General features: G+C 46.3%; 11 protein-coding genes, 1 long non-coding RNA gene and 3 other non-coding genes across 28 annotated transcripts; 7 read left to right on the forward strand and 8 right to left on the reverse strand.

Annotated features, from left to right (window-relative positions):
- Positions 1-106: 106 nt before the first annotated feature.
- On the forward strand, positions 107-1,547 carry ovca2 (OVCA2 serine hydrolase domain containing). Its single transcript, XM_058087268.2, has 3 exons — positions 107-422; positions 539-749; positions 983-1,547. The coding sequence occupies exons 2-3, from the start codon at positions 608-610 to the stop codon at positions 1,495-1,497; spliced, it is 657 nt and encodes a 218-aa protein (XP_057943251.2). The 5' UTR covers positions 107-422; positions 539-607; the 3' UTR covers positions 1,498-1,547.
- Positions 1,548-13,113: 11,566 nt separating this feature from the next.
- smg6 (SMG6 nonsense mediated mRNA decay factor) lies at positions 13,114-22,978 on the forward strand. The gene is made up of 18 exons (XM_058088302.2): positions 13,114-13,263; positions 13,775-16,043; positions 16,121-16,313; positions 16,396-16,506; positions 16,584-16,690; positions 16,839-16,917; positions 16,996-17,325; positions 18,690-18,751; positions 18,821-18,966; positions 19,036-19,149; positions 19,222-19,396; positions 19,478-19,697; positions 19,768-19,944; positions 20,054-20,221; positions 20,297-20,441; positions 20,532-20,785; positions 21,625-21,706; positions 21,790-22,978. The coding sequence occupies exons 1-18, from the start codon at positions 13,170-13,172 to the stop codon at positions 21,918-21,920; spliced, it is 4,857 nt and encodes a 1,618-aa protein (XP_057944285.2). The 5' UTR covers positions 13,114-13,169; the 3' UTR covers positions 21,921-22,978.
- A 1,115-nt stretch (positions 22,979-24,093) lies between these two features.
- Positions 24,094-39,439, forward strand: taok1b (TAO kinase 1b). Of its 4 annotated transcripts, XM_078787923.1 has the most exons (22): positions 24,094-24,711; positions 28,783-29,041; positions 29,142-29,213; positions 29,290-29,391; positions 30,183-30,228; positions 30,305-30,401; positions 30,482-30,595; positions 30,664-30,755; positions 30,827-30,920; positions 31,189-31,270; positions 31,367-31,534; positions 31,733-31,939; positions 32,120-32,254; positions 34,595-34,831; positions 34,929-35,057; positions 36,238-36,321; positions 36,557-36,676; positions 36,881-37,120; positions 37,197-37,409; positions 37,489-37,671; positions 37,750-39,184; positions 39,221-39,439. In XM_078787923.1, exons 2-21 carry the CDS (start codon positions 28,910-28,912, stop codon positions 38,242-38,244), a joined length of 3,042 nt encoding a protein of 1,013 aa, XP_078644049.1. In that variant the 5' UTR covers positions 24,094-24,711; positions 28,783-28,909; the 3' UTR covers positions 38,245-39,184; positions 39,221-39,439. The 4 variants fall into 4 exon arrangements, with proteins under 4 accessions (XP_078644049.1, XP_078644047.1, XP_057944288.2 ...); XM_078787921.1 differs by having other exon boundaries at positions 31,367-31,939; XM_078787922.1 differs by lacking the exon at positions 24,094-24,711 and adding an exon at positions 24,992-25,140 and having other exon boundaries at positions 31,367-31,939.
- A 3,624-nt stretch (positions 39,440-43,063) lies between these two features.
- Positions 43,064-47,853, forward strand: LOC131138923 (von Willebrand factor A domain-containing protein 7-like). Its single transcript, XM_078787888.1, has 16 exons — positions 43,064-43,332; positions 43,400-43,594; positions 43,696-43,968; positions 44,060-44,153; positions 44,251-44,382; positions 44,516-44,702; positions 44,787-44,962; positions 45,028-45,140; positions 45,217-45,333; positions 45,393-45,593; positions 45,668-45,794; positions 45,910-46,047; positions 46,114-46,203; positions 46,536-46,807; positions 46,882-47,178; positions 47,239-47,853. The coding sequence occupies exons 2-16, from the start codon at positions 43,415-43,417 to the stop codon at positions 47,617-47,619; spliced, it is 2,778 nt and encodes a 925-aa protein (XP_078644014.1). The 5' UTR covers positions 43,064-43,332; positions 43,400-43,414; the 3' UTR covers positions 47,620-47,853.
- Positions 47,801-53,879, reverse strand: coro6 (coronin 6). Its single transcript, XM_058088311.2, has 11 exons — positions 53,509-53,879; positions 52,099-52,345; positions 51,443-51,565; positions 50,055-50,184; positions 49,808-49,986; positions 49,606-49,725; positions 49,426-49,530; positions 49,202-49,347; positions 48,838-48,895; positions 48,531-48,758; positions 47,801-48,360 (listed from the first exon to the last, which is right to left on the reverse strand). The coding sequence occupies exons 2-11, from the start codon at positions 52,294-52,296 to the stop codon at positions 48,238-48,240; spliced, it is 1,410 nt and encodes a 469-aa protein (XP_057944294.2). The 5' UTR covers positions 52,297-52,345; positions 53,509-53,879; the 3' UTR covers positions 47,801-48,237.
- A 404-nt stretch (positions 53,880-54,283) lies between these two features.
- Positions 54,284-66,738, reverse strand: ssh2b (slingshot protein phosphatase 2b). Its single transcript, XM_058088303.2, has 16 exons — positions 66,395-66,738; positions 65,351-65,675; positions 63,188-63,231; positions 60,027-60,142; positions 59,743-59,807; positions 59,530-59,651; positions 59,389-59,454; positions 59,255-59,320; positions 58,976-59,170; positions 58,789-58,882; positions 58,576-58,704; positions 58,222-58,268; positions 57,993-58,139; positions 57,718-57,918; positions 56,784-57,642; positions 54,284-56,554 (listed from the first exon to the last, which is right to left on the reverse strand). The coding sequence occupies exons 2-16, from the start codon at positions 65,411-65,413 to the stop codon at positions 55,400-55,402; spliced, it is 3,369 nt and encodes a 1,122-aa protein (XP_057944286.2). The 5' UTR covers positions 65,414-65,675; positions 66,395-66,738; the 3' UTR covers positions 54,284-55,399.
- nsrp1 (nuclear speckle splicing regulatory protein 1) lies at positions 66,136-69,078 on the forward strand. 3 transcript variants are annotated; one of them, XM_058088313.2, is made up of 7 exons: positions 66,154-66,335; positions 66,796-66,886; positions 66,973-67,029; positions 67,126-67,254; positions 67,327-67,534; positions 67,654-67,756; positions 67,825-69,076. In XM_058088313.2, exons 1-7 carry the CDS (start codon positions 66,316-66,318, stop codon positions 68,549-68,551), a joined length of 1,335 nt encoding a protein of 444 aa, XP_057944296.2. In that variant the 5' UTR covers positions 66,154-66,315; the 3' UTR covers positions 68,552-69,076. The 3 variants fall into 3 exon arrangements, with proteins under 3 accessions (XP_078644015.1, XP_057944296.2, XP_078644016.1); XM_078787889.1 differs by having other exon boundaries at positions 66,136-66,335; positions 67,126-67,534; positions 67,825-69,078; XM_078787890.1 differs by lacking the exon at positions 66,154-66,335 and adding an exon at positions 66,410-66,695 and having other exon boundaries at positions 67,126-67,534; positions 67,825-69,077.
- A 734-nt stretch (positions 69,079-69,812) lies between these two features.
- On the reverse strand, positions 69,813-72,644 carry LOC131138926 (uncharacterized). 2 transcript variants are annotated; one of them, XR_013625191.1, is made up of 5 exons: positions 72,424-72,644; positions 72,233-72,274; positions 71,987-72,051; positions 70,093-70,203; positions 69,813-69,916 (listed from the first exon to the last, which is right to left on the reverse strand). It is a non-coding gene; the product is annotated as an uncharacterized LOC131138926 (long non-coding RNA). The 2 variants fall into 2 exon arrangements; XR_009132168.2 differs by lacking the exon at positions 69,813-69,916 and having other exon boundaries at positions 69,925-70,203.
- On the reverse strand, positions 69,986-70,059 carry LOC131138949 (small nucleolar RNA SNORD65). Its single transcript, XR_009132180.1, has one exon. It is a non-coding gene; the product is annotated as a small nucleolar RNA SNORD65 (small nucleolar RNA).
- Positions 71,877-71,950, reverse strand: LOC131138950 (small nucleolar RNA SNORD65). Its single transcript, XR_009132181.2, has one exon. It is a non-coding gene; the product is annotated as a small nucleolar RNA SNORD65 (small nucleolar RNA).
- LOC131138947 (small nucleolar RNA SNORD49) lies at positions 72,125-72,199 on the reverse strand. The gene has a single exon (XR_009132178.1). It is a non-coding gene; the product is annotated as a small nucleolar RNA SNORD49 (small nucleolar RNA).
- Positions 72,645-73,094: 450 nt separating the features above from the next.
- rab34b (RAB34, member RAS oncogene family b) lies at positions 73,095-77,206 on the forward strand. Of its 2 annotated transcripts, XM_078788001.1 has the most exons (11): positions 73,095-73,288; positions 73,479-73,586; positions 73,653-73,744; positions 74,397-74,462; positions 74,818-74,919; positions 75,058-75,122; positions 75,201-75,252; positions 76,035-76,116; positions 76,567-76,657; positions 76,733-76,840; positions 77,080-77,206. In XM_078788001.1, the coding sequence occupies exons 2-11, from the start codon at positions 73,539-73,541 to the stop codon at positions 77,139-77,141; spliced, it is 768 nt and encodes a 255-aa protein (XP_078644127.1). In that variant the 5' UTR covers positions 73,095-73,288; positions 73,479-73,538; the 3' UTR covers positions 77,142-77,206. The 2 variants fall into 2 exon arrangements, with proteins under 2 accessions (XP_078644127.1, XP_078644126.1); XM_078788000.1 differs by having other exon boundaries at positions 75,058-75,252.
- Positions 77,207-77,496: 290 nt separating this feature from the next.
- Positions 77,497-88,805, reverse strand: supt6h (SPT6 homolog, histone chaperone and transcription elongation factor). 5 transcript variants are annotated; one of them, XM_078787999.1, is made up of 37 exons: positions 88,787-88,805; positions 87,599-87,709; positions 87,349-87,519; positions 87,206-87,279; positions 86,949-87,129; positions 86,789-86,870; positions 86,463-86,718; positions 85,717-85,818; positions 85,533-85,646; positions 85,359-85,448; positions 85,043-85,185; positions 84,813-84,958; positions 84,632-84,739; positions 84,273-84,553; positions 84,035-84,189; positions 83,751-83,946; positions 83,292-83,431; positions 82,988-83,105; positions 82,840-82,916; positions 82,523-82,658; positions 82,298-82,435; positions 81,877-82,044; positions 81,675-81,802; positions 81,379-81,586; positions 81,161-81,308; positions 80,940-81,082; positions 80,724-80,864; positions 80,463-80,658; positions 80,242-80,387; positions 80,070-80,162; positions 79,871-79,984; positions 79,664-79,788; positions 79,248-79,360; positions 78,969-79,052; positions 78,717-78,895; positions 78,378-78,628; positions 77,497-78,288 (listed from the first exon to the last, which is right to left on the reverse strand). In XM_078787999.1, the coding sequence occupies exons 2-37, from the start codon at positions 87,696-87,698 to the stop codon at positions 78,093-78,095; spliced, it is 5,241 nt and encodes a 1,746-aa protein (XP_078644125.1). In that variant the 5' UTR covers positions 87,699-87,709; positions 88,787-88,805; the 3' UTR covers positions 77,497-78,092. The 5 variants fall into 5 exon arrangements, with proteins under 5 accessions (XP_078644125.1, XP_057942914.1, XP_057942912.1 ...); XM_058086931.2 differs by lacking the exon at positions 88,787-88,805 and adding an exon at positions 88,550-88,666; XM_058086929.2 differs by lacking the exon at positions 88,787-88,805 and adding an exon at positions 88,469-88,623.
- On the forward strand, positions 88,780-90,343 carry sdf2 (stromal cell-derived factor 2). The gene is made up of 3 exons (XM_058086936.2): positions 88,780-89,074; positions 89,525-89,721; positions 89,801-90,343. The coding sequence occupies exons 1-3, from the start codon at positions 88,891-88,893 to the stop codon at positions 90,095-90,097; spliced, it is 678 nt and encodes a 225-aa protein (XP_057942919.2). The 5' UTR covers positions 88,780-88,890; the 3' UTR covers positions 90,098-90,343.
- A 1,184-nt stretch (positions 90,344-91,527) lies between these two features.
- On the reverse strand, positions 91,528-112,302 carry LOC131138209 (calcium-binding protein 8-like). Of its 3 annotated transcripts, XM_078788003.1 has the most exons (8): positions 112,136-112,291; positions 111,858-112,051; positions 105,725-105,849; positions 101,005-101,148; positions 98,701-98,813; positions 94,516-94,669; positions 92,698-92,907; positions 91,528-92,652 (listed from the first exon to the last, which is right to left on the reverse strand). In XM_078788003.1, the coding sequence occupies exons 3-7, from the start codon at positions 105,840-105,842 to the stop codon at positions 92,780-92,782; spliced, it is 657 nt and encodes a 218-aa protein (XP_078644129.1). In that variant the 5' UTR covers positions 105,843-105,849; positions 111,858-112,051; positions 112,136-112,291; the 3' UTR covers positions 91,528-92,652; positions 92,698-92,779. The 3 variants fall into 3 exon arrangements, with proteins under 3 accessions (XP_078644129.1, XP_078644128.1, XP_057942921.1); XM_078788002.1 differs by having other exon boundaries at positions 92,716-92,907; positions 111,858-112,298; XM_058086938.2 differs by lacking the exons at positions 91,528-92,652; positions 92,698-92,907 and adding an exon at positions 93,334-94,014 and having other exon boundaries at positions 111,858-112,302.
- Positions 112,303-123,818: the final 11,516 nt, after the last annotated feature.

The raw sequence follows: 123,818 nt of genomic DNA on the forward strand, positions 1-123,818 counted from the left end.
TATTTAATCACGGTTTTGTCTTCACACATCCGCTCGAATAGAAAACTGCAATGGTTTTATTTTGAAACAATAAACGGATGTAGTTGTAGTGGCAGGTTGCTTTAGATGTCGACTGTCTGTGGAGGCGGACGCTGTCAGTCATATAATCTGGTTTGTGACTGGAAGAAACTGGAAGAGATAATATTAGGATGGCGTGAGGATATTCTACAGTTACATTCAAAGCATGCAGGGTTTAGGGAAATAAATACGTTCTTAAAGTTTTAGGTCCATTCTTTCTCTATGAGGGATTTTTAGCATCTCGATCCACACTCCTCACCTGAAGGGGGCGGTAGTACCCACCATAAGTTGTTTGCCAACCACAGAAGAGTAGGTCGCCTTCCAAAAGTTTACATTGCCTCTTAGACTTTTGGCTCAACGTTCGGGTATGTAAATGTTTCTTGTTTCTTAAACGTCCTACTTTGTCCTTCAGATTTTGACGTTTTCTCAGTTTATGACTGAACAATACATGTGTTTCACTCGAATTTCTTTGGCCACTTAGCTAGGTAGCCTGCTAGCCACCCTGCTAGCCACCCTGCTGCTTCCTGTAAGGCCGGGGTGAGCTTGGTCAATGGCGCCTCTTCGCGTGTTGTGTGTGCACGGCTACCGCCAGAGTGGCGCTTCTTTTCGGGACAAGACTGGAGCTCTGAGGAAGCTGCTGAAGAAACAAGTGGAGCTGGTATACGTGGACGCGCCTCATTGTGTTGTACAAGGTGAGCTAGCACCGTGAAGGTGGCAGCAGTGTCACGTGGTAATGTTAGCCTGGTCACGCTGTACCACGTCATTTGATGCAATGTACTGATAAGTAATAATGTATTTGTATTGGAAGGAGCCAGGTATGCCAACAGTGTCCACAAGATGGCGTCATAGCTCCTTCACAGTGTCAATGGATTGTATACCTAGTGAAGAGGAGTTTGTTTACTGACTTGTGTATTTTTGCCTCCAGCCCAGGAGAATAATGTTGGTTCAGATGCGGGTGGAGATCAGGACTCCAGAGGCTGGTGGTTCTCGGACCCCCAGGCTCGGACCTTCAATGCACAGCAGCAGTGCGAGGAGAGTTCTGGTCTGGAGGAGAGCGTGGCGGCTGTAAGGGAGGCTGTGAAGCTCCAAGGTCCATTCGACGGCATCTTGGGCTTCAGCCAAGGCGCTGCCTTCGTCGCCATGCTGTGCGCTCTGCAGGAACAACACGCTGAGCCTGACTTTCACTTTCGCTTTGCCGTTCTGGTCGCCGCTTTCCGCAGCACCTGCACTCAGCACCATAAGTTCTACTCCTCTCCAGTCATGATGCCATCGCTTCACGTGTTTGGATTGGAGGACCGCGTCATCCCTGACCGCATGAGCAGGGAGCTCCTCCCCTGCTTCCAAGACCCACACATCCTCACACATCCTGGCGGACATTTTGTCCCGGCTGGTTCTGCTCACCGACAAACCTACCAAAACTTTTTGGAAGCATTCCAGTGAGGGAAACATTGGAAGGTAAACTGAACTCTAGTAAATAAATTATTTAATATCACTTCCTGTCTCCTGCTGATGTCATTCAAAATCAGTAGAGTTCACGATAAGTTGACAAGTTAAACCATTCACACTCGCATTCATACCTATGGACAATTTGGAGTGGCCAATTAACCTAGCATGTTTTGGAATGTGGGAGGAAACCGGAGTACCCGGAGAAAACCCACGCATGTACGGGGAGAACATGCAAACTCCACATAGAGAGCGGGGAATCAAACCCGGTTCAGGTTGTCAGAAGATGTTTTGGGACTTGTGGCTAGCATGGAGGCGACCAGAACGAAGTAACAAATTAACCTTGTTCCACCTTGTGTTGGACATTCAAAATCAATCAGGTTCTTGCATGAATACGAGTTAGTTGCAATGGCGACAGAAATGAAGGAAATAGTCCAAGTTGACATTTGACACAACCGCACGTAGCTGTTCTGTATCTAATTCAATCTAATCCACAGTGTTCTTGCTCAGGAATGATGGACAAATCCCTGGATGCTTGAAGATGTGGCTGGCGTTGAGTTTATTGGTTAAATGTGTCAAAACTTTATCCTCCTCAACCGTCTTCTGTGGGCTGGACTCCAAGATCAATAGGATGAGTTCTTGCTGGGTAAGGGACAGCTCATCATAGGAAGGATGGGATGATGATTGTGACTGATGGAGAGACAAAAATGTGTCAATCCTCTCATCCAGTTTCAATTCCAAGTGATGGCTTTGTTTTGAGCAGCCATTACGTTCTCTGATGTTGACATCCAGACAGATGGAAGGAATCACTGACAGAAAGTTCTTGGCTACATGTTAAATTTGGCCTTTTCTTTTAAAAAGGAAATTGTGTGTACTTTCTGGAAGTTTCTCACCTGGGCCGTGGAAGGTTGAAAGTCATGACAAGTATGTGATATGAAAGCCAACATGCTGGAATGTTGTCATGCTGGCTGTTGCCTTTGTTGTCTTCCTGCTTCCATCCAGCGGTCAGTGAGTCAGTTTCACCGTGCAGGCCTGTTTCCCCGTGCGCTGCTTCATGTGTGCAAGCCATGGCAACCAGCTGGAGGACACGTTGTTCCAGCATAGCTGAAGCATGTGCGTGTGAGAGCGCATGTTTGATCGCTTCCAGATGTGTGCTCCCTTCCGTCCATCCTCTTTCCCTGCGTCACGCCTCGCTTTCATTCCGATGACTCCAAGTACGTATGTCTCAGCAACACGCCTTCCCTGACTTGTCACACTCTTAACATGCTACATGGCGTGCTATATTGTACGCTACATGTTAGACTTTATATGCTATGTGTCACACTATGTTCCACTCACAGTTGATGCTTCCTGCTTGGGGCCCAATTCCATTTTGGGGATGCATATCGCACCTTCCACTGCTTGCTGCAATTATTGTACTGTATGTCCAATGTATATTTGTCCCATAGAAACCCCCTCCATTGAGGAAAATGGACACAAAGCTTTAACTGAGATGATGGAAGAAGACCGAGTTGGTGAATGCATCAAAAAGGAAAGAATATGGGACCGAGAAGTAAGCCCTGTGGAATCCCACGTTACATTGGCTCCAGTTGAACTGAGGCAAAAAAAAGTGACTAAACACTGAAATTTGTTTTGATTTCTCGTACCAGGCATGAACTTCCTGTCTGACATCACATGACCCTTCACCTAACGAGCCGTCACCACGGAAGAAGCGTCGCTGCTTCTCATCCTCCTCTCCTGTGCTTCCCTGCGGCCCTCACAGGCCTTGCTGCAGACGCAAGCGTGCACATGGTTTGGATCAGGCTGAATGCTCGCAGGAGGAGGAGTAGCAGAAGGGAGGTCCTACGAGGAGGAAGAGCGAGGGCCACTCCTGCCAGTAAGTTTTACAACAGAAGCGTGACTCTCTCCTCAGGAATCTCTTCCTCTTGTTACACAACAACTTGGAGATCATGGAATGAGACACAGAAAGGGGGCGGAGTCAAAGCCCCCACCCTCTCAACCCCTCCCAGGGGCTGAAGGATCACTTTTTCCTGGAGGGGAGAGGGGGCGTGTCTCCACACAGATGTCTTTTATTTTGATTACGGAGCATGTGTTGTTATGGGAGATGGTGAGGGAGGTGGGGCCACGCCATCCTGACTCTCTTATAAAAGAAGTCCGCTTCATCACACACACACACACACACACACACTGTGTCTTCACCTGCGACTGGTCCCTGTGGAATTATAAAGATTTTAACACCTCCACTTTTGGAATAACTCTTTTTCAGCACTTTGATGGACATGTAATGGAGAAGTTTGTATTGTGTGTGTGTGTGTGTGTGTGTGTGTGCATGCCCACTCATATGATGCTGCCTTGCTGTCCTGTGGTGTCAAATGGAGAGGGGGTAGGTCCAAGCTGGAGGTCTAAGTCATGTCAGTGCTCCTTTAGGCAGATTGTGTCATCTTCTGTACAAGTTCTAAAAGTTCTGCAGACATCTCAGGTCTGGCAGCCTGGGTGAAAATGAGTCATCAGAACCAGCAGGGAGGAGAACTGTGTGGTCCAGTCTGGACGATGGACAGCGAGGAGGGATGGCAGGGTGGGGGTGTCCTGGCTCCTAAATCCAAACACTCACAAACTGGACAGTGTTGCACAATTGTGTGACGTTCACAACATTTTTTTTTTTTTGGACAGATCAAACATAACTCGGGAGTGCGTGAATGTTTGTGGTCATAAAGTGGAACTGAGTTCTTTGGGGACTTGGCCCTGAGGAGGACTATGAAGATTTGAACACCTAACCAACAAAGCCACTTTTCCCTGTTGGAACATATTTTGGTAACTTTCAAGTGGCTTTCAGATGAAAATGGACTTCAAACGTCTCACCAGCATTAAGCCACCCGGCAGTCGGTCAAGGAAATGACTTTTTAAAAATGTGTCTTTGTGCACTCTTTAAATGTGATCCTGTCTGGTCAGCCCTGAACAGTAAGAGTTTTATGTGCTGTTAGTTCACAGCACATGAGCTTTTATTGTGCAGGGAGGCTGAGAATAAACAACATTACTTTTAAAATATACACTTTAAATTTGAATAATATTCTTACCATGCACCATTACATTTTATTCGATTTTTAAACAAATGTGTGTAAGTCCTGATGTTGTTGATGCCGAACAAAGTTTGTCTTAACCCAACTTCCACCTCAGGTAAATCAAGTATTTCAAAAGAAATTTCCAGAAGACATTTGCACATTTTCAAATAGCTTTTATTCAATCACTTGCACAGGATTTCATCTTCAATTTGTTGTTTTCTCTTGTTGTACAGTTTGTGGCCAGAAGAGGGCGGCAGAATTGTAACTGCTAATGAGATTGGATCAGAACCACCGCTGGAAGAGAATGACTCATCCGCTTCCCTCTGCATTCCTTGACTGTCCTCTGGTCAAGAAGCGGTCAATCGGATGAATCGGAAAAGCAGGTGGTCGTCGATGACCTCTGACCTCTTCTCTGCTCCCTTCATTCCCGGACGAGGCCTGCCCCTAACGACCATGGCTGTAGACTGTTACCATGGTGCTTGTTGCTAGAGTAACAATCTAAAGCCACGGTCGCCGTGGAGACAGCAGGCTGGAGGGCCAGCATGGTAACTGGAAGACGGTGAGGTCTCATTGGCCGACACCAGGACATCACGCACGTACGTGGAGCAGGACTCCCAGCCCTCCCCCACAGCATTCCCCCAGTGTGAGCCCACGCAGGTTCCCCCTTCAGAGCGGCCGACAGATGTGCTTTCACCTCCGCGTCATCACTAATACTCACAGTAATACTCTCAAATACTGGCACCTGCATGGATGGCAACAGTGTGGTGTTGCCAGGCCTCAGTAGCCATGACTGTAGACTGTTACTGTACTGTGATGCTGCATACAAGCAGTAAGCAGTCTAAAGCCAAGGTGCTGATGCTCTGGCTGCCTCTGGAGGAAGAAGACGGTGAGCTCCTTTTCAGGGAAAGCTACATAGACACAAGAGGGGAGGGTTTTAAGTGAAGCACATGTTAACGAGACACAAAATCACACACATGACTTTAACTCTGATGGCCTACTACATGCTAGCCTAACATGTTTATGTATTTAGTCTTTCAGTGCATGTGACACACCTTTGTCTTATTACAGATGACACCGTTCTTCACACTGACCACTTGACGCTTCGTGATAGCAACTTGATCTAGTTGATGGCATCGCTCTTCTGCAGGTAATTCATGCATCATGGAAGAGCTATGAAAGTTGATTTTTTTGCCTTGCTCTTTTTACTTACGGTAAACAGGACAGTTGCTCAGTATGTAGTCGTAAAAGCTCAATAATAAACATATTAAATACCACAACAGACTAACTTGTTGCATACTGCACATAATGCTTTTTAAATGTCAGTAATTAGGAAAACGTTGGCATAACAAACTTGTTTGTTTTTTTTTAGTCTCTAACCTGTTAGGAAAAAAAAGCTGAATTCAAACTTTATTGGTTTAAATTAGTCTTATTCGTTTAACAAGTTTGTGGTTCAGCACCACACCTCCCTGACAGCGCCCCTGTTGGGCGCGTTCCATGGGAGCTGTCCGTGGTCCTGGATGTATTCTCAAACGGAACCGCGAAGCCACGCGATGACGTCATGCCGTGCCGTTTGCGTGAAAAGGCGCACGTGATGTCACTCGCGGCGCGAACCAATCATCTCCCGCCTTTTTCGGGCCCCTGACGTATCAGCGCGCGTGTGCTGCTCAGTTTCCAAGGCGCCGGGGAGAAGCTTCTCCGTACACTTGACCGGCGTGCACGTCCTCCGTGAGATATTGCGGGGGCTTTTCAATCAGCTGTTAATTAGGACGTGCGAGGGCTCGTTTCCCAGGTGTATGAGCGTTTGAAGAGTTATGAATGAACAAGAGCTTCAATCAAACCCCACGCTTGCACGCCCACGCACGCCGGAGGAAAACACAGCAGCAGCAGCGTGCGTGCGCGCGTCATGTCAGCTTTCATAAGGCTTGTAGTAGGTGAGTGCGTGCGTAGGCTGTTCCACCAAGTGCGCAAGAGTGACGCAGACTGACGTCACTGGCCGATCACGTCACAAGACCGAGATAGGGAGGGGGAGTAGGAACAACAGCCGGAAGTCCATATAAGGAGATAGCAGCGCGCCTACCAAACCGGAAGAGGAAAAGTGACGAAAGTGAGCGCCAAAAGAACATGAGTTGTATCTCACGCGCAACATGACGTGCCACGTTGGCTCTATCAATGGCGGGAAAGCTTTTGAGTGGACGGGATCCTGATACTGTGAGTCACGCTGCAACAAACGCGCCGCACTCACCTCTGCCCGCATCATCATCATCATCATCACCGAGATGAACTCACCTCCGTCACTTTCTCGCTTGGCCATGAAGAACAAACATCTTCATGCTGCCTGGCAAGTGTCCGTGCACGCGCACGCTCCCTCATCGCTCATCTTTCTCTTCTCCATCTTCTTCTTCTAGTCTTCTCTCCGTGGCCGCAGCTTCCCTCACAGAGCGGGCTCTCCCATCCTCCGTGGGCTTTTTATAGAGATGCCCTAGTAACTAGTAGCGGCTGGGAAGGGAGGGGGAGTGGGAGGAGGAAGGTGAGGCGTGGAGGGGGGCATCTCATTCAAAGATTCACCTACACATGTTCGTGCGTGTCCACGTCACTGAGAGCAGTGTGCAGTTATTTATAAAGGGGGGAGGGGCCTCGGTGGGGGCTCAGTTACTTTAAACAAGCGCGTGGAAAATGACACGCTTGTGAGCGTTATACGCAGATCGCGTGCAGGAGAGATCGCGATGATTGGTATTTATTTGACTGCCTATTATGCTATGTTTCGGCTACACTCTGTTTAATCCTCAACCATTATTGTGTCGGTCCAGCTCCGCACGTGCTCGGGGGTCTGGGTGGATCATGACTGGTTACTGCAGTGAGAACGACCCCTCCCCCGGCCCCCCCTTTCGCTGAGATCAGTAACAGACATCCATCCCGGCAGCAGAGCAGCACCTCGGGGAGATTTAGAGGGAGATCCTCGTGCGTAAAGAAGTGTGTCAGATGTGTGTGCGTGCGCGCGCGAGGGGCTTGTGCTCGTTGCAGTGCGCGCGCTTCAACTCGCCACAAAGCTTCCTTCGCATTGACTAATGCTGTGTTTAAAAAAAAAAACTATATGAACTTAATCCTCATCGTCACGACACACTTGATCGCTTTTCACTTTCATTCGTCTGAAGGTCAAACACTGAAATGTTCATCAAAGATTATAATGCTCACTTTTTTAACACCATATGACATTTTTGGGGTGGCCAAGGTGAGACCATTACTCACATACCTGAAATGTCTAGATGGTCAGTTGGGTGGTCGGAGAGCGACCAGGGATGGCCACGGCCCCCCACTGGCTGCCCGGTAACTCCGCCACTGCTCTCATGATGCTAAACAAGGTAAACAAGGGGTGGCAATAAGTTGATACCTGAAATGTCTTTATCAAACTACGGCCCGGGTCCACAAGTATTTCAACTTTTAACATAAACTAGCAACATGACTTGCAAGTCGGATGTCTTATTTATAACAACAACAAAACTGTAAAATGAAAGGACATAGTTTGATGTGGTAGGCTGCACGAGTGGTTAATGCGCAGACCTCACAGCTAGGAGACCCAAGTTCAATCCCACCCTCGGCCATCTTTGTGTGAAGTTTGCATGTTTTCTCCGGGTACTCCGGTTTCCTCCCACATTCCAAAAGTTAATTGGCGACTCCAAGTTGTCCATAGGTATGAATGTGAGTGTGAATGGTTGTTTGTCTATATGTGCCCTGTGATTGGCTGCATGGCGACCAGTCCAGGGTGTACCCCGCATCTCGCCCGAAGTCAGCTGGGATAGACTCCAGCACCCCCGCGACCCTTGTGAGGATAAGCGGTAGAAAATGAATGAATGAATGAATGAATGAATGAATGAATGAATGAATGAGTTTAATGTGGTCTGATGTTTAAACCCTGACATGAGAACATACAGCTGATAAAATGAGACAAATGAAATTATAAGCTTAAAATCGTGTGTGTGTGTGTTAAATATATGTTCTGGCCCCTCTGACAATTTTGTTAACTCAATAGTTTTTGTTAACTCAATCCCTCAAGATGGTCAATGTGAGTGACCAGGAGTAGCTCCATCACTGCTCTCATGTGGCTAAACAAGGTAAACACAATTAATAAGTGCACAATATTATGTTTATTAAGTCACGATGGTTGTATTGGACTACGTGAGATGGTGTACGTCAAGAAGTGCACTTTGGGTTGTGTGCGCACATAAACGTGTCCGTCTGTTTTGGTTCTATGATGAGCTGTGACGCATGAGGAAGATGTTCTGACCTGCTTCTGTCTTCCTTCCCCTTAGCCTCCAATGGGATGTACATCTTCTCTCTTTACTAAATAAGACTCTATGTGCCGCCCACACACCCCCTCACACCTTTTAGTGTGGGTGCATGCACGTGATGTCATATGAATCAAGACTGTAATAGGAGGGTTTCACTTTCACTGCTGCCCCAAAAGTACACAAACGCGCGCGTGTCTCTTTTAGTCGTCAACAATTTGTGATTGTTGACCTTTGACTTCCTGCTTTGACAGGAAGTGACCTTATTGTGTTCAAAACCTCTCGTGTGCTCCTCATCTGTATTCCCAACATTGAAGAGAGAAGAAAGAAATGATTCCACTTGTGATTTCCCTCCTATACTCCCTTCTTCTTCTTGTGACGCCCACCTCCCCTTTTTCCTGTTCTGACTCATACTAAAATCCCTGTGAGACACCCCCCATACACACACACTTACACACACACTCTCATTTGTGTTTTCTCTGCCTTTGATTGCCAGGCTTGGTCCAATGCAGCCACACACAACTAACAATGGAAGACAGGCGAGAGGGATGGAGGAGGAGGAGGTGGAGGACCCGGATAAAATGGAGGAATGAAGATGAGGAGACGGACAGCTGTATAAAGACAGGAAAAGAAGGAAAGACTGTAGGGTTAAAGATGGTGAGTTGTATCACAGGATGGAGGGAGAAGGGGATCACATGAGGGAAGGAGGAGATGGAGGAGGAAAAGGTTGGAACTGAGAGGTATAGAGAAAGGAAAGGGAGGATGGACAAGGAGGCATGCAGAATAAAGATGGGAAGATGAGGTGGAAGAAAAGGAGATGGAGGGATGTGAAAGAAGTGAAGAAGGAAGGATGAACATGGAGGCACAGAGGAGAGAATGAGAGGATAGAGGAGGAAGAGAAGGAGAAAATGGGAAGGGTCATAAGGAAGAGAAGTGGAGGAGGAAGAATTCATTTATGAAGGAGAAAGAGAGTTGAACAAGGAGGAGTAGAGGAGTAGAGGAGAAGCCACGGAGGAAACCAGTCTAAACGTTCCTTAAAGAGTTGTGTGTCAAAGACGAGGAGTGTGTGTCAGGAGGAGGAGGAGGAGGAGGCAGGCGGGTGTTTGCCGGTGAATCCCTCTCCGCCCCCGCGTCGTTCTCTCCTTGCTGTGTCCCTTGCTCGTCTCGCCCCCACACAGTGAGGGAGGAGGCATCAAACCCACGCACTCACGCAGCCAGGCCTACACACACACACACACACACACACACGACTTGCACAAGTAGGAGGCGTGCACGTCATAAAGTGACCACATTTCCCATGATGCTAATTCTCTCTCTCTCTCTCACACACACACAATTTTTTGCAAAGTCATCCAACTGTGACTCATACACACACACACACACATGTTCACTCCAATCATATGCTGCACCATGTGTACATGTTGGCCAGGTCGTGTGAAGTCACATGATCTCACACACACTCGTCCACTTTGAGCGGGATCAGCAAACATGTCAGCTCATTCCACGTCTCTTCATGAAGATGTCTTTTAACTTGTTGCTACGTTTTCCAACACCAATCATTCCACCAAGTCTGAACCTTCTATTCTCACATTTTGTCTTTGGACTGCATTCAGTGAAAAGTGAAAAAAATGTATGATTCGGACACACTGTGATTTAAATTTCAACTGTCACTCTTATAGTAAATGTTGATCCAAAAGCGGAGGAGAACATCATCATCACACTAGCAGGAGGGCTTGGAGGAGGAGAGGGAGGAAGCCATGTAACCTCCAAGTAGAATATTGCTGACTTTGAATGCAGCATCACAACGAGCGTGTCAGAGTGAGACCTCTTCACCCGTTGGACACACTTGTATATGTGTCATTCTCTGACAGGAAGTAATAAGGTGTTCTCACACTGAGAAGGAAACGGATAAATAAGCCAGTCGTCATTTCAGGTAAGTGTACAAAGACAGTAATCAACCTGAGACAGCACACTCGAGTGCAAAATTTGCACACTCGAGAACTAAGTGTACAGTATACATAGTATAGTCTACTTACTGAAGTGTTAAGTACAGGAGTGCATGAATGGCAGCAACCATAGTAGTAATCTAGATCAGTGGCTCCCACTGTGGGGTACGTGAACTAGAAAACTGCTGTCAGTGCTGCTCAAGCATTTTCTAAAATGGTACATTCAGGTACATCATGTAACTCCTGGGACACAAGTTGCCACTGCATTCAAGGACACAAACACACACACACACACACACACATGCAGCCCAAAGTAGGTGATATTTACAAAAACAAGCACCTGTTGCTCATACAACAATAACAATGTTACAAAAGGTGCTAATGTTAAACAACGCTAAGACTCTAATACTTCTGGTTTGATCTACCCTCAATCCCTCTTCTCGATTTTTATATCTTAACCCAACCGGTCAAGACCAAGGGCTGCCCCCACAGCATAGGTTCTGTTCAAGGAGTTTTTCCTTGCCTCTGTCACCAAGTGCTTGCTCATTGCTTCTCGGTTTTTATCTATGAATGTGACCTTCATGTGCAAAGTGCCATGGCATAACTGGCGCTATATAAATGAATTGAATAAACAGCTGGAAGGTGCCCGGTTCGATACATTTTGGTCATCTACCAACAGACATCTCAGTAGATTGTGTACCTAATGACATGGTTAAATGCCCCACGAGTGTTGTTTCTTTTTAATTTACTGTCGTGATAAACTGTGGTCTCAACTTGTTCAAAGTTTGTGTAGAAACTTGACTCACAGCTCGTTCCTCCCATTATGCTCTGCTTTGCTGAATTATACATTAAAACACAAACACCCTCAACAACGTAGTGCCAGCACATGTGCGTCACACCAGCCACTGTCTCTCATACACACGACTTGTGTTCTATCCCTTCATGTCTTCTACCGGGTACCTCACAAATGTCATAAAGCTGCATTGACATCACATCATCCCACTGCCACATTGGCTGACTGCCTGCTAGCTCGCTGCTCCAGTCACGTCACGTTCTCCCCCCTCGTCACGTCCCAGTGTGAGGGAGTGAGGTGAGGCTGTGTTGGGAGATAGCCAGAAACGGAGAGGCGTGATAGGGCTGGTGAAACCCCTCCTGCTGGTGTTAGAGATTCACCTGCAAAAAGTCCCAACTTCCCCCCGCTTCTCTCATCTGTATTCACAACCTCTCCTGCTGCCTCCTCACCTCCCTCCTTCCCTCCCCGACTCTGTCCTTGTGTGTCTCTTCTCATCCTGCATTGCTCCACCTGCAATGTGCTGCAGCACTGATACACACACACACAGAAGGGGGGAGACACACACCCACCACTTCCGGCGTCCCCCCCCCCACACACACACACACGCACACACCTCCCATACACTGCAGACACAAAACATCTACATCGCAGTGTGCCAGGAGACAAACACTAATGTTCAAACTACTGCAGCAGCACCATAGAGGGGCCATCATAAATTAAATTCGCTGTCATCATCAACACTTGACCTCTTAGATGTGCCTCACACAGGCAATCAAATATTAGAATGGTAAAAGTACATTAACGTGACTAAAGAAACTATTTTGTAGGCCAACATGAAGTGGAAATGACTAACTGTAGGAAGTCATCACACTGGGAATCGTCCTGATTATTATGCCAAAGAAGGAAGCCAAACACTGCAGATGAATAATTCAGCGACGTGATAAAGGAGCAAGTATAGAAGAAGAAGCTTTGGAGGGAAAAGTCATGTGTGGGAGATATGTGGAAAGAGCGGCTGGCCCTTTAATTTGCTGTTGCTAGGCAAATGAAGATGTTTTCTGGAATGTGTATGAACTCTCCCATGTCTTCCACTTCATGGACATGTGCCTGTGAGCATTCCCCTTCATCCAGGCCATTGTATTCGTAGGGCTTTCATGGGCATAAATACACTGACTTGCAGGAGAGAGAACGCACATACCCCCTGCATACATCATCTGCACTTCACAGTGAAGACATGGAAAGTGTTGTAAAAATGAGTTGCACGGTAGAACGCATTGGAGTACATTTCCATATCCGGGCCAATCCTAACAGTTCCCTTGCAAGGACATTTGAGCTAATATAGGAGATCAATTCTGACATCTAGTGGCTCGTAAATTGAACTGAACTACGCTACATGATGACGTCCGTCTGTATACTTAATAATAAAATTAATTCAACCCCATCGCGTTCACAAAACGAGCCTGTTAAAGTTGTGCATACTTGTGCTTGACAATGAAGGCAGAATGGTACGTCCTAGCTGGGCTGACGTCACCAGCTGACATGTTTGACCCAGCGCGGCCACCGTCCTTGTTATGTTTGTTGTAGTCCAAAGATGGCCGACCAACTGGACAGGGTGAGAATCTCAGCCGCGGAACTTCGAGCTGCAGCGTCTAACAATCCACTAGACTCTGGTGACTCTCGCAAAGGTGAGAGGATGTGGTTAAGATAGGAAACCGATCGAGATAAACTTTACAACTTATATTTATTTGTAGCTATTTAGCTTCACGGTGATGCTAATTTATGTTAGCTAGCTAGCTCTCTGGTCCCTCGCGGTCCCTTTTAAACGTCGGTCACGATCACCACGCCAACATTTTGCTACGACAACGAACATAAATTAGCTAACTTTATTATCGCAGCCGGTATTCTATCAGTCCTTAATGTTTAAAGTTTACATAAAACCACCAAAGTAAATGTGTAGGTCAACTGCTTCAGAGGGAGACAAAAGGGAAGTTTGGAGACTCCATTAAAGCAACCTTCTATGGACAAATACGGAACAAAGCTAAACTTAATGCTGACCTCGTACAAGGAGAGTTTGATTTGAATACTTGGATGACGTCATACAGTCACATCAATAGACGTCAATAATGATTCTCGTGACTTTTAAGACTACACATTTCAGTCGTCTTTCTTTAACTACGCATGTATTTATTCGAGCAGAGGACTGTCACATGAGCAAGAAGCCTTGGCGGCGCCCTGACTTGCAGCGATATCAGCGAGTACCTGGACAGGGGTGCCATCGCCATGACAGTGAGGAAGCAGAAATTGGTCCAAGTGAGGAGTGTCGACCCCAGACGTCTGATTCACAAGACCCACCAGTGAAGCCAAAGAACACTAAAAAGAGCCTCCCTACTTCATGGAGACGGGAGTGTACCGATGCAGGAATGAGTGCATGTGAAAGCACAATGAGAAGTGACAGCAGTAATGGTGAGAACTGCAAAGGAGCCACCCACTTCCAGGTTAAAACAGAGGCCCCCCAGGACAGCGACTTGACTGAAAATGACAGAGAAGGTCAGGAACCTGCAGGAGCGGCTAAGCCAAAGAAAGCTCGCAAGCCTGACCGGGAATTTTACCAACCTGGAAGTCGCAGAAATGTGCATGGAAAAGACTGTGGAGTAGCACGAGAGCAGGATAAGCCTCCCCCTGGGAAACAGGATCCCAAAGACAAACCAGGACCCCAGCGTAGTACAGAGGAACGGGAGGAGAAGCGTAAAACATCTTTCCCCAAACAGGTAGGGAATGAAAAAGAAGTCAAAGGTTCAGGGGACAATGTCAGGTTGCCTAAACCCAATGAGAGAAGCAAAGATGTGGAAAAAGCTCCCTCTGATGCTCTAGTGGAGAGACTTGCTAGCAAAGTGGACAAACTCAGCGTTAAAGGAAAAGCTAAACTGTCCCGAGAAGGCCAAGGTGACTGTGAAGCAGGTGGCAGGAGAGGGAATACAGCTGAGAAGGAAAGAAGAGAGCAGGGGGGCATAACCAAAGAAGAAGAGGAGGGAGAGAAGAAGCGGGAGAAGGGAAACCGCAGGAGGAGAGGAGGTGACAAGGAGAAGAATAAAGAGTCGGGAAGAGGAGATGATGGCGGTGCTCGCACGGAGAGGGGAAAAGAGCACGAGAGAACCGAATCCGACAGGGCTAATAAGTCAGGAAAGGATGCAGACGTGTTCCAAAACAAAGGAAGAGAGAACCACAGAAGAAGAGGTGACAACAACAACAGCAGCAGCAGGTTCAGAGAGCAGCCTGACAAGGACACTGGAGCACAAAAAGATGTGGAGAAGAAAGAAAATAAATCAAACGTCACCACTTTGACCTCTAAGCGTTATTCCAAATCAGATATCAGACGCCCTCGCAATCGCACTTACAGCAGCAGCTCAGCCAGCAGCGTCACCAGCCTGGATGCTTCTGCCCTGGCATTGAGCGTGGACAGAACCAAGCGCCCTTACTCACAATCCAAGCCCAACAACAGAGGGACAACTAGTGAGGAGGGACGCAGATCCCATTTAAAGAGTTGGACAACCAACGGGGACTCGTCCACGGACTCGAGGGAAGGAAGTGAGACGAGCGACACAGTGGACGACAAGAGCAGGACATACAGGAAAGACGGCCAGAGTGCTGAAGGCAGGAGAGAAGAGCGAAACAGGCCTAAGGGGAACAAAGGCAGAGGGCGAGGAGCCATGAGAGTGTCCTTGGAAAAACAAGCTGGTTCCTCATTGCATGGTGGGGAACGTCCTAAACAAGTCTCTGCTCCTCGGGGTCGAGGTGGTGGCATACTGGTTCTGCCGTCCCGCACGGACATCTCCAATACACCTGAGGTTGGTCAAAGGCTACTTTTTGGTGGGAGTAGGGGAGGACCTGCATCAAGGGGTCGCGGGGGCCGTGGAGGAGGAGCAAGGCGACTCTGGGACCCAAACAATCCTGATCAGAAACCTGCACTCACTCCCAGTCAGTCCTCCCAGCATCAGTCCCTCCAGCACCCAGTCTACCTCCAGACTGGGACTGGATATGGACAACTTCACTTTCTGGACACAGATGACGAAGTCTCGGGAAGTCCTCCGGTCCACCAGCGGGACAACTTACGCTCCCAGCAGCAAGCCGCCATGGCTTACTACAAGTTTCAGAACTCAGACAACCCCTATTGCTATCCTGTGCCTGCCAGCAACCCTGCTAATCCGATCGCGGGGCAGCGCTACCCCTACCCCTACATGGCCCCCTACCAGATGGCCAATGGGGTTTACCCAGGTCAGTTCTGTGCCACTTACAGAAGTTACTCCCAGCCAGGAAGTGCTTTGACATTGGAAGAGGCAGAGCAACAAGCTAGAGGCGAGCTTGGCCGGCTGCTGAGGGCTGCAGATTCCCAGGAGCTCCAGCTCAGTAACCTTCTGTCCCGGGACAGACTCAGTGCTGACGGACTGGAGCGCATGGCCCAGCTCAGGTGAGGAATGAAAAATGTAAATGAAGGTACGTGTGCCTGCCTTGTTTTATTCCTCCTGTAATGTTCTTCACTTCCAGAGTGGATCTGCTGGGACTGTACGAGCGTGTGGTTCTGACAGACATCGAACTTGCAGAATCTCAGAATGTGGACCAGGCTCTGTGGAAGAATGTTTTCTACCAAGTCATTGAACACTTTCGTCAGCTCCTCAAAGATCCCGCCTCTGACAACACGCTACACATCAGGAACATGCTGCTCACGCTGCTTGATGAGGTGGAGCAAAATAAACATCAGCATGTCACTCAAGTATCTTCAAGGAATGTTGCCACATTTGTCATGCCACTCTGTTTTCCAGGGAGCACAGTTCTTTGACACTCTATTGCAGAAGCTTCAGACGGTCTACCAGTTCAAACTGGATGACTACATGGACGGCATTGCCATCAGGGCACGGCCCCTACGCAAATCTGTGGGTTTGGGAACACAATTTTATTTCAGGTGCTTGTTCTACAAACAAAATCCTAACGTCTCTGTGTTGTCTTGCAGGTAAAGTATGCACTCATCAGTGCTCAGAGATGTATGATCTGCCAAGGAGACATCGCTCGTTACAGAGAACAAGCCAGTGACTCTGCCAACTATGGAAAAGCACGCAGGTACCTGCAGAGGAGTAATCACATTAGTTTGTGTGCCCACACCTCAAGCTGGAAACTTTGGGAAAACACTGTATTAGCATTCATTCATTCATTTTCTACCACTTATCCTCATGAGGGTCGCCTAACAGTTTATATGATTTTTTCTTAGTTGGTACCTGAAAGCCCAGCAGATCGCCCCCAAAAACGGCCGGCCATACAACCAGCTGGCCCTGCTGGCAGTCTACACTGTGAGTGGTGAAATGTGGAGTTGGTATAGAAACATCTCGTGAACCTGAGAGTGATGATCGGCTAACTGTATTTGACAGAAGCGGAAGTTAGACGCAGTGTATTACTACATGCGCAGCCTGGCGGCATCCAACCCCATCCTGACGGCCAAGGAAAGCCTCATGAGCCTCTTTGAGGAAGCAAAGCGCAAGACAGAGCAGCTGGAGCGTCGGAGGAGGCAGGAGGAGCAAGGAGGAGGCTCTAGAGGTCCTGCAGTGAGAGGGAGAGCGAGAGGAGAGGACGGAGCACGTTCTGAGATTTGGGTTCGCCCAAGCGGACACGGACCGAAGGCGTCTTCCCAGAGAGGAGGAAGTGAGTCCAGTAGGGATTCAGAGCAGGACGGAGAGCTCAGCAGCCTCAGCGCCAGTGATGTAAGAACCATCTCTTATGTTTTCCTGTCTTTGTAGCAATTCACTGTGATGCGCCTAAATAGGAACCTCTCCTCCATGGCATGTTTGAACTACTTGAAAGACCTTCATCCTTTCAAAACATCAGCATTTAAACGTGACAACACCTTGAAATCCTCTGTGTTGCTTAATGCATGGTGAAGGCAGCCTGATACAATAATGAGAAACTCTAATAAAATAAATTAAGTAGGATTCCATGCGTACCTCAGTTTAAGGTCCCGGTTTGGTTGATTTGGGGTACAGTACTGGCTTTCTTAGATTTTGTTCCACCCTATTGCAAAAAAATATATAATATACTATTTGAATTAAACTTAATCTTTGTTTGCCTGCTTCATTCACACCAGTTGGACTCCCTCAAGAATTGTTTCTTGGCCTCTGATTTGGAGGTGCTTAGTCTTAGTCTCATCCCAGAAGCTTCACGCTCAAACCGTCCCAAGAAATGCTGAATGTCACATCCCGAAGATGCCATCAGAACCACACCTTCCGCAAGTAGCAGAAACGAGATCCCAAGGCCCCGAACCTGACTCCCTCGCCGCCTTGGCTGGGCCTAGAAATTCTGGCCCTGAAAATTATGAATAGAATTGGTGACAAAGGGCAGCCTTGGCGAAGGCCAACGATAGGAAACCTTTTTCAGCTTGACAGCAGCCCTCAGCACAACATCTCTGGTGTCCACCATCGGGTTCGGAGCCTGCCGCCATGACTGGCAAAAACTACTTCATGGTCGCAGGTCTAATCGGCTGCCTCAGCAATGGAGGTACGGAATATGGACCATTCGGACTCAATATCACCGTCCATCCCTCTAATGGACTCCAAGAAGACTGAGTACTCTGACCTGCCGATTAGCGCATACACACAAATGACGGTCAGGACCCTTTCCCCAAGGCGAAAGTGTAGGAAAATGACCCTTTTGTTCCCCCTGGGGTGACTCCAACTCACAGGCACCAAGCTACCTCCCTCTCCCCTGCAGCAATTCCAGAGTGGAACAAGGCCCAGCCCCTCTCGAGGGGTTTGGTCCCAGAACTCAAACTGTGGGTCGAGGTGAGTCCGACTACATCTAGTCGGAACCAGATTTGGTTGCCAAAGACCAGGTCTTATCAACAGAAGACAGTTTTCAAGCTCTGGCTTCTCCCTGGCATTATCGCTATCCACTGTCCCCAATAGCCATTTTTTTACCAAATAGACGTGTGATGCGAGGCACAGTTCCTGTCCTCCATGAAATGTGTACCTTGTGGGTAATGGGTATGCCTTTTGTACTGAACCCAGAGTTCCTGATTATGATCTGATTATGAATACACGTACCATTACACTCCGACCTTCTTTTTCTTCAGCTCAACAAGAGATTCATTCTCAGCTTCCTGCACGCACACGGAAAGCTCTTCACCAAAGTGGGGTGAGTTAAAAAGAACATTTAAACACTTGATGTAATCTGATGAACATACCACATGTCCTCCTTGCACAGCATGGAGTCCTTCCCCAGGGTGGCCAGGAGGGTGCTGCAGGAGTTCACGGCACTGCTCCAACACGGCCCCTCCCTGCTGGGCAGCACACACATGCTGCAGATCATCACTATCAACATGTTCACCATACACAACGCACTCAGTAGAGGTTAGCACACATGCACACATGGCGCTCAACATGTTCTGTTCAAATGAACATGATGTATCCATCCTTCAGGGGAAGAAGGAGAAACCCGCTCGCTCCTTCAGGAGCAGAGCACTGCACTGGGCCTTGCCATGTTTGCACTGATGGTACAACGCTGCACGGAGCTGCTGCGAGAGATTCCCTCAGGTACTCTATTATTATTACACCTGTTGCTTTCTTACTACAGACCTTCTACAAGGTTTGGTGGGTGTCTTTTAGCCACCACGGTCATTTTGCAAGAAGAGCAAGAGGAAAAAGGGGACGAGCTGGAGGGTCTGGTGAGGGTCTCTGATTTCTCACCGGACCTTCGAGAACTCCTGCCCAGCATCAAGGTGTGGTCTGACTGGATGCTGGGCCACCCGGACCAGTGGAACCCACCACCCTGTGGTGTAGAGTAAGTTCGACTCACCGTTCCTCCTGATGCCTTCCCTCCATCCCGACCTTCATTTCTGACCCCTCTTTCGTCCACGTTCAGCTCCAGTCCTGACGTGTGGCAGTGCTTGGCCAGCCTGTGTAATGTGTTGGCCCGTGTGGACCACGGCGAGGTGCCACTCTACAAGGTGGACACAGATGAAGTTGAGGGAGACGAGGAGCTGACTGTGCTGCAGTTGAAGGAGGACAGGCTGCTGGCTGGCTTTGTCCCCCTGTTGGCGGCGCCTCAGGAGCCGTGCTACATCGACCAGCACACTGACACGGTACAACTCAGGAATACGATTGTAACCATACGTTCACGTCCTGTAAATTTCACATTCTGTTTCCCCTCAGGCCATAGCATCAGACTGTAAGAGAGTGACAGTGCTTAAATACTTCCTGGAGGCTTTGTGTGGACAGGAAGAGCCTCTGCTGGCCTTCAAAGGAGGCAAATACATCTCCATAGCTCCTCCTCCATCCAACGCCTCTGTGGACATGAAGACCAGACAGGACTCTCTGTCAGAGAAAGAGGTGACCGTCTTCTGCTGTCTGGTGTTTTCATGCTACTATAGTCCACATTAAAACTAGTTAGACACACAAAGAATCAACAAAATAATAATGAGCTCCTTTTGAGCGACAGGCCGACGACGTCATCGTGGAGGCAGAGTCGTCTTTGTCTGCGTCAGAAGGTGAGGAAGATGAAGAGGAGGCAGGAGACAGTGAGAGTGACATCAAGCAGCTGAAGGCTCGACGCCATGCCCTTGCCAACAAACTGGCGCAGGAGCAAAAGCGCCGGGATAAAATACAGGTGACATAAGTAAAACCAACCTGCTTAACTGCATTTCTTCATTTGATGTGGTTGCATCTCCTGTGTGTGTTGTAGGCGGTGCTGCAGACGAGTGGACAGCTGCAGTTGGAGGTCAGACCTCTCTTTTTGGTGCCAGATACCAACGGCTTCATCGATCATTTGGCTGCACTCAAGAAACTCCTCCAGTGTGGAACGTACATCATAGTGGTGCCACTCATTGGTAAGAGTACTGTATTCAGTCAAATCGGTGCTTCACAAACGCCCCCACTGGACACACTGTTAACATGTACACTGATGGATGCTCTTCCAGTGATCACAGAGCTGGATGGTCTGGCTAAAGGACAGGACACTTTTGGTGGAGGACTGGGACATGGCGCGGGCTATCGTGGCAATTCCAACGTCAGCGCAGCTCACATGCGTGCCGTGCAGGAGAAGGCGCATTTGGCGGTGGCATTCTTGGAGCATGGCTTTGAAACACGGGAGCCGCGTCTCAGAGCGCTCACCAGCAGAGGGAACCAGCTGGAGTCCATCGCCTTCCGTAGTGAAGACACTTCAGGCCAGCAGGTGAGAGCTTTTCACATGGCTTCCTCTTATTTTTCTTTATCATTTTCACAATTTTTAGCGTACAATATGGTGCGCTTATTGTCATTTAATTTAAGTTTTTAAAGGGAATATTGAATTTCAGCTACAGCTGTATTTTTATGGATTTTGTGGTTCCTGCAAAAACCGCTGTGGTTGGTCACACTAGCGAGTTCTAAAAAGGAGTTCCTGTTTGTGCCGCTAGCTAACCGTATAGGAGTTGATAATAAATGGCCATTTGTCAGCCACATGTGTTGGATTCCAAATCGGATTCAGAAGTAAAGACTGGACAGTCTGAAATTTCTCAAGAAATGAGGTTACTTTAAGACGTCTCTCAATGGTAAGTAGCTTTAGCATTTTAGCGTTTGTGGTGGGGAAACGGTTATTAGCAACCCCGCTCCCTGTATGCTCCATGACTTACACAATATAAACACAGTTAGAACACTGATAAATTGTTACTTGGTCCACATGACCACATAACATTGGAAAGGAGCCAGGCTTCAGCAGCAGTTTGTTGGCTAGTCCAGCTCCATGCTGGCCAATGTTCATAAAATAGTTTATTTACTGCGCCTTTTCAAACCAGGATTTTGAGCCATCCCAAACTTCTTTTAGGCCTGACTTCCAAATACGCAAACCTCATTATCTGAAACTTTGGTGTCTTTTAACACAAGAATACAACATTCTAACTACATTTATAGGTAAGAAAAGTGGACAAAGTATAATAGGTCCCCTTTAACCTTATTCAGGCTGGTTTAGGCAGTGGTACTTTGGTCTACAGTAGATCATGCTCATCCAGACTCGCTAAAAGTGTTTCTTGTCACCAGGGCAACAATGATGATGTCATCTTGTCCTGCTGTCTCCATTACTGCAAAGACAAGGCCAAGGACTTCATGCCTGACCAGAGAAGTACATAACATGTGCTGACTTTTGTTTGCTGTATGTGTGCTCCACTTACAACCCGCTGTTTGCCCCCTCCCTGTAAACCACAGATGGTACAGTGAGGCTCCAGAGGGAGGTGGTTCTTCTCACAGACGACCGCAACCTACGCGTCAAAGCTTTGACCCGCAACGTTCCTGTCAGGGACATCCCCGCTTTCCTCAGCTGGGCCAAAGTGGGCTGAACCATGCTGGACTGCTGGATCCCAGTGGAACAACTGCAACTGCTAAAGCCCGCTTGCCACTCGACCAGGAGAGGGGAGACGCTTCAGCGGAGGATAGAAAAAGAGGGCACAGAAAATGATGAGAACAGCAGCAAATTAGTGAGAGAGCATGCTTGTTCCCTCCCTCTTCCTCATGATGAAGAGAGAGTGTGTGTGTGTGCGTGCGTATGTGTGTGCGTGCTTTGCCCAGCAGGAGCCATGAGACTTGACAGTGAGGGCTGTGAGCAAGTGCGGAAAGAAGGCAGTGAAGGTGTGCTGATTTGACATGGAATGATGTGTGACTGTCCTCTGTGAGCTGTAGCGAGCCTGGGGAAGGGAGTTAATGCTCTTGTCAGCTCACGAGCGCCACCACTGGCACCTCCACACTTCTCATCGGCTTCCCATGAGATCACACCACAAGGTGGTACTGCCCTCGGTCCAGGCATGCCACCATGGCACCCGCCAGCAAAGTGGCAGCAGGTGTTTCCTGCTAACAAGAAGTGTGAAAAACCAGCTTGGTAACTTCACCGTCAGGTTTGGTAGTTGAACGCTTGAAAAAAAAAAGGAGCTTTTGTTTGTTATTTTAGGCCTGTCCAGCAAATGAACTGTTTTTCTGTTTACTTTGTGTCCACTAAAGCTAACGTTACATTCCAGGAATTACCCGTTTGTTACAATCAAACAAAATGAATCGTTTTCTTTCATAGTGACTTTGTTGGGAAATAACTTTTTATTGTGTGGTTTTGCATTCTTTTCATGCGCTCATCCTGCAAACCACACAGCTTGTGATGCTTTGGGGTCAAACAAACATTTGTACCTTGTTAAGTGTCATTCACTCATGTTGATTTAAAGGCCAACTGCATGTAGTTTTTTCTCTGCTTGCAGTTTCCACTAGTCGTCACATGTTCACAGCTTTAGCATGGCTTATATTTGTTTCTTTATTGTGTGCAACTGGTGTGTTTTTTTTGCTTGTAGTTCACTGCATCATGAGATGGTGCTATTGTGTTTTAGTGGCAGAGCAAATTAAACACAGTGAGCTCAAACTGACTTGGTGATGTCGTTAATATGTTGCGGCATTGTCACAGTGGAAAAGTTACCTTTTGCACAGATAATTAAAGCCACATTTATTTGATGCCATGAGAACACAAATGTAATGATAAATCTTTCAGCTTCGTTTTAAGGATGCACACATGATACTATATGGAACAAATATTGTAAATAACAAAAGATCAATAATTGGCATGTAACTTTTGTATACAAATAGAATTTTACAATGCAATACTAAACCAATATGTCAGCAAGTTTGTTTTATTTGCGTGTGCATAGTCAACTGGGTGCACTTTGCTAAAATGTCATTCTTATACAAGGTAATGACATTTGGTAGTGAATTTTTTGTTAATGTTTTTGTTTTCTTATTTTGCAGTTTGTGTTTTTAACATTTCTTCCATCTTTAACATTCTGTATCTACGCTGTTACAGACATTGATATTATATATTGTCATATACAAGCTATGTAATGCAATATAAATGTAGCCTCGCCTCTCTCTATACTGTATTATGAGAACCTGTGTACGTCTGCATATGCGCGCGCACCTCAGAGGGACACGGCGTTCCTCTGTGATGCTCACGGGCTTGGATACAGCGCAAGCGCATCCACTGGCCGACTGCCGGCAGCATCATGACAACAGGGCGCGCGGGCAGCCAATCGTAGCACTCTGGGCGCCGTGCCGCGACCTGATTGGTCGACCGGTCTGCAGCACTGTGGAGGAATGTCTCGCGTTTTAAGCTTCATTCATGCAGATTAGAAAGAACATCTGGAACGTTCTAACTCATGACAACACACTTTACAACATCTGTGACATTCTAACGTGTTCACTTTGCTACACCCGGAACACTAACAGAACGACCCACTTTATGTATCATTTATTTAGCTTTTTTCTTTGTTATTGTGTAAAGTGGATAATGTGACGTCACATGTCATTATGTTACTGTTTACCTTGTCATGAAAGACCAATTTATGCTTTGGTTGCAAGCAGTAGAAGACATTAATTAAAGCGCGCACATTAACGATTGTCTATTTATAGCAGAGGTCACATTAATCAGGTGGTAAAGAGGAGGGTGTGGGAAAATACTGGACCCTCCACCATGTTGACACACACACACACACACACACACACACACACACGCGCGTTGTCACTTTTAGGAAGGAGACAAGTTTGCTTCCTCCTTTGGTACGAAGCCACGCAGCCTCCATGATCGCCCCTCTTTTTCTCTCTACCCCCACTTTGAGTCACATCTCGCCGCCTCTACTTTGTGATTCAATCACTCTTCGCTGGACAAAGTGGGAGCCAGGCCGCCATTTTTGCTCGACAGTCAGTGGAAGCAGAAACTTTGGTAGCTAGCTGGTTAGCTGTCGTTAGCTAGTAAGGTTAGCGAGGAAGTCGACTGACAACTCGCCATGAGCGCCCGAAGTCGGACAGGCTCGCCCCGACATGACACCGCTTGTCACGTCCAGCTAGCGTCGGTTTAAGAAGGACAGAGAGGGAGCTTTAAACTCAATTGAAGCCCGAGTGAAGAGCGTTTTTATCGGCTAGAAGGATGTCGTGTTAGCGTCGGCTAACGCGCGAGCCGACGAGCCCAAAGCTTTGATTTTTTTAACTGCACTGGCTTGCCTTGCTCAGCCTCAGCCCCGTGCCTCTGACTCCCTGTTCGGAGCGACTGGACCATCCTGCGCCCCCACTGCCACTCCTCAAACTGCGTGGATTCGCCTTTCCCAGGTGAGTCGGTGGCTAACTGTTTAGGCGGATGCTACATCATGTAGTGAAGTTCTATGTTGGAACGCAGCGAAGCGAGCTAGCTAGGGAAAGTTGCTGTCAATGTTGGGCAGTGTGTCGCAGTGACAGCTTTAAATACGGTATGCAAGGCTACTGCCATTGTAGGCTTTGTTTGCCCAAGTGGTTCGTAGTATGTCACTATAACAAACCAAGCGATTGTGTGAGGCTTGTAGTTAAAACGACGTGATTATGATTGTTGTGCTAGCGGCTACGTTAGCTTGCTAATCCGCTTTATGCGACTCGCCTGCCTGGAGAGAGAGCCACTCCCTCCGCTGTGCCTGCAGGACAACAGCACTCTGCTTCCAAGGGGGTCATGTTTGTTGAGTTTGAGTGTTTGAGAGAGGTGTCAGTGTGCCAGCTAGCTGTGTCACGGTAGGTGTCATTGGTGCCTTCACAGCAGGTGGGGGGGGGTCGCTCATCATCGGCGGTCACCGCTAGCATCCCTCGGCCGTGCGCTGCTGCTTTGTGTGTTTGTTGTCAGTGCGTGTGTGTGTTGTTATTGCGTAACAGCGACTGTCAGTCAGTAAGCTGCTCTCCTAGCTTCATCAATATCATAATAATACACCCATAATAATGCATGGTCATACTTTGTATAAATAGGATAAAATCCCACCGTGTCAGTGTGTTGGTGCACCCACGCATGTTGTGATGTTTGCGTGCAACACACACGCTCACATGCAGGCTCCCTTTGTCTGCAGTCCACCTGTTTGTGTTGTTGTTATTGTGGTCATAGCATACACACATTAATGCTGACGTTCCATTTGTTCCGTGCGCACATGACAAGGTGTGTTTGTGGATGTCATGAAATTGATGGAGAGAAAAGATGATGATTGTTAAATATGTGCAGGCCGCTTGGCTTGGAGGTCTTTGTGGATTAGAGAGGCACGTCTGCATGTGTTGGAATGTTTGTGTTGCTCAACTATTGTTCAAATCCTCTCTGTGCACATTCACACTAGCACCTCTGAGCTCCAACTGTTCAGATTTAGAAACATTTCCTCCAAGGGAAGTCATGTTGATGGAAATATTCTGTTCCAGGGTCAAACTGTGGACATCATAAAATCTTTTAATGTTGTAAGTCACACTTCAACAGGGCTGTCCCAATACAATTTAATCACTTTCGATATATTACTGTAATGGCAACTTTGAATATCGTCCGAAATCAGTATTGATCCATGATATTACAGTAAGTATGAGGGAAAACACACCCATTTACTTCTTTATGCATGTGGGGTATAGTTTTATCCACAATGTAGTGGCAGCTAGGCGTCATATAGCAAAGTTCGATGTACTCAATTAAGCTTTTAAACCCAAAATTACTTATCAACAGGGGCTGGTCATCCTTGCTTTTATAGCAAAATACGTCTTTTTGCCTATTCTATTGACACATTTCTGGCCACTTCGACTTGCTCTCTGCTGTTTTGTTAGCAAGATAGCAAACACTGTTGTTGTGAGCAAAAAGATGCTTGCATCCATTAAGCATCTTTGGGTAGTTAGTGGTCGGCGGACAGATGTGTAGAAGGCAAGGCAAGAAGCAAGTGATGTCTGAGGTTCAGAGTTCTAGCTTGTCATGGGTTACAGAAGCCCATCTCGCTATTATTATTATTATTATTATTATGTTATTACTGTGCCTGGTGTGAGATAATTTAAACCTGTAATAAATGCCTTTCTGGTGATCACGTCCACTCCTTGCCTCAGCAAACGACACCTTGTGTCCAAAGTGTCTGCCTCATGTGTATTTTAGTTCATTTAGTTTATTTACTGGTTATCGAGCTTGATAGAGACCAAGAATAAGTACACATTGCTTAAATATGAATATATTTTTTGATTCAACCACAAAACAGCCATAATTTATTATTTATTTTATGATAAACCGAGGCTGCACGACGGTCGAGTGGTTAGCGCGCAACCTCACAGCAAGGAGACCCAAGTTCAATCTCACCCTCGGCCATCTCTGTGTGGAGTTTGCATGTTCTCCCCGTGCATGCGTGGGTTTTCTCCGGGTACTCCGGTTTCCTCCCACATTCCAAAAACATGCTAGGTTAATTGGCCACTCCAAATGGTATGAATGGTTGTTTGTCTATATGTGCCCTGTACCCTGCCTCTCACCCACAGACAGCTGGGATAGGCTCCAGCACCAGCCGTGACCCTCGTGAGGATAAGCGGTAGAAAATGAATGAATGAATGATAAACCGAGATACGGTGAAAGCGCGGTGTGCCAATGGTGACGTAGCGAGGAATGACTGTATATAATTAAAGGATGAGTAATAAGGCCTAAAACCCATATTGCTTTATATATTACAATATGTATGACAATATATTCTTTCATATAATTTCCAAAGAGGTTACAGCTTTTAGCTGCTGATATGTAAGATAACGTATTGCGTCATTTCTGCGTGTTGTATTATTCTTTCTGTAGAATCTTGCAAATCTACTTGCTAATTTCCAGTTCATAGCTTGTTACTCTCTGATGTAACGCCGTTCCAGGTAGACTTCTGTACTAAGCACTGCTGTTGATTTGCCACTTTACATTCAAGCGAGCTTGGCAGTTAGCAAGACTTCTTTTATGGCTTCTTCTCCTCAGTACTCAGTACTCCTCAGTGCTTAGTACGCTCATATAATGATAATTGCATGTCCAGAATCTTCTGGGACATTGAAGGCATATTTTCCACTTCTTTAGACAGCAAACCCGCTGAGACGGAGTGCCTCTGCTGGTTGCAGCCAAGTAGTGCACCTCTTTGAACCTTGACAGACTGTGTTGCACTTTCATTGTTGTGACGCTGAGGTTGTTGTCACTGAGAAAACTAGTGCTTCAATCCTCTTAGCCTTCATCCTCTACAGCAGCTCAGCCAATAGGACACCGCCATCATGTCATCAGGTGGCCGCCAGCTTCCTCCCTCGCCCCCTCTTCTTGGAGGCAGTGGGCCACACATGTACATCATACATAACGCTGTGTGTGTGTTTTTTTCCTGCCTCCTGCCACAGAAGGGTACTAGTGATGTCAAAGACAAAAAGGGATGACAGCCATAGAACAGGAATCTTATTTTCTATACCGCTTACCCTCACTAGGGTCGTGGGGGTATGCTGGAGCCTATCCCAGCTGTCTTTGGACAAGAAGCTAGGCACACTCTGGACTATAACAGTAATGTTGCAGGAAATTATTCCTTACATGTTATACAAATTGATGTTTGTTTTGCTGGCCACTGATTTAGCACTGGTAGCATTTAGCATAGTTTTTTTAATAACACTAGTAATGGTCATTGCTTCTGATGTGTTTCATGTTTTCAGCAGATTGCAAAATAGGAGGGATTTATGAGGAATATCAGGCTTATGTGGGCATTTTTGACATGAGGCCATAATTCCATAACAACTTGTTAAGTAGTTGGATACTTTGTGAGGAAAAAAGTGCACTTTGTTGAGCCTGGTCCACTGACAACACAAAAAAACCTGCACCAGTGTCAAATACTCTACATCATCTTTGTCCAAAGTGTCGCCTGGGGACCATATGTGGACAACAGCTTGGTTTTTTATTGGCTCTTGGCATATTGTAAAAATAAAATGAAATCATTATTAGTGAGATATTATTAGATATTCCAACTTATTTATTATTCATTTGCTTTGTCACTTATAACAAAGCACCCATAAGATGTGATCAGATGTTTTGCTCAGATAGATTAGCATATTGACCTCCATTGGATTGTTTTTTAGCATCTTTTATGCACAAAATGTATCAGTGCCCTCCCACCCCCACCCCCCATGTTCACATGCACATTAAAGCAAGTGTGAATCCCGCTTCATCATGTCAGATTGCTTTGCTGGAGTCGACATGAAAATCAATGTTGCAGCTGTTGTCACAGCAGCACACATTGCTTAACATGACTTTGACCTCTTTACCTCCTACATTGTTGTTGTTTAACGTCATGCTTGCATTTTTTGTGTGACACGCTACTCGTTGGCTCTTCAACATGTAAATGCCGCTTCCAACATTTGTCTCCACTTCCTCTCCTTCCCCTGCAGGTGTCCCTGCGCTCGTCCCTCAGGCCCTCGTACTTCCGCAGATGAATCTTCGGCTGCTCCGGTGTAGCTCAGCACCCACACTGTCTCGTCCCGTCTGCGTGGGCGACACGGGACCCCTATAACCAGGATGCCGTCCTCTGTCCGGGCGGGGAGCCTGAAGGATCCGGAGGTGGCCGAGCTTTTCTTCAAGGAAGACCCGGAAAAGCTTTTCTCCGACCTGCGGGAGATTGGTCATGGCAGCTTTGGCGCTGTCTACTTTGTACGTCTACTTATGACTTTTAGATTATCGTTGAAGGAGGTTTGAGTGTTCACATCCTGATGAAGCGAATAAAGGCTTTTTTTCTTTTTTGCTCTTCCAGGCGCATGATGTGCGCACCAATGAGGTGGTGGCCATTAAAAAGATGTCGTACAGTGGGAAGCAGTCCAACGAGGTCTGTTGACAATGTGAACAACTCATGTCAGTGCAACAAAACCCTGCTTGGTTCTAAATGTGTGTGTTCTCACCAGAAATGGCAGGACATCATCAAGGAGGTCAAGTTCCTCCAGAGGATTAGGCATCCCAACAGCATCGAGTACAAAGGATGCTACCTGCGTGAGCACACTGCTTGGGTGCGTCAAGAAAAATTCACTGTACACATGAAACAAACATGAGCAGCTTGGGGGTGTTTTCCATTTTTTTATTAGCCCTCTGCATATTCTGAAACAGCAAATAATTACCAATGAGATATACTATAAGATTGCTTATCGTATATTGATCTACAGTGGATTAGTTTTAGCATCTTTAATGTACAAAATGTACCAACCCCTGCTGTAACGGTTACAGTGGTGCCTTGGTTAACGTCATTCATCCGTTCCAGAAGGTCCAACTCAAACCAAAGTGGACTCTAACCAAAGTACATGCTACTGTTGAATCGGAGGCCATATATTAGTAATGTGATGAGATCGCTTTTCCTTTCATGAGGAACGCAACAGCAATGAGGAAGACATCGCACACATTTCTCATAGTGGAGTTTGTGCCAAGTTTTTTTTTTTGTGCTCTGGATTCCAAGTACCTCCAAATTACTGAGTTTCTTCCAGCACAGACACGGTAGCCTGTTAGCCTCAACGAACCTCCGGGCTTGTCTGCACCCCTCCTTCATGCAGACATGAGGGAGATACAGCTCACATTCAGTCTATATCAATATCAACGATTTGGTTGGTTTTGATAGGTTCGATATAAATTATATAAAAAAATATTGATTATAAAAATTCGATATATTGCCCAGCCCTAATATTAACATAGACTAGATTTGTGCCGTATCATCCTTATGCAAGTGGACTGTGATAGCTTAAAGTTGAACTGAAGCAGACTCAAATGACAAGATAACCAGCTATGTGTGTAACTTGTGTTTGATTGGCAGCTCGTTATGGAGTACTGCCTAGGCTCGGCCTCTGACCTCCTGGAAGGTGAGCAAGTGACCTGCCATGAGTCTGGTGTGTGTGTGTCGCCATCTAAGTCTGTAAGTGCATTTGTGTCCTTCAGTCCATAAGAAGCCTCTGCAGGAGGTGGAGATCGCTGCCATTACCCACGGTGCACTGCAGGGGCTGGCTTACTTGCATTCACACAACATGATCCACAGGTGCCCTCACATCGTGTGCACGTCACCTTCTGAACACCTTTTGGCATGAGCTTGACATGTTGCTCGTGATGGTCTGACAGGGACGTGAAGGCGGGAAACATCCTGTTGACAGAGCCCGGGCAGGTCAAACTGGCAGACTTTGGCTCCGCCTCCATCGCCTCGCCTGCCAACTCTTTTGTGGGGACACCATACTGGTCAGTGGTCTGAAGTCCAACGTGTCTTACGTTGGTTGGCTCTAAAGTAACACGAGTGTGCTTGTTAGGATGGCGCCTGAGGTGATCCTGGCCATGGACGAGGGCCAGTACGATGGAAAGGTGGACGTCTGGTCTTTAGGCATCACGTGTATAGAGCTGGGTAACCAGTCTTTACTCAGACACACATTCACGTTGTTAATTACTGTTTACTAACTGTCCCTGTCATTGCAGCCGAGCGGAAGCCTCCATTGTTTAACATGAACGCAATGAGTGCCTTATACCACATAGCGCAGAATGAGAGCCCCACGTTGCAGTCTAGTGAATGGTAAACACACACACACACACACACACGCACACACACTCTCCTTTGACCTCCGCTAAGCACAGATTGTTTTTGTTAGAAGGATTATGCAAAATGACATAAAAGGCTTGCGTGTGGCATGTTGTACTGCACACAACCATCTACAGGACTGGAGTACAACACATACTGAGCACTGTGTAACCGTGGCAGACGTCTTCACTGATTGTCACTTCTTTTTAAGTTAAAAGTGATTCTTTTAAATTTATGTGTGTTTCATTTCATCCTTCCACAGGACCGATTATTTCCGGAACTTTATTGATTCTTGCCTTCAGAAAATCCCACAGGACCGACCCCACTCTGATGACATGCTGGGTGTAAGCACAGACACAGTTCTGCGTTAAGCACATAGCACTACTTACTTTAGTACATTTTGGACCAAAGTGAGATACACAGTCTGTGTCGTCCCCCAGCATGCATTTCTGCAGAGGGAGCGTCCAGATTCAGTTCTGATGGACCTCATTCAGAGGACTAAGGATGCTGTGCGTGAGCTGGACAACCTGCAGTACCGCAAGATGAAGAAGATTCTCCTTCAGGAGGCTCATAATGGGCCTGCACCAGAAGCTCCTGATCCAGATGAGGTGTGTGTCCATGTGACTGTATTTGTGTGTGTGTTGAAGCTAAAGCGACGATGCTATTATGTTAGATCTCGGTGCCTTGTAATAAGCTGGTGTGCATCACTATGCTTGCATCTATGTCCATCTTCGTCCTGTCCGTCTGTCCCTCTGGATCCGCCTCCTCCCGCCCTCCCTGTGTGTCTTTACCGGGTGCACCTCAAGGAGCTGGAGCCGGGCGGTGGGCGCACGGGAACGGTGAACAGCGTGGGAAGCAACCAGTCCATTCCCAGCATGTCCATCAGCGCCAGCTCTCAGAGCAGCTCTGTCAACAGTCTCAATGAAGCCGCACAGGACAGCCGCAGCGAGCTGGACCTGATGGAGGGAGACCACACCGTCATGTCTAACAGCTCTGTCATACATCTCAAACCGGTGGGCACACAACAGCTATTACATCAATACTTATACAAATATGTTCCAAAAAAGTGCAATAACCAAGCTAAGTGTATTATGTATAATGTGCTGAGAAAGCTTGAAAGGAGCTTGCTCCATTGTCAGAAGATTGCCTAAATGGGTTTGTGCAGCTGGGTTGAGCACACGTTGATGTTGCAGGAGGAAGAGGAGGCTTTCACCGGTGATCAAGCGACTGGCGATCGGTCATCAGAGCCTCAGGCAACTTCGGCTCAGCCTCCCAGGAAGCACCATCGAAACAGAGAGCACTTTGCTACCATCCGCACTGCTTCACTGGTGAGAACACGTACACATGCTTTATACAGTAAACCTCGGATATATCGGACTCAGATATATCGGAAATTCGCTCACAATGGACAGATAAAAAAGAACCAATTTTTCTGTAATGCATTTCCAATAAAAATTCATTGCATATATCATACTTTTTCCGGTATACGCATATAACGGATTTCGCTTATATTGGACAAAACCAGTGTGAACAATTGAATCCGATATACAGTGAAGAAAATAAGTATTTGAACACCCTGCTATTTTGCTATTTCTCCCACTTAGAAATCATGGAGGGGTCTGAAATTTTCATCGTAGGTGCATGTCCACTGTGAGAGAGATAAACTAAAAAGAAAAATCCAGAAATCACAATGCATGATTTTTTAACAATTTATTTGTGTGATACAGCTGCTAATAAGTATTTGAACACCTGAGAAAATGAATGTTAATATTTGGTACAGTAGCCTTTGTTTGCTATTACAGAGGTCAAACGTTTCCTGTAGTTTTTCACCAGGTTTGCACACACTGCAGGAGGGATCTTGGCCCACTCCTCCACACAGATCTTCTCTAGATCAGTCAGGTTTCTGGGCTGTCGCTGAGAAACACGGAGTTTGAGCTCCCTCCAAAGATTTTCGATTGGGTTCAGGTCTGGAGACTGGCTGGGCCATGCTAGAACCTTGATATGCTTCTTACGGAGCCACTCCTTGGTTTTCCTGGCTGTGTGCTTCGGGTCGTTGTCGTGTTGGAAGACCCAGCCACGACCCATCTTCAATGCTCTGACAGAGGGAAGGAGGTTGTTCCCCAAAATCTCACAATACACGGCCCCAGTCATCCTCTCTTTAATGCAGTGCACTCGTCCTGTCCCATGTGCAGAAAAACACCCCCAAAGCATGATGCTACCACCCCCATGCTTCACAGTAGGGATGGTGTTCTTCGGATTGTACTCTTCATTCTTCTTCCTCCAAACACGCTTATTGGAATTATGACCAAAAAGTTCTATTTTGGTCTCATCTGACCATAAAACTTTCTCCCATGACTCCTCTGTATCATCCAAATGGTCATATGCAAACTTAAGACGGGCCTTGACATGTGCTGGTTTAAGCAGGGGAACCTTTCGTGCCATGCATGATTTCACATCATGACGTCTTAGTGTATTACCTACAGTAACCTTGGAAACGGTGGTCCCAGCTCTTTTCAGGTCATTGACCAAGTCCTGTCGTGTAGTTCTGGGCTGATTCCTCACCTTTCTTAGAATCATTGAGACCCCACGAGGTGATATCTTGCATGGGGCTCCACTCCGATTGAGATTGACCGTCATGTTTAGCTTCTTCCATTTTCTAATGATAGCTCCAACAGTGGACCTTTTTTCACCAAGCTGCTTGGTAATTGCTCCGTAGCCCTTTCCAGCCTTGTGGAGGTGTACAATTTTGTCTCTGGTGTCTTTGGACAGCTCTTTGGTCTTCGCCATGTTACAAGTTAAAGTCTTACTGATTGTATGGGGTGGACAGGTGTCTTTATGCAGCTAACGACCTCAAACAGGTGCATCTGATTCAGGATGATACATGGAGTGCAGGTGGACTTCTAATGGGCAGACTAACAGGTCTTTCAGGGTCAGAATTCTAGATGATACACAGGTGTTCAAATACTTATTTGCAGCTGTATCACACAAATAAATTGTTAAAAAATCATGCATTGTGATTTCTGGATTTTTCTTTTTAGTTTATCTCTCTCACAGTGGACATGCACCTACGATGAAAATTTCAGACCCCTCCATGATTTCTAAGTGGGAGAAATAGCAAAATAGCAGGGTGTTCAAATACTTATTTTCTTCACTGTATCCGAGGTTTACTGTATGTATATATATGTGTGTGTGTGAGTAAAATGAGAATTCATTTTTAAAAACTACAAATGAATACTATTTACTATATAATAAAAAAAAATAATAAATGAAAGACAAATGAACACAAAACAACACAAAAAACAAACAAAAAAACAAAATATTGGATAACGCATAAGTAAATGCTGGATACGTAATTATACACCATTGTCTGGATGCTAAGCTATGATGACTTGTTTTTTTCTCATGTGTGGCCCAAATCTCCCTAGCACATTATTTGCCATGTCCCTGCTGTATAAAGTATAGTAGAATGTTTATTGTACTGTATGTAAGCAATTCTACTCCTATATCAAGGCGTGCACAAATATTATTTTCTTCATGTTAAATATGACAACAAAAGACATAATGGAAATGTCAAATGGATAATAAAAGAATGTTGCGCTTGCAAGGGTGCGTTGTATCTCATGTTGACATGGACTGTGCACAATGAAACACCAGCGTGTTCTCCACAGGTGACACGTGAGATGCAGGAGCACGAGCAGGACTCAGAGCTTCGAGAGCAGATGTCAGGATACAAGCGCATGCGGCGGCAGCACCAGAAGCACCTGATGGCACTGGAGAACAAGCTGAAGGGTGAAATGGATGAGCACAGACTGAGGCTGGACAAGGAACTGGAGAGCCAGAGGAACAACTTCACTCAGGAGATGGATAAATTACTCAAGAAGCACCAGGCCTCCCTGGACAAGGATGTGAGCTTTCTCTCTCTCTCAAACACACACACGCACAGACACACATCCTTCTGCTGGACAGCATGCTAATTCTAACAAGCGGGTGTCTCATCATCAGCTGAAGACGTTTACTAACGATGAGAAGAAGTTCCAGCAGCACATTCAAGTGCAGCAGAAGAAAGAGCTCAGCAGCTTCCTGGAGTCTCAGAAACGAGAGTACAAACTACGCAAGGAGCAGCTCAAAGAGGTAACCATGGCAACGCTACAGCATGAACATGTTTCAGTGGCTTACATTTATTCTGAGCTCTCTGAACATTTAGGATTGTACAGGAAAGGTGAAAAAACGTGCACGGATGCACCCATTAAAATAAATAAGCCAGTTTTGATATTGTAAGCCTGGGGTGTCCTGATCCGATATTAGCCAAAAAAAAGTATATATTATTGGCCTCCATCTAAACATTGGTGAAGAACCATACCTCTGGCTCCCATAGACATGGACATGCTGTCTGAAACATTTGCAAAGCGTCCCAACTGGAGAGCGAAAAGCCATTAGCTATAGCAGAAAAGAGCTTATCCCCTGTCAGCTCCTGGTAAGTAATGTTGGGTTTAAACACTTCCTCGAGCCTTTCTACATTAGCCTATCCACCATTACATTGTGTATAAAACTATACCCCTCATACATGGATCCATTTACATCCATACCTAGTGCTGCTGACTATTGTTGTCACTTGATCAAGCCTGTTTTAATATATTCCACCCACGGTCCACCTCCAAGCACGCCCACTCCGCTGTGGTTGGTCACAGCCGTGAGTGCTTAAAAGGACTTCTGGTTTGTGCTGCTCGCTGTGAACAGTTTAGCAGTTATTAAACGGCCATGCATCATTTTAAAATGTCAGCTTTTAATATACAGCCATGTGTTGGATTCCGAATCCAAAGCAAAGGCTGTACAGAAAAGTGGGAAAAGCATCATAGAAGATTGTTTATCACGGTCATGTCTGGAACCAACTAATGACTATAAACATGGGATTACTGTATACCGAATTGTACTTATGAAACATGCAGTTACACCACATCACATCTTGTCCAAGCATCTTCTTGCTGGAAAATATGAATTTATAGCTGCCGACAGTGCAATCAAATTAATTTATATTGAAGATGCATTTAATAAACGTAATATTTACAATTTTTAAAGCTGAGGAAATAAATCAGCTAATAGGCTGGGATCTACTGTCTACGTTTGCAATGTGCAGCGTTTCACCTACTAGCAGCAGATGGCAGTCTAGTTATCTAGTTATCATAGCTGTTGTTACATGATTCAGCCAGTAGAGGGCACTCAAGTCAGCCTTTAACACTGCTTGACTTGAAACAACATATGATTGCTGCTGATGATCGTCAATGACAATGTCAGTCATCTTGTGTTGTGTCAGGAGCTGAGTGAAAACCAGTCCACACCCAAGAAGGAGAAGCAGGAGTGGTTGTCGAAGCAGAAGGAGAACATCCAGCACTTCCAGGTTAAAGATCGTCACGTGCACTTCACTCACATCATAATGGTGCTAATGTCACATGCACTCACAGTGATAGCTACTCATGCTAAAAGCTGTCAAGAACTGATGTTAAAGATGTTAGCTACTGGAGTGTTAAGGATGTTATCTCCTGGCGCTGAAGATGTCAGCCACTGATGCTAAAGATGTTGGCTACTGATGCCAGTGGTGTCCAGCCACTGATGCTCAAGGTGTGTGCTTGCAGGCTGAGGAGGAGGCCAACCTGCTGAGGAGACAGAGGCAGTACCTGGAGCTGGAATGTCGACGCTTCAAGCGCAGAATCCTCATCGCCAGACACAATGTGGAGCAGGACCTCGCCCGAGAGGTGCACATATACACACACACACTGCACTATTTCCCACAGGACTGCGATCTATATGTGGCTGTGGTAGGTTGCATGTGGGGAATTAATTAAATTTGTCAAATTTGTGCTTCATGTCAGAATTGCCTAACTTGGCAACATGGCACCTGAGACTGTACTATACATGCAGGCCTTTTAAGTTGTGATGCCATCATGGTTGCTCTCCAGGAGCTGAACAAGCGTCAGACACAGAAGGACCTGGAGCACGCCATGCTACTCAGGCATCACGAGTCGATGCAGGAGCTGGAGTTCCGCCACCTGGCCACCATCCAGAAGGCCCGGGCCGAGCTGATTCGCACCCAACACCAGACAGAACTCACCAACCAGCTGGAGTACAACAAGAGGAGGGAGCGTGAGCTCAGGCGCAAACACTTCATGGAGGTCCGACAGCAGCCTAAGAGCCTCAAGGTGGACACACACACACACACACACACACACACACACACATAGTCCTTCCAACAACCTCTAACACCTGTCCTGTCAGTCCAAGGAGCTTCAGATAAAGAAGCAATTCCAGGAGACATGCAAGACACAGACGAGGCAATACAAGGCCCTCCGCAACCACCTGTTGGAGACCACACCCAAGTGTGATCACAAGGCGGTGCTGAAGCGGCTCAAGGAGGAGCAGACTAGGAAGCTGGCCATCCTGGCCGAACAGTACGACCACTCCATCAACGACATGCTCTCCACGCAGGCCGTGAGTGCGCCACACCACAGACGCCACACTTCCTGTTTGCTAAGCATGCTAATGATGCCAAGGGTGTGTTGATGCTCAGCTGCGTCTGGACGAGGCCCAGGAGGGCGAGTGTCAGGTGCTGAGGATGCAGCTCCAGCAGGAGTTGGAGCTCCTCAACGCCTACCAAAGCAAGATAAAGATGCAGACGGATGCCCAGCACGACAAGGAGAGGCGAGACCTGGAGCAGAGGGTCAGTCTGCGGAGGGCGCTGTTGGAGCAGAAAGTAAGAGGCCCCTAAAATTGCTCAGCATGTTTTTAAAAAAAAAACATCAGCCTCAACATGTCTCCCCACCCTCCACAGATTGAGGAGGAGATGCTGGCTCTGCAGAACGAACGTTTGGAGAGGATCCGCTCTCTGCTGGAGCGTCAGGCTCGAGAGATCGAGGCCTTTGACTCAGAGTCCATGAGGCTAGGATTCAGCAACATGGTCCTCACCAACCTGGGCCCTGACTCGCAAGGGGGTTGGGGAGGAGGGGCCGGCGGAGGCCACGGCGCTCCAGGGGGTGGACACTGGCCCGGAGGAGGAGGAGGCCACCAAAGTCACCAGCAGCAGGGGGGTTCCAGCTCCCAGCAGCCCTGGGGTCCACCCATGATGGCCGGGGGCCCGCCCCCTTGGAGCCTCCATCACCCCGCAGCGGGAGGTCAGAGGGGGAGCGGGGCAGGTGCGGGAGGGGTGAGAAACAGCCCGCAGGCTTTGAGGAGGACGTCAGCGGGGGGGAGGAGTGAACAGGGCATGAGCAGGAGCACCAGCATCACCTCCCAGATCTCCAATTCATCACACCTGTCCTACACTTAAAACACACACACACACACACACACACACACACACACTTTACCGTCAGGAAGTGCTGGAACACAATCCAAAGTCATTACATTTTTACCTGCGTCAAAGTTAGCAACAGGCTACTGTCATGTTAGCGTCATGTCTGCCATGCTAGTGTCAAATAGCCTCATTTTAGTGCCATGCCAATGTCAAGCTAGTATCATGTCTGCCATGTTAGCGCCATGTCGTCGTTATGCTAGTGTCATGTTAGCGGCATGCTAGTGCCATGTTAGCATCTTGCCGCAGCCTGCCTCAACATGCATACACTGGATGCAACAAGCGAAGAAGGTGAGTGTCGTGTCAAGTGAACAAAAAAAACGCGTACGAAGCGAAGATAGTTAGCCAAGCATCGTCTACGTCCGTGCTGGACAGGAAGTGACATCAAATTGTCATGGAGGATGGGGGTTGATGCTGTGATCTTCACCGCTGTGCCCCTGCAAACCTTCCCCAGGGTGACACCCCACTCTGTCTCACCCTCGCGACCCGGCCCCGCTGAGTCTAAACCCTGCCCACTTCCAGTGTGACAAGAATGGAGGAAATGAGATGAACAGGTGAAGTGTATATATGTATGTACGTCAATATATGTATGATTCTATATAGGAGGCGCATCTTTAACAGTCACAGGTGGAATGTACAGTAAATGTGTTAATATTGTAAATGAAGTTAGAAAGAAAATGTTTTAATTTACACATAAAAGAACAGAGATGTGCTTGCGAGCGGCAGCGTTCCAGTCAACGCGCAATGGGGGCTTAGCCAAATGAAGCTCATGCCCTGACGCCTTAAGAGACGTGCTAGATTCCTCTGAGGCAAGTTCACCTGAGATCGTTTGCACTGATTGCACAGAGATAAAGCAGATCTACTGTGGCCCCGCCCACTCAGTGCAAGGGGCACGGTTAAGCATGTACAGTTTCATGTACAGTTTCATGTACAGTTTCATGTACAGTTTCAGTATTCTTTGCTGTCCTTGGTGGAATTTGCTGTCTTCAGTCTTCAGGTGGAAAAGCTGAATGTCACGTTGCCTAAGAGAGAAGTTATTCCTCACAAAAGGACTCGATGACAAACAAAAACATGTCTAGGGACATAAATGTAATATTTCGTTTGTAATTATTTTTTGTTGGAAGAGGGCTACTGGATTATGAATCATCTGTAATAAAGTAATTTTATTATTTGTTGCGTCTCTCATTTGATACTTGAATCAATTTTCATTTTATTTTGTTTTGGACTACACTGCAGTGAACTCCGGTGACCAATGGAAATACTGCTACTGTCCGACTACTGTACGGTCCTTCCACCTCTTTGCATCTACCGATGCTGCCGTTAATATGAATCAAAAACGCAGGATTTGGATTTGAACGATGTCAGCACTTGTAATTCATGATTGGCTCCTAATGAACCAATCACAACCATGTGACGTTTCACATCTGTTACTTGATTGCATGGACGCCTGCAAGAAGATCATGGTGCAGTGGATTGAAAGCTGGAAGCGTGAGTATTCATTTTCCATCAAAAATGATAGATAAAACAGATTAAAACATAACAAAAAGTGTCAACTTTGTTTTTATGTGGGAGTGGAGTCAAAATCTGAAGTTTGATTTTTGTTTGCAGGTCTGGGGGGTTAAGATAGATGAGCAGTGGCTCCATTAGTTATTGTTAATTGGGAGTATTAACGTGGATGGCGAAGAAATCAACGCCACAGGAAGCCACGTTTTGCCCCAAAGTACCAGTATGGTGCTCACGTGTTTACGATGGAATAGCAAAGAACCCGGATGTTCTTCCGCCATATGTGTGTAGTTTTACTATTGTTGAAAATGTTTGTTCCCTTTGCGATGGGGCGTAGAAATTAGTTTTCTGAATGTTCTTTTTGGGATTCTAATCCCTTAATTCACAATAGTTACGTGAAACGTGAATCCATATTTCGTTCCCTTTTCTGTGCATTCTAGCTCGAGAAAACGAGTTAGCTAGCTAGCAACAGTCGTCATGGGAAATACCTATTTTGACGCTAAAGACATCAAAACTTAAAAAAACGCAATTTACATACCTGACTTGTATATCAACCAAGTGGATACTTAGCTCTCAGCTAGGAATGAAGGAAATACATTCCTTCATTTTGACACTTTAATTAATAGCTGTTACCATTTCAACATTAACTAACTAATTAACTTTTTTTTTTTTAGATCAGGATCAATAATGTGATTGGTGAAGAGGTGACCAAAGGGAAGGAAATGACCAAGGAAGCACAGGTAATGAGAGAGAGAGGTGACAGTAGAAGTACAGTAATTGAAGGATTTGATCTAAAAAGTCTTCGATTTCTTTCATAAACACATCAATTGAGTTTTAACACAATAAGAATGAATGTCTGTGTTATTACGGCATAAATGGTTAAGTACTCAGCTGCAACAATGCTAAGTAAATCAGCGTATTTCTAATATCAGCAGGTTCCGTATTAATGCGTGATATATCAAACCATGCAGCATTATTACATGTTTTTTTTAAGAGGGCTTCATAGTCAAAATGGGTGTGTCCCAATGACAACAATGTGTATTGTTAGCCAGCTCATATTAACTCCTTTTCTGGTGTTATAATGCACAGTAATGGGAAAGAAATGTGTTCAAGTTTACCATAAGGATTATGAATGATGGGCAAAATTCCCCCTAAAAAGTGCAGTTCCCCTTTTTAAATGTAGTGGAATTTGACGGTAATTTTTTCATTCACACAAATGTCGTTTTCCAAACACCGCCTTTCCTCATTTTCTCACAAAGAACTGCCACTTCTTGTCTGTTAAGTTCATAGATATTTATATTGTATTTACCTTGTCAGTTTTCCACAACAGTCTGTTCTGGCATTATTCCGTTCTATAAATGTATGTGAAATTGATAGAATTTTATTTTTATGTACTTAATTTTTCTGTCTTCATAACAGCTTCCAACGAAACCAACCTAAAAAAATTAAACTTCCCAAAGCTGTGCGGCCTTCAGGGGTCAAAGGTAATATACAAAGTGCTTTGTTGTAAAAAGTTAAATATTGTTGATTAATCCTTACTAGTTCTATAGCCGTTGAGTGTTGCGTGTTATTGAGTTACAAACGGGCATTAACTCGGCTCACAAAGAGAAAGCCTCTTATCAACACACTCTTGCTACGCATCAATACTAGATACACATACATCTATTCGGTAGCTGGCCTTGCAAAGTTTCCAGTAGCTTGTTCGTTTACTTACTTTCTTGTGAATTTTTATTATTCCCGGAATCTTGGATATTTATATATATATTTTTTTTTAATTTTTGCGAAACGGTAGCCTGCACACATGACAACTTGAACGTTGTTGGTAAACTTGGAAAAAAACTGTCGACAACCTTAAAGCGCCTCAGTAGTCCCACTGACATACATATGTTCAACAGAGCGAACGTTAACTAAATAAAAACGGTCAACATGAACTTTAAAGTCCATGTTGACAGTTTTTTATTTACATTTTCTCAAACAACTACAAGGTGTGCAGGAATAGAAAAACACAGTAGTAGTAGTAGCAGTAGGAGTAGCAGCAGCACTGTGCCATGTACAGTACACTTACGTACGTCTGTGGCCTATGGACGGGCCAAATTGGACACACCTCATTCAATTGGATTTTTCATGAATTTTTCATCACTATTGACATTGTACATTCTCAAAACTATGAATGAACACATGGAATTATATACACAACAAAAGAGTATGAAATAAATTTATATATAGCTGCACAACGCACAAGTGGTTAGGAGTGGTAGGAGACCAGGGTTCAATTCCACCCTCGGCCATCTCTGTGTGGAGTTTGCATGTTCTCCCCGTGCATGCGTGGGTTTTCTCCGGGTACTCCGGTTTCCTCCCACATTCCAAAAACATGCTAGGTTAATTGGCCACTCCAAATTGTCCATAGGTATGAATGTGAGTGTGAATGGTTGTTTGCCTATATGTGCCCTGTGATTGGCTGGCCACCAGCTGGGATAGGCTCCAGCACCCCCGCAACCCTTGTGAGGATAAGCAGTAGAAAATTAATGAATAAATTGATATACTGTATGTCTTGTATATGTGTGTGTGTGTGTATATATATGTATGTATGTATGTATGTATATATATAAATAATAGTGCTGCAAACCTTAGTGTTCTCTCAATGAGGTAGTTACCTGAAATAGTTTTCACGTCATAGGTGTGCCTTGTCATGATTACTTTGTGGAATTTCTTGCATTAGAACATAGTTCCCAAAACGATGACACATGTACGTAGTATGTAGACGGTTCACTTCCTGTATGAGCAGAGCTGGGACTCGTCATTGAAAATGTTGATCTGAAGGCGTTGGTGAAGGTGGGCTGTACGGGTTGTGTAAACACGAGACATACCGTGAGAAAGGAAGTTTTTTTTTTTAGGCTTGCTTCTTACCAGCTACATCCTGGAAAAACAATAAATTTGTCTGCTTTTATAAGGAGATAGAATGAATATTCCGTATCTATTTATTTAAGATAAATAGATATAAAACAAACATATGAGCATGAATAATAATGAGCATGTTTACACGAGTGTGACATAACCTTTGAACTAAGACAAACCCCAAATTGTTTGGTCATCATTTGATCATTCATATTCGAACAAATATGTTCTTTGTTGACTCGATACGCTGTAATTTTGACTTCATCTCGATGGTTTTCAACTTTTGGCCAAACATTCCTGTGCCCTCTTGTCATTGGAAGGACGGTCCAACAAGCGGCATGCAAACTAACTGGATGTGGACACTTGGCTGAGTGTGTGTTTTTGCTGCCATTTCCAGAGGTCCTCGTCACAGCAAAGGCAACAGGTTGAACAGGTTCTGCGAGGCCCCGCCTTTGCAAAGCCATCCCATTTCACCAGCTATGTTGCCATAGCAATTGTCTGCGCTCAGAAGCCACCACAATTCAGCTTCATTCAGCTTCTCGGAACCGGCTTGCTGTCAAGTGTGCAACTTTGTGACAAGAAAAGCTCCAAACTTCCATCCTCTTGATGAGAGATCTGTCCTGAATCCCGCTGACTCAGCACTGACTTGGCAAGAGGCCCAGCGAGGTAAGGGACAGTGGATCAGCTGACTCCAGGCACCGAGGCTAAATACTTTGTCTTTTCTTTCCACGAGACGGGTCAGGAAGAGATGCCGCCCGCTTTGGATGTTTTGGGCTTCCTGTTGATTCTAACTGGAGCTCAAGGATTTGGAATTCTGCCAGGAGATTCACAGAATCACCTGGATATCACCGAGGCTGCCATTTTAAATGCCACCGTGCAGGTGTGCCGCGTTCTGGCTGAGAACGAGGGCAACGACTTCACATTCCCGGTGAGGTTCTCATTCGGGGAAGTTGTACTAGTAAAATGATGAACATGACATTAATGTGCGTGTGCGCGCGTGTGTGTGTGTGTGTGTGTGTGTGTGTACAGAGCCAGCCATTTACAGTCACAGGTGTGGCCACAGCTTGTAGGGCTGGAAACTCCATCAGGAGCTTCCAGCTATCTATCTTGTCCATCATATTCCGCAACGTGCGTGTGGACATCCGCCAAGCGTTCAATGCCAGCTTCCACTTTGATGATGAGTCGTTCAATGGAGGTCGGAACATCATCCTCACGGGCTTAGCAATAGTGAAGTTCAACATCCAGCAGGAGGACTTTGAGGTGGCCACCGAGAACTTGGGCACGATTCTTCATCCTTTGCAGGTTCTCCTCTTGTTCTCCTCCCAGCAGCATCGCTGAAAAGGGGAAAAAAAAATCTCGAAGAAATTAGATGTTGTTCTTCTTTGCCCTCAAGGACTTCTACAGCCACAGCAACTGGGTTGAGAACAACAACAGGTTTCCAAATTCCAACCTAATCAGATCCGACACCAGCATTGGCAACATTGCTGGTAGGCATGATGAGGAGATATGAAGGCGACACCAACGCCATGGTCAAGAAAGCATCGTGGTTTCGTCTGATCTAACCTGACATTCCCGTTTGGGCAGCTCAAAGCCAGGCCACCTGTCGCAGTTGTGATGGAGATGACTGCAGCAACAACATCCTAGAAGACATCATGGAGGGCAATATACTGACTTCGGGATACTTTGCAGTCCTTCCAGGGTCAACCAAACCCAATGGTAAGCGACTGCAGACTGGATTTGGATTATTTTGGTCTGCAGGGGTCTGAAACCTGCAAGGTTTGCCTGCCTTAGCCTCAAGTTGACTGGTTCTGCTCAAGTCCACTGAATGTGAGAGTTGTTTGTTACAAAGGAAAGTGCAGCCACGGCGGAGCTTTGGACGTGACCAGCAGGATCGACCCCACCGGTGGGATCAACAAAGACACGCTTGGCTCGGAACACGGGTTTCTCCATGAGGAGGCTGCAACTCTGGCAACGATGGCGACCAGCGAGATCCTGGAGAACATTCGTCAGGCGGTGGGGGACATCCTATTCCTGCAGTACGACGGCCAAGACCCTAAAACCATTCGGTCACCTTTTCAGCCATATCTTTCATCTTTGTATCTATCTTTCTCATCCATCAGAACGTTAGGAATCTCCAGAGGATCCGGGAAAGCTCTTTGCTTTGTGATCGACACCACGCAGAGTATGACTGACGACATCGCAGCCGTGCAGAATGCCACCTCTTCTCTCATCAACTCTGTGGCGGGAACAGACGATGAACCTTTGTCTTTCATTCTGGTCACCTTCAACGATCCCGGTAGGAGCTCGGATGGAGAGAAGATCCTCGTTTCTTTTCTCTGACTGTTGCCATCTTGTGTTCAGAGTTTGGGCCGCTGATGAGGACATCTGACCCGCAAGTCTTCGAGGGTTACATTGATGATCTGTCAGCCAGCGGTGGAGGCGATGAAGCAGAGCTGAGTCTCTCCGGCCTTCGGGTAGTAAAACTGTTGTCGTCTCACAGACCTAGTCTTCCTTTTCCACGTAATCTCCCTCTTGTGTTTCCGTGTGAAGCTGGCATTGATGGGTGCTCCTCGGAGCTCGGACATCTTCCTCTTCACGGATGCACCCGCAAAAGATGTGGAGCTGAAGAACACGGTCATCGCTCTCATCGAGCGTACACAAAGTGTGGTGAGCGTTCGCATGTTTGTGCTGCTTGGAGCTTCTCAGAAGACATCTCTCCGTTCCAGGTCAACTTCCTGATCACAGGAACGACGACGGTGAACAGGCGGCGCAGTATCAACCTGCAGCACCACAACAGGATCGCTCAATCAGACGCGCAAGTGTACCAAGACCTGGCCCAGGCCGCGGGGGGCGTGTTTGTGGAAGTGGAGAGCGACGAGCTCTTGGCCGCCACTACCATCATCAGGCAGATTGCCAACTCCTCTGTGGTACCGCCAACTTGAACTCGACTGACTGCTTGTCGCTAAGCGATTGGTTCAACGCGTGTGATTGGTTCTCTTAGGTGACGCTCCTGCAGGCTACCAGGGACCCAGGAATGACGGTCACATTCTCCTTTCTGGTTGACGAAACCACAACGAACGTCATAGTTTACATCATAGCAGATTCTGTTTCGTTCAGAGCCCCTGACGGTGAGAAACGGCACCATAACGCTATCTACTTGTTAGCGCCAGTCCCCTAGCTTGCTGAACTGGACCAAATTCACTTGACTGCTTTGGCGATGAATTTCAATTCCTTCTGTCATAGGCTCGCCGAACACCGACATGAACCCGCTTTTCACATTGACAACGGTGGGAAACTTGCAGATTTTCGAGCTGAAGAACCTAGTGGGAGAATGGACAGTGGACCTAAACTCGTTAGAGCGGTACTCGCTGAGGGTCACAGGTGAGACCTCATTGAAGACAAACAGAATTTTAAAGGAGCAACTCTAACTTTAGTGGAATTTTGAAGGTCAGAGTCCCATTGACTTCCTGGTTGACTTTGTGGAGTTTTTGCCCCTACTGAACGCATCTGATGTTCTTGACACCCGTCCCACAATTGGTAAGAGAACTTTCTCTTTCTTGCTGATGTCATCAAAGGGACGCTTGGGATTTTTGAACATGAAGTCATACAACATCGCCAGCAGCAGTGCAGTGCATCAAGTGTGACTTACGCCGCACTTGGTCCCATGAGTTCCGGAAAGTAGTTCCGGCTCGTTGGTGGGGTCACTTGAGTAAAGCGTTTGCAATACATTTGCATCACAAAACCACCGTCCACAAAAAAAGTCAGACCTCAAAATCCATCTGCATTATTTCCTCTCCACAGTTCATAGTTCATGTGGAAAAAATCCCAACTGTCCCTTCCAGTCAGTAAATGGTTCCTTTTGTTTGAAGGCACCAATGGTAGCCTGCTGGTGACGCTAACGGGTAGCGACACCGCCAGCGTCACTGAGGTCATGCTGGTGGAGGTGGGGGGTACGGGAGTGGTCGAAGGCACTGTGCTTCCGCAGGGGAGCGGTCAGTTCCTCGTTCGTGTCGATGAATTTCCATCCGTGCCATTTGTTGTGCGCATTACCGGAAGCGATGTCAACGCTGCCACTGGGACAACCTTCAACTTCCGAAGGCAGTCGCCAACCAACTTTCGAGCGTCCAATGTGACCATCGAGGTGAGAGTCCAACATCGCCATCTTCCATCCCATGACATGAAGTTTACTGAGCGTCATGGCTGATGTGTGTTTAGGCCAATGTCGATGGAAACCTGGTGCCCGGGACCGACCTCGCCGTGAATTTTTCCGCCACCACAAGGGGAGCCGGAGGTAATTTCTCCGTCAGGGTCACAACCAACGACCAGCGCTTCACCACCAGCGCTCCCAGCACTATACTGCTGCAACAAGGAAATACAACCAACGACACAGTCATCGTCTCTGCCCCGCTCAACACGCCTTCGGGTACTACCATCACCCTCACCATTGAGATCGAGGGTACCGGAAGTCAGGACACCAACTACATTGTCCTGAGGATCACCGTCTTCAACACGGTAGGCACCGCTGTATTTTCTACATCAAACGTCCTCTTACCACTTCTCTTCTCCTTTCAGGTGATGGACTTTAGCCCCCCCGTGTGTGAAGTCCTTTCCATCGTCAACTGCATTCACAACTGCAGCAACATCACATGGGAGGTGTCACTGCGTGTGAGCGACGGCACGGGCGGCACGGGCGTGGATCAGGTCACGCTCACCCAAGGCAACGGAACACTGGACATGGGTCCGTCGGACAGCAATGAGAACATCACGCTGGTGACCTACAACGCGACCTGCAATGCCCCCGACCTGGCGCTGCTGGTGGTGGACCGCGTGGGCAACGCGGACACGTGCACCGTCAACGCCTTCCAGACCACAGCGGGCGTGGCCTCTTTGTTCAATAAGGTGCACCTCGCATGTGTGCTCAGCCTGGCGCTCGGCCTCCTACAGAGCCTGTAGTGAGCTCAAGGAATCGTCGCTGTGGCAACCGATGCTTAATCGTCTTTGGGGTTCGTCTGCCCCTAGAGGCCAACATCGGTGCTGCAGCTTGAAATCATCTCGCTTGGATTGACGTGATTTTTTTATGTCTGATTTTGTCTGATCACTGAAGCCAAACTCTCTAAAGAACACGTTGACAGCAAATGTTTTACACAAATGAAAGGTTAATATTTAATAAAAAACACTTTTATTTTAGTCATGACTAAATCTTGACATTTGTTCCTTTTTGCTACAAGTTAAAAACGCTTTCTCTTCTTTGTCCTTGTCTATTTACACCTTGTCGTCATGATGTGAGACGAGCCGACGAAAAGCAGCAAAAACAAAAGGCTTCTTACTTACTTTCACGAGACGTTGGATTTTCCGGGCAGGAAGTCCTTTATGTTGACTTAGTCGGCTCGGTGCGTCCCTCAAACCTTCAGCCCTTGTTGCTCCTTCAAATAAAAACACTAAAAAGAGTTTCAGGTCCGTTATGTTCACACTGCAATGTGGATTATGTTCCAGCACTGGACCGCCGTGCCACTGCAGTTTTGCTTAGCACTTCAGAACAGTCCACAAGGAGAGGTTCTGCAGGGGGGGGGCTCAGGCTGTGCCGTTGGTGTACTGTGAGAGTTTGTTCTCCAAGTCACAGATTCTCTTCTCCTGAGACAAAACTGTGGCCTTTAGGTTCTGGATCTCCTCCACCAGCCTTTCAAGGAGTTGAGGCTGCACAGCAAAGAGGACACAAGGACACCAAGAGACAGGACAGATGGGGGGGGGGGTGTAAGAGAAGAAGTCAAGGTGCTGACGGAGCATAAAGAACGCGTGGAGGCAGACAACTTCTACTGTGACATATCATCTAAATTGTCATGAGTGTAGGTCAAGGGTTGACTGACCGGCAGGCTGGCGGCGTCACATGTGGACATGCTGCGTCGGGGGGCGGGTCTGGAATCGAGCACGTTCTTCCTGGCCACTTTGAGCTCTCTGCTCTTTGGTGGCACGTAGCCCTCCTTCATGGACATCAGAATGGGGTCTTCATCGCGGCCGTCCAGCCACTCTTCGGGCTCCATGGCGGGTTCAGGCCCCGCCGTGTCCGGGTACAGGTCGTCCTGGAAAAGGTCCGACTGCGGGAACGAGGGTGATTAGTGGAACCCTGTGTCTCAACGGGAGTTCTCGGAGGACAAAGGTCAAGGTGGAACTTACTTTTCTGGGCACGGTCATGGTGATGGGCTCACATTTCTTGTCGTGCAGCTTGTACAACCTTCATGCACAGGAGACACGGCGGCCATCATCATCATCATCATCATTGGATGGCAACAAACAACATCCCATTTAGTCTTGCTGCTGCTCTCACATTGAATGCAATCGCTCCTCCGCAGTTGAAGTGCTTGTGTGTGTGGATCAAGTAGTGTCCCAGTTTTCTTTCGATGAAGGGGTAAGGGCTAAGTGTTAAAGCGTGTACATCCCTAAATGTGACAGAATCGCATGATTTATGTATTTTTGTGTGTGTGTCCAGACCGCCTGTATCCTGTAGTCACTGGGGGGTTGGCGGCATTTCAGAGCTCACCTGGCAATCTCACACTTGCTGACGTCCACGCCTCTTTTGGGCATGAAGCCCATCCCCCTCTGTGGCTCCTTGCTGCTGAAGGTGTTGAGGTAGTGCACGTAGGGCGGCTCCTCCGTGATCTCAAAATAACGGATGCTGCTGTCTCCCTACACACACACACACACACACACACACACCAATGAATAAACACACATGTTACATGTTGTCCACAAAAGAGACGTCACCTTTCCACACAGGTAGACCATGTTGGCATCTGGGTCGTAATACGGAAATAAGACGCCGTTACTTGTGTCCAGCTCCAACAGGGCGATGGGTTCCTCAAAATTGGTCTATGGTGGACATAAAAAGGTGTCTTAGTGGGACTAAACGTGTGAGTGTGTGTGAGAGGGTGCACAGGAGCTGACCGGGTCCCAGAGTCCGAGTTCTCTTTGGCTCATCCTGGTGAATCCGGTGGTGAAGATGTTCCCGTCTCGGGTGAAGATGGCTCTCATTGGTCGGATGCCCTCGTGAGGCGCCAAACGTTCCTGATTGTCACCAAGCGCACGTGAGTAACCTTTGTGACACGAGACCCACCACCCCGACCTGACCGACGGCGTCACCACTCACCGCCACTACTTCGGCCTTGCGGGGGTCGCAGACGCGCAGGCGGCGGTCTTTGCAGGTGGTGCAGAAGAAGCTTCCGTTGCGATTCCAGCTGATGCTGTAGATGAGGTCAGGGTGGTCGTCCATGGACATGAGGGGCTCGCCCGTCCCCACGTTCCAGATAATGACCAGGTTGTCGCTGGCTGGTGGTTGGTGATGGAGCATAAAAAGTCAACTCGACACGAACCTCCTTCGTTGCGTGTGTGTGTACCTGCGGTGAGTAGGATGTTGCGTGTGGTCGGGTGCCAGCTGACGATGCCGACACGTTTGGAGTGGCCCTCCAAGACCACCACAGGTTCTGTGATGGGGCGGATCAGCGAGTGATCAGGAATCTGCCACACCTGCAGGAGAAGGTGTCCCATTTTAACATGGAGGCGGGACCACCCAAGATGTGTTTGACTTCGTGTATCTGTCCCGATACGATGTATATGTGACACAAACAACACACTGGAATGAGGCACACAATGATCGGCAGCAGCAAATTAAGCAACGTGATATGACATGTGGTCTTTCTGTAGCTGCCAAGTGTGGACAGCTGCAACACACACACACACACACACACACACAAGATACATTCACATTCAGTCCCTGCAATGTGCTTTTCTGGTAAGCACATTGATCATGTGTAACAAGTCCACACATGTTGCCATAGTGACCAGAACCACAAAATTAGATATCGGAGAGCAATAGATTGCGTACCTAATGAAGTGGCCATGGTGTGAGTTAAGGATCGACCGATACAACGGGCTGATATTTGCGTTTTTTTCCTTGTATCGGTATCGGCCGATGTATTTTTCCACCGCATGATTTACAGTCAGGCAGGCGGCAGACGACCCCGCAACACACGTAGTCGCAGTACCCCGTCCCCAGAGTTGAATCACATCAAGAGCGTGTTTTCACAAGTAATAGAGTTAGCTTGCTAACTTTACACTTTACTAAGCCCATCACATTTCACTGGGTGATCGCTAGGCATAACAGTTTAAGTCATGGCGGGACAACAAGAAAGCCCAAAAACATCACATTCCGAGCACGCACACACACACACACACACACACACACACACACACACGCACAGAAGAAATTGGAGCAGCCGTGTCTGCTTATGAGAGGTCTTTATCATGCACAACACCAACTTTAATGATGACAGAAATGTTTTATATATGGTACTAAATTGTGTCAGTGTGATGCGTTTGTGTGCGTGGAGGCGCGTGACGCGCTGCGGAAGAGCAGTCATCACATGGATGCTAGATAAATTTAAACTAGGACAGAAATGTTGGTTGAATATTAATTCCTTTTAAAGTTGATAGTGCCGTTGAAATGTGTGCTTAAGAAAGCTGAATCCTACTGTGTTCAGTGTTTACATTTCAATAAATATTTGTTTAAACATGAGACCTGGAATATTTGTTAGCATGGTCATTTTTTCATGTAAATTGAGGGCTCAACAGCAGTATCGGCCACAAATATCGGCCCAAGCAAAATCGGCCATTGGCTAAGGGTGATGGAAAAAAATCGGTATCGGCATCGGCCCCAAAAAAACCATATCGGTCGATCCCTAGTGTGAGTGTGTGTGTGTGTGTGTGTGTGTGTGTGTGTAGTTACCATAGCGGTGCAGTCCTCTGAGCCGCTGGCCAGAATGTTGTCATCATGGGGACACCAGTCAATGTCGAGGACAGGCCCAGAGTGTCCTATGACCAGAGGGTAGTTCTTGTCCACACGCCCTGTCTGTAACACACGGAACAACAGAACCACCTTAGAACATCATTGCATCATCCCACGTCTTCTAGCAAGACAGGACCGGGAGAGAGCCCCCTGCATGGAGCATGACCTCTCAAAGCCCTTTTCACCTTCCTATTGTTCCTAATGAGTCATATGATGACATCATTTGCTATAACCAATCAAATGTGTTGTTGCATCCTCCTTTGTGTATGCATGTGTGTCAGCATCACACACACACACACACACACACACACAGATAGGGGTGTATTTATAGGTGAGGGACGAGGCGATGAAAGGGGAGTTTTTCTGGTGGCCCATGAGACTGCAGTAGGAGGGGCTTGGGTGTGTGTATTAATAGCTTAAAAAGACTCCAGCATTTAGTCACGTCCAGCCTTTATGTGTATCTTAGTGTGCTGTGTGTGTGTGTGTGTGTGTCTTCTTGCTTGACCCCAGTGATGTCACACTGTCAAACATGTTGACTCCGCCCATTTCAGGGTTTGGTTGTTGTCTCAAAGTGTGACAAGAGTGAGCACACCGACCTTGGCGAGTGGTAGGACCAGGAAGGCTCCGCCCCCGCTGGACTCCACAATGACGGCCAGGAACTTTGGGTTGACGGCGCAGAAGGAGCTGTCCCACGTCACCTTGGACACGCGGATGTCGTCGTAGCCCTGCTCGGTCTTGACCGCCTGGCCGAAGACGTGGCGGAACTTGCTCTGCCGCACGATGCTGCGACTCATGGCTGCTTGGGGTGGTGGGGGAGGCGGAGACTGAGGAGGGGGGCGGAGACTGAGGAGGAAGTGATGAAATGCAACATGTGAGAAATATCAGAGGAGACAATCTGTTTTATTAATAGGACGGATTTGGACAAGCTGGCGGAGGAAGCTCTTCAGCAATGTCTTTTTAAGCTATGTCTGTCCACTCGACTGTATGTCCTTGTTTGTCCCATTTCTGTCCTGCCAGCCATGTTTACTTCTGTCCTGTCTGACCATTACATTTGTCCTACGTCTGTTGTCCAACTGGCCCACACATGTCCTGCAGTTGTCCCAGCTGCCCTGTCTGTGTCCTTTGTGTGTCCGACGTCCTGCCTGCATTTCCCCATCTATACAGTGAACCATGCATCCTTTTGTCTACTGTATGTCCTGTATTTACTCCCTCTGTCCTGCACCAGGACAGTGAGGGACCGTCCCCAAAGACAGCAGATATTCCATATCGGCGCCTGTCATCAGCTGAGATATTATTAGACAATTGTCCTAGCTCAGACCGCCACGTCAACACACGCGCACAATATAAACGACAATCCAATGTGGACCATGTCCTAAAGACATGTTCTGTTCCCATGTCTGTCCTATTTGAGGACAATTGCAGAGACTTCAGCTTTTGCCAGCATGGAACTTAACAAGACAATTCCACTTAATTACCAATTATGTATGTCATTGTGTCTGAGTGTAGCAAAGATGGCGCCACATCATCTCCTATGTGGGAGGAGTCACTCTAATTAAGTCAACTCAACTGGATGGAACATTTAAAGACGATTTTGGGGCTTTGACATATTGACAAGAGTACAAATTAACACGGGACACATCCACACACGATGCAACAGTAACAACGTTTTCGTTGGATTTCAGGTTAATTAGGTCGCTCCGCCCCCTCCTCCTGTGAGCGCGAACCACCTTCCTAATTTAGACATGCCCGCGCACAGCCACGCCTCCAACGGCGACCCCGCCCCCCACCACTCCTAAATAGTCGCAGGAGCTACCCAGTGCACTGCGGTGCGTTTGAGTTCACCATTAATGTGAGTGCTCAGCATATCATCAGTGTACTTTGAACATAATTCCATGTTACAACAGAAAGGATCTTTAATTGACATGGCGGCAAAAAGGCGCCATTCTCGAGAGTGACGCACAGTTTGTGAGCCAACACACACACATACAAACACAAAGAAAGCTGACCTCAGGTTTTGGGGAGACCCCTCTTCCCTGGCGGGTCCCGAGGTGTCGGTTCTGGTTCTTCTGGTTCTTCCCTGCTCGAACCTGCTCGGGCGACTGTGCTCTCACCTACACACTGAAAGACAGAACCAGCGGGCAGAGCCGGGCACACAGGGGGGTGGTGGGGGTCCGATGAGGGGGTGGACTGGGTCATCGTCTATTTTAAAACGAGCTTCTTGTGTTCGTGGAAACGTGACGCGCCACTGTCCAAAGGCCGGGGTGTGGGGGGGGAGGGTCCTGTCTCTGGGGGCCCAGCATGGCGGAAGACCTAGCTGGACCTCACTGGACTGCTCGTTGCTGATTGGAAGGGAACGTTCTAGAACTAGATCGTTACATTTCATTGTTCAGTTTTTAATCTCTGAGGCGGATTGTCTTCACATATTTAATAAATCAGCAGTTTGCTAACTCTAATTGGCTGAATACGTCACAACGTCTGTCCCAATTCAAACGTCTTCGTCTTCTAGTATGGCGAAAAAAGCAATTTCTGGTCTCACTCACTTGAAGGTCCAACTACAAAGATGTCAAATTGTGTCAGAATTTGTCAATATTCGGACAAAATGTCGACATTTCTGTGAAATTAAGTGCCTACCTTCGTTAAAATACAACCACCGAGCACATACTACTTCAGCTAACGTGTCCACGTGCTAAAAGATGTTGAATCCTGCTCACTGTTACCAACTCCTCAGTAAGAAAGGTAGCTATTGGATGTCCTAGTAGTAGCTAGATTACGTCATTCCTAATTTGCATATAGACAAAAAACGACTAAAAACCTTGTTTAAAACTACAAATAAACTTATTAATGTTAAATTGTCTATGACTTCATAAATATAAAATAATTATGATATGTTCTTTGACTTTAAGGCCCCAAACACCAGAAAACCTTCCAAGATGCCAGAAGAAGTAGCCAGATTTGTCGTTAGTTGCTATGTCACCAGATTGAATTACCAAATTGGCAATACTGCTGCAGCTGGACAGAACCAACACATTATACTGTATATTGTAAATGAAGAATCCTTCTTAATATTAGAATAGCAAAGGTTATCTCCATCAGTTTAATGGTCACAGTAGAAGGACATTATATAAAAGAACATTTACTGATAGCTTTAAATTAAAAAGAATATAACACACACACACGTAAAAAGCTTTCTAACATCACAACATGACCCCCCCCCCGCCCGCCCGCAAGTAGCAACCTCATAAAAACAGTCAAAATAAAAAAAATGGAAAGTAAGTAAAGTGCATGTGTGACAGAACACAAAAGCTTCACTTGCCACTCACACACACACGCAAAGTTTTTTTTTTTTTTAAGTTGTGCTTCTAACAGCAACTTGAAAAACAAACAAAAAAAAGTTTCCTAAAAAAAAGTCACATTTGACATCGCACTCACTTAATGTAAACACAAACACACACACACACACGCACACACATCCAGTGTGAGTGGCATCAGCACTTGGAGGCGATGTGTCGCTGATGGAGGTGGAACATTCCAGATGTGCAGGTCACATGTGCTTCCGAGGTATCGCGTCATCAAATAACTACTTAAAAAAAAAAACTGTACAAGCATGTGACCTGTGATTGGCCTGCCACTGACCATGTGACCTGACTGATTGGCTGGCTGTGCATCACCAAGTGGAAGAACATTCTGGATGAACCATTTTGGAATGTTACAATTAAAGCATTCCAGCAAACCACAAGCTTTAAAACCCCAAAAAGCGGGAAGAAGGGGAGGGAATGTGTGTGGATTTGTAGTTGGACCCATCTAACGGTCATACATCCTCTGAAGTCACAGGTCAAAAGTGGTTTAAGGCAATAGGCAATGCTTTGTGCGTGCACACACAAACACTAACACACGTGTTTACATGGTGTGGTAGAGGGTGCTGACAGTAGTTTTCTTGAGGCGCCTCACAGGATGACTTCTTCCATACTGCTGCCTAGTGATCAAGAGCGGTAGTGCAGGTGGACACATCAGGCTCAGTGGGCTCAGAAGGCCGTCTCCTGACGTGGTGTCCTCCAGATTGCGGAGGCTCTCCACGGCCAATGAAGGCTGCTGGTTGGCTGAAGAGGGGGTGTCGTGGACACGCTGCTTTTTGGGATCGTCTCCGCCTGCGTGGACCGGAAGCTCCATGGAGGCCGGCGTCGCTGAGCCCCAGCTGAGTTCCCAGTCAGTGAGGTCGTTGGCGAGCAGCTCTAAACAGCCCAGCTTGGCCAGCGAGGCCGAGCGCTTCATCAGAGAGGGAGGGGTCAGACCCGCCTGCCGAAGCCTGGCTTCCACCTCTCGGACGTTTCTCTGCACGCCGCCGGATCGCTTCTGAATGGCTGCAGTGCTCGACCCCACGACTTGGTCAACACAGCTGGTCCTGCAGGCTCCACCCACGCTCACCTGCTGCAGGAAGGCGCCCAGCTCGCACAGCGTCTCCCACGTCTCCTTCATGATCACGTCAGTGAAGGGACCCCCGGGGGGGCCGTCCCAGTCCGTGCCCGACTCGTGTTCCGTCACGCCTTCCAGACACAGGAAGTTGACGGAGCTGAGGGGGGATGCAGCGGAGGTAGACGATGCACTGTCACGCTGTTCGATGCAGACGGCGTCTTTATTCTCGATGTCGCTAGCTGCCATCGCTTGCTGCACAGTGAGGACGTCAAGGGGGGGTGCTGACATTGCTTCGGCACCCGTGCTGTGGGGGCGCCGCCGAGAGAGGGGGGAGCTTCCTGAGTAGGAGGGAGCAGATGACGGAGGTGACGGGGCGTCATGCTTTATCCTGCGCTCCAACTGTCGGGTAACACGCCGCACAGAACCTCTTGTCCAATCACTGCAGAGAGTGGCGCCCACCTCCTCTTCTTCTTTGTTCTTCACGTCCTGCTTGGCACTCTGACAAAAAACATCTCCACCCTCCACTTCCTGCTTGGACTTCCTGGCTTCCTGGTCTGCATGCTCTGGTTGGCAGAGCTTGGACCAATCAGAGTGTATGGTCGGCTTCAATCCTGTGACCTGCACAGGAACGACCACCTGCTCCTGAGGACACAAGAAGAATACCCGTGAGGAGTGTGGTACGTGAAAAAAATGAAGATTTAGGGACGACTAAGGGCTCTCATCCAAACTTCCACTCCTTCCAGTCCAAAGGTGTCCATATGAGTGGTGTGATGCACCTTTCAGCCACTAGGTGGCCCCCTTTAAGCTTGAACGAGACTTCCTAAACTGTAGTATTTACATTTAAATGAATTTTGTGTGTAGACATCCTCACCTTTCTTTTCTGCTCCTCCTTGCCGTCAGCAGTCAGGACTTCAGGAGGTGTCGCGTGCTTGGGCGGGGAATGTTGCTGCACGGCAGCATCCTGGGCCATCCCTTTGAACTTTTCTCTGGCGCTGAAGAAGTTGATGTGATCGGTGCTGTGGCCAAAGAGCTCTTGGGAGTTGGCACAGGGAGCTGCGGAACCATCCAGACTCGGGCAGTCTGATTTGTTGACCGGCACTGGCGCAGGCGGCTGCGTGGCGGGCTGAGGCACGTGCGATTGTCTGATCCCAGGCGGAGAGCGGGACGCCGCCTGCGACTTGATGACTTTGTCCAGGCAGGCTGGAGGGGGCGATGGAGCAGGAGAGGGGGGGAGATGGTGCAGGGCGGGCGGTGGGTGGGGCTGGCCTAATGCCACACTCTGCGCCACCGTCACAGTGTCCATGCGCTGAGGCTCCGGCACCACGGTGGCGGCTGTCGGCAGCAAGAGAGGAGGTGCAGACGAAGGCGGCTGCTCCTCTGGCTCCATCAAGCCGTTAGAGAGCGGCGGCGATAACGGTGACACATGAGGGGGCGGGTCCAGCCAACTGACCGGAGGAGTATTGCATGATAAAGCTGTTACTCGGTCACATGGCGGCGAGCTGAATGGACGAGACGGGATGTCCGGCTTCTTGGGGGCTTGTGCCACTGTGCCTGGTCCCAGCGGCTCCAGCAGCTCCTTCACGGAGGGGCCGAGCGGGCCAGCGGCCTGGTTGCAGGGGTCCGAGCGTCCCAGGCTGTGTGGTTGGGGGTAAGGTTTGGACAGAGGCTGGTGGTGCTCAGAGAGGTCGCTATCAGAGTGAGACCGCCAAAGTTTATTGTGCCTCTGTTTGCTGCAGGAAGAAGTAGGAGACAAAGTCAACAACTTAAATAGTGGACTCAGGTGGACTCAGTAGGTATGAGCTCACCTGGCCAGCAGGATGCCCTGGTACTCCTCCAGCTGCCTCATGAAGGAGGGGTTAGGTTTGGTCACCGCTCTGCGTTCCTTCACATAGTCGAAGGCCTTCCTCAGATCCCAGCCATACTCCTTCATGGCGTAGGCAATGACCGTGGCCGCCGAGCGACTGATTCCCATCTTACAGTGCACCAGACACTTGGAGCCGGCTTTCCTGTGTCGGAGAGGAACGCGAGCGGTCACATGAGCCGCTGGATCACGGGCTAACGCACACTGGGGATCACTCACTTGGCTCTGGATATGAACTTGTAGGTGTCGTTCCAGTAGGCCAGCAGGTCGGTGGCTTCCTCGTCGTACACTCGGATGTTGTGGTACTCAAACAGACCCGGGAAGAAGTTGTCAATCTCCCGCGTCACATTCAGGATGTACTGGACTCTGTGTGTGACAGTGCAGGACAGGTAAAACACACCTTCATCATTCATATTCTCACAAAACCTTTTTGTGTGTAGCTCCTCACCCGCTATTCTGCAACTCCTCCAAATTGGATGCATTCCACTCCGATCCCTAAAGAAAACAAAAGCAATCTATGGATCAGAAGATTTCATCAAAGACGTTCGGACATTGACACGCGTAAACCAACAACAAAACGTGTAGTAACTCCATCAGTGCACAAAATATTAGACACAGCACAGTACACAACTACACTAAGTGTTAGCGCAGCTTGTAGCCACTACCTGTATTCAACAGAAAGTTCAGAAAGAACAAAGGACATGCTTTGATTATTAGATTATTTCAACATACAGGTGAAGGAGTGATGAGCCCCCCCCCCCAAAAAAAAAAATCACACAAAAAGTCCTTGTCCTCTACCTACCAAGAATACATGATCAAAGATCTGAGTGGGACTGTCCATCTGGCCCAGGATAACGATCATTTCGTTGTCGATGAACTCTTTAAACTCCCTCAGGTTGCAGGTCATGTGCATCTCCAGCTCTGTGCGGATCTGTCAGGTACATATATTTATTCTACCCGACCCCCTGGGAAAAGGCACAATGTAAATAATGGATGGAGGTTCATGCAGACTGACCTCCTTACAGGTGACGTTTTCCAGATCTTTCTGCATCATGATTTCCTTCAAACTGCTTTTGATCTCACGCTCGGTCAGCTCTCGCTCTGTGGGCCTGCGTACACACACACACACACACACACATACGTTAGGTCCTGTGATCAATACTCAGTGATGCAGCATCATCATCGAGCATGTGCACACTCACGCGTCAGAGAAGAGGACTGGGGAGTCGGCGCGGTGCGACTGCAGGTCCTGCATGGCGTTCCACTCGTTGATCCGGGCCTGGTCCGAGGAGACACGGCTCTGGTAGTAGCTGACCCAGGTGAGGAACAAGCTTCCCGGGAAGTAGTTGTGACAGCGCGCCACCTCGCAGGCTTTGTGCAGCGACTGGAGTGCCGACCTGCCGGCCGAGAAGAAGAAGAAGAGCCACATTGGAGAAGAAGGGACACTTGGGGTGACGTGTTTGGGGGAAGCAATGACTAACCACATGGCTTGCACAGAGACGGGCTTGAACACGTGCACTCTGCTGTCTGTGGACACGCTGAAGCCCCTGAGAGGTGGGGAAGGGAAAGGCTGTTAGGAAGAGGAGGCTGCTGTCGATCAGCGATGGACACTTACCCGTCTCCATCCAGATGTATCATCGTATCGCTCCACAGAGGAAGAACCAACCCCACGGAACACGAGCTGAGGGGGGAGCGTACCTGGTGCATCAGTACAACTTCCAACATTGTGCCTATGCACGTGCACGCCAACACTCACCTGTCCACTGGACTGAAGTCCACTCCGAGGACGACGCTCTCCTCCGTGTCCTGCCGACCGTTGGTGGACACCACCACCATGTAGCGCGTCACCTGAACGTGGGCGCTCTCCAACCGGACCGCCTGGAGTGACAGTAACACAACTGACGTCTGACCCACAACCCTCAATTGTGTGTGTGTGTGTGTGTGTGTGTGTGTGTGTGTGTGCGCCCACCAGTTTGATGTTGTCCTCTGGTCTGAGGACAGTGAACATGGTCTGCAGATGCTGCTGAATGTCTCCTAGGAGGAAGAAAGCAACATCCTCATTTCATGAAAACACATTAAAAGGTTGTCAATCCAATCGGAAGCTTGAAGAAAGTCATTTCCGGAAAAGGCAAGAAAGCAACAATGGTGAATGGAGGGAAATGGGAATCAAATGTTGTGGGCTAGCAGCAAGATGGAATACTGGACAACATGAGAAAATATAAAAGAACACACGCATCCTCATCCTGTCCTCACCTGCATGTTTGCTCCGCAGCTGAGAGAAGCGAGAAGCGGAGGAGGAAGTGGAGGAGCCATTTCCTCGAGGTAAGAAGAGCGCCGCTCCTTTAACTGTCAGGAAACTTTCACTGATGCTGCAAAGAAAATAATGACGGTGACATTCATTTAGCCTTTTGATGGGAATATGAAAAGTTGGCAAAGTTGACTACATAGGTGCCAACTGCATTATGGAGGAATTTGTGGCGAGTTGTTTTAAACATTAAAAAAAAGTAATCCTGGACAGAGGTTCTTATTAAGAGACCAGGATCCAATAAAATCCAGACTTAACTGTCCTGGCTGTGGAAACCTTTGCACTCAACAGGAAATGACAACTTTAATGGCTGCTAATCTCAGAGACAAAGTTTCTGATGAAAGGAACATGCTGGTCCAAAAGAGGCACACACAAGTTCTGCGTCCAACCTAACATCACAATGGAGGACTTTCCATGCTGTTGTCCATGTATGACCATGCCACACACACACTTACATGTGCTGGATGTCCCCCTCAGACAGCATCGAGTCGTGTGTGAAATGAGGCCGTGGTCCGCGGCACGTGCACACGCACAAGCTCGGCGGCATGACCACAACACCAGGAGGCTCTCAGTCCGGCTGGGAAAAATCAGTCAATGGACGTGTTTCGTCGCACAGATCAGTGTCAAGTGGCACCGCGCAGGGTGTGTTTGAGTTGTTCTGCAGCACGCTCAGCTAAAAAGGTGCAGCCGAGAGGGGCGGGCACATGCACCCGTGAGTTGAGTCGTCTGAGGGGTGATTGGTGAGGGAAGGTTCGGTGTATCCTGTATCCGGTATACCGTGGATGCTTCATCAAATGTGTCTCAAAATACCCCATTTGTCAATGTTTCCATGACAACGAGGTCACATGGCGGCCACATTAAGTAAGCGACAGTGATGCCTGGAACGACACCTGACACCTGGCGACCGACACTTCCTCACAAGACGACAACAACAACACAGTGTGAGTAAATGTTGGGAAATCACAGTGGCAACAGCGTGAGGAAGTTGACCCCACGCTTGGCCGCTCTGCTTGTTGATCCCTGCTGGTTTCATATTATGGGATGGCGGTTACATGTGTCGTCACAGGTAAACAACTGATGTTTTCCTGCTTGGTAACTACGTCCACATGCATGTGATCTTTGTGTTATTAGGGTTAGCTTGTGCTGGCTCACGCCATGACACTTCTAATAATTACTGTATTACATGCCCCCCACCAGCCCCCTCCCCACCCCCACACACAGGTCAAGTTAACTTGATGTTAATATTATTTTTAATACCTTATCAAAAGAGAAGCAATTCACACTACCTTTCATATGGAACGGGCATATATATATTTTCTTCCCATTCATTTATGTGGTGGCCCGCCACAAATACATTTGTACCATGCATAGATTCCAGGATGAAACATTGTGTACCCCCAAACCTCAAAATCTACATATGAAAAACATATAAGAATTCTGATTTATTAAGTGTATGTTGGAAAATGACTATCATCTAACAAAATATTTTTCTGGAATCCACACTTTTTTTAAATCTTTAGCTTCAAAAAATACATTTTCACTGTGTTACTGTGTTCTCACCACCTTTTGGCACCCATATTAGACTAAAACACGCACCTCCCAAGGTATTTATACACTGCTATGGCATTCAATTAAAAATATTGAAAAATAAACTTCAATAATTCCAACCACATTAAAGCTGTATGCAAGCAGTACAACTGAATTAAATACATTTTTACAGTATATTTAGGCTCGAACAAATATATAGTACAGGATTACATTACATTACATTATGGGCCTGCATTGCAAAATAGATGTGGTACTTATGATTGCCAAGTCTATGAAATCTAAATAGGGGACACCTTGTTGGTAGTGCTATCCAAATTACACAAAATTTTATTTTGCCTCTTTTTCTCTTTGTGTGATTTTTTTTTAATTTCTTACACCTGAATTTAATTACAGTTAATGCAGGTTTTGTAATACAAATACAGTGGAACCTTGGTTAGTGTCAATAATCTACCCCAGAAGGTCTGACTCTAACCAAATTTTTTTTTCTCATAAGAACTCAGGTAAATACAATTAAGCTGTTCCGGACGGCCAACATTGTAACAGTTTTACCGTTTCAAAGGGATAAATGAAGATTTAGGTTACTTTTACCTTCATTGAAAACAAGATTCAAGATAACAAAAGCGCTGGGTTAAAAGGAGACAAATACACCTCCGCATGTTTAAATCTATTGTGCGGCGTACCCCAGGGATCAATACTGGGACCAAAACTGTTCAACCTATACATCGTATATTAATGATATCTCTAAAGTCACCAAGTCCTCCATCAATTATGACACCAATACATTAATACACGCATTATCTATTCCTCCACAGCTGAATTACTTTCCGCCGCCAGATGTAAAGGTATAATTAAGATGTACAGTCAGCTATAAACCTAAGGGCATGAAGTATGCCCAGATAACATGTCCAAAGCTTCAATTACATGCAAACACCTCAGCGTGTACACGCGCTGAGTGTATAGATTTCACTCCCAGCTGCACAAATACAGACCACCTCTCATTTCCACTGAACCCCACCACCACACACACACACACACACACACACACACACTTTGGGAGGGGCGACAACAAACCTGACCCACATTCCCAGCAGGGAGGCTCACACAGCCCGACTGCCCTCCAATGGACACACAGAGAATTACATTGACAGCGCTCACTGAACTGCTCACAAAAAGCAAAAGAATGTCAGTGCAGCTTAGGTGTGCGTGTGTCTGTGATTGTGTGTGTATGCGGGAGAGCGAGAGAGCGGTGGGAGAGGATTTGTGGACAGCAAACAGCTGTGAATGCGTGTGGAGTGTAACAGGATGAGCAGGATTCCAAACTGGGCTGGAGTGCCTGAGGCAGAGAGGGGCAGCGTGCACGAGTGGGACACACAAGCACAGGGACGCTTTTGTCTTTTTTTTGTCAAAAGGTACAAGAGGGGTGCAGGGAGATCTGCCAGGGACACGTGACCATCAGGCCTGCCCGGTCCAACTTGGCAGCTGCCGTGTTTGTTTCAGAGGGCCAAAGGCCAGGACTTATACTGAATGATTACATGACTTTACATATTACATTAAGTCTCACCTGCGAGGTTGAGAACGTCGATCATCCTCCCCACTGCCAGACTCCTGTAGAAGGAAAGCAATGACTTCACTATACTTGAACAATGACTCTCATTGCACTTCATTATTTTATAATAAAAAGGCAAAATGCAGCCTGTAGCTCGTTTTTCCATTGGACTGTGGCACATTTGAAAGATTTAAACAAAAAAAAACAGCAACAATTGGAAAGAAAAGAAAAGAGTATGATGTATTGCGAAATAATTTAAACATTAATACTACTAGTACTAATAATAACACCCTATGTCGTCCACCAAATGGGATGTTGTATCAAAATGGTCGCAGGCTGCCTTTATTTTTATGTCACCTGTGAGAACATGATTGGACGGGCCGCACGGTGTACTACTGGCTAACATGTTGGCCACACAGTTGAGAAGACCAGAGTTTGAAAGCTGTGTGGGTTTTCTCCGGACACACACACACATCCACACACATATCACAGCCAGTCAGAGAATAGGAACACCTTGTGATGTAATGTTTACTACTGCAGGCTTGGGAGTGCAGGATGTCTCCAGCTCACCACTGTGAAACAATCACAGTCTTAGTTTGGCTTAGCGTATCTTATAGCAAGGTGGTTTTGCATGCAGGGAAATGTCAGCAGACTTTGACACAGTTTATGAAAATGTGAGACACAGGCTGAGACTTGTGTGTGTGTGTGTGTGTGCGTGCGTGTTTTGTCTCCAAATAACCACAAAATGAAGTAGAAAGAGCAACAAGGGTAGGGCGGGTTCACTGTGAGTTAAAGTAAAGACATTGGTGGGGAAAAAAGGAGCCTGCAGATATCTCTGGAGACTCAGACATGCGCACGCACGCACGCACACACACATCATATGATGCAGGAAATGAGTGTGTGTGATGCATTAAGGCTGTATGTGAATACACACACACAATGTGTAACTTGAGAACATGTCGGACAGGACAAACACAATTTTTGTACACAATCTACTCCTTTTCTTGTCATCACCACCATCACTCAGAGCAGATGTTACTGTGACGCCTCAGCTCACAGAACCTGTTTGGTGCCCACGTAGGTAGAAGATGCCTTCGTTTTGACACGTCTGGGTGGAAAATGGCCTCAAGCCTCGACTTAGACAGCAACACTAATTTTTATCATGTCCTTTACATCAGATCTAAGGATGGGGGCAGGGTTGCTTTCATGCATTTTGTGTAATATCTAAGAATACATCTTATTAAAAATTAATTCATTTCGTTGTCAGCATAGGCAGAGGGAGAGCAGATTTGAGTTGCACTTTGGCTACATGTTTTTTTTACAGATGCTGACACTAGTCCACTACAACGGTGATGGTTTAGTTAGTTTGAAACATGCATACAATATTTCATTGAAGGACATCATCTTTACAGTGACACGATTGCGCATGTCTGAAAACGAGTAGGAAGAAGCAACATCTGTGTCCAAATCTGCACAAATAAAAAGGTGCCAATGACGTTAAACATGTCTTCGTCACTAAGTCCAGATATGTATTTACATAATTAGCTCCAGTGAACTAACAAACGTTGATGCTACTGCAGATGTATGATGGTTATTATTAGAAGTATTATATGGAAGTGTTTAGTTATTTGCCGTTTTGCGGGAATGGGCAAACTCCAGCAAACACCTGCCCCCCACTTTGCATGCTCGCGCTCTCGCACACACGCACGAGCTGTCTGGAAACAGGAAGCGTCTGACATGCAAACTTAAGAAGTTTACGAACAAGCGAGGCAAATCCTTCACGAAGCGAAACTTATTTGCTCGCATGATGAGACATAGTACGCGTCGTCGAGGCGCTTTTTGGCTCAACCCAGGCGGTTACACCGGCCGGAAGTGCGTGAAAGTCCCTCTCAAAACATCGACAAGAGCAGTACTGTTAAAACACGCAGATGGAGTTGTGTTTTTCCTACCAAAGATGCAACAGAAACACTAAATACTGCTTGCGGTGCAAATAAAACAAGCAATGATGAGCTAGTCGGTCGGCGCATGCGCATGGGCACAAAGGCGAGCCAATTTATGACAGCGCCGTCACACAAAAAAGAGCGGAAATGAGCAAGACCGAAGCGACGCCGACATTTAACGTAAGACATGCGGTAGGAATGTGGTGGAGGAAGGAGTCCAGATGGAAGCGGCTCTTACCGACACGCAGGGGCTGGAGGTGGTGCTGGGGGTCGGTGAACGTTGCACGGTAACCAGCGCCATTCAGCGACCGGGACTCGATCACCTGAGTGGAGGCGGCGAGACGAGCATAGTGCTGGAGCGGAGGATGGCGGTGTGGAGCGAGGGACCAGTCTGTGCTCTTTCATCGCCCTCTCAGCCTCTCCATGGTGGAATACTGCTTCACTACTGCTTCACTACTGCTTCACCGATTCACTACCGACTCCCCCTTCCTCTCGCTCCTCGTCCTCTGGCCGCGCATGCGCACACGGGCGTGTTCGCCAAAACCGGATTAACTGTTTAAGTGCTGGACAACAGAGAAAAAATAATTAACCCGCAAATAAATAATAGCTGTTATAAATTATTACAATTACCTCTGTGACCCCTTTATTAAGTACAACTACATAATGTAGTATTTAACCCCTTTAGCAGCATTATGTATCAATGTAATGCAATGGAAAAAGGGGAATAATGTCATTAAGCTCTAGGGAGAAAGAGTAACGGTGTTTGTTGAAGCCAGGATGAGAAGGAGATTGTGACACAGATAATGAGGTTAGGATTAAAAGTCACTTACAGGTGTCCACTGGTCTAATGACACACCTCGTTTATTGTTGCTTTTTTATTCTGATACCGTCGTTAATATTTGCACGTGATAATTAAGGAATTAGGAGGTAGTTGCATATGTTATAAACAACACTATTGTCAATTAATATGTCTTCATATTTTAATGTTTTTTCGCGTGGATAGCCAATCGCACTTTCGCAACATTTGAAAAAAACGTGTCAGAATAACAACTACAAATATGATCAAATACTGTTTATAATGATTTTTGTTGTATGTGTTGCATTAATATCCCCATTAAGTCATGAATTTAACTTAATGACGGAATCCAATACTGTGACGAATCTGCTACGAGCCCTCACCACCGGTACCACTGACAGACAAAGATGGCGGTCCCTGGTAAACAGTAAGTGGCTAACATGCTAGGTTTCGTAGATAGTTTGTGTTTTTAAAAGATTGGAATACCTGACTCGATTCGTGTTGCTGTTCGTCATGATGTTACTTAAACAGCGGCTATGTGACATATTGGAACATATATTCGTAAACTGCGCGGATTGTCGGTTGCTGCTCCTCAAGAAAGCTAGTTAGCTAACCAGCTAACGATGTACCGAATGTAAACTGAGAAGAGTTGTCTATTTCTGTTCGTTAAAGGCTTGTTCCACGTGAACTTCAAGTTCCTTTTCACAAACGTGTGGTTATATTTTAAACGGCTAACTGCCTCAACTTGAAAGCGAGGATCGTGTTTGTTGAGTCGTCATCAAAACAAGTAACAATCCACTGAAGACGTTGTAGTGGCGTATCGCTTGTCAGCTTAGTACTTGCACGTGGACTCGTGTAATGGTTTCTAAGGAGCTTCTTTTCCTCAGGTACGGGCTGATCTTGCCTCAGAAAAAGGGACTGATAAAAACAACGGGCCTGAAGAAGCATTGTGTGTTTGGAGATGACTCTGAAGATGAGGTGGATCAAGCACACTTCAGTAAACCCGTGCATGCATGTGTGGCTACTATTTTGTAAGTAACGCATAAATGCATGTATTTAATCAGACTTCTGTTGGTGAGAGCCTGCAAAAAGAAGCAGCCAAGAAGAAGACGATGAGGCAGGTGAGAGGAAAATGTACTTAATATGTCTGCTTTTGTTAAATGTCTTGTGATGTGTTTGTGCCTGACATCCATGGGATGCCCAATGTGTGTTTGTAGACTCAGTTGGAAATGAAGAAGGCCTTGGAGCAAGACAGCACAGTGTACGACTATGACGCAGTGTACGATGACATCCAACAGCAGAGGTTGGACAATAGCAGGAAAGTTCTATCTGAAGCAGAAAAAAAGGTAATGTCTTTGCTGAAAGAAGTCTGTCAGCCTGCACGCTGCTCTTTCTACTCTGTTTTGGTGTCCGAGCAGCCAAAGTACATCCACCAGCTAATGAAGGCGGTAGAAAACCGCAAAAAGGAGCAGGAGCGCAGGGAGGAGAGGAAGATCCAGAAGGAGCGGGAGGCAGAAGGGGAGCAGTTTGCCGACAAGGAAGCGTATGTAACATCGGCTTACAAGCTGAAGCTGCAGGAGCAGAAGGAGGAGGAGGAGCGTGAGAGGAGAGAGGCTGCCATCGAAGGTCAGAAAATATGACAAGTACACGAAAAATGCATGTGGTCAGGCCTCAGTTTGGACATTTGTGATGTCTATGTGCTACTGTCATGTTTATTACAACTAATACATTTTTGTTTTTCTCAGCTGCTTTGGACGTGAGGAAACAAAAAGACCTGAGCGGCTTCTACCGGCACCTTCTGAATCAGACTGTAGGAGAGGAGGCCATCCCGGATCGCTCCGCTAGCAAGTACGTGTTGTCGCAAAACGACAAGAGTGCACCAATGTTACTGATGATTTGTCTGTGTCGTCGAACAGAAGTCAAAGTTCAGAGGATCAGAAAATCCCAGAAGCATCACAAACAAGTAGCAACAACACGTTGAGTCCAGGAAGTGACGGTGAGGACGCCCGTGAGGAGAAACCCGGATTCAGCAAGTCAGCCCCCGCCACCTCAACACATTCCAAACGCCATTACAGACAGAGGTCGCCTTCATCAGGCAGTGGCGATGATGAGAGGGAGCGGGAACGACGTAAGAAGAGAGAACGAGAGACGGACAAGCGACGCAGCCAGAAAAGAGACGACGACAGAGACAGCCGGAGCCACAGAAGCAGGCGGGATGCAGAGCGGGATGCAGAGCGGCAAGACCGACGCAAGGAGAGGAGCAGTAAAGACGGAGCGAGGGAAAAGGAGAGGAGAAGGAGCAGGGATTCCGAGAAACATGAGAGGAAAGACAAAGATGATGGGGAGGAGAAAAGGATGAGGGATAAAGAAGAGAGAAAGATGGAGGATGAGGAGGATGCAGACAAGAATAAAGAAAAAGATGATGGGGAGGAGAAAAGGAGACAGTCTAAAGAAGAGAGAGAGATGGAGGACGAGGAGGATGCAGACAAGAATAAGGAAGTGAAGAATGAAGGTGAGGAGAAGGTGAACAAATTTGCTAAACGTTCTACTGAACAGACGATGAGCTCGGCCAGAGATCGATACCTTGCTCGACAGATGGCTCGCTCCGTCACAAAGAGCTACATAGAGCGCGAGGAAGACTGACCACCTCCATCCTCACTCTAAGCAAAGCTTGCTTTCCATGTCTGTGTTCATGTGGGGAAAAGATGACAAAATCATGTAAATACCAGCTAAAATAAAGACATACCATTATAAGTCTTATACCACTGATCAAGTCTTTTGAAATGGATTAATCAGGGGTGCCCAAACAGCTTTCATTGCTCCTCTGCATATTGTAGATGTGCTAGTTAACTTTGTCTCCTCTAAGTTAAGGGTTTGTTCAGATATCAGAGCATGTCTACACTAGATTGTGTTTTGCATTTTCTGTATGCGATCCTCACTGGAAGGTGAGGGTGTGGACCAAGGAGTCGATGGAACGGGAGTACTGACTTGGCCGCCATGATGGGATCAGAATCCAGAAACATTGCAAACATGTCCTCTCCACACTGCTCAGCCATTCATTGTGCTAATGGAAGCTCCAAAAGACCAGATGTGTCATTTAAGTTCCCCAGAAACAAAGACGTAGATTGATAACACTGGTTGTAAATAAACAAGGCATTGGACAAGCTGTGAACGAGTGGTTAGCATGTAGCTCCAGTCAGGCGGTGGGGAAGACCTGGGTTCGATTCTCGCTGTGGAGTTTGCATGTTCTCCCCATGCGCGTGTAGTTTTTGCCCGGGTTAAGGTCAGGTGAATTTGCAGGCCAGTCAAGCACACTAAACTAGTTCCAAGTGGTTTCAGCACTGTGGGCAGGTGCCAGGTCATGGGAGAATAGCATGAAGTGCTGCAGGATCTGGTAAGACAGCTGCATTGACAAAACAGAGTGGACCAACATGGCACCCTGAATCCCTGAGGAAAACTCACACTGGACCTCAGGCGGCTTGTCCTCATTGACCGCCGACCAACAGTCCCAATTATCCAAAGCCCAGGTCAGATTTTATGGTTTGGAGTTGTATGCAATAAAAACCTAAAGACCAAAAATTAGGGTTCAAACAGTCCACTACATCCAAAATGAACAGACTATGGTTTAAAAATTTGAATGGTAAAGTTCAAAATTCAAAATTTGACATGCTGTGTCCAACTCAGCATACCGCCCCTCATGGCAGACTTTCTCCTCCGCAGTACTTCACTGGTTTTAGGTCTCCATCGCTTAAGACTTAAACTACATCTAGTGTCAAAGTGAAAGCAGGTGTGCAACAGTTGATGCTGAATGCTTGATCGTCATTACTCAGGCTCATGCAACGTTCCCCCAGATGACATTTCACTGAGAAGAAGACCATGAGACAAATGCGAGCGCAGCATTTCTTTTTCATACATTTTATTGAAATATAAAAACATTTATATGCATTGGAGACCGTTCCTCTTGGCTTAGTGGTTTCTTCAAAGAAAAGAGACCGCCAGATCCACATCCTGTTGAAAACATTCAGCATGAAAGGCCGCCAATAAGTCAGTGACCATTATCTAACCTAACGAGTTAGTGTTCAGAAAACCAATGATCACCACTGAACAATCTGACGGTAATTCCAGCTGTTTCAGTTTAGATTTCATCACAACAAAAAGTTTCATCCATCTCTGCTGACACTCACCTGGTGAATGCTCGGTGGGCACGACTGATCCTGAAGCCAGCCATTCAGCTTCTTCCACCTCGTCTGGTCACAGGAACAGCCCCAGTTGGGAAAGCCAGATTGTCAGGAACCCTTTAAAAGAGGAAATGTTAGCACTCCACATAGTCTTGAAATGTTTTAACACTTACAGTGAAGAAAATAAGTATTTGAACACCCTGCTATTTTGCTATTTCTCCCACTTAGAAATCATGGAGGGGTCTGAAATTTTCCTCGTAGGTGCATGTCCACTGTGAGAGAGATAAACTAAAAAGAAAAATCCAGAAATCACAATGCATGATTTTTTAACAATTTATTTGTGTGATACAGCTGCAAATAAGTATTTGAACACCTGTGTATCATCTAGAATTCTGACCCTGAAAGACCTGTTAGTCTGCCCATTAGAAGTCCACCTGCACTCCATGTATCATCCTGAATCAGATGCACCTGTTTGAGGTCGTTAGCTGCATAAAGACACCTGTCCACCCCATACAATCAGTAAGACTTTAACTTGTAACATGGCGAAGACCAAAGAGCTGTCCAAAGACACCAGAGACAAAATTGTACACCTCCACAAGGCTGGAAAGGGCTACGGAGCAATTACCAAGCAGCTTGGTGAAAAAAGGTCCACTGTTGGAGCTATCATTAGAAAATGGAAGAAGCTAAACATGACGGTCAATCTCAATCGGAGTGGAGCCCCATGCAAGATATCACCTCGTGGGGTCTCAATGATTCTAAGAAAGGTGAGGAATCAGCCCAGAACTACACGACAGGACTTGGTCAATGACCTGAAAAGAGCTGGGACCACCGTTTCCAAGGTTACTGTAGGTAATACACTAAGACGTCATGATGTGAAATCATGCATGGCACGAAAGGTTCCCCTGCTTAAACCAGCACATGTCAAGGCCCGTCTTAAGTTTGCATATGACCATTTGGATGATACAGAGGAGTCATGGGAGAAAGTTTTATGGTCAGATGAGACCAAAATAGAACTTTTTGGTCATAATTCCAATAAGCGTGTTTGGAGGAAGAAGAATGAAGAGTACAATCCGAAGAACACCATCCCTACTGTGAAGCATGGGGGTGGTAGCATCATGCTTTGGGGGTGTTTTTCTGCACATGGGACAGGACGAGTGCACTGCATTAAAGAGAGGATGACTGGGGCCGTGTATTGTGAGATTTTGGGGAACAACCTCCTTCCCTCTGTCAGAGCATTGAAGATGGGTCGTGGCTGGGTCTTCCAACACGACAACGACCCGAAGCACACAGCCAGGAAAACCAAGGAGTGGCTCCGTAAGAAGCATATCAAGGTTCTAGCATGGCCCAGCCAGTCTCCAGACCTGAACCCAATCGAAAATCTTTGGAGGGAGCTCAAACTCCGTGTTTCTCAGCGACAGCCCAGAAACCTGACTGATCTAGAGAAGATCTGTGTGGAGGAGTGGGCCAAGATCCCTCCTGCAGTGTGTGCAAACCTGGTGAAAAACTACAGGAAACGTTTGACCTCTGTAATAGCAAACAAAGGCTACTGTACCAAATATTAACATTCATTTTCTCAGGTGTTCAAATACTTATTTGCAGCTGTATCACACAAATAAATTGTTAAAAAATCATGCATTGTGATTTCTGGATTTTTCTTTTTAGTTTATCTCTCTCACAGTGGACATGCACCTACGATGAAAATTTCAGACCCCTCCATGATTTCTAAGTGGGAGAAATAGCAAAATAGCAGGGTGTTCAAATACTTATTTTCTTCACTGTACATGTTCAATGTTCAGAAAACCAATGATCACCACTGAACAATCTGACGGTAATTCCAGCTGTTTCAGTTTAGATTTCATCACCACACAAAGACTTTGAAAGCGTTTAGTGTTAGGCCTACCTCAGACGGAGTGGCGTCCATCTAGGTCTGAACCATAGAGGGCTCCTAAAAGTCACATGTGAGACCTGTTGGGAATAAAAGAGGCACATTTCAGAAAGAAGATCGGACAAGAGGACAGTTAAGAGTGATGCCATGGAGTCTCAGAAATGTGATTAAGAAACATCGTCAGTTGTCGCATCAGACGGCACTTCCTATTTAGTTTTCATCACAGACATCTTTTATACTGTAGATTCAAAAAACACTCACAGGCGTAGAAGGACGTCAACCAGTTTGACTTGTGGCATTCATCTGTAAAAAAAAACATTTACTCGATCACATTGACTCAATGGCTTAGTAAATAAAATACTGTTGAAAGTCTAACATTTACATGTACCTCAATAAATTCAGCTTCAGTTAACTACACTATGTGGAGTAGAATACATAAGTAGGACACTTACAGTGTAATCATGTGACCCATCTTTGACTCCACGTGGCTCCTCGCGCCAATGATTCCATTGCAGCAATAATGTTGAACTTTTGTGAGCAAACTTGACGATTTAATTCTAAAATTACACTGTAACGTTGAACTAACATCTCGTTTAAGAATACTGGCCGGAAACATTAAATAATGAGGTTGCCTTCAGTCCTCTTGAACGGTCTGGCCCTTGCTACTGGCAAGCTGCACCAGCGTTGAAAGGACGAATCTTGTTGAACGAGGTCTTTATATAGCTTGAGTCGCATAAACATGACGTCACAGAGAAAGTCGTCCATTGGCGTTGTGTCGTCCCCTACTGTCCTATTGTGTAGAAGAAGTAAAGGTCATTTACCGTTTACACTGTGACGTTATTTTTGTACGAAATCATTTTGTAAATATGTATCACGACATGTTATTGTAGATAGATGTAGGTAGATAAGTAAAGATCTATTTCTGTGTATTTCGTTTTTTGAACTTGATGGACAATGCTAATAGCTTATAGTGTAATAATCGTGTTTGAGACACTTGAATAATAATTTGAACAGACAGCAATCATAATTTAATAAACTCGTAACAATCTAATAGTATTTCTTAAAAATAGTCTTTATGGGGCTTCCGTGCAGAGAATTACACGAGCATGTTCAACAGTCCATTCTGCTGCTGTACTCGTAGCAGCCACACGGAGGCGCTATTGGCTTGCTGCCTGCTACAACTTAGTTGACGTTAATTACGAGAAAAGAAGTCTGCTGACTTAATTTTTTTTCTCTCAGTTGCTCGGCGTTTGTTTTGTCGACACCCACTGAAAGGTCTGGAATAACTACATCTTTTAAAACAGCCTGCATCGTCACGTAAGCTTATTAACATGTTTATTTATTGCATGTTCTGTTGATATATTAACTTTGCTACTGAAGATGCTCTTTTATACCTTATGCACTCATGTCCGAGTGTATAAAAGTTATGAAATTCAGTAAATGTAATAAGGGAAAGAATGCGAAAAGTCAATCAGCAACAATGTGACATTTACATCTTGTTTTGAAGAAAAAAACTGTAGTCCATCTCCATCTTGACACGCGTGCGTGTGCGTGCACGGGTGCCTCCATGTTGCCTCCGGCGAAGAATGACAGAATCATCAGTCACCTCCCCAAGGTGAGGCACACGGCAACCGCTCTGCTGCTGAATGTGGCTGAATGTTCTTCTCCACGCTGACTGCAGTGCTTCAGTCCCCGAGCGGCGCTGCACACCGAAGATGTCTTCCATCCCGACGTGAAGGCCGCGTGCCGTGACCACAGGGAGGATGCCGTCAGGTGAGGTTAAGGGTCGAAGGCCTTAGTCGCATGGGGTGTCAGAAGCTTGCATGACTGTGTATTTCCCACAGGATGGCAGTCTATTTGTTTGGGTGTAGGGTTGGGGGCTATTTGACATCATCATTTGGTAATGGTAATGGTTTTATTTCATTTCAACATGCATCAGATTACATTTGAGTGCATCCCATAATCAGTTCCCAGTTCCACATGTCCAAAAGGAGTAGGAAGAAGCAAAGCTTATTAAATCCTACCCCTCCATCTGGTACTTTTACAATCAGTAACTGTTACATTTGTTCACTTCCTGCTTTCCATAATACAGTTTAAGTTTTTTAAGTACGAGGTGATATGAGCATACAATGACATAATGGGTACCATAGTAACTGTCAATATAGTGATATGTATGTATTTAGCATCAGTTCTAGACGATCTAGTAGTAGAACATCGGTAAGTTTCAAGAAAATATTGGTTCCTGACTAAAACAGGGAGAGTGTGTCAAGTGTGTTTTTACATGCAAAAGATTTTTAATAGCTTAAAACCGCTCTAAACGTGACATCCATGAAAGAAACCTAATATTTAAATACATATAAATACATCTTTGGTATTTAAAGCATCTCTGTCTTGACCTCCTGATTAAATTTGTTACATTTTTCAGCTTTAATGTGGCCAAAGTCATCGTGGTGGGCGACGTCTCCGTTGGGAAAACATGCCTAGTCAGCAGGTAAGATGCAGTAGGCACAGCCTATACTTGTGGGAAAGTAAATCTATCTGCCAGGAATAGTGAAACTTTCTTGTTTTAAACTGTTTATTTCAAGAATGACATAACAAACTGATAATGAGGTGCTAAGGGATTGGGTACAAACCCAACTAAAGTTGTCATACAGTAAGTACTATACAACACTGGAGGTAAAACCTTAGTACTTGGTGTAAAGCAGTGTTTACACTGTTTACATTTGACCTCTGCATTGTCAACAGCAGGCACCCCCCCTCGTTCATTTAGGGGCCTATTGTGCTTTTTCCACTTTTCTGACCTCTAAATATAGTTAGAATGTTGTATTCTAACATGTTCCTGGCAGGTTCTGCAGGGGCGCCTTCGATAGGAACTACAAGGCCACCATCGGCGTGGACTTTCAGATGGAGCGTTTCGAGGTGCTGGGCGTCCCCTTCAGTCTGCAGCTGTGAGTATGATGGAGGACGCTGGTCGTCGTCGTCATCGTCGTCTAGCGATGAAGAGGGCGGTAGCTGAGCACAGAGCCTCGAGGGACGTCTCAGAGCGTCACCGACTGACATCCACTCAAATTTTGAAACTGTTCCAGGTGGGACACGGCAGGTCAGGAGCGCTTCAAGTGCATCGCTTCCACGTACTACAGAGGAGCTCAAGGTCAGGTCTCCAAAGTAAAAGCACATAAGCGTCAAGCAGACCAAGACAAACCGTCTCTTCTTTGTGTGTGTCCTCCAGCCATCATTGTGGTGTTTGACCTGAGCACAGCCAGCTCCTTAGTGCACGCCAGGTAAGACAAGCACCTCAAGTCGTTTTGGGGGTGTCCAAACTGCAAACTATATTTTATTTGAGCTGTGCTGGGAATAAGGAACAATGTCATTATGTCATTTGTAATATAATCATCCCACGCGACATTCGATCATTGCACACTCACTCTATTGCTGTTAATTAATAAATGATGGCTCTTTTGTGTTTGACTATATCCCATTATTAGTGAAAAAAAATATATTGAGAGACAAGTTATATCTAGTATTCTGGCCATTAGGCATCAGTAATAACACACAACGTAATGTAATATCTCAACAGAGACATAATATAACATTACTCCTCTCGTTCCTTGTGGAAGTGGTAATTTTGGCTTCCTCTCCACTCTGTTTGAAGCCCTTTTGTAAGTTTAGAATAAACAAATTGAAGGCTAACTAGTCAGCCTGCTAGCTTGCTATGCTTAAAACAGTTGCCGATCTTGTAGTGTGCGTATTGGCAATGTGGTGTCAACAAAGAATAAGTAAAGGGGACTAAAAGGGTGTTATTTCATGTCTAATAACGGTAAAATAAAGTCATAAATGGGTTTCCTATGCTGCAACAACACAAATATTCATAATAATTAATAATAATTATTTCATTGCGTTTGTGTCTGGAAACGAGGACGACTGTTCTCCTTCATTGATTATTTATTCTCCATTACTGTTCTGATGTGGGTTTATGTGGGCTTTGGACACCCCCGGTTGATTGATTGAAAACGATTGCAAATAATACAATGTTGATGAGCACATGATTATTTTGCGTTTGTAGGCAGTGGCTGGAGGACGCAATGAGGGAGAACGACCCCTCTAGCGTCCTACTCTTCCTCGTGGGCACCAAGAAGGACCTCAGTGTGGGTGAAAATGATGCTAAACCATATGCATTAAAATGGCTACATGAACTAAATGTAGGTCAAATGTGGTCACGGTGGAAAAGTGGTTAGCACGCAGACCTCACAGCTAGGAGACCAGGGTTCAATTCCACCCTCGTTAATTGGTGACTCCAAATTGTCCATAGGTATGAATGTGAGTGTGAATGGTTGTTTGTCTTTATGTGCCCTGTGATTGGCTGGCCACCAGTCCAGGGTGTACCCCGCCTCTCGCCCGAAGACAGCTGGGATAGGCTCCAGCACCCCCGCGACCTTCGTGAGGAAAAGCGGTAGAAAATGAATGAATGAAGAAGAAATCGCAGTTAGGTGTGGAACTAAACAACTGCAATAAGCGAGGGATTCCCTGGCTATAAGGTTAGCTGCAGCACTTTTGGCTGGACTGGGGCAGAACATCTTGTGTTTTGTCCTCCTCAGTCCTCCGAGGAGCTGGCTGACGTGGAGCAGGAAGCCATTAGACTCTCCGAGGAAATCAGGGCAGAGTACTGGGCCGTTTCTGCCAAGTCAGGTGTGGCACACTCACAGTAAATCATATGGTTTCAAAAAGAAATGTCGAAATGGACTTTTGTGTTGGTTACCTCAGGTCATGGCGTCAGAGATTTTTTCCTGCGTGTGGCCGCTTTGACCTTTGAGGCCAACGTCCTGTCGGAGCTGGAGAAAGGCGGCTCAAGGAGCGCTGGTGACATCATCAGTGAGTCTTCACACTAATGTGCTGCTGGGAATAACCAGTTTATAACCAGGAAGAGCTTCTGCCTTTCTAGGTATCGGATGATACCCGAATCGGTAATGAAGTACTCGACAATATTGGATATTGCTAAGAAAGTCGATATCGAGCATCACTAGAAAGAACTGTGCTCCAAATGTCACCGATGAGCCTAATGGTACGAGTGTACTACTGTATGAGACTGACAGGCGTGTTTGTCCTGTCAGAGATCACAAGCGGCAAAGACGACGAGCGCAAGCTTGCAAAGAGGAAGTCCGACTGCTGCTGATGAGAGGAGTGGAGTATCATGGCAAGCGTGGACTCGGAAATGGACGCATAGCAGCTACCTTCATGTGTAAATATGATAATAAATGAAAATTGATTTAAAACAATCATGAAAACCTTTTCTGCTTTTCCTGACAGGATTGTTAACTTCCTGCTGCTGCTGGCGTGTCATGTGTCACAGCGCGGCTAATCTCATGACCAGCATGAGCGCGTTGCTCGGCGCTGACATCACGCGTCCTATCATGTGGCGACAAAAAAAGAGGGATTGTTTGAGGATGCCTGAACTTTCTTTCCAGCGTCAGACAGAATGTCTTTTGTCTGTCTTTCCTCAGCTAAAATAATGAACATAAACACTTCACTTTCACAATTTCAACACTTTAATTAAAGGACCTATAGGAAGAAAAGGTCATAACCTTGTCCTTACCGCACGTATGTGCACGTGATGCTCCAGAGGCACGTCACTGCTTGTGTTGCTACAGCGACGGTAATATACACTTCATAAATGGCGTCTGTCACATGACATCGATGATAGCTTGTGATTGGATGTTAGACAGGAAGTCATGCATGCCACAGTGCACTGCAGCGCGTGAGATGATGTCATCCAACGTGGATATGCTCTTTGTCGTCCTCGCTATTGTGCGTGCACATGCACGTGTGGCAGAGATGTGCACGTCAGACGCTTTACGGTTAAACAAGAAACAAACGTGTCTTTGACTGGTTCCATAAAGACTCCAGGAGTGGCCCCGTCCCTCACAGAGCAAACTAAAAGTGATTGACAGCTGGCCTGACATGCAGGTCCATATTTAGACGTCACTTCCTGTTTGAGAATACTGCAGCGACCAGATGATGAAATGTGTCATAATGGCAGACTGATGAAAGAGTCATGAGGGGTTAAGGTACAAGAAGGCGAGCTGTGGGGGCTGAAGGGGGGGATGTGGACGCCCCCCTCGATGTCCTATCGATCCATCTCGTCCAGGAGGGGCGTGGCGTCTCCAGCGATGGACATGGGTGTGCTCTCGATCATGGGGCTTGGTGACGGACGCGGCGTCATCCTCTGAGCTTTCTTACGCCCCTCGGCTTCTTTCTCTTTCAGCCACTGCGCCGCCATCTTGCCCCAATCCACGGCCGTGGAGCTGCTGCTGCTGCTGGGCCTGAACGGGGGACAGGGAGGGGGGCGTTAGCGCCTACTGGTGGATGGAGGAGGTCATGTGATTGACTTGTTGGTGGCTGCCCCACGCACTTTGGCTGCATCTGCTGCGGCGTCCGCCCTCGGGAGGACACGGAGGACGACGGCGTGCTGGAGGCGTGTCCGTGCTGGCTGCTGTGGGCGCGGTGGTTGTGGTGCGACGTATGGCTGCCGTGAGCGTGCGTTGACTGTGGGGTGGAACCCGGGTACTGCGGTGTGCCGAGGGCCTGCTGGCTGGGTGTCGTGTACGAGTAGCTCGGTGTCATCATGGGCGTGGCCATGGGTTGCTGGGGCGTGGCGAACACCTGCATGGGAGGACGTGGAGATGGCAGAGGACACGGCAGTGCTACGTGTCACCATGTGACTAAGCTAACCACATTCACGTGCACTCACGTGATAGGCCGAGGAGCTCCCGCCGCCTCCCGTGCTGCCTCCGCTGTAGCCGTACTGGCTGGAGCCCCACTGTGCTGGCGTGGCGTTCGGGTTCTGACCCTGGCCCGTGACCGCCGCAATGGCATTGAACATCTGAGAGGTCATGTTGCGGGGGAGAGCGTTGACGGCTCGTGTCAGGTCTGAGGGGAGGGAAGGCAGCTGATCAGACCAGAAAGCTGCAAAACAAAAAAAAAAGGCGAAGGCGGGGCTGACCTGCGATGTTGATGTTGGCGGGCGTTGCGTTCAAAGATGCGGGCGTGCGTGTGCGGCTGCTGTTGCTGTTAGTGGGCGTGATGCCTGTGGACAGCAGAAAGGAGTATGACGACATTGGAGCTGGTCTCATGAATGAAGTCTTTCATAAGCAGCAAACTCGTCATTCAGTAACGAACTACGCCCTCTGCTGGCCATATCATGACTTCAACATGGACATAAGGAGCTTATGGCTCCATTCTTCACCATAATGATACATGATGAAGGGGAGGGTGGTCCTACCCGGCACAGGCTCTTGGTAGTGGTCCTTAAACCAGCGGAACAACCCATTGACTGTGGGGAAGATCTGTGAACGGTACCTGAAGCCATCAGGGGTGATGGTCACATACTCCACCCTGACGATGAATGGAGAAAAAAAAAGACATCAATCAAACTGTGAGGGATATGTCCGGACAACAGTCATTTACAGTACTGGGGAGCCTAGATGCTCCCCCTCCATGGATACACTCCCCCCTCCATGGATACACTCCCCCCTCCATGGATACACTCCCCCCTCCATGGATACACTCCCCCCTCCATGGATACACTCCCCCCTCCATGGATACACTCCCCCTCCATGGATACACTCCCCCCTCCATGGATACACTCCCCCCTCCATGGATACACTCCCCCCTCCATGGAAACACAAAGAAGTTCACCGTGGTTTCCCCCGCGGCTGGTAGCCCAGTAGGAACTTTCCAGGCAGGGCTTTACAGGCAGACACAAAGTAAGGAATGAAGGTTGGCTTCTCCCTCTTGGTCTTGATCAGCAGCTCCTCCATTTTCTGTCGGCAAAACAATAAACGGATAGGATCATCTTCTTGGTTCTCTTCCCTGCTTCAGAGAGATAAGCAACATGATTATTGCCTCTTTCGCTCCTCCGTTGCAGTCTTGAAAGTACTTGTGGCCCAGCAGGTCCCGAGCAAAGGCGGCCATCGGTTGAATGAAGCGAGCTGTGATTTCATCCAGGTCTTCAAACTCCTGCAGAGTGAAGGTAGCCATCCATAACATCAAATACGGTCTACATGCTAACATCTCATCAGATTTACGGAGGTGAGCATCGTACCTCATTGTTGATCCACAGCGTGTGTCCTAAGCTAAACGCGTTCTCTTTGCCTTCTTCTCTCACGTCCACGTGCTGGTAGATGCCATCAGCCACCTGAGAGAGCAGACATGATGTCAAGTGTCAAAGCTTTGCGACCGATATCTTGATGTTCCGCTTCGGGTGTTCTTCTTACCTTCCAGGTAACAGTGAGGTGATTCTCTCCCTTGCTGCTGGGTCTGATGATCAGGTCTCCCTGGTCCAGGGTCTCCATCATCTTCTCAGCCTGGTTGAAGCTGATGTTGTGGAAGTTGGGGTGGGCAATGACACGCTTGATGTACGCTGCACAGAGAAGGCACACATCAGCGTCAGCAAAGAACCGCTAAAGACGCAAGTGGGCGTCTTCGTGGGACTGACGTGTCCGCTGCTGTTTCTTCTTCAGCTCCTCCTCCTGCTTGTGGTCTTCAGCCTCAGCGTCAAAGTCGTAGTAGCTATCTTTGGGCAGCTTCCACTCGTTGGCCTTGTCCAACAGGTCCGAGGTGCGACATGTGAGGTCCACGCTGAACTTCTCAATGTCGATCTTCATGATGCGACAGTGAACCGTCATGCCCACCTGAGGGAGGAGATACGTTGAAAACATGCAAGAGCGGCAAACCGAGCGAGACCTCGAGATCTCACCTTCACCCTCTCCTCTGGGTGTTTTACCACTTTGTCACTCAGGAACTTGGTTGGAATAAAACCCTGAACGCCATTGTCCAACCTACTCCGCACCCCGATGGCCTGGCCAGGACAGGAGCCGCTATCAAAGTGGTTCCACACCTGCAGAAAGAAAGACAGGATGTGATGTCATACAGAAGGTGACGTCATGAGGACAGAAGGTCAAGAGCCCGGTACCTCGCTGAGCTCCGGAAAGTTGTCCTGCTGACAGAAGGGACACTGCCACAGGCCCGTGCTGTCGTTACGGATGGCCTGGTCGTAGCTCTCCCCTTGGGGGCGCCGGTGAGCGATGCCGGTCACCACGCTGGTGATCAGCTTGCCTGCATGACATCACGTGTGCAATATTCACATATTTGACATTTTTCCACATATTTTTATGTGATTGTGAGGCATCTTACCAATATAGAAGGTCTCGGGAGTCTCCTTGGTGAGCAGGTTGAAGACTTCCTCGGTGTTGGGGACCCTGTATGGGACTCTCAGGTCTTTGTACCTGCAGCTCAGCTCAGCTCTAATGTCATACAGCGTGATGCCCTTGTTGCCGTAGCCCTACAGACAAGACACTCATGAGGATCTGATCCACAACGCCATTGGGATGGGGCGGGAACATCCCACAGACCTGTCTCTCCAGCTCCTCAGCAAAGGCGTCCAGGTCCAGGTCTTTGAGACGCTCCGGGTTCTCCAAGATCTCTTCCAGCGCGCCAGAGGGGTTGGCGTCCTCAGCAGACTCGTCGTACTCCAGGGCGTCCACCGCCATCTTGCGAGCCCAGTCGTACGTCTCAGGGTGAACACGAGAGCCATCCAGAACCTCAATGTAGGAGTCGGTGCTGGAGTAAAACCATAAACAAAGACGAGCCAAAGTGAGAACAGGCTGAGGGATGCAAACATCTCAAAGAGCCAAGAGGAGATGCAGACCTGTCTCCAAGCGACGCCGTGTCAATCTTGATGAAACCAGCACAGTTGATGAACACTTTTGGACCCATGTGACACATTGTGACCAACTGGGTTCTGTTCTCCAGGCGGGTGTTGTTCTGCTTCAGAATCTGCAGAGAAGAAAACCAAAGAGACTGTTAAGTTTGTGAAGAACACGTGATGTCACGCCCACACAAACACAAACCTTGAGCAAGTGCGAGCCCTTCCTTGGTCCCAGACCACATACATACTGGACCAGACTCTGAGTGTGAGGGTGGGCGATGGCCCGGTTCACATCCACGCCCACCTCGTTGACCCGATTGATGAATTCACAGTAAAGAGCTGAGAGCAGATCCTCCTTCACCACGTGTTCCTAAGAGGAAAGCAGACACTCTGCTGTTTGGGTCATGTTGGACCTTGGACACATTATAATGGGACCGTCTGCCAATGTAGCTCGTCGTTACAACTCTTTACACCAAGTGCAGTAGGCATTGTAACGCTGCCTCTTAACACGCTACACGTTCACCTAGTCTGTCAAAGATAAGCGACAAATCTAGCGACATTTACCGGTCTTTCTGGCGACTGACATGAAAGCAGCGCTCTACAGGTCTCCCTGTTTGCCTCACCTGCAGGGGGTGCAGCTTGAGACAGATGATGTCCTCGTCTGAACTGCAGACCTGAGCGTACTCTATCAGAGGGTCTTGGATCTTCCTGGCGATGGACACCGCCTGGCGCAGCAAGGGGGGGTAATCTCTATAGTCAGTCTGTGCGGAGCGAGAGCAGTTTGTCAGGGAGGATGCGAGTGGCCGGTGGACTAAGAAAGGTTGTGTGATGTGGAGTCAGGTAAGTACCTCAGACTTCTTGCTGTTCATGTAGAGTGTGGCCAGCTCATTGTCCACCAGCTCCACGCCAACGGCGGGCAGCGAGGATTCCTGCTCCAGCTCGCCAATTGTCCTCTTGATGTCCTCCATGATCATTTGGCCATCCCTGCACACACAGTCACATGACAGACTCAAGTAGAGGACAAAACAATGGTGTAGAGGTGTTCAAGTAACATGAATAAAGGGCTAAAACACAGACGGTCGTGTGAGGACATGTGGTAGACGGTCGTGTGAGGACACGTGGTAGATGGTCGTGTGAGGACATGTGGTAGATGGTCGTGTCTCACCTGCTCTCCCCTGCCACAGCAACCACATGAGGCTTCTTGTTTGATAAAAACTTCTTGAGATTTTCAATGTCGTTGGCCTGTGGATGACACAAATGAGTGGGTGATTCCTCCGTCCCACTGATGCTGTCCCACTTGCTCATTCTCATACCTTCTTCTCACGCTCGTCCTCCCTGAAGGCGTTCCTCCTCTTCATGAAGTACGGCAAGCGCAGGAAGTCCACCACCTCACCCTCGCCGTTAATCAGAGCACAGAAGACGGGCGTGTCTCTGTCAAGGGGAAAACATGTACGCGTTTATAGCTGTGGGTGGTGGAGCAGCCAGCTCTGAGAGAATCGCTCTTCTGTTACAGTTTTTGTATTTTGTACACTACAGCTACAGTATAATTTACAGTCAATTGAAGGCAATTACAGTTGTAGTTGACTTTTTGCTTTTTGGATGCAGAGGTGCAGTTACCTGCTTGGTGCATACGCCACCCCGAGCACCCGAATGCCTTTGCCCTGACTCTCATCCATCAGGTCGTCATCTTCCTCAAGCTGCTGGTCTGGTCTGTAAGGAGCCACCTTCAACCAGTTGTACAGTCGACGACAGCACGACTGAAAAAAAAAACAAAAAAAAACACCAGTGTGTATTAGTACACAACATTAAATTCTAACATATTTATTAAATACAGCTAGCCTATAAATTACTGCACAAATGATCCAAGAGGAGGAAAATTGGACAGAAGTCAGAGCAGAGTCTTTTTTGTCTTGTCTTTTTTCATGTCTATCACAGTATCAAAATGCTGTCGTTATATGAAGGTACACCGACATTACCAGCCCTAACTCCCACAACTGGATGTCTCCAGCAGCCCCCTGGTAAATTAAGTTTGAGAACCTGCCATAGAGTGTTCCCATGCATATTTAATGTACCCACCCGTATGATGCTCTCTTTGGCTTCAGTGAGGAGTTTGCTCTTGAGCTCCTTGGCCATCTGAGGGTAGAGGAACTGGTTGAGAGCTCTCTCGATGGCCAACGTGCGCTGCCTGTTCCACTCCTGCACCTGGTGACTGAACTCGTCACGATAGTAGAACTGCTTGATCTCGTCGAAGTACGTCTGATCACCCGCGTACCTGAGAGAGGGTGGAGGGAGGGAGTGGAACTACGCTTGTATCTTTGAGGATCTTTCCAGAAAAGGACTTGTGAGCATGCTTAACTCACCCTTTGACTCCAATGAGGTCAATGCAGATGTCGATGGACAGCAGTCCCTCGTCCTCGGCCAGACACATCTTCAAGAACTGATCTCCATTCAGCTCTTTCACAGCCTTGTTCTTCAAGTACTTGAAGGAGTAGGCAAAGTGGGCCTCGTCTATTTCCTGCAGGAGTCCAACAGACAACCCGTGGTTTTAAGTTCTGCTCGTCAGAGATTCAATATGTCGCTGGTGAGACAAAACAAGACCTTTTTGCCCTTCTTGGTGGGCTTGATGTTGATCTTTGCCCTCTCCTGGAAGGTCTGCCGCAGCACGTGTCTGACTAGGGGTTCCCGAGCGATCTGCATGGCCACCATGTATCGGGTGCCCTCCAGAACTGTCTCCGGGCTGGAGAACTGGCTGCACACATAGTCCTTGGCCAGCTCCACGGGCTCGGCTGGAAACTGCTCGGTCTCGTGGCGCTGATAGCTGTCTCGCAGGTTCTCTCCAAACTGCTCAGGGGTCAAGCCAAATTTTTTGGCCAGACCATCTGCCATGAGGAGCGATAATAATGATGAGGTGCTGTCGAGGACTTTAAAGTTAACCTTGGAAAAAATGCTAAACTTACCGAGTCCTACACTCTGACAGATGCTGTACATGTCTCTGCGGGATGCCAACTTGAGGTCTGGACCTTTCTGCTCCTCTTCCTCTTCCACCTCCAACTCCTCCTCCTCACCTTGAAGGACAATATCCACATGACGTATTCTGTACACATTGCAGCATGACAGCAGTTTATGAGCTCCAATCACCGTCTTCGGTGACTTCCTTGATCTTTCGGAGCCTCTTCTTGCTGGTCTTGGCAGCGTTCTGCATCTTGGGAATGTCTCTGCCATAGTAGAGCAGGAAGTGGTTGTACACGTCACCGAGCTCCTCCAGAGTCTGAACGTCTTTCAGCCTACATCATATCATTCATGAAAGTGACTGTTGGGCTTCACACATTAGCACACTGAAATGTAAGTGCAGCACTAGCTGGACGGACCTCTCCATGTCCGCCGTGTCCAGCGGGCGGATTCCGTCAGCCAAAGGTTTGTCCGGATCGGCAGAAATCTGCTCAAACTGGTAGGATTGCATCTTCTGAAAGAGGCGGGTCAAGTTCTGCTTGCGGGTCTTCAACTGAGTCCACTAGTGGAGGGAAAGTAGGCATGAACAACAGTGGCTTGATTTGAAGTGTTCTTTTAAGTTAATGTAAACTGTCTTCAGAGACCACGTGATAAGTAATTATAAAATGTAGGCACCCTCGTCCGAGGGGAAACACTGGATTAAGGACATTTGAGAACTTTTGAAAACTAGGATACCTTTTCATCCCACTGCCACACCTTCCACAGGTCGTTAATGTTCAGTTCTGGCTCCACATATTCTTTTCTGTAAAAAGCTATGAAGGGAACCTGAACAAAAACACATCAGATAAGCTCAGTGATCATACCTGGTTGGCACTCTTCCACTGATACAGGAAAAGCCTGCAAACAAACCTCAAACTGTTGATTCCTCATAAAGTTCAGCGCTTCTTTGATTTTGGCGATGGTGCTGGGGCCTTTCCTGCTGAAGTTGGCCGTTGTCCCTCTGTCCAAGTAATCTGTGCTCTCCTGTTCCCAGAGAGGGCAGTTAGTGGACGCCATTCTGCACAAAGCTACCTGTCCAGGAAAAAGTCGCAACCTGAATGGAGATGGTGAGAGTGGAGAAGCCGTGTCTGAAGATCCACTCTGCCTCCTCTTCCAGCTCGTCATCCTCTGCTGGTTTGACTGGGATAGATCGCAGCTGAGAAACAAAAACAGAATGTCAGTGTACACCAGGACTGCACGATGCTGGAAAAAATATGAATCACGATCGTATGGAATTATCTATTTCCATTCTCTCACACACACAATGCATTGCATGTTAAAGAAATACGTTTTTAAAGTTATCATCATTATTATTAGACTTCAGCTTTGAAGAAACGTCCAATGGTCTGTGACAGTCAGTGGGGGATTTTCTTAACAGAAGTCAATAGCAGACTGAAAGTAACACTTCAAGGTTGAAAAAAAAAAACTTGGCACACTGGCTCAGTCCTCAACATTAGATTAATGCACATAATAATTCAAGTAATTCATGCAATGACAGCTCGCCCTGGCCAGCAAGGGGGATGTCGGGCTGAGTGAGGAGGAAGTGTTGGCCACCAAACAAACGACAGCAGCATGAGGCCTTGAATAAAATGGCAGCTCGTTCAGTAAAATTTTGAAAAATGGTCAGCACGTAGAACTGCGATCACGTTAATGTGGATCAAAATTCTTGTGCAGCCGTATGGCAGCGCTGCTGAAGTAGCTTTTGGTATTCTAACACAATGTCAATAAAGTAAGACTAAATTACAGAAAGACACCAGTAAGTCAAAGACACAAAATAGTAAAAAAAAAAAAAGCGTTTACCTGGAACCTCTCAGGCATGTCCGTGGTGCGGATCTCGTTGTCCTGGTCAGTCATGTGACTACTCTCCAACTCGCTGGGCTCGTAGATCTCGAAGATGCTCTTTCGGCCCTGCCTCCTCTTGGTCTGCTTTTTGGGCCGGTCCCAGCCCTCTTCATCCTGGTCCTCCTCCTCCTCCTCGCCCTGGTCGTAGGTGTCGGCGTCAAAGTCGGCAAAGTCAAAGTCGCCGCCAAAGATCTCCTGCGCCTCCTGCAGGGCTCTGCCGGAAGACACAAGTTTCAGGTGAAGCTGCACCAGGTGGTGACAGAACCCAAGGACGGAGGACTCACGCGTCTGTGTATCCAGAGAATTTCTTGCCCCTTTTCTTGGTGATGGGTTGTCCATCATCATCCACAATAAAGTCATCTATGTCTGTTGAATAAAAGAACATTGTGCCGCATTGTTTCCACATATTCAATATGGCTGCAGATAACCTTTGACTGTTCATACCCGACTCCTCATCCTCTCCTTCCTCGTCGTCCTCTGCTTGATGGAGGGGCTCGTGGACAGCCTCGCCCTCCTCCAGCTCGCCATCCCCATCCCCATGAAAGATCTCATCTGCGATCAGGTCCTTCTCATCGTCATCTTCCTCGTCATCGTCCAGTGTCTTCACGCGGTCATATTTTTTCTTCTGCGGGAACAACACCATCACATGACCACTAAAAATGTGCTAAAAGACACAGAAAAAAGACAAAAAAGATCCATACCCTCCTCTTCACTTTCACGCCCAAGTTCTCCTCAATGAGGTCGAGATCGTCATCGTCCAGGTAGTCGTCGTAATCTTCAAGAAGGAAAAAAGTTGGAAGGAGTTTAGCACATGAAAAACTTTGTAAGCATGTAAGTTACTTACTTCGCTTCTTACGCCGATGCCTCACTTCCTCCTCTGAGTCACTCCCTCCTCCACTTGCACTCTTTTTCCCATCCTCCTCTTCTTCCTCCGGCTCCTCGTCTCCGTCATCGATGAGGCCGCGTAAATTGCCCTGCTCGTCCTGATCCTCCATGTTCTCCTCTTCCTCCTCATCTGCAGACAAATAACAGATGAGCATTCCACACTCCACGCATATGTCCACCCAGCCATGGGACATCATGTCAGGCCTCACCGTCATCCTCCATGAACCTCTGGGTCTTCTTGGGCTTCAGGTCCTTCTCTTCAAACTCCTCCTCAGACTCCTCCGCCTCGCTGTCGATGAAGTCCGACATGACTGCTGCTCCTGTGGAGATGTGCACGATCCCAGTTGAGCACTGAGCACATTGTCATCGCCAGTGTACACAGCACCATTCAAACGTTTAGACATACTTGCTCATGTTATTTAAAAAGTGTGTAACAAATATTGCCCGATACTATACATTATTCAATATGCCGGAAATGTTTATCTTACCAACTGCGACTCAAATCCTGTATTCTAAATAACAACCAAACAATAAGCTTTACAAATGTGAATGGATGGAATGAACTGATAAACCATAGAAAAAAATCAGCAGCGCGCAATGACGCAATGCGCACACACTATAAACAACCATGTTATTCGAGCACAATAAATGCTTGCGCTTTTGGTAATTAATGTGCTAAAATGACTTTACGCAAAATAGCTCTTCGAGTGGCTACCGCTAACCCATTTAAAGCAAAATAACAATGAGACAACTACCTTATTTACCAATGCATGTTTGGCTAGGTAGCACGCTAGCAGCCCTAAGTTAGCCTGTACCCTTTGCCGTGTTAAGGTAGCTAACATTTAGATGATTATTTATCTCTCTGGGTGTTATTTTAACGAACATGAACAACAAAATACACGGTAGTGGAACCAAGGGCCTCGGAGCTTGATCCCCCCGCTAGCACTGTTGATACAAAAGCGTAGCACAGTGCGTTAGCTTAGCGTAAACTCAAACGACAACAGCCATCTGACTTAAAACGCTAAGATTGTTTTGTCAATAATAACACGGCCGCGGGCGAGCATCGCGATCGGACTTACACGTCTCACCGCGAGGTAATGCTCCGTCAATATGTACAGTAATTTGGTGGTTGTGCAGTGTTTAGAGTCGGGCTGTTGTACTTGGAAAAGATGGCCGAGCGGCGTGATGACAATTCCGGGATGCAGTAACACTTCCAGACACTTTAGCAGCACGACTCTGCCCCCTGCTGTTTACTTTGCGCTGAACAAACAAACTAAAATTGTATATGGATCGATATTGTAGTCTCTTTGTTTACAATTCTTATCATATCAAAATAGAAAATACAGGAATGTTACTTTAGGGGCAATTTTAATAACAGACAGCATATACCAACGTACCCAGTGCAGGATCCCCTCCGCGCCAAGGGGGGCGCTGTGAGGCCACTGCAACCTCAGCGCGCTACGATGACGTCGCATAGTGTGACGTCAGCACAGCAGTGGTAATGGATGCGTTTAATGTTGCTCTTCTTTCGCACACTTTACTGTGTATTTTATTGTCTTTAGCGTTTTTATCGCGGACCTGTCTCGGCACGGAGCTGAGTTTCGTGACATGCGGCTCTGTCATCAAACTTTTAAACGTAAAACACAACGTGAGGCTGCATTCTCATGACGTACGCTACGGCTCCGGTGAGTTTTTATTACTATTTATTGACATTTGCTTAAATTCCCAGCATCGTTTGTAAGGAAATAAGTCAATGCGTTGCTAACAGAGAACAGCCTCTTCTTTGTCTGCATAACGACATGAAATAGTCAAATGTGTCTACAGATTCTCTGATTTCAAGTTGCCCTTCTTCTATTTGACAAGAGGATAAATATTTTGTTTGTTTAGTAAAATGCATGTATGAATGTGAGTGTGAATGGTTGTTTGTCTATATGTGCCTTGTGATTGGCTGGCGACCAGTCCAGGGTGTACCCCGCCTCTCGCCCAAAGTCTGCTGGGATAGGCTCCAGCATTTGTTCGCTCGCCTAGTGAGGACAAGCGGCTAGAAAATCGTATCGATGGACGATAATAATTATGTAGAAACGAGTGGGGTCAGCACTTACTGAGTGTTGTGTTTGGGGGGTTGGGGGGTACAGGAAGTGGACAGCAGTCAGTGACAGGCGTCATCAGCATGGAGGACAGCAACAGCTACTGGAGCGTGCGCGGGACTCGTGACACGGCCTGCCAACGAGGCAACGCAATCAAGTGCGGTCAGACCATCAGACTGACGCACGTCAACACGGGGAGAAACCTGCACAGCCATTACTTCACCTCGCCACTCTCCTCCAACCAGGTGCACTTCTCCGCTTCTTTGTAATGTTTGACCACTCATTTTGGATTATGTTCTCATCATCATTATTCTTCCTCCATAGGAGGTGAGCGCGTTCGGCGAGGAGGGCGAAGGAGACCACCTGGACGAGTGGAGCGTGGAGTGTGGCGGGTCAGTATGGAAGCGCCAGGAAGCGGTCCGCTTTCGCCACAAGGCCACTGAAGCGCTGTTGTCGGTGACGGGGGAGCAGTACGGCCGACCCATCCATGGTCAGAGAGAGGTCCACGCCATGTCCAGCAGCACTCAGCACAGCTTGTGGAAGGCCATGGAGGGCATCTTCATCAAGCCCACCGAGGCCATGCCAGGCCAGAACCACCACTACATGCACACGGAGCTCTGAACTTTGTCAGTAATGGCGACATGTTGCAGATGCTATTCTTCTCTTCCTCAACCCTCCCTTTCTTCTCCCAGCTTCTTCTACTGAGGAAGCTCAATCACTCACTTCCTGTTTCTGGACTTTCTGTCTTGGAGACCAGAGCAAACGCGCTGTGACATCATCACAACTACTTCCTGCTGAGGGGAACGTGTGCCTTGTTCTGCTCTTTGTAGTAAACACATATTTATGGAACAACAGCAACAACAACAAGCAACTCTTTATTTTTTACCATGGACTAAATTATCTCTGCAGACGTGCACACACACACACACACACACACAGTTTTGACATAGCATTACAGGACCTGATGCTATTTGTTGTTCAGTGTTGTCCAGCCATGCTGTACAAAAAAAATGCCACACATGGAACAAAACCGACAATAAATACCTCAAATTCAAAGACAGGGAACATTGGACTGGTTTCTAATATGCCTGATTTAAAGAAAAACACAGGACAATGATTTTAGGCAAAACAAATGTTCTTTATCAACTTATTTGTGAACAATTTCAACAATATTTAATACAATATCAAGAAAATAATACAATTATTCCCTTTTATTACATAGAGTTTGAGAAAAATAACATCCATAATGCAAAATAAAGAAAAGTAAAAACTACAATTGGCTCTCATTTAAATCCTTTGGCTTTTTGCCCCAAAGCCCTACTGTGACTAAGAACTTATTCCCTGAGTTTGTAAACAATACAACAAAATGTAAATACATAACCGTAAATAAATGTAACTAAATAGAACAATATCAACAGGATTAACAACAAAACAAAAAACATTGGTGAAACAGACGAGACGAGAACTGAAAAATAGCGATCTCACCATGCTAGTATCGATCATATATCAATACTCTTGGTATCGATGCTATATCGATTCACTCGCCCCAGCTTTATCGCAAACAAGCAAGCAAGCAGATACCTCTTATAAAACAAGGCTTTATTGCATAAACATATGTGTAGATATAGATATATATATATATATATAGTATGCGAAATAAATGATTGGATAACTATACAACTATTGCTCTTTTCCTTCTCTTCTTCAAAGCAGCATGCCGCGCTTGTGTGGTCATGTGATGAAATCTACATACCGTCCCGTGAGGCGCGCGTGCACGAGTCGCCAAGCAAGTGACGATGACGAGGGGGGGGGGGGGGGGTAACAAGACGGTGCTGAAGAAGCATCAAAAGCCGTGATCACGTGACCTTGCATATTCAGCACAATGCCCTCTCGCCCACTCTCGCGTCACAAAAAGGATGACATCATGCATTTACACCAACTATAGTACATCGATATGATCAATATGGACTCATTCATTCGCCTGTGAACTAGGTGTTATTATTACAGTGGAACCACCAAGTGGAACGCCCCTAAAGTGGTACAATTTCAGAGACAAGGACGAGTAATTAACCCTCGTTTTTACATTCAGTGATGCCAAATATTAAATGATGATAGCCATAGAGCCCTAATTAGCTTCACTTATTGTGAGAGGTGTAAAAATGCCTCGAATGTTGAACAAAACGTCCTCATGCAAGAATATGAACTTTTGCTTTTTTCTTTGAGTTTTTTGGAGTTGTCCCAGAGAAGGAGGGTGCCAGTTTAACTTCTTGTATGACACTTAAGAATGTTAAAACATTGCCTGTACATTTCATGAACGTGTTATAACACCTCAAACTACAACATGGGATTTTTATTCACATTATTTTCAGTGGGAAAAATGTATTAAAATGGGATCAACCTGGAAATCAAGCAGTGTAGGAGGTTCCACTCTATGAGGTCATGACCCTGTTTGCTAAAATGATCACTTCTATTTGTCCGACGTCTTTTATCCGTCACCTCAGCACCTGTTCAAACATGGCTGCAGTTTTCATAGGGGCCACTAGGGGGCAGCCTCCTCCGCACATCCCTAATCTAACAATGGCCTTCATACATTCTGTTGTTATTATGCGGTTACATAATACATTCGTATGATATATATAAATATCATCTATAAATATCTTATATACAGTACAATAGTGAGGGGTGTTTAGTGTGCTAGCATGCTACTGTGTGACCTACATTTAGCACACTGGTGGAATGACAATGAGATGTTTTCCCAGCGTCAGTCCTCGCCTCTGTCCTCCTTTCACCATCACACACTCCTCTCCTCCTCCTCCTCCTTCTTCTTCTTCTTCTACCAGACTTGGGGACAAGTTGTGCTCCATGTAGGACAGGAGAGGATCCATAATGAGTGTTCACTGACAAGAAGATGAGGAATGGCTCCAAGCACCTGATCAGTGTTGTCAATAAATAGAAAAGTAATTTAAAGGGTAGTCAGCAAAATAAAATCCATTCTTCTTAGTTTAGAAAAATTGAATTCTTTTCCAGTTCTCAGTGAGTCCAGTCAGTTGAAAAGGTGACATCCTCAAATGAACATCTCTCCTCATTCAAATCAAAACAAAGAATGACATGTTCTGCTCCATCTAGGTCCATCCTGGTCCATTGTGGTCCAACAGCCTCCGTCCTGGTTCATTAGTGTCCATGTGGTCCATGTGGTCCATGTGGTCCATGTGGTCCATGTGGTCCATGTGGTCCATGTGGTCCATGTGGTCCATGTGGTCCATGTGGTCCATGTGTCCCGGTGCTCACAGTGCTCACGAGTGTTTACTCCATGCCATTGCGCAGCATCTGATTGGCTGCAATCAGCATGACGCTGATGATGAACGCGATGGCGAAGGCGCAGATGAGACTTTTCCTGACGCACGTCTGACGGTTCTTCTTCATGGGATGCACTGAGGGACAACCGGCACACAAGGACGTAAGACATACCTGACTTAATGAAAGATGATGCAATATGAACACAAAGTGTGATCCGTGACAAGACAGAGGTGTCTCTTCTCTACAACCCGAGTGTCATCGATAAGTCAAGCTGGTTCCGAGTTCTGGATCTAACGGGATCAGCGGCAGTGGACCGCCACGGAATGGAAGCAAGCATCAAGGAAGGAGGCTGGCTTCTTTTTTACTAAAAACATCACAGGACCAGAATCTAGACCAGAACCAAACAAGAGGTCCATCATCCCTCATGTGTCTCCTTGGGTATTTTCTTATGTGTGTCCTCATGTGTTGATTCCCCGCTTGGCATCTCTGTGTGGAGTTTGCATGTTGTCCCCGTGCATGCGTGGGTTTTCTCCGGGTACTCCGGTTTCCTCCCACATTCCAAAAACATGCTAGGTTAATTAGCGACTCCAAATTGTCCATAGGTATGAATGTGAGTGTGAATGGTTGTTTGTCTATATGTGCCCTGTGATTGGCTGGCCACCAGTCCAGGGTGTACCCCGCCTCTCGCCCAAAGACAGCTGGGATAGGCTCCAGCATGCCCGCGACCCTCGTGAGGATAAGCGATACAGAAAATGGATGGATGGATGGATGTCTCTTTGTATGAGTCCTCATGTACGTCCTCATGTGTCTCCATGTGTGGGTTTCCTTGTGTGTCTTCAGCCTTCTCTTTGTATGAGTCTCCTTATATGTCTCCCTGTGTGTGTATTTTAATGTCCTCCTGTGTGTGTCCTCACATGTCTACCTGTGTGTGACCTCACGTGTCTCCCTGTGTGTGTCCTCATGTATTTCCTTGAGTATGTCCTCAAGCTCCTCCGCCCCTTCATGAATCTTTGTCACGTTGACGAAATGAATATTTCAGAACAGACAAGTTGGAAGCAACAACGGCTCACATTTGACTGAGCGGTAGAAATAAGCAGAGAGTACATTTTAAACACATGCAAGATTCACGCTGTCCTGACATGTCGGGAACACCACCAGGACCAAGATAGTCATGAGCGGCTTCTTGTCTGACGTTCAAAGGATTGTGGGTAACGGGCTGTGACACTTTTCCACTTCATTTCCTGAACAAAGACCCGTCATCCGGCTTAACATTTGTCTGAACATTTATAATTCACTTTTAAGGGAATGCCATTCCACTATACGGATCATCTTGACACAAAACATCACGGCCATAAGTTAGACTGTTCAGCTCACACAACTACAGAAACATCCTAGATGTGGACAACCTTCATGCTAAGCTATATAAACAATGTCAGCGTGGCAAGATTTCATGCTAAGCTAACCACTGTTTTGCCCCTGGCGGGCCATATTTGGCGTATTGTAATACAATTTGTGCAATAACGATGGTAAAAGCAGTCCAATATGAGTGAATTTATGCTAAACTATTTGTCTGAACAAAACAACCAATCACACTTCTTAGCTGTGTTAGTGTAATATCTAATTATACAGTAAAGTACCTCACTAAAGTATACTAACATCTCTCTATGATGTGTACATGGAACAGGCACATAAAGGAGTGTATTAGTAGTAAGTTGTATTGTGAGAAATGAAGGCCCCCTCACCTCCCTCGTACTCGGGACAGTTCCCTGAGGTCTCATTGAGGCTCTCCTCCTCCGTGATGATGATGTTCTCAATGTCCTTCATTGTCAGGTGGTCGCGGAAGGCGTGAAAGAGCACCTGCTTCAGCTCGTCCAGGGACAGCTGCTGCATGTCAAACTGCGGGGGGGGGGGCACACGGTGCACGCAGGTCAGTGCACGTACAACACACACACACACACACACCGTATCTGTAATCTGAAGATGCAATGAGGTCAAGGCTGAATTATTGATTAGGTGGTGTCCCTAATGAAGTGGCCAGCAGGTGTAAGCAGGATGACTGCGACGCTGTCCCCCATCAGTAACCTCCAAGACAGCTTGACAGCAAACACAATCAGGAAGTGTGTTTAACGTGCACACACACACACACACACACACACATTCATGCACACGGGGTGACTTTGCTTGTCACTTTTCACTGAGTAAGCTGCAGTGTGTGTGTGTGTGTGTGTGTGTGTGTGTGTGTGTGTGAGGACTCAGTAGGAGCAGCAGGTACTCACGCAGCAGGTACTCAGTGTGGACAATAGAAGCACATAGTTTGTTCCAAAAAAGCCACCCAGGTGATTTACACTTGAAATTTATGATCTCAGCCAAGGAGATTATGTTCCCGTTAGCAGGATTTATGTGTTTGTTTGTCTTAATAAAAGTATTTTTCCAAGGATGTCCCCATCATTACACCAGGTGACAGTCCAGGCACGGACTATTTCATCACACATGACATCAGCCTTGGTGGAGGTATTATAAAAGACAGATGGAAGAGATGGACCAAGAGGAGCCATCACCACCATCCTGAAGGACATCAAGCTGTTCCACTGAGCGCGCTCAGAACGTGCTCGTATGCTGCTGCCTTTTAGACGAGGCGTCCACCAAATGTCTCTGACAGAGGCACCATATTTTTGACGGTAGTACTTGGACACCATCGCTTGTCTGAGCAGATGAAGACCACTGAGACCAGCCTGTCACTGGATGCTCCATTCTGCTTCCTGCATCCGTCGCCACGGTTACCGTTTCTAGCGCCTAGAAAACTCATGGATCAAAAGGCCCCAAATGTCTCATTGATTCAGACGTTAGGTGTGCAAAGCCAATCGTATGGATACCAGGATGTATGCAGGCTTCATTGGCAGCCGGGATCACTTGTTTTTCTCATCAGATTGTCAGACTGTCAGCAGAATGAGACAACTTGAGTCAGGAATTCTTCAAAGCTCATGTCTGGATCTCCTCAAGGGGCCCAGAGGGGAAAACAAATAGAACCAGTGAAAAGTTTCGTGCTTATCTCACCACACACACACACAGAGTCAAAGATGCACGAGTCAAGTCGAATCCAATCTGAGAGCAACAGCATCAAGTTTCTGGGAACGACACAAAAAACTTGAAGTGGATGTCAACTCCATCCTTTAAAAATCCGAAGAAATACAACTTCCAAAAACTACATCTATGGTGCTTTTGGACAGCACTGGGGGCGAGGTGGGTGGAGTGCTTACCCAGGGACACAACAGTGAGTGGGTGGAGGGCGCAAGGATCAAACCCCCAACCTTCTGGCTTCTGAGCTCTACCCCGTGAGACATTTCATTCATTCATTCATTTTCTGCCGCTTATCCTCGCGAGGGTCGCGGGTATGCTGGAGCCTATCCCAGCTGTTGTCGGGCGAGAGACGGGGTACACCCTGGACTGGTCGCCAGCCAATCACAGGGCACATATAGACAAACAACCATTCACACTCACATTTGGAGTCACCAATTAACCTAGCATGTTTTTGGAATGTGGGAGGAAACCGGAGTACCCGGAGAAAACCCACGCATGCACGGGGAGAACATGCAAACTCCACACAGGGATGGCCGAGGGTGGAATCGAAATTGGGTCTCCTCGCTGTGTGGCCCGCGCGCTAACCGTGCAGCCCCTCCTGAGACCCAGTCACTCAAATACAGTGTTGATGGAGTGTGTTGTCTTTCTGACACTTCAAAGTGCACTTTTTACTACACCACTAAAGCGTCAACAGTCACACACGGGTGTGATGTGTCTCACTTTCCTTTCCTTCACACTGTGCCGGCCTGCCAAAGCCAAAACAATCATGTCTGCCACGTGGAACTTACCTAAAATTGATGAGAGTGAGGAAAAAGCGGTAGAAAATGAATGAATGAATGAATGATAGAAATTTTGCACCGTGTAAAACATACCAAGACAAATGTCTCTCAGGGATAGCACGGTCAAATTTGAAGAACACTTGACAGGGTATGGGGATTTTTGAGTCAAACGGTAGATAATGTAAGTAAATGCAAATAACCCAAAAACAAATAAATTCATCAGACGAGATGACCACCCTTCGCCAGCGGTGGAAGACACAGGGTTTGCTGGCTTCTTTCTTACGTGGAACCCACCAACGTGCTACTGGAGGTTCTCTTCTCTTGAAAAAGTATCGTAATTTCCAGTGTATAAATAAAAGGGGTGTGGCTAATTCATGGTCATGTTCTAATATTGCGGCATCTCCTTTACTTGAGAACGACTACAAATTGTTTAAATCTGAAACGTTGGCATCGTTTAACACGAGAATACAACATTGTAACTACATTTATAGGTCAGAAAAGTGGGAAAAGCATCAGCATCAGCATCAGTTTCCATGATGCATTTCTTCCCATGCAGCAAAGCTTTTCACTGGCATGGCTGCCAGGGTGCTGCAATGATTCATTCAGCTGCCTCATTCAGCTGCCTCTGGTGGACAGGGGAACAAAAAGAACATTAAGGCTTGTCTCAATTGTGCCAGAAAACATCTTGATGATCCCCAAAACCTTTGGGAAAATACTCTGTGGTCTGACCAGACACAACTTTTAATCTTTTTGTGTATACTGTATCCCAAAAGTCTGGGCATGTAATAGACACATACTGTATACAGTAATATACAGTGGTGTGAAAAAGCTTTGGGACTCCAGCAAACTACAGCGAGAGACATTATCCACAAATGGCATAAACACAGAACTGTGGTGAACCTTCCCAGGAGTTTGAACATGGCTCCCTCGCTCTGTTGCGTTTTTTTCAAAACTGTATTAATTAATGTTCATTGCAGTTTCGTGATTGGTATCCTCCCAGTCCATGTGGAAGTGGTACATTCTTGTCTTTTTTTACTTCTTCCCCGTGTACGTGGCATGTCTACAACTCCTGTAAATGTTCCCCTGTACTTTGACCATGACAGCAGTTTTCCTACAGCTGAGTCTTGTAATATAGGGACCCGCTTACGGAGCCCACTACCTCTGCTGATGGACTTCTGTGGCCATTACATGGTGAAAGTGTAAAGTCGACTAAGGGGGTGTTAGTTCATGTTTAGAGGGCTCTAATCATGGCAAAAATACATATTTTAAAGGTTTTCTATGCTCTAACTATGAAAATATTCCGTTTATTAATATTGAATCCTAGAAATTCATTTATCGCGGTCTGGAGGCAATTAACTGTGAATTAATTAACCTCCCTCCTCCAGCTGTGGAACAGCTCACAGCAAAAGAAGGTGCTTGTGACCTTCAACAGCCCTCACGGAGTCTTAGTTCACATCCAAGTATCTCGATGTGGGCCACCCCACCCGCCGCATGCTCACTTATCTCCACACACGCCTTCAAAGCCGCGAGCGGACCATGGTTCAACGTCAACATCAAGATGAGGGACATCAATGTGGACGTGTTTTCGTGTTTGCAAGCTGACACGAGATGTCCTCGTCTACGCCTGTTCTCCGCCATTGGGACTTGAGAGAGGGATGCCACGATGTTGAAGGACGAAGACGGCGTGTTGGCCAGCATGTAGATGAGGAGAGAGCCTGAGACGCATCAACAGCTCAGGTGGAGGGAGGACGTCACACGTGCACCAAAACACACACACACACACACACACACACACTCCCACAAGGGAACTGACTTAAAACTCAGCAGACTTGTTTTCCATGGAGAGGAAGAAGTCTTTGTTCTTATCAGGGAGCACAGGAAGCAGGTAGTGTGCCTGTGTGTGTGTGTGTGTGTGTGTGTGTGAGTACGTATGTGTGCACTGCAGAAACTAGGCTGCGTTTAAAGATTTGCTCTGATTGCAACATGCACAACGGGCGGGCGAGGCAGAGGAGAGCGTGAGCGTGAGCGGGATGATCAACATGGAGACGGCACCAGCGACATTATCATCACCTGCCAGAAGATGTTGTCGATGGTGTTGCCAAGGAAACCTTCTCTGTTGTCGGATGACAGCAGCTTGGGCCCCAGTATCGTCATAAACTCCTCAAAGTCCACCTGACCGTCCCCTACACACACACACACACACACACACACACAGAGCAAAACATCAGCTACTAAGATTTTCCTTTCCCAGAAAGTGAGAAGGTGCCCTGCAGAAAGATCAACAGATGGAGGTTCTCTCATCTGTGACAAACCATAAGGCGTGTGTAAGGTGCCCATGTCTTAACATTGAAGCAACAATTAGCATGAAAGAAACCGTGTCTGTGTCTAAACTGGCACATTTCCCGACTTGCACTAATTTTTGACTGTTGGCCACACTGTCAGGAGACTGGGAAGACCTGGGTTCCATTCTGTGTGGAGTTTGTACATTCTCCTTGTGCATGCGTGGGTTTTCTCCGGTTTCCTCCCACATTCCAAAAACATGCTAGCTTAATTGACGACTCCAAATTATCCATAGGTATGAATGTGAGTGTGAATGGTTGTTTGTCTATATGTGCCCTGTGATTGGCTGGCCACCAGCCCAGGGCGTACCCACGCCTCTCGCCCGAAGACAGCTGTGATAGGCTCCAGCATAACCCCACAAATATCACCCTCTTGGCCACGAAGGGGAGGGACTAACTTGAAATAATGTCCACATGACAGCAATATGAACTCATGTAGTCCGTATACTTATTAAAGTGTACATAAATTAATGTAGTCAAATGTGGTCACTAGCTGCTATCGTCCTGTGAAGAGAAAAGTCATTATAATTGGACGCTCATCAGGTCGAACAATTTTGAACCCCAACATCATTTTTGTTAAAAATACATCTCTAAAGTTCAGTTGGAACCACCGACGCACAATATGTCACCGTACGTCACCGTACGGCAGCAAGCATGCAGGAATCAGGAGGTTGTTGTTAGATTGTATGCTAATGTTAGTACTCTCCACTCTTAAAAGGCAACGCTTTATCTTGACTGTGACATTTGCAAAATGCAGTCTGGCATAAACAGAGGCTCGCGTTCCATTCATGAATAGATGAAGTTAAGTGCACAGCCGACACTTTGAGATGTCAAGGTTTAACATCAGCTTTAAATGTAAGTGTGGGCGGGGCAACGTACGTACTAAAACTTTTTTTTATGTGCTATAGTGACGTGCAGTCAATTAAATAAATGAATAATGATAACATAATATTAATATCTGTCCATTGAACTGTATTTAAATAATCCTGCCAGTTTCTGTTTGTCAGCAAGTCAACTATAATACATATGTTGCAAAAACCTTTATTATACACTATGACTTCCGACATCCTGTAAGAGTGACATCATTATTCTTGTACCTTGAACAATAAAAAACAAAGCTATCCTCGCTTCATCCTAAAGAAGTGGGGTTATGTGTGAGCTGGAAGGTGCTTGTCACTGCCGTCCTTCCATAGGAAAAAAAAGTGTTCTGTTTTGATTCTGTGCTGAATTACTGAGTGCAGCGCTGGGCACATCCACCCTCAATAGTCGCCAGCTTGGCAACACAGCAGAAGGGGAGGGACTATCAAAGAAAAAGTAATGGAGTCATCTCCCCACCATTTGAAGCAGGGGGTACATGCAAATGAGAACAAATCATAAGAAATGTATATTTTTAATCTCTGTTGTGTGTAAAGCGTCGGGTTAAGATTACGACGTTCATTTCCCGTATGTGCATAATAACGGTAACGGATTTAGGACAGCACTTTGTAATTTTTTCCCTGTCAGGGGTTACCACAGCGAGTCAATTGCATGAATGGTTTTGGCTTCGTTTTGAGACAGATGCCCTTCCTGACGCAAACCTGGCTGGGAATTGAACCCATGCCCTCTGCCATGAGAGGCAAAACACTGCAAAAACAGTCTTGAATCAAGTCCAAATGATCGTGAAAAGAGGCAACTTTTGTCATTCATTCATTTTCTACCGCTTATCCTCACGAGGGTGGCGGGGGTGCTGGAGCCTATCCCAGCTGACTTCGGGTGAGAGGCGGGGTACACCCTGGACTGGTGGCCAGCCAATCACAGTGCACATATAGACAAACAACCATTCACACTCACATTCATACCTATGGACAATTTGGAGTGGCTAATTAACCTAGCATGTTTTTGGAAAGTACACTTATCGGAAGTATTACATTTGCGACACAGCCATGGTTAGCTCTTAAAGCAGGCTGGCATCAAACGAATGTGTTTGTGCGTCATTCACAGACTGTCAATTTGTGTGTGTGTGTGTGTGTGTTTGTGTGTGTCGGTGCAGCCTCACCATCCATGTCCAGCCTCTGCATGATGATGGCCAACTCCACCTCACTGGGCATGTAACCCAGCGAGCGCATGGCCATTCCTAGCTCCTGCTTAGAGATGAAGCCATTCCCGTCACGGTCCAAAACACGGAACGCCTCACGGATCTCTGCCAGACACACACAGATACACAATAATGTCACAAACACACAGGTACCCCCCCCAAAAAAAACACCAATTATGATGCGCCCAATCTCTCCAGAAATAGCTGTCATTTTCCACACTGAATACCTGTCAATCACTCTGCTCTGAGACAGAAAGGAGATAGAATTGATGCTCACAGTAAGGTAGGGGTGTCCAAACTTTTTCCAAGGGCCATCAGAAAGAAAAATTGAGGGACGTGGGGCATCCACTTTGATCAAATGTAATTAAGGCCAGGAAATAGTCCCAAACCTGCACTTTGGACACCCCTGCAGTAAGAAGAGAAGGAATAATTCCAGCACTCCTTCCATGGAGGAGCAACAGGTCGTCTCCCTGAGCCAAATCCTAATCCTTGCCCCAAATGGAACAAAGAATTATACATCAAATTCATGTTGATCTCCCACAGGTTGGATGTGATTAACATTCCCATCCCGACTGGCTGCTCCTTTCTATGAGGAAAAGTTCATTCCCTGAGGAGCGTCTTTGCCCTGTCAGCTGCCTGAGAGGTGACGTGCCTCTGCGCTCCTGACAACGCCTGGGCTCTCACGGCCCACCTCCATCCCTCAGGCCATTCATATTCTTACAGGAAGCACACATAAAAACACCAAAGATGTCAGGAAGTCTGGACACAGGCAAAAATCATTTATTATTCAACATTTACAGATATATATTAAAAACAGTAAAGGCTTCAAATGACAAAATAACCGGTTGGGCCACCCTTAGCAGCAACAACTGCAATCAAGCGTTTGCGATAACTTGCAATGAGTCTCTTCCAGGAATTTTGTCCCACTCATCTTTGCAGAATTGTTGTCATTCAGCCACATTGAAGCACCTTCTTAAGGTCATTCAGGACTTTGACTAGTCCACTCCAAAGTCTTCATTTGGTTTTTCTTCAGCCGTTCAGAGGTGGACTTGCTGGTGTGTTTTGGATCATTGTCCTGCTGCAGAACCCGAGTTGGTTTCAGCTTCAGGTCACCAACTGGGTGCAAAACAACCCCAAACCATCACACTACCGCCACCATATTTTACTCTTGATATGATGTTCTTTTTATGAAATGCAGTGTTACTTTAACACCAATTGACCAAAAAGTTCAACTTTTGTGTCGTCACACCGCAAAGTATTTTCCCAAAGGTCTTGGGGATCATCCAGATGTTATCTGGCAAAATTGAGACGAGCCTTAATGTGTTTTGGTCTTGGAACTCTGCCATGCACGCCGTTTTTGTCCAGTGTCTTTCTTATGGTGGAGTCATGAACCTTAACTGAGGCAATTCTTTGGACGCTGTTGCGGGGTGCTGCTGTTTTGTGACCTCTTGGATGAGTGGTCGCTGTGCTCTTGGGATCATTTTGGATGGCTGTCCACTCCTGGGAAGGTTCACCACTGTTCCACGTTTTCATCGTTTGTGGATAATGACTCTCACTGTGGTTGGCTGGAGTCCCAAAGCTTTTTCCAAACCATGACATGCCCAGACTGCGTTAGTATGTTAAATTGAGTAATGCTCACAGACACTTTGACTGACTGGCTTCATGCTGTTTAATAATAATTCTATCAATTGCAAAGTGAACCTCCATTCATCAAATTAGCACATTAAAAACATTTTGTGGTGAATAAAAGTGTTTCACTAGTTATTGTTGTTTAATTGACGTGCTAACTGCAAGGTACATTGTTGACTGACAGGTGAGCCTCCCTAAAAAAGATCCTTGAATGGCTCCTACCTCCTCCTTCCCTCTAATCCTTTGTCCGTTCCTTGTACGATAAAGTGAGGATGTGGAAGGCGGGTGAGTGTGCGGTCTCTCCAAACAAAGTAAGATTTATTTGTATGCAGCAGTGAGTGAAGAGTGCACGTTGAATGAGCAGCTCCCTAAAGTAACTGTGTGTGTGTGTGTGTGTGTGTGTGTGTTATGAGGGAACGCACACGCTGTGATTGATGAAATGCCTTAAAGAGGAGAGTGGCGCTCCTACATGGAATGATTAAGAAGTTGAGATGATCCTTGAAGAACCTTCACAACCTCAGTGAAGTGGGATTTGGAGGGTTCACACGCTGACAGTTTAAATCTCCCCCATCACCGTGTGGCCGCGCATTGCTTCGGTCTGTCTGGCGATACACTACAAAGCCCTTCATGACGACCTTGACCCACACCGGTGTGAAAAGTTGCAACGTGCGCAAGGGAGGAGGATTAAACGACAAAGTGATGCTTGATAACAGTGGCTTGGTCACAAGTGTAAAGACAAACAAACGTTGGATTAGCTGCTTCATACTGGAGACACGTGTGCTTCCTGTAGTGGGAATAGGCTTTGTTTGTCTGTGTGGAGAAAAGGAAGCTTATGTAAGAAAGATAATGACGTTTGCTGTCATGCTGCAGCGACCAACGCTTACTAGTGTGAATGCTGAGAGACACGCACTATTGTGTATATTATATATATATATATATATATATATATATATATATATATATATACACACCTTATTGTTTTTTAATCACAACCGCAAACCTAATTGGTGGTATAATATTGTTTTGCAAAAAAATAAGATCCAGCGTCTGATTTGTTGTCATTTTGTCCCAGTTAATCCCTACCCTTCTGCTACGTAGCCAATATGGCGACTATTGAGGATGGCAAGCGAGGACACTAGAAATGAAGAGGACTGCATCCACTTCCATAGTATGCCATAGTAGTTGGCCGCCATGATGGTGAGCAGAATCCAGAAACATTGCATTGTAAGCATGTCCAGGGCACAATGCTCAGATTAGATTTGTCATTTTCCAAGTTCGTCACAAACAAAGATAGGTACGTGTCATAAAAATGTTCTAGCTTTATAACACTGGTTGTTGTAAATAAACAGGACATTGGACAAGACTCACACAATTTACCTTTAAGCTACTCTGTTTCTCTGTGTGAATTTGTGTCAAGTTGGTGATGATAATTTAGGCTATACATCTTAATTGGTAAGTTTTGGTAAGAAACACTGTAAAGAAGAAAAAAGTCAAATAAAAAAAAAAACATTTCTGTCATACTGCTGCTGTTGTTTTTTGCCAGAGGTTGTGTATGTGTATCTTAGAATTATACCAAAGCTGTTTCAGGTACTACAAAATGGGCCCACAATTTAAAGCAGTTGTCCAGAAATGGAGGTTGGCAGGCCACATTTTCAAATTTTGGAGTACTTACTATCTCCTCTGTCCGCATAAAAACAGCATTTGGAGAACACTTTGATACTATAGCCTTGTGAACATCAGCTGAGCAGCATTACACAGTACAAGAGAAAGTCATTTGTTGTTACTAAAATGGAAAGACAAAGTGATATTAACAATGGAAGAGAGACAGACCATCTTAACTTTTCAAAATGTAGGTTATTCCTCCGGAGACATTGCAGTGTTCGAAAACTTTTGACCGATAGTGTCCATGTAGGTCATATTTCTAGAGTACAATGGATTTTTGCACATTTGTATACAGGATATACCTGTACAACCCACACACACTACACACAGGAATCAAACACTAGCTGTATGGTCTGCACGCTAACCACTCGTCCACCATGAAGTCTCTACACGCATCATATAACTTTATTTTATAATATCCATGTTTAGCTGATACATTGTACGCTGTTGTCCGCCTTGCTCTCTTGCTTACCATCATGGCGGACTTTCTGCTCCATGCTGTACTATACTCTTCCATTCATTTAGTGTCGTTAATATTAATAGCCAGTGTCCAGCACTGTGCACTCACCATTTTGAATTGAGTGCAACATTCAGGTACTGACAGTGAACCAGGTTTTGTCATATATCTCAGTGTGAACGCACCCAATTCCAATTTTTAGATCTTTTAGATTTTCCAGAATCTGCACCTATTCCGGCTGTATTTCCTTTGATTTGTGCTTCCTTCCAAAACGGTCTGTTTTAATTTATTCCACCCCCTTCATTGTGATTGGTCACAGACCCAAAGTGCTTCCTAACTATGAACCACATAAGGAAGTCTGTCCCTCTGTGACATCACAAAGGGGCAGTTTTACCACGCCTGTTGAAACGGAGTGATTTGAGCCATCCCAAACTTCTATCAGGGCTCACTTCCAAATGCCCAAACCTTATTATCTGAAACTTTGGCATGGTTTAACACGAGAATACAACATTCTAACTACATTTACAGGTCAGAAAAGTGGAAAAACACAATAGGTCCCCTTTAAAAGAAGTGCGCCAATTAAGTCACAGCAATAGTCTTTGTTCGGTGACATCATCTGTCAGTATTCAGACACTGACATTTCTATCTCAGAGATGAAAGTGAAAGTAATGGAGTTAATCGCCTGTGCTGACAGCTAACGACATGATGTCGTTCCTGTTTGAAGTGCATGCTTCATTTGTCAGCGTGGTGACAATCTCGCCATCATCAGTAGACTCATTACGCTTTGGTACATTTCCCAGCAGGCAGAATGGCTGACTTGGTGATGCCACAATCAATACCATCAATAACGCTTACTGGTGACCACAAGTCAGGCACTGACACTGGCACTAAATAGGATGAATGGAAAGGAGGCGTGAAACAAGAAGAACCGACCTCCGAGCTCCTCCGTGGAGATGCTGGTGAGCTGGAAGGCTTCAGAACCTTCTGTTAACGAGCTGGTCAGGTAGTTGTCTGGATAGAGAAGACCCGCACGCACATGATGGAATGGCATCTTCCTCCTGCACACACACACACACACACACACTGATGTTAGAGAGCAGACCATGACAACAGAGGACAACATTGTTCCTTGCCAACTCATGAAGCCATTAGTGCTGACATGCTAATGACAAATAAGCACATCCGAATTCAGTGGAGACCCAAAAAGATGCTGTGGCAAACACTGCACCAAAGTCCTACATGCTGCAGTCTAAGCTCCACCACTCAGACGACAAAGACGAGAAATATTTCATCCTGAAGATTTCCTTTATATTGTTTCCAATATATCAATCACCACGGTGTATTTTTGTACTTGGGATACTACTTCATCATGATTGCTACACTTCCAATTTGGGATTCAATTAAGATGGGACTTAAACCGTAGCCATCGTGTGTGGACAAAAAAGTGAAGGTCAAATTCAATGAATTCTGATGGAAGTGCCCTTGAGCATACTGACCCGTGCCCAGGCACAACACGCTCCCCCTCTTGGTGGGACAGGGCCCGGCCTGATTGCAGGTTGTAAATGACACATGACACATTTCATCAATTCATCATTTCATCACTTCATTTTTATGCTAGGGTCACGGAGCCTATCCCAGCTGTCTTGGGGTGAGAGGCGGGGTACACCCTGGACTGGTGGCCAGCCAATCACAGGGCACAAACAACCATTCACACTCATATTCATTCATCCAAAAGGTCACAAAAGACCCCACATTCATACCTATGGATAATTTAGAGTCACCAATTAACCTAACATGCATGTTTTTGGAATTTGGGAGGAAACCAATCTCCTGATTGTGTGGCCTGCATGCTAACCACTCGAACACCGTGCAGCCGACACATTTCATCATAGAAATAAAATAGGACTCAAAATGATCCAAAAGCATATTTGTTCTTCCGAGACTACATTAGTGAACGTAATAAAAAGGTGTGATTTAATTCTCGTGAGTAATTAATGACAGCCGCCACCTTGCACAAAATAATCAGAACGACTTGCTCAAAAAAGAATTAAATAAGTCCACAAAATCAGGGAAATTGCAGAAAAACAGCAGGAAAAAGTGATGGAACAAACAAACGGGCCAAGGTATGAGTTAGTGTAGACCAGTGGGGACCTGTAAAGGGATGGGGGAATCATACTCAAGTCCAGCACGGCACGAATGACCTTGTGACGCCCTAAATGCTGCATGGCAAAGGTATGAGTAAAGAGGTAGCGCTGGGCACTATGCAATGAGCTGACTGGATAGTGGCTACTTCCTGAGTGGGAGAAGGAAAGACGCACACTACCATACCTTCCTCTGGACTTGGACCTCTTGGTGGTTTTAAGTCACTCCCATGGGACCTTTGAGGCCAAGATCAGTGTTTTTCTCCTCTTCTTCTTTCACCTTCTCTTTTCCTCGCTTCTTCATATCCCTTTAGTCCCCCTTCTTCCTCTCCTTGTTTACATGTTTTCTCTCTCTCTTCTTCTCTCCTCGTGACTTAGGGCTATTGCAACAGCACATCATCAGTAGGGTGAAACGAGCCAGTCTCATGTTCCCTATTAGTGGCTGAACCATCCAAGGCTGGGTGAATTCTGCTTCACAATGATAGGAAGAGCCTACATGAAAGGATCAAAAAGTGACGTTTTCTCCTTTTCTTTACACCCTTTTCTCCCGGCTTTACTTCAATTTCTTTACGTCTTCTCCCTCCTCTTCCTGTACTCCCTTACACCCTCTCGATTAAAAAATGTAATCAAGTTAATTACATATCTACTCTGTGATTATAATTATGATAATCATGATTAATCACAATCATGATTGTTGGGTTTTTGTGAAACATTCAAGCATCTCTCTATCTATAGTATCTATCTAATCACACATTAAGCTGAGGCTTAAAGGGGGGAATTGTGCCCGTCATTCACAATCCTTATGTGAAACATGAACATATATTTATTTCCTTTTTCTATGCATTATAACGCCAGAAAACAAGTTAATATGAGCTAGCTTATAATGGGGACACACCTATTTAGACTATGATTTCCTCAAAAGAAAAACCCTCTTATAACATTTTATCGGTTTATGTACATGCTGTGATCACGCAGAACAGGTACACTGATGATAAGATGCAATAGTTGCAGTATCTTGTCGTATTTTGATGGTTTAAAACATTACCAAAACGTCCTTCCTCGGCGCATTGATAAACATCCACGCTAATTCCGTCAATAACAGAAGTATAGATACTGCGACAATGCTTATGATGTTCGCTCTCCTTGTGATGGCTGTGTCTTCCAGCACAAGATGTGCGCTCCAGACCTTTGTAGCTAAATTGAGAGCTATGTATCCACCCCTCCGTCTGCGGGTGATGCTGACACGAACGGCTAGCGAAGCGGTGTGTTAGCTGCAACAATAACAATAACAATCACTGTAGCTTGGGTGATATAGAAGTCCGTTATGTAAATGGAACACTGCTGGGTTTTTCTTGTGCGGGCTTTGCCGTCAAAATGCATATTTCCCATAACGGAAATATTTATTTTCCCATAATGGTAACTTGTTTTCTCGTGCTAGAAAGCACAGAAACGGGAAAGAAACGTGTTCATGTTTCACATAAGGATTTTGAATGGTGGGAAAAATCCCAAAACAATCTTTAACAATTGGCTTGAGTTTTGTCTTCACATAAAAGTATGAGGGTTCTGACTTGGAGACAGTACTTATTTGTGGCATGGGTAAACATATACATGGTGTGAAAATGTATTCTCCCCTCCCTGATTTCTTATTTTTTGTCACTGTGCTTCAGATCATCAAACAAAGTGATGTCAAGGCATGTTCAACTTGACAAGTGTACTTTTACTAAGATGTCAGTCTGCACTGAGCTTTTCCCGCTACATAGAAATTCATTGTATCAATCTTTTTCTTTCTCCTCGTCCTTCCATCCTCTTCCTGTCTGCTTCTATCATGTTGGACATAGATCCAGTGGAGGAATGCTGGAAGCAGGACAAGGAGGAGAGAGACAAAAACGGCACAAAGGTCGAGCATCTCGGGACTGTTCTTCTTTGGTCATGTGGCCAGGTGTGAACAAGACCGTCTGGCCAACAAAGCCCGTGCACGGCTGAGTGTTGTGTGTGTAAATGTATTCTTTAGTCCATCTGTTCCTGGTTCGGCTCCCATCGTCCCACCTGGACATTAAAGATTCCCATGCAGGTCACCATGGCAACACGAGTCCCTGCTAAGATGCAAACTCTTTCATATGTTTTTCCCCGCCCTCTTTGACCCTGCCTCCACCTTGCGAGCGCTTCCCATCTGGTCTGGTTCTCCACACGTGACCTGAGGACTGCGTCCGACCTTCCTCATCGCCACCACAAGTCAATCAAAAGTATTGGCTGTGGTTAGAAGTGATGCCTAATGAAGCATCCAGTGAGAGCGGGCCATAAAGAACATTAAAGTTATGCTCATAAGATGCAGTAGGCTGCCTCTCAAGTCAACACACTTCTTTAACGAGTGCAGAAATTAATTAAACATATCATATGGCTCCTAATCCCTCGCCACACACACATCCATGCTGAAACAGCACATCAGACATCTTACAGCGTGGCTTCTGTGACATTTAAAGCATGGGAGTGTATTGGGGGGGCGCGAGGGATGAAAGGTGCACATGAGGGGGGCGTGGGGGTCGGGAGTGCTTGAAAGAGGAAGGATGCGGGAGACTGAGAAGTGAAGGGGGGAGTGCTGGATGTAGTTGCATGGGAGGTGGGTGGGCAGCTGGGTAGGTGGGGGGGGCGGGGGAGTGATGACAGAGTGGCACAGATTGAGCCAAAAGTGGAAAATGGTGTTTCTTCCTGACTTGGCTGAACCTCCCCATGGGGAGGAAAAGCTGCTGTGGGGTGACTACGGCAACAACCTCCTCACTCCCATTCCAGGCACTGAGCCTCATGACAAGACAGCATCGGAGACAATTGCAGATCAACATGAAATATGTCTTGGATAAAGGCTTCCATCGGTCCTGAGCGGATGCAGCAAACATTCCCTACAAAGGCTTTTTATTGCATTTCTGAGTAAACCAATTACAAAAATCATCCAATTACCTCAGCCATCTGTGCTCCAAGGTCACTGTTTGATTCCCGCTCAGGTCACCTTCGCCCACCATTCCACCGCTTCGTGCTCTTTTTCAGCAACAAACCTCTTTTTTACCCACAGCTGGACTGTCGCTTGTTCAGAGACACAGCATGTGGCAAAATCATCATTCATTCATTTTCTACCGCTTATCCTCACAAGGGGGTGCTGGAGCCTATCCCAGCTGTCTTCGAGCGAGAGGCAGGGTACATCCTGGACTGGTGGCCAGCCAAACAACCATTCACACTCACATTCATAACTATGGACAATTTGGAGTGGCCAATTAACCTAGCATGTTTTTGGAATGTGGGAGGAAACCGGAGTACCTGGAGAAAACCCACGCATGCACGGGGAGAACATGCAAACTCCACACAGAGATGGCCGAGGGTGGAATTGAACTTGAGTCTCCTAGCTGTGAGGTCTGCGCGCGAACCACTAAATCTCTAAAGAACGTGAGAGTCCATACCATCATCATGCACGATGCAAGCGACCCTCCACAAGAATTCACTTTTTCTTCGGCACGGCTTGTTCCAAAAGGGTTAAGAGAAGAGGAGGAAGTTGAGTGAAGTAAGTCGACTCATTTAAAGCGGTACGACGCCAGCGTCAGCTGATGCTAACTTGTTAGCAATGTTAACATGCTATACCACTAACGATGGTTTACTCCTTTTTAGACTTCTATGACACAAATTAGGGCTGGGCGATATGAACCAAAACTCATATCGCAAAGTTTTATTAAAATGTAAGGAATCTTACAGAAAAATAGCAGCTGAAGTAAAATGTTATATTCACTTCAATAGAATTCAACCTTCAGTGCAATCATGCTGCAGTCACATTAGCCTCGGCAGCCGGGTTAGCACCGTTAGCGCTTCCATCTCACGTTCCCCATGACAACAGACGCTAGACATGGTTGATACCGTCTTCATACCGTCTTCGTAGCTAAGGGGTGCTCAAAGCTAACAGCTGCTTGTGTGTGTAAACAATGGAGCAAGCGGCAGGTTACGAACATAACAAAATGAACATCCATAGCTGCTTAAGGGGTCTGTACGGCACCAAAAAACAATAGTGAATAAATAAATTCATGAAATAAAGCACTATTAAACACACACATACAAAAAAAACACCACAGAAAACTCAGAGCTGCCATAACTAGCTTGCACCCAAGTGGCGCCATCTTGAAACACGCGCCGCATCAAATCTACTCTATAACGATATGAACGATTTGCTTGTTTTTGATATCAGCCCTAACACAAATGCTAAAAACTTAAAACATTACCAGTACTGCACTGAATAACGCTTTCATGATTGCCACAGTTTGACCCTGGAACAGACTCTTTCTATTCAACTCTGTGCCAAACAACAACTGGATCCAAACTACTCCACTTTGGTGTGAGTGTCATTCAAGACTGGACAAGGTGTTCCGCAGTCTTGGGTCAAGTGGGGTCACCGCATCATACTTCAACACGTGACCCGAGGGCGAGACATTGTTGACCTTGGCCTTTAACGAGGAAGGACGCAACAGCAGGACACGATGATGTGACAGCAGTGAGCATCATAGCGTCAATGGGAGTATGCACAAGGAGATGAATGAGGATACAATCAAGTAGTATAATTAGGTATAAGAATAAAGAATATATCTTAATAATAATTAAGAATAATTACCGGCAGTGTGCACGTGTCCTATGACAGCAATCAAGCCCACACATGCAGGGCGCATGACGACATAATGCTGTCATTCATCTCTGGGCCTACATTCACAGTTTACATGATCATCAATTATTATCACCATCAATTGATAGCCTACTATTACCATTACAAATGTGTTATTATTATTATTTTAATATCATAATCAATGAATGTTAAAATGCGCCAACTCGCGCACACCCACGCCCCCAAAATGTATCTTGATGACAACAGGTGCATCCATTCCGGGGGTGTCGCACCTTACCTGCGTGTGGAGTCACCGGGCCCCCCCCCCCGTCCGAGAGAGTCGCCCCCGGCTCGGTGTGCTCTGCGCCGGCTGGCGGGAAGGCTTGAGGGCGCGTCGCGGATGATGGAGGTGCTCTCAGTCCGTCCGCATCGGTCCGCTCCGGTTGAGTTCGATTCCACTCGCCCTGTCCGCGGGACTCACCCGCCTGTCACCTGACCACGTGACAGCAATCAATCAAGTGGTTCACGTGTCAGTCATGGCAGCGTCAAATCTTTGAATCTTCAAATGTTCCGTACCTTGTGGACACATCCACACGCGCCGTTGGTTCGAGTCCAGGCTGCTACGGAGAACCAGCAAAGAGAGAGAGAGAAAAGCGAGAGAGAGGGAGGTCTTTCCCGCCCTTACACTTAACCCATTTATATGTCTCCTGTCCTGCGAGGAGGAAAGTGGGCTCTGGAGGTGAGAAATAGTTATGTGTGTATGTGAGAAAGAGAGAGAGAGAGATTGATGCTGTCACTTCACTACATGACATCTGCTGTGTGTGGGTGGGTGGAAGTGGAGGGTATCATATATAACTGTTTGATGCAACCCCCACACACACTCCTCCACGCACGCACTGATTATGATATATGGACCACTTGAAAGTGTTTCCTCATGGCAATTACAAACATTACTTATTGTGTCTTTAATTGGCCCCAGGTTCATTGTGACATCTCATACATCACATACATGTGTTCATACATCATGTATGTGTGTTCATACATAATGCATGCGTGCATGTACTACATATATCATGTATGCACATAGCGTACGTATGTTCACACACTTTTAGTACAGAACAGGGGTGGCCAAACTTTTTGACTTGGGTGCCACACTGGGTTAAAAGCCACAACAAATCCACAGCAGGTTAACGCATAAATCATAAATCAATCACTACTACTTCATGGGTGAAGTAAACGTTACACATAACTTAAAATTCATGTAATAATTTTCAAATGCCCCATGGCATTCTGGGTAGTTCAGCTGCATCCAGTTATTAGTTTTTTCAATGTAGGTTTTACAAGAGAGAGAAGAAAGGCTCTCAATTTGCAGATTCATCTCCAGCTCACAGCTAAATATATGTATATGTATGTATTATTTGATGCCATATAGTATGGTGTGAGGCTGGAGGGCACGTGAAATAATAATGAGGTGCTAGAAGCCAAAGGAGGAGAAGGTTTCATGGTGTTTCATGGTGGTACCACATATGTACGAGTGGCAGTCCTGCAGCTCCATCCTGGTCACGATTAGCTTTAGCATATTAAAACTATAATATTTGTGTTCTTTAAAACACCTTTTGTGTTGGAATAATTGAGAAAGAGTATGAGTATGTTCTTTGAAAAGGGTTAGTGACGTGGCAGTGGAGATCATCCTTCCACACCCACTGGATGGATGATGATGACAGTGGAGACATGCACCAGTTCACAGGACAGTGACAGCAAGAGAAATGTAAACACAAGATCACATGAACACAAGCACATTCATAAAAATGAACATACAGAATTTGGTTGTACACAAGTTATGACTATCTTGTTCTATTTATGTTCATAATGTGTTATTTCTTGACATAACGGTAGTAACATCAAAGTCAAGTCTTTTTACGTTGTAGAAAAATGTATGACTTTATATTCAAAAGCTGCGCACACCAAACTCTGCTTACACAAACAAATCAATACTTATTCATTAATCAATACTCACGCTTAATCTTAATCTGTGAGCTTTGCATCGTAATGTTGATTTTTTTTAAGGGCTGGATTGAAGCGTGCAAAGAATGCTGGGATATGAGGGGCCACAAAGGTTGTTTTGAATGCAGACACATTTGTCGGCCACATTTGAAGGAGCCTTGACCGACTTTCTAATTCGGATAGCCTTCGCGCAGCATGATGACATCATGCAGCCTACAAATGCGTACTTTTAGGATGCAAAATATCCCCCAACCCTAGTGAATACTGATGTAACCCACCTGGTCCAACCAGAAGAGTTACACAGAACTATAGTGGAGAGCGCTAGCCATCTAGCTAAAAGATCACTTTTCTGGCCTATAAATGTAGTTAAAATGTTGCATTGTCGTGTTAAACTATGCCAAAGTTTCAGATAATGAGGTTTGCTCGTTTGAAAAGAACTTTGGGATGGCTTAAAATGCTCGGTTTCAAAAGACGTGGTAAAACTGCCCCTTTGTGATGTCACGCCGGGGCGGACTTCCTTATATGGTTCATTCTAAGCACTTTGGGCATGTCACCAATCGCAGTGGCGTGGGCATGCCCGGAGCCGGGCTGTGGGTGGAATTAGTTAAAACATACCGTTTTGGCAGGAAGCACAATTCAAAGGAAATAGAGCTTTAATAGGTGCAGATTCTGGAAAATCTAAAACATTTTCTGTACTGGTTATTGTGTGTATCTACTCTATAGGGGCCACGACTCAATTCAAAGGGTCATGAGCATAAAAGATGCCCTTCAAGATGTCTGAGAGTGAGGTTTACCAACGTACTTCTGCACAGCGACACTGGACGGCACCCTTAACAATGACAGAGGCTACAAAAGATATGATGTACAGGAACCTAGGTATTTGAACGCCACAGATTTTGTATGATTCGGTTTTTGCCTAGACTGTGTGGTGTTTGTTCTCCGGTTTCCTCCCACATTCCAAAAACATGCTAGGTTAATTGGCGACTCCAAATTGTCCATAGGTATGAATGTGAGTGTGAATGGTTGTTTGTCTATATGTGCCCTGTGATTGGCTGGCCACCAGTCCAGGGTGTACCCCAGCTCTCACCTGAAGACTGGTGGGATAGGCTCCAGCATACCTTTGACCCTCATGAGGATAAGCGTCACAGAAAAACGAGTGCCGTACACATTTAATTTTTCTGTAATTTTCCCCTTTTCTACCACAACATAACGCTGACATCTGTTATTTGTTCTGCCACAATACATGAGATACTAGTAAAAAAAACTACATTGTTGAACTTGTAAAATGACGGAAAGAACAATCTTGAAAGGAGGCCACATTTGAGAAGATAAGAGTTAATTTCAGACAATTAAAACAAAATTCTCACAATACGCAACATCATCACTCAACCAAGCTATGTTGCCACCATTCGCATTCCGTCAACTGCAGCGTCAGCAGCGTCAGCCGAGAGTTGACTACATATTGACTACTTTATTACAGAGATATGAGGGTCAAAATATTAGGATCAGTTGTCAGGATGATGGAGTGCAAACACTCTGATACCGACCATAGATGGTGTACCTAATGTAGTGGTTGCTATAATATTGTATAATGTATAACAAATACACCCACACACATACAGTGGCATGCAAATAAAGAATTGCCTTGTAAAACATCCAGCATGCTGCCAAGATGGAGGTAAAAGTTGCAGTTGTCCTCAGAGGTTTGTGTCTGCAGCACCACATGAATAATGCAACAGCCACTAGATTCATTTCCACATTTTGGGAAGGAAAGTGTGTGTGTCTTTGTGTGTGTGTGTGTGTGTGTGTGTGTGTGTGTGTGCGGCCAGCTGCTGGTGCATGTGTAAGCACCGCCAGTAAAGGAGACAGAGGAGACCTCCACCAAGGCCAAACAAAGGCCAAACTTCTGTCATTTGCATCACAATAGATGATGTTCACTGCGGTCCTGTAGGGGGCAGTGTAGAACGCTGGACAGTGCTGGCTACCCAATAACCCAAATGTAGCGTTTATAGTCGGGCCACGACAATCCACATTGTTCGATATCAACGTGTTAGTTCAAGGCGTGTCCGACATCCAGTCCAGGAGCCATGTTCAGCCCGGAGCTCGTTTTTTGTTGGGCTGTGGCATATTCTAAAAATACAATGAAACACTTTCTATGCTGCTTGTTCTCTGTTAGGGTCACGCGGGTATGCTGGAGCCTATGCCAGTTGACTTTGGGCGAGAGGCGGCGTACACCCTGGACTGGTGGCCAATCACAGGGCACATATAGACAAACAACCATTCACACTCACATTCATACCTATGGACAATTTGGAGTGGCTAATTAACCTAGCATGTTTTTGGAATGTGGGAGGAAACCGGAGTACCCGGAGAAAATTTGTGCATGCACAGGGAGAACATGCAAACTCCACACAAACGGATAACCCAGCTCTTCCAGATCTCCTGACTGTGTTGTCAAAATAAAAAGATGAGTGTAAAGGTGACTATGGGGGTGTTATTTCATGTCCAGAGGCTCTAATCACGTTAAAAAATGTATTTAGAAGCTGTTTTTCTATGCTCTAACTTCAAAAATATTCTATTCTATTCACTGATCATGGTCTGGTCTGGACCCAATTAACCACGATAAACAAGTGATTTTTTTATCGCATTTATATAACATATTTGCATATCTACCTGGTTGGTTTCGCTTCTTTACAACATAAAAGATATCAAAATGGCTGCCACATCCTCTATGGCAGCAATACGGACACTGCCATGTCAAGTAGTTTAACGGAGAGTAAAAATACAGATCCGTCTTTTCCCTCTTCAGCATCCCACCCAAGCATGAAGTTAAGACGTTTTGGTCAAATCGACTTCAAAGAGCGTTCCATCTCTTCACATTTTCCAGCGAGCACCTCGTACAGAGACCGTCTTTAAAGAGTGAGCTGATGTAAAGTGTGTGTGACAGCCTGTAATGACGTTAGCCACGCTAACTTGGACACATTTTGTCCCCGCCGGCGTCCAAACGGCAGAAAATGAGGAATTACTGCAACGTCCCCACGGAAACCCCAGGAAAAGGAAGGAAGTGCTAATGACTTATTGGAGACACCCGTCCATGATGGACATGGTGGGTACACACACACTCACGCACACTAACACACTAGGCATATACCTTCTGATGCTATGTATGCCCAAAAGAACTCCCCTGTGGTCTTTTCATTGTTCTTACTTCCTGATTTAAGTGCTAACATATAAGTATTGAAGTATTTGACCGGGTGGTATATGTATTGTTTTGAAATCAATGGAAAACGTGTGTCATTTTCAGGAAGAGTGCTAAGCAAGTAGTTTTAGTATGTTAGCAACTGGAAAAGTCTTACACACACAACACACACACACACGCTTGACATTCTTGGACAAGAAGAATGACATGCATTAGCCAGGTTCCCCCTAAATTGGAGATGGCTGCTTCATTATTGAAGGATATTTTGGCACATTTAAAAAGCTCCATTTAATCCTCAGCATTCCGTGGCACTACTTTTGCATTTTTTATGGACTTGGGGCCAACTTTGAGCAAATGACTCGCTGTCGCACCGCTGCTGCCGCATGAAAGAAACATGAGCGTGCATGAACGTGATCGAACCTACAAGCTTTGATTTTTTTAGCGTCTTACTAACACACGCACACGCTTATGTAGTTCCTCACATCATCTTCATCCTCCTCCAGCTGTGGTCTGCTCTCAGCGAGACAGACATCCACCAAGGTCAATATTTAAAAATCTATGTCATTTCTTTCTCTGCTAAACAGATCTGTTGACAAACTTTGCCCCCCTCCGCCCAACACAGACTTCACCAATAATGCATAAGTGCACAAGTTTTTGTGTAACGTGCCAACAAAAAAAAGAAACTACACAAACAATGCAAGCTTGGTAGAGGACACTAAACTTTTTTTTTTTTATTGGCGGCCAAAGCATATCTTTGTCTGGAATGACTTGGCATCGCAACAGGTCACAGGTTCAACACCCAAATAAATTGAGTGAGATGAACATCCGGCTGCACGGCGCCAGAGTGGATAGCACGCACGCCACACAGCTAGGAGACCCGAGTTATATTCCACCCTCTGTGTGGAGTTTGCATGTTCTCCCCACATTCCAAAAACATGCTAGGTTAATTGGCGACTCCAAATTGTCCATAGGTATGAATGTGAGTGTGAATGGTTGTTTGTCTATATGTGCCCTGTGATTGGATGGCCACCAGTCCAGGGTGTACCTGGCTCCAGCACCCCCACGACCCTCGTGAGGATAAGCGGTAGAAAATGAATGAATGAATGAATGAATGAAATAATGAACATCCACAACGAATTGAAGAGGGATATGCAGGAACATGCTCTTTAGAGCGATACTGTGTGAAAGGGATCTTTTGGACACTAACACTCATGCCCAAAATTTTGACTGCAATTGCTCATAAATAATGCAGCCACATAAAATAAATCAGTTGTTGTGTTCCTAACACGGTCAATGAACAAATAGAGCTTTATGTGCACCAACTAGTGGCCTGGCATGCACACTACAACATCAATAACTTTGCCTTATGTTCATCTGATCTGAAGAACGTATAGTAGACACAATAGAGAAGCTAAAAAACACAATAAAGTAATTGAATCTAACTGATCTGAGATAAAAGGGCTGTTTTAGCAACACACACAGGCAGCGAGCCAATGAGGTTTAATTAAAAGTTGATGATCAGACCTTTTTTTTTTTTGCCAGTGATAAGACACTGATTGCCTTATCACTGGCAATCAGTGAGGGATAAAACTAACAGGATTATTGCTTCTAAATCTGAGTTTAAAAGTTCACAAAGTAAACAATTGTGAGAAGAGCATCAAGCAGCTTCATTAATATTCAAGAGTTTCTGTGCACTACTTTTCTTTCTCCCTCTGGCGACTGTGATTATTATTTCATTGTAGTAATATTTGCTTGTGTACGTCTGATTTCATCATCCACTGAAGTAACATTTGACCCAATGTCGGACCCTTCACGATCGGGCCACAGCTTCATAAGCTATATGCTCAGGTCTCCATGGCAACAAGGAAAAGACTGGAGATGATAGGACGAGAAGATGATCAGCTCTCTTTTTAATAATGGATGCTGCCAATCACAATATGTCCATCTTGATTTAGCACCTCCGGGTCACCTATGACTATCACTTATTTATTTCTCATCACTTTTTCTTAGCTATATGAACAACATCATCCTTCCACGGCTCATTCCCACCTCCTTCCCTTCTTGGGTCCTACCTCAATGTTATTTGCATTTGCAATGCTATTTTTAAACTACCATTCGTCTTGAGCCATTTGCGTAATCAAAATAATTACGATAATCATAGGGGCTGCAGCACACCACCTCCGAGAAGAAGAGGCTTTGCTACAAAGCAGAGTGGGGGTTTGAATGTCACCGAGGCCTGCGTGATATACGGAGAGGCTACCTTGACATGACTGTGCATCAACGTGCTCGGCGTGTTTGGCTGGCGACCAGTCCAGGGTGTCCCGCCTCCGAAGACAGCTGGGCTAGGCTCCAGCATACCCGCGACCCTGGTGAGGATAAGCGGCATAGAAAATGGATGAATGGAGTTGTCATCTTTTTGGTGTACTTGGTGCAGACGTGGGCAAACTACCGCCCGTGGGCCATGCACAGCCTGTTAGGCTTGCAATTTGACGCATCTAAGGTTTCCAAATGATCATTTTAAATCTTTAAGGTCAAAGTTACAGCCGATAATATGTTTTGTGATGAGATTTTTAAATTACCGTATGTCTATGTAAGAACTATGGAAATAATTTTCATGGTTTCTCAGTGATTTCCAGTGATATGCGGTTCATTATGGTAATCATAGGGAGCAGTGTATGTGTGTGTTAATACAGGTGGCTCATTAAGAGGATAACAAGAAAAAGAGGAGAATATTTCACGGTTTTTACCACGCCTTTTGAAACAGAGCGTTTGGAGCCGTCCCAAACTTCTTCCAGGCCTCACTTCCAAAGGCGTTAACCTCATGATCTGAAACTTTGGCATTGTTTAACACGGGAATACAACATTCTAACTACATTTCTAGGTCAGAAAAGTGGAAAAAGCATAATGGGTCCCCTTCACAAGAAACGTAAACACACGATGACAGCAAGAGCCAGACACTGAAGACAGCCATGGACGATGCAGCTGAGAGCGATGCTTTTCATCACAAAGATGTGACCATTAAAGCAATAAAATATATTCAATTTTGCTTAATGCTGTGAGAAAAAAAAACTTTGTCTGTATAGTACAAGGATGGAGAGGTCCCCAATACGCACCTGTTGAGAACCACTGCTCTGAAGTGTCCCTGTCATCTCCCAATGTTCCTCCTGCCTCCCAAGTAAGCTCCCACTTCCCATCTCTCGTCTCTTAAAATAGGCGAAGAGTGTCTTGGCATCTTGCTAGTAAGTTTCTTTAAGTCTAGGCAGCAAAATCAAACAGCTCTGCAGCGCTGCAGGGCACGGATGTACACACACATATGCACAAACACACCAACACACACATAGCTGAATCCCTGCAGAGCCATGACAAGTCCTGAAATAAGATGAAAGTAAATGAAGCATCACGCGGGAACACAACGACCGCACAGAGGGAAAGTTTGATGTTGATTTACGAAGGTTGTATCGAGAAAGGCCGAGCATGTGAGTGTGTGTGTGTGTGTGTCCCAAACTCACCTTGGCTCACCTCTTCCTCCAAACACTTGGTCCAGCTCCTCCCAGCTAAGTGACAGGAATATTAATGTGAGCTGCCACGGGAAGAGTTGCCATGGTGACATATTAGCTTTCTGAGTCATTGCAGCAGATTGGATCAGAGCGTTCACTTCCAACATGATCAGATGTGGAGCTAGTGTCAGAGAAAGCGGAATAAAAGTTATCTGGAAGAAGGACAAGGTCAAAGTTCAGAGTGACAGTGGGGGCGCACCTCCTCCAGGGTCGGCTGTCAATTCATACCTACATTTAGCCTCTTTGCTGACTCCTTCTCCTCTTCTTCATCTGCCTCCATCTTCATCTCGCCCCCTCCCTCCCCATCCCCAACCCAATTTCCCCCGGATCTCCTCACCTGCATCCCCCCCGAGACGTCAGAAAGGAGGTCAGCCTCGTCACAGCACAGGTTCACTTTTCATTACCGCAGCAGCCAGCGTCTGCAATGGATGCTTGGGGGTGGTGCACGTCCCTGTTGTAATTGTAACCTGGCTTGGCAAAGCCAAACGTAAAGATAATAAACATGTTATAGGTGCTATCCCTCTTCGGCTCCATTCAACAAATAATCACAATCCAAAGTTACATTTTGTAAAAATGTAGCTGCACGGCTTTCACACACACTGCCATCTGGTATACATACACATACGTACGTACATATCCATGAAGCGTGCTCATACACAGAAGCGCTCTCTAAAGAAAGCCACCGACAATTTGGAGTCATTGTGTGCTGGCATGGGCAGGTTACCGGTTGTAGAAAAGTCCATCATACCCAGAGGCGCCGTAAAGGGGGGAAGGTTCCCACAATTCCAAGGGCCCATGACTGCTAAAACATTTTGTTGCGGCTGAGCAGAGTGAAACTATGATGTTTGCAGATGACATTCAGACAAGGTGGAGAATTTTAAGTCCACGGGTGAAGAAAAGTGTCGGGCGTGATGTGATAGAAGAGTTTCAGCTAAAGGTAAAGGAAACTTATACAAAACTGTGGTGAGACCAGCCATGTTGTTTGGTCTAGAGACAGTGCCACTGAGGAAAAGACAGGAAGCAGAACTGGAGGTAGCAGAGATGAGGATGCTGAGGTTCTCATTGGGAGTGACCAGGATGGATACGATCAAGAACAAGTACATCAGAGGGACATTACATGTTAGAGGCCTTGGAGATAAAGTCCTTTAGGCCAGACTGAGATGGTTGGGAGGCGTAGAGGAAGACCAAAAAGGAGGTTTATGGATGCAGTCAAGGAGGACATGAGGGTAGTTGGTGTGAGAGACACAGATGCAGAAGACAGGGTTGGATGGATGAGATTGATTTGCTGTGGCGACCCCTGAAGGGAAAAGCCCAAAGAGAAACCCAAAGCCAAAAGAAGAGCAGAGTGAGAACTACGTATGTCATCAGTGCCTGGTAAAATAATGTCTGGGACTGAAAAAAAGAAAAAAGACTGTCTGTCTGTGTGTCATGGAAATGTACCTGCTAGCTCTTTGTCTGCAATGAAATGAGTTAGCACAGTGTTAGCATGTTGTGTTAGCCTACACCCCATTCCTTTGCCTGCTGCCATTGCAACCCGACCTCGGACAAGCAGTGGAAGAAGAGCTTCGTAAATCGAAATAGGTAGGTCCCAATAATGTGCATTGTTATCTAGTTCATATTAACTTGTTTTCTCTCATCATAATGTACAGAAAAGGGAAAGAAATATGTGTTCATGTTTCTCACAAGGATTGTGGCTGATGGCCAAGACCCCCCCTCCCTAAAATGCAGTTTTCACATTACATCCATTTATAAAATTTGAAATTTTAAATACTATATACTGTAAAGCTTTGTTACCCATCCATCCATTTTCTACCGCTTATCCTCACGAGGGTGGCAGGCATGCTGGAGCCTATCCCATCTGTCTTCGGGAGCGAGGCGGGGTACACCCTGGACTGGTCACCAGCCAATCACAGAGCTAATATAAACAAAACAACCATTCACATACCAATTGACATTTTAGAGTCTCCAATTAAGCTAACATGCATATGTTTGGAATGCGGGAGGAAGCCGGAGTACCCGGAGAAAACCCACGCACAAACGGGGAGAATATGCAAACTCCACACAGAGATGGCTGAGGGTAGAATCGAACTTGGGTCTCCTAGCTGTGAGGCCTGTGCGCTAACCACTCGGACAATTTGAGAATTGATTTTTTTTAATGAAAAGAAAAAAAAAACCAATAACTTACGGCAACACAAGAGAAGAGTAAAGAGTATGGAGTGATTGTTAGTCCAGAACAAATTTGCTTTGCTTTACTTTGCTTTGTTCCGTGTGGGCTTTTTAGCCTTAAGTATGACATGTTTTCAAATAAGAAATGACAAGACACCTGAGACAGCATCGTCTCTCTTTCAGCGGCCACCATTCATGTCTGTGATTTCTTGTCTGTAGCCCACGTGTGTTTCCTGTTGTGTGTCATTGTGCTCGCTAACATCAGCATGACTAAAAAAGACTTCAAGGAGATGATGAAAGAGATGCAAGACTGCCACTCATTTGTGCCCATGAATGAACAGAACACACACACACACACACACACACACACACACACAAAGAGGGGAATAAAAGGAGCAGGCTGCTAGCACAAACAAGAGTGTACTAATGTAATATTTGTCTTGTGTGAAGTGGGCCAGCAGGCAGCGGTGTCCATCTGTTACTGCTTGTGTGACATGTCCACAACAGCAATAACACACTCTGCAAATATTATTACAGTGTAACATTCAACTCTGACACCAGCTGCACGTCTCCATCTGGCCACACGCTACATGCTAACATGCGCACATGCTAATGAGGATCACAAACACACACACACACACATGCTGTTGTAGACAAGCGTGTGTCCTTCATTGAGGACATTAAAGAGTCATATGAAGACATTCAAAAAGCTCTAAGTTCATGTCCTGCAGCTGTGGTGGCAAGGGGCGGCTGATAAATTGGGGGGAAGGGGGGGGGGGGGGTGTAGAGGCACGTTCTCACCTTGAGGCTATACAGCCAATCAGAAGGCCAGCACGTCCACGGTCCACGGTGGCTCTATAAAAAGACCCACAGCCGTCCTACTGAGCTGGGGAGAGAAATAAGATGAAATGTGATCTCATGATGTGTCACGTCACCAACACACACACACACACACACACACACACACACCTAAAGAACACACGTGTTTAAAAGTCCAAAAGAACTCATAGGAACAGGAAATGGCTTCAATCAATTTCCTGCTCATGCATGTTTGTGTGTGTATTCATGAGCGTGTTCCCAGCGTATCGATTGTCGGGGATCACAGAAGGGGGCGGAAGGATTCTCACAGAACAATGAAGATTCTAGCCTCCTCTTCCTCACCTTCTCATGCTCATGACAATGAAGATGAGGATGAAGCGATGAAGAAGAGACACGGGCGGCTAATAGAGTGTATGAGGAAGAGGAGCAATGCCATTAAATGTTGCTCAGCCTGTTGAATTTCTCTCCATTAGGAGATGAAATGAAGTCATGCTGAATGTGTGTGTGTGTGTGT

Source organism: Doryrhamphus excisus, linkage group LG21 (assembly GCF_037039965.1).
Source record: "Doryrhamphus excisus strain RoL-2023G ecotype Guam linkage group LG21, RoL_Dexc_Guam_v1.1, whole genome shotgun sequence".
NCBI classification, from domain to species: Eukaryota; Metazoa; Chordata; class Actinopteri; order Syngnathiformes; family Syngnathidae; genus Doryrhamphus; species Doryrhamphus excisus.

Coding starts and splice junctions, on each gene's coding strand:
- ovca2 (XM_058087268.2), top strand. CDS start 608: ATGGCGCCTCTTCGCGTGTTGTGTGTGCACGGCTACCGCCAGAGTGGC. Junction 750..982: donor GCCTCATTGTGTTGTACAAG/GTGAGCTAGCAC, acceptor TTTTGCCTCCAG/CCCAGGAGAATAATGTTGGT.
- smg6 (XM_058088302.2), top strand. CDS start 13,170: ATGGCCGACCAACTGGACAGGGTGAGAATCTCAGCCGCGGAACTTCGA. Junction 16,691..16,838: donor AACTATGGAAAAGCACGCAG/GTACCTGCAGAG, acceptor ATTTTTTCTTAG/TTGGTACCTGAAAGCCCAGC. Junction 21,707..21,789: donor CTTCATGCCTGACCAGAGAA/GTACATAACATG, acceptor TGTAAACCACAG/ATGGTACAGTGAGGCTCCAG.
- taok1b (XM_058088305.2), top strand. CDS start 28,910: ATGCCGTCCTCTGTCCGGGCGGGGAGCCTGAAGGATCCGGAGGTGGCC. Junction 30,756..30,826: donor CATCACGTGTATAGAGCTGG/GTAACCAGTCTT, acceptor CTGTCATTGCAG/CCGAGCGGAAGCCTCCATTG. Junction 37,672..37,749: donor GGGCGCTGTTGGAGCAGAAA/GTAAGAGGCCCC, acceptor CACCCTCCACAG/ATTGAGGAGGAGATGCTGGC.
- LOC131138923 (XM_078787888.1), top strand. CDS start 43,415: ATGCCGCCCGCTTTGGATGTTTTGGGCTTCCTGTTGATTCTAACTGGA. Junction 45,141..45,216: donor TGAGTCTCTCCGGCCTTCGG/GTAGTAAAACTG, acceptor TTCCGTGTGAAG/CTGGCATTGATGGGTGCTCC. Junction 46,204..46,535: donor TGACACCCGTCCCACAATTG/GTAAGAGAACTT, acceptor TTTTGTTTGAAG/GCACCAATGGTAGCCTGCTG.
- coro6 (XM_058088311.2), bottom strand. CDS start 52,296: ATGAGTCGCAGCATCGTGCGGCAGAGCAAGTTCCGCCACGTCTTCGGC. Junction 51,566..52,098: donor TGGTCCTACCACTCGCCAAG/GTCGGTGTGCTC, acceptor CGTGTGTTACAG/ACAGGGCGTGTGGACAAGAA. Junction 48,361..48,530: donor GTGACGCCGCCAGCCTGCCG/GTCAGTCAACCC, acceptor TTTGCTGTGCAG/CCTCAACTCCTTGAAAGGCT.
- ssh2b (XM_058088303.2), bottom strand. CDS start 65,413: ATGGCGCTGGTTACCGTGCAACGTTCACCGACCCCCAGCACCACCTCC. Junction 59,808..60,026: donor GCTGCGGAGCAAACATGCAG/GTGAGGACAGGA, acceptor TCTTCCTCCTAG/GAGACATTCAGCAGCATCTG. Junction 58,140..58,221: donor GAGGAGTTGCAGAATAGCGG/GTGAGGAGCTAC, acceptor TGTCACACACAG/AGTCCAGTACATCCTGAATG.
- nsrp1 (XM_078787889.1), top strand. CDS start 66,316: ATGGCGGTCCCTGGTAAACA. Junction 67,535..67,653: donor GAGAGAGGCTGCCATCGAAG/GTCAGAAAATAT, acceptor TGTTTTTCTCAG/CTGCTTTGGACGTGAGGAAA. Junction 67,757..67,824: donor CCGGATCGCTCCGCTAGCAA/GTACGTGTTGTC, acceptor GTCGTCGAACAG/AAGTCAAAGTTCAGAGGATC.
- rab34b (XM_078788000.1), top strand. CDS start 73,539: ATGTTGCCTCCGGCGAAGAATGACAGAATCATCAGTCACCTCCCCAAG. Junction 74,920..75,057: donor GTCCCCTTCAGTCTGCAGCT/GTGAGTATGATG, acceptor AAACTGTTCCAG/GTGGGACACGGCAGGTCAGG. Junction 76,658..76,732: donor GGCCGTTTCTGCCAAGTCAG/GTGTGGCACACT, acceptor TGGTTACCTCAG/GTCATGGCGTCAGAGATTTT.
- supt6h (XM_078787999.1), bottom strand. CDS start 87,698: ATGTCGGACTTCATCGACAGCGAGGCGGAGGAGTCTGAGGAGGAGTTT. Junction 86,719..86,788: donor TTCTCTGGATACACAGACGC/GTGAGTCCTCCG, acceptor GTCTTCCGGCAG/AGCCCTGCAGGAGGCGCAGG. Junction 85,819..86,462: donor ACATGCCTGAGAGGTTCCAG/GTAAACGCTTTT, acceptor TTTGTTTCTCAG/CTGCGATCTATCCCAGTCAA.
- sdf2 (XM_058086936.2), top strand. CDS start 88,891: ATGGATGCGTTTAATGTTGCTCTTCTTTCGCACACTTTACTGTGTATT. Junction 89,075..89,524: donor TGACGTACGCTACGGCTCCG/GTGAGTTTTTAT, acceptor TGGGGGGTACAG/GAAGTGGACAGCAGTCAGTG. Junction 89,722..89,800: donor CGCCACTCTCCTCCAACCAG/GTGCACTTCTCC, acceptor CTTCCTCCATAG/GAGGTGAGCGCGTTCGGCGA.
- LOC131138209 (XM_078788002.1), bottom strand. CDS start 105,842: ATGCCATTCCATCATGTGCGTGCGGGTCTTCTCTATCCAGACAACTAC. Junction 98,814..101,004: donor GCAGAGGCTGGACATGGATG/GTGAGGCTGCAC, acceptor GTGTGTGTGTAG/GGGACGGTCAGGTGGACTTT. Junction 92,908..94,515: donor CTGTCCCGAGTACGAGGGAG/GTGAGGGGGCCT, acceptor GTTGTCCCTCAG/TGCATCCCATGAAGAAGAAC.